General features: G+C 44.5%; 6 protein-coding genes and 2 long non-coding RNA genes across 15 annotated transcripts; 5 read left to right on the forward strand and 3 right to left on the reverse strand.

Moving 5' to 3' along the window:
- The first annotated feature begins 10,302 nt into the window (after positions 1-10,302).
- On the forward strand, positions 10,303-16,273 carry APOE (apolipoprotein E). 3 transcript variants are annotated; one of them, XM_087940151.1, is made up of 4 exons: positions 10,303-10,359; positions 10,760-10,817; positions 14,242-14,392; positions 15,121-16,273. In XM_087940151.1, the coding sequence occupies exons 2-4, from the start codon at positions 10,775-10,777 to the stop codon at positions 15,746-15,748; spliced, it is 822 nt and encodes a 273-aa protein (XP_087796277.1). In that variant the 5' UTR covers positions 10,303-10,359; positions 10,760-10,774; the 3' UTR covers positions 15,749-16,273. The 3 variants fall into 3 exon arrangements, with proteins under 3 accessions (XP_087796277.1, XP_087796279.1, XP_087796278.1); XM_087940153.1 differs by having other exon boundaries at positions 10,303-10,355; XM_087940152.1 differs by having other exon boundaries at positions 10,303-10,335.
- A 14,189-nt stretch (positions 16,274-30,462) lies between these two features.
- Positions 30,463-38,961, forward strand: APOC1 (apolipoprotein C1). 2 transcript variants are annotated; one of them, XM_026715480.2, is made up of 4 exons: positions 30,463-30,603; positions 32,892-32,963; positions 33,607-33,757; positions 38,443-38,961. In XM_026715480.2, exons 2-4 carry the CDS (start codon positions 32,906-32,908, stop codon positions 38,516-38,518), a joined length of 285 nt encoding a protein of 94 aa, XP_026571265.1. In that variant the 5' UTR covers positions 30,463-30,603; positions 32,892-32,905; the 3' UTR covers positions 38,519-38,961. The 2 variants fall into 2 exon arrangements, with proteins under 2 accessions (XP_026571265.1, XP_026571266.1); XM_026715481.2 differs by having other exon boundaries at positions 30,466-30,603; positions 32,895-32,963.
- A 3,364-nt stretch (positions 38,962-42,325) lies between these two features.
- On the forward strand, positions 42,326-47,491 carry LOC148124978 (uncharacterized). Of its 3 annotated transcripts, XR_015744703.1 has the most exons (6): positions 42,326-42,791; positions 42,931-43,018; positions 43,689-43,743; positions 44,574-44,642; positions 46,272-46,428; positions 47,237-47,491. It is a non-coding gene; the product is annotated as an uncharacterized LOC148124978 (long non-coding RNA). The 3 variants fall into 3 exon arrangements; XR_015744702.1 differs by lacking the exon at positions 42,326-42,791 and having other exon boundaries at positions 42,867-43,018; XR_015744704.1 differs by lacking the exon at positions 42,326-42,791 and having other exon boundaries at positions 42,873-43,164.
- Positions 47,492-50,288: 2,797 nt separating this feature from the next.
- On the reverse strand, positions 50,289-53,867 carry LOC113445965 (C-X-C chemokine receptor type 3-2-like). The gene is made up of 2 exons (XM_087940154.1): positions 53,728-53,867; positions 50,289-52,651 (listed from the first exon to the last, which is right to left on the reverse strand). The coding sequence occupies exons 1-2, from the start codon at positions 53,776-53,778 to the stop codon at positions 51,626-51,628; spliced, it is 1,077 nt and encodes a 358-aa protein (XP_087796280.1). The 5' UTR covers positions 53,779-53,867; the 3' UTR covers positions 50,289-51,625.
- A 1,150-nt stretch (positions 53,868-55,017) lies between these two features.
- Positions 55,018-69,002, reverse strand: CXCR3 (C-X-C motif chemokine receptor 3). Its single transcript, XM_026715493.2, has 2 exons — positions 67,345-69,002; positions 55,018-57,837 (listed from the first exon to the last, which is right to left on the reverse strand). The coding sequence occupies exons 1-2, from the start codon at positions 67,345-67,347 to the stop codon at positions 56,761-56,763; spliced, it is 1,080 nt and encodes a 359-aa protein (XP_026571278.1). The 5' UTR covers positions 67,348-69,002; the 3' UTR covers positions 55,018-56,760.
- Positions 69,003-72,394: 3,392 nt separating this feature from the next.
- BLOC1S3 (biogenesis of lysosomal organelles complex 1 subunit 3) lies at positions 72,395-75,894 on the forward strand. 3 transcript variants are annotated; one of them, XM_026715471.2, is made up of 2 exons: positions 72,395-72,760; positions 74,729-75,894. In XM_026715471.2, the coding sequence occupies exon 2, from the start codon at positions 74,739-74,741 to the stop codon at positions 75,315-75,317; it is 579 nt and encodes a 192-aa protein (XP_026571256.1). In that variant the 5' UTR covers positions 72,395-72,760; positions 74,729-74,738; the 3' UTR covers positions 75,318-75,894. The 3 variants fall into 3 exon arrangements, with proteins under 3 accessions (XP_026571256.1, XP_087795394.1, XP_026571257.1); XM_087939268.1 differs by having other exon boundaries at positions 72,606-72,760; positions 74,638-75,894; XM_026715472.2 differs by lacking the exon at positions 72,395-72,760 and adding an exon at positions 73,517-73,644.
- Positions 75,895-79,008: 3,114 nt separating this feature from the next.
- LOC113446013 (galectin-4-like) lies at positions 79,009-89,940 on the reverse strand. Its single transcript, XM_087940188.1, has 9 exons — positions 89,852-89,940; positions 86,593-86,681; positions 85,838-86,033; positions 84,597-84,716; positions 83,702-83,752; positions 82,607-82,636; positions 81,195-81,283; positions 80,157-80,322; positions 79,009-79,387 (listed from the first exon to the last, which is right to left on the reverse strand). The coding sequence occupies exons 1-9, from the start codon at positions 89,879-89,881 to the stop codon at positions 79,244-79,246; spliced, it is 915 nt and encodes a 304-aa protein (XP_087796314.1). The 5' UTR covers positions 89,882-89,940; the 3' UTR covers positions 79,009-79,243.
- LOC148124979 (uncharacterized) lies at positions 79,240-82,106 on the forward strand. The gene is made up of 2 exons (XR_015744708.1): positions 79,240-79,372; positions 81,376-82,106. It is a non-coding gene; the product is annotated as an uncharacterized LOC148124979 (long non-coding RNA).
- Positions 89,941-109,139: the final 19,199 nt, after the last annotated feature.

Here is a 109,139-nt window from a genome sequence, read left to right on the forward strand (position 1 = left end):
AGAAAGAAAGAAAGAAAGAAAGAAAGAAGAAAGGAGAAAGAAAGAAAGAAAGAAAGAAAGAAAGAAAGAAAGAAAGAAAGAAAGAAAGAAAGAAAGAAAGAAAGAAAGGAGAAAGGGAGAAAGAAAAAGAAAGAAAGAAAGAAGAGTTAGAGAAAATGAATGAAAAAGAAAGAGAGAGAGAAATAGAGACAAATGAAAGAAAGGGGAAGAAAAAGAGAAAAAGAGACAAAAGGAAGGGTGGGAGGGAGGGAGGGAGGGAGGAAGGAAGGAAGGAAGGAAGGAAGGAAGGAAGGAAGGAAGGAAGGAAGGAAGGAAGGAGAAAGGGAAAGCAAGCAAGCAAGAAGAGATAGAAAATGAATGAAATAGACAGACAAAAAGAAAGAAAAGGAGTGAAATAGAGACAAAAGAAAGAAAGAAAGTAAAATAGAAATAGGAAAAAAGAAAGAGAGAGAGAAAGAAAGAAAGAAAGAAAGAAAAAGAAAGAAAGAAAGAAAGAAAGAAAGAAAGAAAGAAAGAAAGAAAGAAAGAAAGAAAGAAAGAAAGAAAGAAAGAAAGAAAGGTTTCATCTCACACACTTCCGTAGGCCACAAGCCCTCTGGAAGCTTTGAGTGTATTTCCTCCCCTCAGGGACCCACCAAAAATCAGTGACCAAATTCTCAGCACCATACCCAGTCTCCTAGAATCCTAGAGTTGGAAGGGACCTTGGTGGTCCTCTAGTCCAACCCCCCCTCCCCCCAATTCAAAGCAGGAGTTCTTATACCATCCTGGACAACGGGCTGTCCGAGGCTTTCTTGAAAACCTCCAGCAATGGATGGAGCCTTCACAACTCCGGGAGACAACCAGGATGCAACCTCTGAAAGCGTTTCAAATCCTTCTCCAAAGGATTTTTTGCTCATTTGCAACATCCCTTATTAAGGGTCTCCCCTCGGCAGGGAGTGATGGATGTGGGACTCCTCCAAGACACCCCCGCCCCCCCAGAAGGAGCCGAGAAGGGGAGGCCGTCCTGACGAGACCGCACATCATAAAAACTAAACCCATCGCCGTGAATGGTTTCTTGGTTTGACTTCTGTCCCCCAGTTTCTGTTTTGGGTGAGTGGGTGGGGAGGGCAGGATCCTTTTGAATCACTGTATATATAATGCGGAGCAAGTCACCGCCTCCTTCTGATTTCTTATAAGTGAAAAGCCAAACACAATCTTGCCTTGTTCTCCTTCCAGTAACTCTCCCCACCCACCAAATCTGGGAGTTTTCCGACACCCCACAGGAGAAAAGTCCTTTCTGTTCAGCAGAAAAAAAAAAGGGATTTTTTTTTAAAAAAAAATTATTTATTTATTTTTGCATTTCTGATTGCTTTTGACTTGTTTTCCAAGGGAACACAGCTCCGTTGCCAAAGCCGTTCAGCTTCGGGAAAAGGAACGAAGCATCAAAACACGATTCCTTTTTAGAGGAAATTTTTTGGGGAGGGAGAAGAAAGGATTAAAGGTTTGAGATTCAGGCAGGACCAAAAGGGTTTGCCTAAAGAGGAGAAGCAATTTTTCATCTTTTGAGGAGCCGAGAGCAATTGTGGAAGAAATGGATGGAAGAAGATGAGTTAGGAAGAGAAAACCACGCATAAGAGGTCTCAGTTCTGCATTTATGCATCGCGCTTCCCTGAAATGGCAGCTCTCAAATCTCCTAATCAGGGTTTAGGGCAAGCTTGGCCACTTTAAGATATGTGGACTTCAACTCCCAGAATTCCCTAGCCAGTCATCTTAAAGCATGCTGGCTGGGGAATTCTGGGAGTTGAAGTTCATGCGTCTAAAAGTGTGCTGGCTAGGGAATTCTGGGAGTTGAAATCCATGCATCTCAAAGCATGCTGGCTGGGGAATTCTGGGAATTGAAGTCCATGCGTCTAAAAGCATGCTGGCTGGGGAATTCTGGGAGTTGAAGTTCATGTGTCTAAAAGCGTGCTGGTTGGGGAATTCTGGGAGTTGAAATCCAGGCATCTCAAAGCATGCTGGCTGGGGAATTCTGGGAGTTGAAGTCCATACATCTCAAAGCATGCTGGCTGGGGAATTCTGGGAGTTGAAGTCCATGCGTCTAAAAGCATGCGGGTTGGGGAATTCTGGGAGTTGAAATCCATACATCTCAAAGCATGCTGGCTAGGGAATTCTGGGAGTTGAAGTCCATACATCTCAAAGCATGCTGGCTGGGGAATTCTGGGAGTTGAAGTCCATACATCTTTAAACATGCTGGCTGGGAGTTCAAATCCAGACACGTTAAAGTGGCCAAGGTTGAGAAACCCTGCTGTTGAGGAAGACAGAGGTAATAGTGGCAAAGAAATGGGGAATTCTGGGAGTTGAAGTTTACACACCTTAGACTTGCCAAGAGTGGGTGCTCCAACACTGGAGGTTTTAAAGAAGAGACTGGACAGCCACCTGTCTGAAATGGCATAGGGCTTCCTGCTTGACCAGGGGGCTGGACTAGAAGACCTCCAAGGTCCCTTCCAGCTCTGTCATCCTGAGTAACAAACACGGGGCTAACAGTTCATTGAGGATTCTGTTTCCACTCTCCCTTCCTCACCACCAGCCAAGTTCTCGCTGAACTGAATCCAAAGCAATTTGCACACCTCAGGTGTCACCGGCTGTCGCTGGCAACCTCACCGGAATTACCACAGTGCCACTGCCAAGCTTGGCTCAAGCAAGCAGGCCGGGTAGGGGAACTCTGCGAGTTGAAGTCAGCCCATTTTAAATCATGCTGGTTGATGTTTCAAGCCCAGTCCTGGGAAAAGGATGCAGCTACTTTAATGAGTCAGGGTCAGAGAGGCTGAATGGGGGCTTTTGGACCATTCAGAGTTTCTCGCGAAGGCTGAATGCAAAATTCTGCACAGTTGGGTTCATTACTTGGAAGATTGACATATATTTTGTCAGGGATGCCACTCCGATTGCATGGTTATAGTCACACACACACACACACACACACACACACACACACACACACACACACTTGGACAAGATAAATCTTGACCTGAGGATCTACCCAGTACAAATCCAACAACCACCCCATGAGGTAGGCCAGGCAGAACCTTGACACATGCTTTACACCAGTGGTTGCCAACCAGTGCTCTGTGAGAAAATTTTGGTGGCCTGCAGAGCAATGTCACCCCCAAAGCAATTAATCCAGGCTGTGCGGGAGCACAAGGCTTGCGTCGCTTGCATTGCGAACACCACGAGGTAGTGAGGTGGAGGAGGGAAGGGTAGAGGGGGGAACTTGCCCCACACACCCCACACACCTGGCCTGGCCACTGGGCTACTTCTTTCCGTTTCTTTCTTCTTCTGCTTTTGGCTGCACACAAAGAAAGCAGCAAAAGTCTTTCTTTCTCTCTCCCAAACTCCAGCAGAAATGAGTCTTTGGGACCCTGCAAGGCCTTCTGCTCCAAGAGGCTGCACCGGCACAAGTCTCACAAAGACTCATTTCTGGCAGAGTTTGGGGAGAGAAAGAAAGACTTCTGCTGCTTTCCTTGCATGAAGCCAAAAGTCTCTCTTTCTCTCTCTCCCTGAGAACAGAGCTGGAGATGATATCCTGGGATCCCAAATAAAGAACGATCGATCAGTAGGAAAACGCGGTGGGGAATTTTCCTACAGATTTTGGGGGGGATTTTCCCAGGGTCTTTGGTCCGCGGTATTTAAAATGATGAGTTTGGCGGTCCCTGAGGTCCAAAAGGTTGGCGACCCCTGCCTTACATGACTGATTTCAGATTCGAACTCAGGTCTTGTCAGGGTTGGTCCCATCCCTTCCCTCCTGCCCCACCTCATTAATAATGACCCTGTCCTTCTGTGCAGGTTTCAAAACTGTCACTAGAACAACTTTTGAAGAATGCTTCTTTCTTTCTCACACACACCCGTGTTCCTGGGACACATATTTTGAACCCCGGACCTAAAAATTGCTGAACGAGAGTTCAGAAAAGGACGAGATAGCAGCCCTTTCTGGATTTGCCTAGGGTGGCATTTTCCAGTTGTACCACTGAAATCCGTGGACTCTGCAGCCTTTTTTTCTGAGATAGCAAGAAAACTGACACGTTAAAGCCGGGCAGCTGATAATGGTTTATGACATGTTGGCATCCATGCCTCAAAAGTAGTTCTTTGCCGGAGTTTTCTATTCCTCGGCCAACTTTCTTGAAAACCAGTGAGAACGTTCACTCCGAAGTAGAAACCTCCCTATATCGATGGGATCGATGAAGAAAAGGAATGCATAAATAAACCTTTGAGCTGCATTTTTATCCTATCTTCAGCCCCCAAATCTTAGCTCATAATAAAGATTTTGGTTTGATTTGGTCATCTTGGTCAAGGAACCTTAGCCTTCCGTGAGGTGAGAATTCTGTGGAGTTCTGAATGTTTGGAATGAAGCCAGTCAACTCTCCCAATGCACAAACCAGGGATTTTACTCAGAAATAAATGTTTATTATTTGATGTACTTACAGCCACAATTAATTTCCATTGTTAAGCAGTTGATAAGCGAGTTTTGCCCCAGTTTATGACTTGTCTTGCCACAGCTGTTAAGTGAATCACTTTGGTTGTTAGGTAAACAACACAGTTGCTTAAATAAAAAATTAATCTGGCTGCCCCATTGAGTTTCCTTGTCAGGAGGTTGCAAAAGGGGATCACATAAGAGTGTGTGGTGTGTGTGTGTGCGTGTGTGTGCACACACATGGCTGTCAAAACTCCAAAAACAGGTCAAGTAGCTCTGGGGAGGTCAGTTATAAATTAGAACACTTGCTAAGCAACTGGCCATTAAGTGAGAACCACTTATATTTGGTTTCCCAGTCACATGACCACCTAGTCACATGACCACCTAGCCACGGCCAGCCAGTCACATGACCACCAAGCCATGCCTACAAATTAGGCCAGGCCCACAGAACTGGTTGTTAAGAGATTTGAATCCCACCCCTGATTGCAACCGTCGTAAATATGAGTCAATTGCCAAGCGTTTGAGTTTTGTGTCAGGGAGAGTTAGCTTGCTGTCAGGATTCCAGCAATTGCCCTAATGAAATCATGATTCTCGAGCCAAACTTCACTTGTTGCCTCTAATAAATCCTTTGAAGTTTTTTGAAGTTTGTCTCGAGAACCATGATTTCATTAGGGCGATTGCTGGAATCCTGACATTTTGATCACGTGACTATGGAGTTGCTGCAATGGTCATAAATATGGGGAAAAAACCCATGTCACTTTTTGCTGCATTGTTGTAACTTCTGCAGTGATTCACTTAGGAAGAGAAGAGAAGAGAAGAGAAGAGAAGAGAAGAGAAGAGAAGAGAAGAGAAGAGAAGAGAAGAGAAGAGAAGAGAAGAGAAGAGAAGAGAATAACTTTATTGGCCAAGTGTGATTGGACACACAAGGAATTTGTCTTGGTGTAAATACTCTCATTTAACAACAACTATGGCAAGACAGGTCATAAAATGGGACAAACTTCACTTAACAGCTGTCCTGCTTTGCAAGTTTTGGGAAAATTGGACTCAGTTGTGCTCATAAGTTGAGGGCGACAATGTCATCTTTTTCAGGACGCCTTTCCAATATCTTGGAACTACAATTCCCAGGGTGCCCTCGGCCATGCTGCCTGGGAATTCTGGGGAGTCCGAGAAAAAGCCTAACCTAAAGGGCAAAATTGCATCACATATTTTTTTTAAAAGGCTGAAACGTTATCACTGCGTTTGGAGGGAGAAGAAGAAAGTTTATTTGCTTGGTTTCTCCTTTCCAAGAAATTTGCTTTTTTTTATTTTTTTTCCAACTCAGCTTGGAAAAGGAGAGAGTTTATTAGCCAGGCTTGTTGTGCTGAACTTTGTAAAACATCAACCTACAAAGCAATTATTAAATGCAAAACACAGAAAGCTTTTGTCCTAACAAAGAACTAACTTTGTAGCTACAGGCAGTTCTGGCTGGAAGCTGACCGGTTTGCTTATCTTCTCTGAAAAAATAAACCTTCCAGTTATTTTTCCAGATGTCGCTATCAACTCTGATCAAATCATCCTGAACTTTGGTTGAAGTGTTAAGCCAGGTTACTTTAGGGCAAAAAATTGAAAGGAGAAGCGAACTGTTTTCAGAAACATCAAGAGGCTGGAAACAATTCTATCTTTAAAGGGAGAACATTTCTAAATGCCCTCTTGTGATCCTGCCTCAATGGCCACAAATGGATGAATGAAACTTATTTTAATGAGCTGAACAGTTTGGGCATTGCCAACCTTTCAAAGGCCAGCTGTGAACCTTTGCCTTTAACATCTTTTATTTGTATTTATTTTATTGAAATGATTTGTACGGCCTCTCATTCAAAAACAGAATTCTGGGTAGCAGAACAGCAACATAATTTTCGTTCTCGCTCACTTATACACAACCGCCTATAAAAAAATTTTCTGGCCTAAAGAAAAATATTAATTTATTATGTTTGATAGTCTCGGGTGCTCAGGAAAACGAGGGATGGAGAGAGAGAAAAAAAAAATTGGTTGTACAATAACCAGTTATTAAATTCACAATCAGCTGTTATAATCCTGTTTTAGTTTAGTTTACTTTATTGTCACTGCACCTCTACAATGAAATCAAACACCATCTTCAGTGCACATCATGACCATGACCATGAAAATGAACACAAACACACATCCTTCACACCCCACACATTGAACCGAACCCCCCCGACACCACACCAACACTGCACTATAGAGCAAAATTCAACAGAGCTACTGCCCTGGGATAGAAGCTGTTTTTCTGCCTATTTGTCCTTGTTTTTATTATTCTGTACCGGTCTGCCAGATGGTAATAGTTCAAAAAAAGGGTTCCCAGGATGAGATGGATCTTTGAGAATGTTTTAAACTTTCTTAAGGCAGCAGGAACTATAAAGCTCTTCCAAAGAGGGGAGAGGGCAACCCAGGATCCTCTGGGCAATGACATTAACCCTCCGGAGGGCCGTCCTATCTGCCCCTGTGCAATTGGCAAACCAGACAGAAGTGCACTAAGTTAAGATACTCTCTATGGTGCAGCGGTAGAAGGTCACCAGCAGTTTTTCATTCAGTTGTTTCCTGAGAAGCCTCAGGTAGTATAATCTCTGCTGGGCCCTTTTGACCAGGGCTGCAATGTGGACACCCCAAGTCAGGTCCTCTTTTAGGGTAACACCCCGAAACTTAAAACTTATTCTGTTATTTTTGCGTGTGAGTGGGTATTTGTGCAACGGTCAAGCGTAGCTGGACCTAAAACAATGGCTGCCTCAGCTAAATCAGTGCCCCCTGTCCCTCTCTTACATGATCAACCCAATTAAGGAATTTTGTGGAAGGAAGCGAAGGAGAACATCAGTTGCTTTTGGGGAGAAACTGTGTGGCAATTGTGTTATTTTTTTTTATTTTCTTTTTTTGTGAAAAGCGAAGTAGTGTGTTGACTTGGCAGCTTGCCTGAAAGGGATCTTAAAAAGTCCCTGCTCCAGGCAGTGAGTCAGAGTCATGAACATGGAATGGCAGTGATACTCATCAGCTCAAACCGACAGTCTGCTTTTGATGACCTCTTGTTCAACAATAACATTTGACCAACTAAAAATCTAATCTTGGGCAATTGGGCCAGATTGAATCATGCCGTTCCCCACCCTCACCCCCAATATCACCCTCCTCTCTCTCTCTCTTTTTCAGATTTAAACTTCAAGAACACACACAAATACACAATCACATTGGGGCTCTGTACCACTGTTTTCCAAACTTTAAGATTGGGGGACTTCAACTCCCAGAATTCCCCAGCCGGCAAGTCTACACATCGAAAAGATTTCTGGCTAGGAAATTCTGGGAGTTGAAGTCCATCCATCTTAAAGAATGTTGGCTGTGGGATTCTGGGAGTTGAAATTCGCATTCTCGGTTTAGTGACTGTTCAAAATTACAGAAGAACTTAAAAAATGAGATATCACTGATCATTGCAGTGTTGGAAGAAATGTCCCTCTGGGTTCAGTTCCAAGTGGGGGAAAACACACTGGAAACATGGAGGCTTTCTTTGGAAAGATGGTTTAATGGTGGACAGGACGACATGGCTTGGAGATCCCGGGTGAAAAGGACTATCACATGCTTCAAGATGTTGGGTGAAGGAAAAGAAGAAGAAGAAAAAAAGGAGCAAGATGCTGAGAGTGCCTGGGTTTTATGCCCTCTGTTGGGATTTGAATTTGAGCTTGTATTCTGATTGGTTGTCAGACTCCCATGGGGCCGTGCGGGGGCAACTCTGTAGGCTGTCCTGAGTTCCAGGCTTGGTTGAGCCTTGCTGGATGGTGATGTAATGAAAGGGTTTTGGGCAATTCCTATTATAGCTCTACCTGGGGTAGGTCTTTGTTATGTAAAACAGACTGCCCTAGGCCAGAGTAATGGTCCATTAGCAAAGGGTGGGGGGTGGGGCTGAGTTTCCGCCTCTCTGAGTTTCTACTCTTTTAAAGGGAAAAATTCTGCCTTTTTAGTATATCCTAAAATATTTCATTTTTCTAGAGGGGGTGGGTTTAACTTCCAACAGCAGCTTCCAACAAACGAAGTCAGTTAGGAAAGCTTCATTCATTTAACAATTGGATGATTTACTTAACTTTTAAGATGGGTGGACTTCAACTCCTAGAATTCCCCAGCTGGCAAATCCACACATCTGAAAGGTTTCTGTCTGGGGAATTCTGGGCGTTGAAATTCACATTCTCTGTTTAGCGACTGTTCAAAATCACAGTGAGTTATCACTGATCATTGCGGCTTCCAACGAACAAATTCAATGGGGAAAGCTTGATTTGTTTAACAATTGGATGATTCACTTAACAATTGTGGCAAAAAGGTTGTAAAATCAGGTGTGGGTCCCCTAACAACCGCCTGGTATAATAGCACAGGAAGTTCTGAACCTACCTGTGCTTGTAAGTCCAGCTTACTATCTGCATTCCATTTTATTTTTATTTTATTTTTTTATTGATTTGTCTCCCACCTTTATTATTTTTACAAATAACTCAAGGCGACGAACATACTATATTCCTTCCTCTAGTCCTGCTATTTTCCCCACAATAACAACAAACTTGTGAGGTAGGTTGGGTTGAGAAAGAGAGAGAGAGGGACTGGCCCAAAGTCACCCCTATCTCTTTCAGACCTAAAGCAGGACTAGAACTCACAGTCTCCCGGTGATTGGCCCCAAGTCACCCAACCTACTTTTGTGTATAAAGAGGGACTAGAACTCACAGTCTCCTGGTGATTGGCCCCAAGTCACCCAACCTACTTTTGTATATAAAGAGGGACTAGAACTCACAGTCTCCTGGTGATTGGCCCCAAGTCACCCAACCTACTTTTGTGTATAAAGAGGGACTAGAACTCACAGTCTCCTGGTGATTGGCCCCCAAGTCACCCAGTGGACTTTCATGCTTAAGGTGGACTAGAACTCACAGTCTCCTGGTGATTGGCCCCCAAGTCACCCAGTGGACTTTCATGCTTAAGGTGGACTAGAACTCACAGTCTCCTGGTATTTGGCCCCAAGTCCCCCAACCTTCTTTTGTGCATTAGGTAGCACTAGAATTCATTGTTTCCTGGTGATTGGCCCCAAGTCACCCAGCTGGATTTCATTGCTAAGGTGGGACTAGAACTCACAGTCTCCCAGTTTCTAAGCCTGGTGCCTTCACCCCCAGAACCAAGCTGGCTCTCAGTTTTGTTGGCTTGTTTTTAATCAGGTGTCGGGCAACGTACCAATTGAACAACTACATTAAGAAATACACACAAATAAATAAAATATCAATCAAGCACACCCAATATCACAGATGGAATAAGGAGAAAATAATGCCCAGGTATTTGTGTCTCCTGACATCTCAGAAACTGTCTTCTTTCCCAGGCGTGCGAAGGATCTGCCTCCTTTCCCAGGTTTGCACACCTGGAAAAAGGAGGCAGTTTCTTTGCACGCCTGGGAAAGGGGGTATTTCTTTGCACACCTTTCCCAGTTGTGCAAAAAAACCCTCCCTCCTTTCTCGGGTATGCAAAAAAAAAAAAAAAAACCCCTCCTCTCCTTTCCCAGGTGTGCAAAGAGCTTTATGTGCAAAGAAACTGCCTCCATTTGGAGGCGTGCAAAGCGCCGCTATTTCTTTCTCTCTCTTTATTCACCCCTTTCTGGAGATGTCAGGGTTAAGCCGACATGTGCAAGTGGTGATGGAGATTAAACTTTGTCCCCAATGCCATCATGGCAAACTTTATTATTATTTTTTTTGCTCTTCCAGCTGCTGACTCTGCCAGGGCCGCCCCTTTCCTCCATTCCCCACCCACCCCTCAGGCTGAGCTGGGTATTTAAAAGTCTGCCGAGGAGGAGAAGGGCTCGTAGGAGAAACTTCCCAGAGTCGGCAGGAAGGAAGGTGAAAGACTTGGCCATTCGGTGGGTTCTTGTTTTGGTTCTGCATCTACTTCCTTTCTCCTGGGATAGTGGCTGGTTGCAATCTGGGTTAGAAACTTGGGGAGGGGTTATGGTTAAACATCCCCCCCCCCCGCCATACCCCAGGGCAGATGCCAGGGACTGCAATGCAGAAACCTTGAAGGAAGCAAATAATAGTCAGGATCTAAAGGGGTTTCTTGGGTGTTGAGTTAGCAACAGGATTCCAGCCATGCAAAATTTCCCCTTTTTGGAGGAAATTTATTCTTGGAATAAAATGGAATAATGGAACAGAATAAAAAGAGGGTCCACATTTTCTGGGATGTGTGTGAAAAAGAAATCTCCTCTCTTTCTCCTAAATTCACCCCCGAATCTTATGTGCGTCTCTCTCTTTTTCCTCACCTCCAAAGGATCCACCGATCACCATGAAACTCTTTGCTCTACTCTTCGCCGTGGGGCTGCTGAGCGGTGAGTAACTAAGTTGGGGTGTGCAATTTTACGAAATGGGGGTGGGGGAAAGATAGAAAAACAAGTAAGCCCTCTCTGCTTATCAATCCTGTTTTGATTCTCTTGAAAGTTGTTGGCATGTATTCAAGGACTCTCCTTCCCAGAGATGGAGCTTCCATAGACAGCAGCAGCGTAGCTCTGAGTTCTCAGGCAACACTGAATAAGAGAATAACCGAGTTGGAAAGGACCTTGGAGGTCTTCTAGTCCAACCCCTGGCTCAAGCAGGAGACCCAACACCATTTTGCACAAATGGCTGTCCGGTCTCTTCTTGAAAAGCTCCAGGAATGGACGCTCACAACTTCTGGAATTAATTCTTAATTGTTCTCACCTTCAGAAAATTTCTCCTTGGTTCTAGGCTGATTCCTCTCTTTGATTAGCTTCCAGGCCTCTGTGATTAAACAAGAGGTAAAAATTAGGGGTCTCTGGGCAGGTATGCCTTGTTTAATGGAAGGGAGGACTAGAGATGACATGATAGCAGCCTTCCAATATCTCAGGGGCCGCCCCAAAGAAGAGGGAGTCAAGCTATTCTCCAAAGCAACAGAAGGCAGGACAAGGAACAATGGATAGAAACTGAAGAAGGAGAGATTCAACCTAGAAATAAAGAGAAATTTTCTGACAGGGAGACCCATCAACCCAAGTTGCCTTCAGAAGTTGTGGGAGCTTCATCCTTGGAAGCTTTCTTTTCTTTTCTTTTTTTAAAATAAATTTAATTGAATAAACATTAAGAACAAATTGAACCCAGTGCGACTTTCTGGGCCAACATTTTGGCCATACAAACTATAGTATAGAGATACACATATAGTGCTAGCTGCATATCATTTCTATTTACATTTATATACAATTGTATACATATTTACTTTTATCCCTGAAAGCTTTCAAGAAGAGGCTGGATTGTTCTCTGACAGAAATGGTGTTAGGGTCTCCTGCTTGGGCAAGGGGGTTGAACTAGATGACCTACAAGGTCCCTTCCAACTCTGCTATTCTATCTTCTAACATATGCTTTGATCCAGAGGGACTTGACTTCCCACAATATGCTAGATGAGGCTCAGATGGGGCAGAGTCGTTTGTGGGAAGCCAATGAACGAGTGTATTGCCTATTACATTTTAAAAAAATGAAAGATGGCGTTTAGTTAGTCCTCAGCTTATGACCGTTCATTCAAGTTACAACAACACTGAGGGGAAAAAATGACTGAACAAGAGTCCTCATGGTTAGAACCATCGCAGCTTCTTTGCAGTCACATGTTCAAAATTTGGACACTTGGAAACTGGCATGTACTTATGACTGTTGTGGCCTCCTGTGGGTCATGTGATCACCACTTGTGACCTTCTCTGTCAATTGGCGGGGTGGGACACAGGATTTGAGTCATGCTTGAACCCAGCTGTGCCTAAACTTGGCTAAGAACCAACTATTTCATCAGAGTCGAGTAAATGCCACAGGCCTGAATTAGTCTCCATTCCAGTCTGTCTCCTGTTTCCCATCTAGCCTCTGGGACTCCCTGCCACAACAAAGCTCTCCGATAAGTGAGGGCATCCTGCACATGGGCAGGAGGGCTTTGTAATTAACCAAAGGGGAAAACAAATAAAATAAACCCAGGACGCAGTTTCTTGTTGGGGCTTGCCCTGCTTGTGTAGTAGAAACCTGGGCTGCTCCGTCCATTTCAACTTTTAGCCTACCTTGCAGGATTATTGTGAAGATAAAGGAGAGGGGGAGGGATAAAAAAAAATTAAGAAAAGGTTTGACAAGGCCAACATGATTAGGCGGGTGGGGTGGGGTGGGGGGGTGGCATGGATTTAGGAGAAAGAGGAGGAAGGAGTTTCAATAAAGGAGAATATTTGTAGCTCAGGGTTGAAATGAGGGGCCCTTGGTGGTCAGACAAGGAGTAATGGATGGAAATTGACCAAGGAGAGATTCAACCTGGAAATAAGGAGAAACTTTCTGACAGTGAGAACAATCAACCCATGGAACAGAAGTTGCCCTCAGAAGTTGTGGGAGCTTCATCCCTGGAGGCTTTCAAGAAGAGATTGGACTGCCATCTGTCAGAAATGGTGGAGGGCAAGGGTCTTCAAACTTGGCAAGTTTAAGACTTGTGGACTTCAACTCCCAGAATTCCTGAGCTAACGTGACTGGAGGAGGAATTCTGGGAGTTCAAACCCACAAGTCTTAAAGCTGACAAGTTTGAAGACCTCTGGTTTAGACGTTTCATCAACTAACTAGGTAACATCATCAATGCTAGAAGTGGGTGTGGTTATTCTCTTTTTTTTTATTCTAGAATCTAGTGCAGGGGTCCCCAAACTTGGCAACTTTAAGACTTGTGGACTTCAACTCCCAGAATTCTTGAGCTAACATGAGTGGAGGAGGAATTCTGGGAGTTGCAGTCCACAAGTCTTAAAGCTGTTGAGTTTGAAGACCCCCTGGTATAGGGCCTCCTGCTTGGGCAGGGTGGGGGTGGGGGGGTTGGACTAGGTGACCTACAAGATCCCTTCCAACTCTGTTAATCTGTCATCTGTAAATTCTCTGAGCTGGATTGTTTATTCATGCAGATGTTTCATGACCCAGCAAGGGGAACATCATCAGGGTTAGTCCTAGCCCTGATGATGTTACTTAGTTGGGTCACGAAACGTCTGCAAGAAAACAACAACCAAGCTCAGAGACCACCTTGGACCCCCCTCAAATTATCCTTTGCTATGGATACATTGAGCCTTTCCTTCCCTGAGTGGATTCCTTCCAGATGTGCTGGAGTTCAGGTCCCATAAGGCCCACCTCATGTGGCCACGGTAGCTATGGGATTATGGGACCTGGTGCAACGCATCTAGCAGGGCACCAGATCAGGGAAGGTTGTGCATTTATTGCAAAGTTGACACTCATACTTGGAGTTACCGACACCTCAACGGTGGCAAGAATATTATAGGCACAATATTGGAAAAATGAAATTATACCTCCAGAAACAGAAATAATAAGAAAAATTATGGCACGTGCAGAAGAATCTGATAGGTTAACTTTAGAAATAAAAGACAAAGGAGAGTCTAAATATTATATAAAGCATGGAATAAATTTTATAAATGGTTACATAGTAGAAGGCGTGTTATACAATGTTACGTTTATGATTAGATTAATTAGTACTTAATATATTAATAAGTTGATTATAAATGATGAAGTAAAATGTATATATGTGTAACAAGGGTAATTTGGATGTATGGTGTTGTAGTCGCATAATTAAAATTCAAAATAAATTAAAGAGAAAGAGACAAACTACTTCGGAGGGACCAAACATGCTTTCTGGTTGTCAGGGTCCTGGGTTCGAAACGACCCAATCGAGACATCTGGGTTGAGTTTTATTCCCTTTCCCCCACCCCCCCTTTAAAAAATTTTTTTATTTGCGTGCAGCCTCCTGGGCCAATCCCTTCTTTCAAGACGAACCCAAATCCAAATGGGAGGAAACGATGGACGTCTTTTGGGGTTACGTCACCAAGGCTGCCAGCGTGGCGGATGACATCACTGCCCAGATCAGGGGCTCGCAGCTCAACAAGGAACTGGAGTGAGTGGTTTTTTTTTGTTTTTATCCCGCCTTTATTGTTTTTTGTAAGTAACGCAAGGCAGGAAACAAAACTAAGCATCCTTCCTTTACCTGTTTTCTCCACAACAACAACCCTGAGGGGCGGGCTGGGCACAGGAGGAAGGGGACTGGCCCAAAGCCACCCAGCTGGTTTTCATGGCTAAGGCGGGATTAGAACTCTCTGTCTCCTGGTGATTGGCTCAAAACTATCCAGTTGGCTTTCGTGCCTAAGGCGGGACTAGAACTCCCTATCTCCTGGTGATTGGCCCAAAGTCCCCCGGCAGCCTTTTGTGCCTAAGGCGGGACTAGAACTCACCGTCTCCCAGTGGTTGTCCCAAAGGCACCAGGCCAAGTTTCTTGCTTAGGTGAGACTGAAACTCAACATCTCCTGGGGATTGGCCCAGAGTCACCCAGCCGGCTTTCCTGCCTAAGGCGGGACTAGAACTCCCAGTCTCCTGGTGATTGGTTCAAAGTCACCCAGCTGGCTTACGTGCCTAAGGTGGGACTAGAACTCACAATCTCCTATTGATTGGCTCAAAGTCCCCCAGCAGGCTTTTGTGCCTCAGGCAGAACTAGAACTCCCAGTCTCCTAATTTCTAGCCTGATCCTAAACCAAAATGGCTCTCCCAGGACCTAGACCAACAGCTTAACTATGTAAATCTGATGCACCCGAGGAATTGACCACTGGCCCGACTTCTCTGTCTCCCCAGTGGCCTTATCACTGACACCATCGGTGAGGTGGAAATCTACACGGAGGACCTGCGTTCCAAGTTTGGCCCCTATACCCAGGAACTGCAGGAGCGCCTAGTGACCGAAGTGTCCGCCCTGACTGGGAAGCTGAGAAACGACATGGAAGAGACCAAGGCCAAGTTGCTCCAGTATTCCCGGGACACCCAACTCGTCATCGACCACAACGTGGACAACGTGAAGTCCCAGTTCAACCTGCTGTTGCGCAAGATGAAGAAGCGCCTCACCAAGGACGCCGAGGAGCTGCGTCAGAAGCTGAGGGCCTACACCGAAGAGATGAGGACCAACGCGGAGGAAAAGGTCAGCTCCGTCCGTCAGAACCTGGAGCCCTACTTCTCCAACGTCCGCGAAAAGGGGCAGCAGCGGATCCAGGCCCTGCAACAGGCCATTGGCGAGCAAGGCCGAATGGTCCAAGAGCAGCTCAACAGCCGCGTCCAGGAGCTCAAGAAACAGTTCCAGGAGAGGCTCCAGGAGGTGAAAAATGCCTTTGACCAAGCCGTTGACAAACTCCGCCAGTTGGTCAACCCCATTTTGGAGGACATAGGCGTCCAAGCAGAGACCGGGGTGGAAGAGATCAACCAGGAAGCGTGAGATGGCCCTCGATCACCTTCAGCGATGCTCCTGCTTCGTCTCCTTGGAAACCGAGGGGAACCTCAAAGCTTTGAGGGCCTCTGGGTTGAGATGGGTCTTTCTTGACAGGCCAGCCATGTATTAACCTAACCTTCCCAACTGGTTGAGAGCCCTCCAGATGTGTGGCGTGATGTCCTCCAGTGTTGGGCTAGCAGGCTGACACATCTGGAGAGAGCACCATGGGGGGAGTGGGAGTGGGGAAAGACTGCACTAACCACATGCTGCTTTGCACAAAAATCCCATCATCCCCTTGAACGAGAGGCCGCCATTTGGCCTTTCTTAACTTTCTCTCCCCTTTCCGGTCTCGTATTAACTCAAGTTCTGTGTTGCACTTGTGAATTCATCCTAGAAAGACCCTGGGACGATTCCTGATCCCCATTTTCCCCTTCCCACTGTAACATCCTGCCTTCCAGATGTACTTCACCACTATTCTTCAGCTTAGCTGGTGTTTTGATCTGTAACAATAAAATATACTTTGGATATGAACCTCTCCTGGTGTGTTTTTTTTTTTCAGTTTGGGATGGTATGGATCTCACCCTAGAAAACACTTTTGCAAAGGGGAAATATATATTTAGTGCTAGGGTTTGTTTGTTTTTTTTAAGCCTCCTGGTGGAAGTTAAAACTCACCCCTCTCCTAGGAAAATGAAATATTTTAGGATATACTAAAAAGGCAGAATATTTCCCCTAAAAAGAAAAGTAGAAAATCAGAGGCAGAAACTCAGCCCCCCACACCTTTGCTAATGGACAATTACTCTGGCCTGGGTCAGTCTATTCTACATAACAAAGATCTACTCCAGGTAGAGCCATAATAGGAATTGTCCAAAGCCCTTTCATTACATCATCGTCCAGCAAGGCTCAACCAAGCCTGGGACTCAGGACAGCCTACAGAGTTGCCCCTGCGTGGCCTCATGGGAGTCTGACAACCAATCAGAATACAAGATCAAATTCAAATCCCAACAGAGGGCATAAAACCCAGGCACTCTCAGCATCTCTTTCCCTTTTCACCCAGGATCTCCAAGCCATGTGATCCTGTCCACAATTAAACCATCTTTCCAAATAGCCTCCATGTTTCCAGTGTCTCTTTCCCCACTTTTCTCACTTGGAACTGAACCCAGATGGACATTTCTTCCAACACTCCCATCTTTGCAACCTGTAGCAAAAGCCTTGGCAGGGTTAGGGTTAGGGTCAGACATGATACAACGGAAGAAATACAGACCCACAAAGTGAAATTGAAAGAAAGGGGGAGGCGGGAAGGAAAGAAAAAAGTGAAGAGAGAGATAGAAAAAGAAAAATCTAACAGAAAAACTCCCAAAGAGACCAGGAAAGGAAAGGTATACAAAGAAGCGATTCCTCATCTTTAGAGCACTTGCAAGCAAACCAATCCTTACCCTTCCCTCTTTAAAATTTTTAAAATATCTTTCCTTTCTTCCCACGTTCAACCCTCTTTGATCAGCAAATCCATAAATCACCAGATCAAAATAATCCAATATTGTAATGTTTTGCCCTGCCAGCAGACCCCCTGAAGAAGTATTTTAGATGTTAAAAAACCTTTGGCGGTTAAACATTTTTTTTTATCTACATTGTCTTACTAAAGAATGATGCTAGGTAGCCCTCAACTTCCAAAATTCGTTTAGTGACCATTCAAAGTTACAATGGCGACCATTGTACGACCATTTTTCACACTTATGACCATTGTCGCATCTCTATGGTTACCTGAGCAATATTTGGATGCTTGATAAATGGTTCATAATGGGGCAAAACTCATTTTTCACTTAGCAACATAAATTTTGTGTTCAGTTGTGGTTGTAAGACTACCTGTACAGTGATTTGACTTTTTAAAAGTTTGGCTTTTATTTTTTTAAAAAGAGAGATCTTAGAAATATATTTTGACTGACACTTGTGTATATCACACACATCTGGATCAGTGTTAAAAACAACCCACCTACAAAAAGCAGTTAATTTTACTCATTTAGTTGACTCCCTCTTTTTGATTTAGTTCAGAATGATGAGTCCCAGATAATACGGACTACGTGACAACCATCCGAAATGTGATTTTATTTTCTATTTTAGTGCGTTTGGCGAAACCAACCTTTCAAAAGCTCAGCACAAATTTCCCAAGATTTAACTTTTCGGTCGAATTTCTCTAGGAAACCTGTTTTAAACTGATGTAAAATTGCAAAATAAGTGTATTTTAAAGGAGGAGCCGGCAAGCCAGATTGTTAAAAACAGGTTATTCGGTGACAAAAAAAAAGGTTTTGTTTAGAATTTTTTTACTATTTTAATTTACATATTCCACTGGAAAAAGAGAAGAAAGATCCATTGGGTGATGCGCATGCCAAAAAAGATGCAAATGATAATGCCTTGGTAAGATCACACCTGGCACACTGCATCTAGTTTTGGACGCCACGATGTAAAAAGAAGATATTGGGACTCTAGAAAGGGTGCAGAGAAGAGCAGCCAAGAGGACTAGGGGACTGGAGGCTAAAACATGGTTGCTGGAATTGGGTATGTCTAGTTTCATTAAAAGAAAGACTACAGGGGACATGAAAGCGGTGTTCCAATATCTCAGGGGCTGCCCCAAAGAAGAGGGGCGCCAAGCTATTCTCCAAAACTGCTGAAGGCAGGACAAGAAGCAACGGATGGAAACTAACCAAGGAGAGAAACAACCTAGACCTAAGAAGAAATTTTTTCAGTGGAACAATTTGCCTCCAGAAGTTTTAAATGCTCCAACCCTGGAAGTTTTTAAAGAAGAGGTTGGACAACCATTTGTCTGAAATGGGATAGGGTTTCCTGCCTTAGCAGTGGGCTGGACTGGAAGACTTTCAAAGACCCTTCCGACTCTGTTATTCTATAATTCTATAGCTGCAATTGTGCAATGGAAGACCTGTTTCTGTTTAGCAGACTTGCACACATGACACACCTAAAAAAAATGGAATAGGGCTTTAATTGGGCAGGTGTGGCCTTCATCTTGATTTGTTCAACCCTGCCTGTGAGAGTAGGTGCAATAGGTACAGCATCTGGCCTGTTTTATTAGCAGTTAAATTAATGTCTTGAATAGACAACTAAATTCAGATTCAAATCAGTCCTGAAGTGGCTGGGATAAGCCCTGTGGTATAAACTATGGTTTGTGGCTTAAAGCCATCGATTAAGCCAGCCCATTATGGTTGCTTCAACTAACCCTGGCTTAATGCTACGTGCGTTTCCAACTGAACAGGAAGAGAGAAGGACTTTCTTGCAAACAGAGAGACAGGGAGGGCAAGGAAATTTTTAAAAAAATCTCCTTGCCAGAATTTGTCAGATGAATGGACTTCAATTCCCAGAATTCCTCAGCCAGTTGAAATCCACAAATGCTGGTTAGGGAATTCTGGGAATTAGGGATCACAGATGCTGGCTAGAGAATTTGGGAAGGTGAAGTCTACAAATGTTGACTAAGGAATTCTGGGAATTGAAATCCATAGATATTGGCTAAGGAATTCTAGGAGTTGAAGTCCACAGGTGCTGGCTAAGGAATTCTGGGACATGAAGTCCACAAGTGCCAGCTAAGGAATTCTGGGACTTGAAGTCCACAAAAGCTGGCTGGGGAATACTGAGAGTTGAAAACCACTGAAGCTGGCTGAAGCTGGGAGCTAGGAGTTGTAGTTCACACATGTTAAGGTTAAGAAACACCACTCTGATCAGAAGGGAGGAAAAGGAGGGAGGAAAGAGTAAATTTTCCGCATCCTGTCTGCCAGTTCAAATGAGTGCCCTTTTCCCACTTTCCTCCACGGATGAACAAAGGTTGTGTGGCTCCTTGTGCAAGTCCAGGCAAAACCTCCACCTTTCCTTTCCCACAAGACGTCTCGCTTGCCACCCACAACCGTCTTCTCACTTTCGGCAACCGCAATGCTGAGCTGCCTTGAAATGTTCTCCACACCCGGGAGAGACCTCAAAGTGTTTGATACAAGCATCGAAAAGATACTTGAATGGGAATATGAAAATATTTGTGTTGTAGGAGATTTTTATGCAATTGCAGATGCAAGATTAGATTACAGAAAGTAGCATGACTGGAAAGAAAGCAAGGAAGATACTCCCAAGGCAGAGGTGGTATTCAGCAGGTTCTGACTAGTTCTGGAGAATTGGTAGCGGAAATTTTGAGTAGTTCATAGAAACCGGTAGCAGAATTTTTGTGTGGCTCTAAATCCCACCTCTGACTGGCCCCACCAACCCCATCCATTCTCTGCCTCCCATGGAGTCCCAGCTGATTGGCTGGGTCTCCTTTGGTTGCCCTGCACAGGAGAACGGAGCTGGAAAGCAGGTTAGTGAGGTGGGGAGGGAATGGGGATTTTGCAGTATCCTTCCCCTGCCACGCCCACCAAGCCACACCCACAGAACCGGTAGTAAAAACATTTGAATCCCACCACTGTCCCAACGGCATTTTTTTTTTTCAAATGGCAGAAGAAATCTCTACACAGGATGTATGAAGAGAAATGAATCCGGGGGAAAATCAATACACATTCTATTCAAATAGGCACAAGTCATGGTCTAGAATTGACATGATTTGGAGTTCACTTGAATTAAGAACTAAGGTGCAAGAGATAGAGATAGAAACTAATTTCTAGTTCAGCACAGTCCATTATTTTTTGCATTAGAACTTCATCTGGTGGTATTTTATCGCTCTTCCAATTTTGTGCTAAATTCACTCTGGAAGTAAAAGGCCAAGATGATTGAGGATATTATGCGATATGGGAGAGGTGGTACGAATGGGTGAAGAATAAAGATTAAAATGATGTATAGTCACAAAATGAGAAACATGTATATACAATGACACAAACACTGTTGATGGAAATGAGACCTTTGTATTTTTGGTTTTTAAAGAATAAAAAATTTTTTTAAAAAAGAAACTAATTTATGGGCTGACCATATAACCCAATAAAAGTTAAAATGGAAAGGGGAAAAGAAAAGGTGGAGATGGATACTGAACCCACCTATGTTGAAAGAAAAAGAGTTTATGCAAACAACAGTAAAAGAAATTGATTTTCTTCTTTAAGGAAAACGAAAAAAGAAGATACTTCACTACAAAACCTATGGGATACAACTAAAGCATTTCTTAGAGGTCTAGCGATAAGAATAGAGACATAAAGGAAGCCATAAAGGGTGGCTTACAAACCATCATTGTAGGTTCTTGAAAGATGCTAAGCTGACCAAGCAAACTAACAGACCATGATGGCTTAGTGTGTCTCCTGAAGTAGATCGAGGGCTAAAAAAGGTGATTCCTATTGGCTTAGTCCATCAGACCTGCTCTAAAAATGTTACTCTTTATGTCTTCGCATATTCCGTGGCTCCAATCATGGTTTATCTGGTGAATTGAGGTAGTGGTACGGATCCGGAAGGAATGCGGGACCGAATCCTACAAAAGCAAAAATTGCTTTTAAAAAAAATAGATAAATAAGCCATTGCAGAAACAGCTGGATCAACATCTCCTGAATTTACAAAACAACTCTGTCTTTGTTTTGGATTTGATTCCAGTGCACATGGTTTCTTTGTGGAAGGGGCTGCAAAACTTTTTGGGAGTTGGCCCACAGGATGGAAACAAGATCAGACAAGAAACAGAATAAACATGCCGGGTGAATTAATGTAGTATGCAATTCCAGGAAAGGAAGACAACAGCCACATTTGCAATGCTAATTTAGCCACCTTTGTAACTCCTCCATAATAAACTCAAATCTTAGTAATCTTCAGAACTGACCATGGATTGACCCTGAATTTTTATGATGCGCTTTGCCAGTTAAAAACTGGGAATCAGGGAGAAGACTTAAAAAAGTCATATTTTGGACAAAATAGCGTAGGAAATCCATTGTAAGGTAGGCCTCTATTTACAACTGTGTGTTTTACTAACCATTCGAAGTTACAAAAAGTAAGAAGAAAGTAGGCAAGAAAAACCAAAAATGCACATATAGACTGGGTGAAACCAGGCTCAATAGCAGGAACTGGGAGAGGGATCTTGGAGTCTTAGTGGAAAACCAGCTAAATAGGAGCCAGCCGTGTGCAGCAGCAGCCAAAAAAACCAATGCAATCCTAAGTTGCATTAACAGAGGGATACAATCAAGATCAACGGAGGTACTAATACCACTCTATAAAGCCTCAGTAAGACCACACCTAGAGTACTGCATCCAGTTTTGGTCACCACACTATTAAAAAAGATGTTGAGACTCTAGAAAGAGGGCAGAGAAAAGCAACCAGGATGATGAGGGGACTGGAGGCTCAAACATATGATGAACAGTTGCAGGAACTGGGCCTGGCTAGTCTAGGGAAGAGAAGGACCAGGGGAGACAGGAGAGCAGCCTTCCAATATTTGAGGGGCTGCTCCAGAGAGGAGGAAGGGGGTCAAGCTATTTTCCAAAGCACCCAAAGGCCAGACAAGGAATAATGGATGGAAACTGAACAAGGAGAGATTTAACCTGGAAATAAGGAGGAATTTTCTGACAGGGAGAACAATCAACCAAAGGAACAGAAGTTGCCCTCAGAAGTTGTGGGAGCTTCATCACTGGAGACTTTCAAGAAGAGATTGGATTGCTATCTGTCAGAAATGGGGTAGGGTCTCCTTCTTGGACAGGGGGTTGGACTAGATTACCTACAAGGTCTCTTCCAACTCTGATTATCTATTATCTGTAACTTAGGACTGTTTTTCACACCTATGACCGTTGTAGCCTTCCCACGATCACAAGATCAAAATTTGGACGCTTGCTAACTATCTCATATTTATGACGGTTGCAACATCCCGTGGGTATTGTAATCCTCTTTTGCTGCCTTCTAACAAACCAGATCAATGGGGAAGCCAGATTCATTTAACAATCATGTTACTTAACTTAAGAACCGCAGAGTTTCATTTAACATCTGTGGCAAGAAAGGTCATTACAATGGGGCAAAGCTCGCTTAACAATTGTCTTGCATAGTCATGGAAATGGGCTCCATTGTGGTCCTGACTCCAGAACTACCTACATGCCCCGCCCACAAAAGCTGGCATTACAAAAAAAATCCCACATTAGACTAAATTGCTAGCTGAAATGCTTAAATCTGGAGGAAAGGAACGTGAAAATGAATATTAGCTTTACACCAATGGCCTTCAAACTTGGCAGGTTTGAGACTTGTGGACTTCAACTCCCAGAATTCCTGAGCTAACATGACTGGAGGAGGAATTCTGGGAGATTAAATCCACAAGTCTTAAAGCTGTCAAGTTTGGAGACCTTTGCTTTTAAACAATCGAGCAGAACATGAGAAATTGGCAGAAACAAGAGGCTGACAGCAACATGAGTGTTATTAAAGCAAGCCAGAATTGAAAATTAGTATGTTGCTTGTTACCATCCCACCGATGTCCACTTTCATTGATCACGTAAATCAGCGTTTTTCAATCTTGGCCACTTTAAAACTTGTGGACATCAACTCCCAGAATTCTCAGCCAGCTACAGTGGGAGTTGAAATCTACAAGTCTTAAAGTGGCCAAGTTTGGGGACCCCTGATCTCGCAGGTTCTTAACAGAATTGGGATTTCTGTAAGATTTAGGACAGAGGTCTCCAAACTTGGCCACTTTAAGACTTGTGGACTTCAACTCCTAGAATTCTCCAGCCAGCTGGTTGGGGGATTCTGGGAGTTGAAGTCCAGAAGTCTTAAAATGGCCCAAGTTGGACACCCCTCTTCTAAACCAAGGAGCAGGGTTCCGGTGGAACTGAGTGCAGCCCCCTGCGAGGGTGTGAAAACTCTCACCAGGCAAAGCAACACACCCTTGTGAGAAGGGCTCCTTCAGAGACTAACTTAACGTTTTATGTGTCCGCTGAGCTGCAGTTGTTTTCTAAGGCTAGTTCCTTGCTGGAAAGGGACTGAGGCAGCTTTTTCTGAGGAATTTTGTTTTGCCAGATTCTTTTTTGTTTCTGTTTTTTTTTATGATCGGTGATTCAGCTTTTACTGCACAGGGAGCAGGGGAGGGAGGGGGGAGGGGAAGGGGACAAAAGTTTTCACAACATAAACAGATAGAAAAGTGGAGCCAGACTGGGCTGGGTGAGGTGGATGGGTAGTGTAGACAGAGAAGAGAAAAATATTTGGAGACAATTAGAAAGAAATCTAATAATCTATTTAATGACATGTAGTTTACCTATATGTTGTTTTATTCTTTCTTTCTTTCTTTCTTTCTTTCTTTCTTTCTTTCTTTCTTTCTTTCTTTCTTTCTTTCTTTCTTTCTGTCTGTCTTTCTTTCTTTCTATCTGCTTTCTTCTCTTCTATAGCTATCCATCTGTCTGTCTATCTATCTATCTCATCTATCTATCTATCTATCTATCTATCTATCTATCTATCTATCTATCAATCATCTATCTATTTATCTATCTATCCACATATCTATCCATTTATCTTTCATCTAATCTATCTATCTATCCATCCATCCATCCATCCACTGATCCATCCATCATATGTGTGTGTGTGTGTGTGTGTGTGTGTGTGTGTGTGTAAAGATTCTCCAAACTTTGCAACTTTAAGAGTTGTAGACTTCAACTCCCAGAATTCCCCAGCCAGCATGGGGAATTGCCTGGCTGACCAACTCTGAGAGTTGAAGCCCACAAGTCTTAAAGTTACCAAGTCTGAACACACACACACACACACACACACACACACACACACACACACCACGATTTATCTATTAAGAAAATTTATATGGCTTCTCAACTCACTCACAGGAAGCTTACAAAAATAAACCCCCAATACAGAAACTTAAAAAAAAACCACCCAACTCCACTCCCTGGTGACAACCATTAAATGAGTCATTTGATGGTCTCCACCCCACTCTGGGGTCCCCAGGCCCATTGGCAGAACCACGTCTCCAGGGCCTTTGGAAAGTGTCAAGGTGGGAGCTGATCTGATTTCCGTAGGGATGGCGTTCCACAGGCAGGGAGCTACCACGGAGAAGGCCCTTCTTGTCAGTCCCACTAAATGGGGGTCCTTAGGAGAAGGGACTTGCCTCCCCACTCTGGTGGGTTGGGTAGATATGACTGGGTGACGAAGATAGTCCTTCAAGGAACTTGGTTCTGGCTAGGTAGGCTTTGAAGCAGTGGTGGGATTCTACCGGTTCAGCCCGGTTTGGACGAACTGGTAGTGAAAAATGCTACCGTTCGGCCTAACCGGTAGTAAAAAAAAAAAAACAGCTACCGGTTCCGCCAAACTGGTTATACAAGTTATTTTTTTCTTCCTCCCAACGATCAGCTGTTCCGATGATCAGGTGTGCTGGGATCCCCCTCGCTGTCTTACTGCTTCGCCCAGGAGGCTTCCCTGAGGCCCAGGAGGCAAAAAAACCCAGAGTGTGAGGGTGTGCTGCACACACAAAAAGCGCCATGCCCACCCAGTCACAGGGCCACTCCCACCAAGCCACGCCCACAGAACCGGTAGTAAAAATATTTGCATCCCTGCTTTGAAGATGACAACCAGGACTTTGAATTGGACCCAGAAGCGAGTTGGGAGCCAGTGCAGCTCCCTCACGAGAGGTGACACTTTTTGCAAATCTTGGCTGGCGCAAAACCGGATGCCACATCGCATTCTGCAGCCATTGAAGTCTGTGGAAGTTTTCCAAGGGCAGCTCCATGTAGAGCACATGGCAATAGTCAAGATGGCAGGTGACTAGGGCGCGGGTGATTGCGAGCAGAGATTATTACCAAGTAATGCAAATGTTTCTGATTCCTGGACTTACCAATTAAGCAATATTTATTTGGACAACCCAAACAGATCAGATGGAGTAGATTGCATGATGGAGACAATTCTTCCTCCCTCCCTCTCTCTCACATTCTTCCTGGCTAAACTTCTAGCGGAAGGTCACGAAACATGAAACATGTAGTTTAGTTTACCAAAGGGTTTTAGTGCTTTATAACTTGTGTTTAAGCCTAAAATCTTAAACCCACTATCTCCCACATTCCTTTTACTGTGGAAAATTTCTTCCTTTGTTTTCTTTTAAGGAGAGAAAGAAAGTAATTTTCCATAGAGGGAGAGAGGAGAGAAAAGCAGAGGAGAGGAGACAAGAGGAAGAAGGAAGAAAAAGAAGGAAGGAAGGAAGGAAGGAAGGAAGGAAGGAAGAGAGAGAGAGAAAGAAGGAGGGAGGGAGGAAGGAAGAAGAAGGAGAAAGAAAGAAAGAGGAGAGGAAGAAAGAAGGAAGAAGAAAGAAAGAAAGAAAGAAAGAAAGAAAGAAAGAAAGGAAAGAGAAGAGAAAGAGAGAGAAAGAATGAGGGAGGGAGGTTGGGAGGAAAGAAGGAAGGAAGGAGAGAAAGAAAGAAAAGAAAGAAAAAAGGAAGGAAGGAGAGAGAGAGAGAGAAAGAGAGAGAGAAAATGAGGGAGGGAGGAAAAGAAAGGAAAGAAGGAAGGAGAGAGAAAAAGAAAGAGAAAGAAAGAGAGAAAGAGAGAAAGAAAGAAAGAGGGGGAAGAGAAAGAAAGAAAGAAAAAGAGAGAGTGAAAAGAAAGAAAAGAAAGAAAGAAAAAGGAAGGAAGGAGAGAGAGAGAAAGAGAGAGAAAAATGAGGGAGGGAGGAAAAGAAAGGAAAGAAGGAAGAGAGGAGAGAGAAAAGAGAAGAAAGAAAGAAAGAAAGAAAGAAAGAAAGAAAGAAAGAAAGAAAGAAAGAAAGAAAGAAAGAAAGAAAGAAAGAAAGAAAGAAAGACAGACCCCAACGCAGAGAGTCCTGGGAGGGAAGGCAGGACAAAAGATTTCTCAACCCAGCCTTGTTGATCTGCACAGGCGGCAGCCCTCGGGAGAAAAGGAATCCTGCAGGATCCCCCCAGGGAGGAGGGGAAGGTTACCCGCGTTCAACCTCCTCCTCCGCCAGTGGGAAGGGAGGCCCGGGGCTCAGCCTAAACCCTTCCCTTCCCTTCCCTTCCCATGCATGAACGCCAACAAGCTCCCTGAAGTCCTCCTTCCCCCAATGAGGGTGGGGGGTGGGTGGGAGGGCAGCCAGGGCACAACCCGAGGAGAGAAAAGGCGCATTGTGGGGGTCGGACGATTTGTTCCGTGGAGCTTCGTGCACAGGAAGCTCAAGGAGCTGCCATTCAGTGCGCTCTCTGTGTGTGTGTGTGTGTGTGTGTGTGTGTGTGTGTGTGTGTGTGTGTGTGTGTGTTGCGCAATGCCCGGTGGAAACGGGGCCACCGGCGATTCCCACATAGGGCCACCAGCGTCCGGAGTTTCCCAGGAACGGCCCAACTCATTTTCCCCCTGGGCAGCCAAGCCGAGAAGGCTCCCAATTCTAATTCTGCCCCACCCACCCCCGGCCTGGAACGGACACAGCGAGGTCCTTCACGCCAAGCAAGTACGGACGGCCCTCAACTTACGACTGTTCGTTTAGCGACTGTTCGAAGTTAACGACGGCACTGGAAAAAAGGGACTCGGGGCCGTTTTTCACACTTATGACTGTTCCAGCATCCCCATGGTCACACGATCAAAAGTTGGACGCAACTGGCTCCTATTTATAGCAGTTGCAGTGTCCTGAGATCCTGTGATCCCTTCCTGTTTTTCATTCCCTCCCTCACTCCCTTCCTTCCTTCTCTCCCTTTCTTCCTTTTTACCTTCTTCCTTCCTTCCTTCCTTCCTTCCTTCCTTCCTTCCTTCCTTCCTTCCTTCCTTTCCTTTCCTTTCCTTTCCTTTCCTTTCCTTCCCTTCCTTCTCTCCCTACCTTTCTTCCTTTTCACCTTCTTCCTTCCTTCCTTCTTTTCTCCTTTCTGCCTTCCCTTTTCTTTTCCTTCCTTCCTTTTCTCTTTTCCCTTCCTTCCCCCTCCTTCCTTCCATCCCTCCCTTCTTTTCACCTTCCTTCCTTCCCTTTTCTTTCCCTTCCTTCCTTTTCTCTTTTCCCTTCTCCCTCCCTTCCTTCCTTCCCTCCCTTCCCTCTCTCTCTTTTCACCTTCTTCCTTCCTTCCTTCCCCCCTTCTTTTCCCTTTTCTTTCCCTTCCTTCCTTTTCTCTTTTTCCTTCCTCCCTTCCTTTTCACCTTCTTCCTTCCTTCTCCCTTTCTCCTCCTCCTCCTCCTGTGACTTTCTGACAAGCCAAGTCAATGGGAAACCCAAATTCGCTTAACAACCGTGTGACTAATTTCACAACCGCAGGGATCCACTTAAGAACCCTGGCAAGAAAAGTTGTACAATGGAGCTCCCTCTGCTTGATGGAAAGGCCGTCCATACTTCTTGGATGGAGCTCTAAGTCTGCTGGAACTACAGCGCCCATCACCCACTCCGGACAGCAGGCCTAGGAGTGATGAGAGACACACCCTTCTTGGAATAAGAAGAGTCCAACTCCTTTTCTGTAGCTTCTTGGCTTTTGGGATCCTCCTCCTGCAGACCATCTAAAGCCAAGGCCTCCCAACGTGGCACCTTTAAGACTTGTGGACTTCAACTCCCAGAACTCCCCAGCCAGCCATAATAAGGCATTGTTTTTACTTGTGTGAATGAGTAGAGTTCCCGTGGGTTGTCATCATGATACCACCCAAACACGGGAGGAAAGAGAGAAGCTGAAGGAGGAGCGAGAAGCCATCTTAGGCAGGAAACTTTCTAAACAGGCTGAGTTCGCATGACACCTGGAACCGAAACGTGTCTGTGCAAGTGCTGAAACACTGGGAAAGATGACCTGTCTTTAGCAACACTCATCAAACCTGTCGGGATGCTTAAAGTACATTTTGTCATCTGGTTTCTCCTCATTAAGTCGAGGTCTGACTTCCCGCAACCAGAATTTCTTTCCTCGGAAAATCATGTGGGTGGTGAGATCCTGTTCCTCCTTCTCTCCTCCTTTTCTCCTTTTCTTTCTCCTTCTCCTCTCCCCTTCTTTTCCTTTTCTCTTTTCTTCTCCTTCCTTCTTTTTCTCTTTTCTTTTCTCTTCCTGTCTTCCTTCTTTTCTTTTCCTTCCTTTTCTCTTTTCCCTCTCTTCCCCCTCCCTCCCTTCCTTCTTTTCCTTTTCTCTTTTCTTTTCCTTCCTTCCTTCTTTTTCTCTTTTCTTTTCTCTTCCTTCCTTCTTCTTTTCTTTTCCTTCCTTCATTTTCTCTTTTGCCTCCCTTCCCCCTTCTTTCCTTTCTTTGTTTCATTTTCTTATCTTTTCCTTCCTTCCTTCCTTCTTTTTCTCTTTTCCCTTCCATCCTTCCTTTCCTTTTCCTTCCTTTTTTTCTCTTTTCCCTCCCTTCCCGCTCCCTCCCTCCCTTCTTACCTTCCTTTCCTTTCCTCTTTTCTTTCCTTCCTTCCTTTTCTCTTCTTTTCTCCTCCTTCCTTCCTTCCTTCTTCTTTTCTTTTCCTCCCTTCTTTTTCTCTTTTCCTTTCCTTCCCTTCCTTCCTTCTTTCCCTCCTTCCTTTCCTTTCTCTTTTCTTTCCTTCCTTCCTTCCTTCCTTCCTTCCTTCCTTCCTTCCTTCCTTCCTTCCTTCCTTCCTTTTCTCTTTTCTTTCCTTCCTTCTTCTTTTCTTTTCCTTCCATCTTCTTTTCTTTTCCTGCCTTCTTCTTTTCTCTTTTTCCTTCCTTCCTTCCATGTTTCTCAACCTTGGCCACTTTAAGATAGGGGTGGACATCGACTCCAAGAATTCCCCAGCCAATTCTGGGAGTAGAAGTCCATCCATCTTAAAGAGGCCAAGATTTGAAAAACATGCCTTTATGAAATGTACCCAATGGGGGGAAAAATGTTCTACTCTATCGAACAGAGAAAGTTCTCAATGCTCGCTAAGGCCTCTTTTCAAAAAAAAGAAAAGCTGGTAATACAAAGTTTTGAAACCAGGGCTTTTTGGAGGTCGAAATACCTCCTGAAGCCCTTCCAAGATACTCATGCATGCAGTACCTCTCGGCTTTTACTCAGGGGCTAACAATAGCTTCCCGTTTTTCTTTCTCTCAGTTCCCACTTCCCTGTTCTTGGCATAGTTAAGCGGGCTCTGGGATTCGTTGCTAATGAATCAGACCGCCTGTCTTTCCCAGTGTTCTCCGAAAACACTTGATAATGAACTAAACGGCATTAAATGAAAAGGAAAAACCCAAGGCTAACAACAGCCCCTCTGCGTGTTTGTGTATGCTTGCATCTGGGGCAAGCAAAACCACCTGCTTGTTTTCATATATCAAAAATTTTAAAAAAAATATCTGCTTGCTTTTCTCGACATCTAAAAAAAAAACACAACTGGCAACTTAGCTGGTATATTCGTCGGCATCTTCGGGGACGTCACGATGTTTTATATTATATTTCTGATAATTCATATTTTTTTTAAATAATTCATTCCGTTTGGAAGTTTAGGGCCTGCCTTCCCCTGGATCGGTCCCTCCGAATGTTAAAGATAAGACGTCTGCTTCTTACGACTCACAGTCTACTTTTTATTTCTAAAAAAAGCAAAACTTTCCCTATCCCATCGCTTAAAGATCTTTGAAAGGTGGTTGACTCTCACCGACAGAGAAAGTAGAAACTTTCCGATTTTCCCTCAATTGCTCAAGCTGCAGATAATTGAAGAAGTATTATTTCTCCATTCCTGTTTTTAATTCCTTCTTCCTTTCCTTCCCTCCCCCTACCCCCCTCCTTTTTTTTCTTTTTTTTTTTACTGCCTTAGATAATCTTCCAGGCAGAAAAAAAACTGGATTTTCCACCCATAAGGGAGGAAAACAAAACAAAAACCCATAATCCACTTCTGGCTGATGTTTCATTTCCTGCAGAAAATGAAGTAATCTGACTGCAGGGAGGAGATTAAAAAAGATTGGGTCAGGTTTTAATCCTTTGCCGAGGGGGACGATGACGGAGGCTGGAGGCAGGTTTATAGGGAGCCGCAACTGGATGGAGCTGCAAATTCCACTCAGGAATATTGTCTCCACTGACAGCTACAAGTAAGTAAATGGCAACGGAAGAGGGTTGGGAAGACTTTAAGACCAACTTTGGTTAGCATGGAGAGGGAAGAATGTTCCCATCAAATCATTCCGCTTGAAGAAAAAGAAACCCACTATGATTTCTTTATCATTTTAAAATAACTAGATGTTTTTTGGTCTAATTAATACCAAACAAAACATCAGCATGGGGGATTTATGGAGAATATGTTACGGGGGTGATTGGGATTAAGGATGAAGGCTTTCTTTTTTTATATATATTAGCAGCGTTGGAGGCTTAGAAATGTAAAAAGAGATTTTTCCATTTTTGCTATGTTTCGTCTCGGGGACATTCTTGGGTTTGACACCTGTAACTTCTTCTGTTATTGATTTTTTTTTTAAATTAATGAAGTAGGACAACAACAACCCCCACCCACCCAAGTGTAATGAATTTGAATGAAATGAAAATTTAATTTTTAAGTGAAATATAATATTTAACTCTTCTGTAGATGTGGAACTGTTTTGCCAGTATAAAAAGATACGGAGGCATGATTAAAATGATTTTTCTTTCAAGAGATTAAATTATATCCACAAAAATATTAATAGAGAATTGGTTCGATCCTTTAATGTATTTCTTAATCAAGACCATATGGAGCATCTGTGGCTCCACTGTCCTGTTTTGACGAGACAAAACCATTTCCGAAATCAATAAACAACACATTTTATTTTATTTAGGCTGTGTATTTATCATGTTTAGAAAGTACCCATCCTTTTTGTACAGCAACTCTGAGAGGTGTATGAATAACTGTAAAAATATAAAAACCATAAATAATTATTATATTAAAACAGTTTAAAAATGAAAGTAAGATAATCAAAATTAAACATTTCTGAAGAGGGGATCAATCTATTTTCTAAAGCAACTGAATGGATGGAAACTAATCAAGGAAGAGGCAACCTAGAAGTAAGGAGAAATTTCCTAATAATGAGAACAGTGGAACAACTTGCCACCAGAAGTTGTAGGTGCTCCATCACTGGAGGTTTTTAAGAAGAGATTGGGCAGCCATTTGTCTGAACTGGTAGAGCGTCTCCTGCCTGAGCAGGGGGTTAGACTAGAAGACCTCTAAGGTCCCTTCTAACTCTGTGATTCTGCATCCTGAGGATGGAGTTTTCCCCCCACGCATGTTTAGGGTGCTTCCCTCTGCTGAAGCATAAGGCAAGGATTGTTAAAACACCAGTGTGGAAAAGTTAGAAAGAAAGAAAGTCTAGGGAGGTCAAAAAAGTCAAATCACAACCAGGCAGCCGAGGTTTTTCATCCTTATATTTTGGACACTCCCTGAGGCCTGGATGGTGGTTTTGTCTGTTGAATGAGGAACACGTGAAGATCTAATAATAATAATAATACCATTTTTATATATTATACAAGGTTGTTATATAATTGCTATTAGTAATTGGTATAGTATTTCTATTGGCCAATCAATTATTAGCCAAGTACTAATTGCTATTAGTCCATTACCAATAGGGTGTTTACACACCCATCTTTTGCAATTTTTCTGCTTTTTCCACTGCAACATTTCTCTTCCTTGCACACTGGCCTTCGGTTCATCCTGGAGAGCACCCCTCAAGGGAGCGATTCCAAGCTGGACACCCCCCTCTTCTTTGGGTTTTGGGGGAGGGCTACAAATCTTGTGATTCTGCAGCTCCAGGAGACGGTTATGGGGCACTGGAGTAAAGTGCTTTACTAAGGAACATTATTTGCCATACGTAGCATGCATACCAGGTGTGCGGCTTTCAGATCTGTGGACGTCCATTTCGGCTGCAAATTTTGGAAATCTAAAATGAAATTGCAGACATGGGTTGATCTGTGTAATCAGAGGAATATCTGAATCTGGGGTTTTATTCTGCCTGGCTATCATGCTATTGCGATTGTGATTGCGATTGCTATTCTACTCTACTCTCTATTCTGTTCTGTTCTAGTCTAGTTTAGCCTATACACTCTACTTCTATTCTGTTCTGTTCTCTTCTCTTCTCTTCTCTTCTCTTCTCTTCTCTTCTCTTCTCTTCTCTTCTCTTCTCTTCTATTCTACTCTACTCTACTCTACTCTACTCTACACTACACTACATTATACTATACTACTCTACTCTACTTTCTATTCTATTCTATTCTATTCTATTCTATTCTATTCTATTCTATTCTATTCTATTCTATTCTACATCATCATCATCATTATTATTATCTATTCCATCCTTATTTTCTTTTGCTTTATTATTTTATTGTATTTTATTTTTATTAAGCATTTTATTTTTTGCTCCAGCAGGAGGTGCAACCATGAAGCTAGTGTTGGCTGTTGCGGTCCTCCTGATAACTTTGTCTGCAGTGGTGGCAGGTAAGACCTGGGGAAGGAGAGGAAGCTTTCACTGGCGGGAGAAAACAGGCCCCTTCCCCTTCAATGTGATGGATTGCTAGAAGGAACTCTTGGAGGGAGGGAGGGAGGGAGGGAGGGAGGGAGAAGCAAGCAGGTAGATAGAGATAGACAGACAGATAATATAGATAGAGAGATAGACAGACAGATAATAGAGAGAGAGAAAGACAGGTAGATAGAGATAGATAATAAACAGATAGAGACAGACAGATAGGTAGATAGACAGACAGATAAGAGAGAGAGAGAGGCAAATGTTGCACAAATAAATAGCATACATGATGCAAAAATGTGTACACTCCAACCCCAAATATCCATTGCTCATTCTGAGTTCTGAGTTTATTGAACCTTGTGTCAATTTCTCAACACATAGCTGGATTCACACAACATGCCGGACTAAGCTAAACAGAATTGGGTGGTTTGCAGTTCAGTATTTTGTGAGAGATCAAGTATGGTCCCGATATGATTTGTGAACCAGATTATTACATTAAGCACGGCTTATTTGTTTGGATGTAAATAATGCTTGTTATATGAACTCAACATGAAGTGTGGGTTTAGCGTTGTGTATCAGCAAGTAACAAAGTTGCTGTTTCAATTTATTTATCCCAAGACTCCAATGAAGACGGTGGGAAAGAGCCCACCTTGGCCGAGAAATTTGAGAAGTTTCAAAAGGAGGTCCAGACTTTTGTTGATAACCTTGGTGAGAAGACCAAAGTTGCGCTCCGTGAATTCCACAACAGCGAATTCAGCAACAAAACCAGGTGACACATTCTTCCAACTATAACTATTAGGAGGGGAATAAGGTGTGGTGAGGGGCCTGGGTTCAGCCATCTTGGCTGAGAATTGAAAGAGAAGAAGAAGAAGGAAGAAAAGAAGAGAAGGAAAGAGGAGAAGGAGAGGGAAAGAGGAGGAGAAGGAGAAGGGGAAGAAGAAGGAGAAAGAGAAGGAAAAAGGAGAAGGAGAGGGAAAGAGAAGGAAAGAGGAGAAGGAGGAGGGAAAGAGGAGGAGAAGGGGAAGGGGAAGGGGAAGGGGAAGGGAAGGGGAAGGGGAAGAAGAAGAAGAAGAAGAAGAAGAAGAAGAAGAAGAAGAAGAAGAAGAAGAAGAAGAAGAAGAAGAAGAAGAAGAAGAAGAAGAAGAAGAAGAAGAAGAAGAAGAAGAAGAAGAAGAAGAAGAAGAAGAAGAAGAAGAAGAAGAAGAAGAAGAAGAAAAATTCTCCAGAAAAACCCAACATCTGAAGTACATCAACCAAAGGAAGCCCATCTTAATATTTAGCGTCAAACTTCCCCTTCTTAAATCTGGAGACAGTTCCCCGGAGTATGTTTCTTCCATTCTGCTTCCACGTCCTGGTTTTTTTCATAATTCAGTTTTGGAAGTTTTTCTGCAGCTCTTCCTCACTTCTGCCAATTTTGAAACCATGGAAGCAGGAACATCTGCAGCCGCCCAGTTCTTATCCTCTATTGATTAATTCTTGATCCGTTCCTGCCTCGGCCAACCATAAACACCTCACTCTCATCCCATAATAGGAGTAAAATTAATAATTAAATGCTCCCTTCCCATCCATGTTGCTAAAGAAGCCACAATGACATCCCAAGCGCTTACAACATCCTTGTGCAAACAGCAGGAATTAGGCGACGCGAACCGATCCAGCCATGATGTAAAGGAGCGACAGTAAATGATTTCCACCCGTTAGCATAAAGGGGGCCATGATGCACGTTGACATCCCCTGATTCTCTCACCCCACCCAATTTGCAAGAACCCACGACTTAAATGTCAGTGTATTTGCCTGAGCTGAGCATTTGTTGAAAAAATAATAATAATCCAAGCAATTCATACGGTGGGAAATTCCCTGCCTGCAAAGCCATCATTCCTTCGTTGCATGTGACATTCTCTCCCTGTTTATCTCAACGATGAAACTCATTCCAGGATTAAAGATTTTCCTGGGGTTTTGCTTCACGGACTGTCCTCCCGGCCTGATTTTTCATCCTTTTGTGGCTTCTTAAATCATCGCCCTTTTTTTACGAACGGAAAATGTCCTAGCCAAGGTCAGCTTTCCATCAGTAAACAGCTGGCATCTGAGCAGAGCTAAAAGGGTGCAAAATATTTTTGTGGGGGGAGGGAAATTGCCTCTGGTTCTCCTTGTGGATTGGGTTCCATGAATTCTCGATCCACAGGGAGACCCATTTTTAAGAAGCTGGGATCCCAGATGCAAAGCTTCAGTTGTAGTTCAGCTTTCCGGAACGGACTTGTTTCCTCCATCAACCAGAAAATGAAGACCTATCGAGCCTGGAAGCCGAAAAGGGAATATCAGCCGTCTAGATTAGCCAAAAAAAAAGAGGCAAAATTCTATTTACTCAAAGGGAACAAACATTTGCAGGCAGAGGAGCCTGACAGATGCAGCACCCACCACTAGATGAAGATATAGAGCAGCCCAAGAGGGCTCCATTGAGAACATCCTAGGGGGAAGAAGGACCCCGAAGTGGGGCGCTGAGTTTGTTTAGGTGGTCCTTTGTGCTCTCTGAACTCAGTTGTTTTCTTGCAAAGGTTTCAGCACCCAAACTAGGGAACATCATCAGTGCTGGGTGAAATGGTATAGGGCAGTGGTGGCTAACCTTTTGGGGTTCCTGTGCTAAAAATTGTGTGCGCGCTGGCGCTCCAATGCCAGCATCCAGAAGGCAATGCGCATCCTCCCACCCCGTGCACATGCGCACGCAATCCCCCCCGGCCCCCACCCCCTTACCTGGACTGTGCCTCACGGCTGATTTTCAGCTGGTTTGAGGCCTTTTTCAGCTTCCTGGAGGTTTGACAAAAGCCTCTGCAGGCTGAATAGGCCCATTTCATCACTTCCGGTATTACAGGAAGTGACAAAACGGGCCTATTCGACCTGCAGAGGCTTTTTTCAAGCCTCTGGGAAGCCGAAAAAGGCCTCAAACCAGCCGAAAATCAGCTGTGAGGCGCGTGCATGTGCAGTGAGGTAAGTTTGTCTGCAGCTCGTGTGCCGGCACAAATGGCTCTGCGTGCCACCTGCGGCACGCGTGCCATAGGTTCGCCATCACGGGTATAGGGTCGCCTGCTTGAGCAGGGGTTTGGACAGGGGTGGGCTTCAATTAATTTAACAACCAGTTCTCTGCCCGGTTGCTGGGTGGGCGTGGCCATGGTGGGCGTGGCCTAGTCAGCCTCCTGCACCACTCCGGGAGCAGAAATGGGCTGCAGGGAGGGGGGTTTTCGCTCTCATCGAGTTCCGGAGACTCTCTGGGTTTCCAGCCTTCCGGAACTTCTAGGAGGCCCATTTTTCCCCCTCCCCGAGCCTCCCCCACTTACCTGCAATCCAAAATGGGCTGCGTGGGAAGGGCAGGGTGGGTGGAGCCAGCCAGGGGAGAGATTTGCCGGTGTGCTGAACCGACCATAAAATTAACAACCGGTTCGTCCAAACCGTTGCGAACCGGTAGCAGCCCACGCCCCCCTGGAGTTAAACTAGAAAGACCTCAAAGATTCCTTCCAGCTCTATTCTGATTAACTGAGTTAGTCTCCTCTGCTGCCTCTTTGCTCTCTGGAATCCAGCCCCTCCCTGCTGGGAATCCAGACAGCATTCCACCGCACAGAGACAGTCCTGCCTTAGGCAGGGGGGTTGGACTGAAAGACCTTCAAGGTCCCTTCCAACCCTATGATTTTATGACAGCCTCTCAGGTGTTTTCTAAATCCCTGCCAAGGAGTGCCAGTCAGATTTTGGCAAGCAGCTGGATCATCTGGAATTCTTGCTGGAGGCTCAGCGAAACAGCCAAACCGGTTCCTGAATTAGCACATCTGTGATTTGAAAAAATTATCCTAGGATTAGCGTCTTAAGCAATATGGACTCTCTATGATCGAGTATGAAGCGGGGAAGCCTGAAGTCCAAGGTGAAACCTATTTTGGGAAGCAGCGGACCCATGTGGCAGAACAGGAGGATGGAAAGAAACATGTTTGACAATATACAGGCAATCCTCGACTTACAACAGTTCATCTAGTGACCGCTCAGTTACAAGGGCCCTGAGGAAAGCAACGTATATTTTCACACTTATGGCCATTGCAGCATCTCCAGGGGTTGTGTGATCAATGCTTGGCAACTGGCATGTATTTATGACGGTTGCAATGTCCTTGGTGGGGTGTCATGTGATCCCCTTTTGTAACCTTCTGACAAGCAAAATCAACAGGAAAGCTGGATTCCCTTAACAACTGTTACCTTCCCATTGAAGTGGTACCTATTTATCTACTCGCATTGGCATGCTTTTGAACTGCTAGGTAGGCAGTTGCTGAGGCAAGGAACGGGAGCTCACCCCGTCGTGTGGAGCTCGGGTTTCAAACCCAGGCTGTCAGCCTTCCATCAGGCAAGCTCGGCATCTTTAACCATTGAGTCTTGCCCAGGGGTGTCAAACTCAAGACCCGGAGGCCAGATCCGGCCCACGGGGTGCTTAGATCTGGCTCATGGACCCACCCTGGAAACAGTGAAGGACTGGCCCACAGTGCCTCTGCTAGTGAAAACAAAGCTTGGGAGGGCCACATGCAGCCCACTTGGGCTCCGTTTTCAACCGCGACGGCCTCCTGCAGCCCTCTGCCAGCGAAAATGTAGCCCAGGCGGGCTGCATGTAGCCTCCCTGAGCTCTGGCAGAGGGCCGAAGGAAGCCGTCGCAGCCAAAAATGGAGCCTTGATGAGTGATGTTGAGCTGGCCACGCCCACCTTGACCACGCCCCCAGCCACACACACAGACGCCCCTCCCCCGCCGAGCAGTGGTGGTATTCTACCGGTTCAGCCTGGTTCAGCCGAGCTGGTAGCGCCGATGAGTAGTGGAGACCAAACCATTGCTCTCCAACACTCTGCTGTTGGGCCCACACACCTGGCCAGGCTCCCATATTCACCTGTATGTCCTGCTTTTGAAGCCCAGCTTCTATGCACCACGCAGCTGATTGCTACACAGCAGCTGCTGAAGCGACAGGGAGAGTGCAAGATTGCAGGCGGCGAGTCGGGAGGCCTCTGTGCCTGCTCAAAGTGCACGTTTGATGCATGCACATGTGCGAAGTGTGTGTGTGTGTGTGTGTGTGTGCAAGCAAAGCGTGCCCACCAAGCCACACCCACCAAACCAGTGGTAAAAATGTTTGAAACGCACCCCTGGCCTCGTGGTCAAACACAACCCTGATGCGGCCCTCCATGAAATCGAGGTTGACACCCCAATCTGGCCAGTTTGAAAGTTACAATTTTCTCCCTGTCTCCTTTATCACAGAAACAACCAGGAAAGTCCCTTTCTCCTCTCTTCCCTCACCCACTGTGCGGCTGAGGGCTAGGCTGCCTCTTATCTAACTGTTCCCTTGGCAGCCTCTCTTAATGTAGTCTCCCAAGGTCTTTCCCGCATTGCAAGAGTTTGGGAGCTTTGGGGGGTGGCAAAAACCAACTCATCATTTCTCTTGTCCTTGGCAGGAACTGGCTTTCCGAGAGTTTCCAGAAGTTGAAGAAAAAAATTGAATCCATAACCTCCCAAGATGGATCTGACTGAATGTCCCTGGGTTCCACCAGTGCTAGAGAAGATGGTCATGTAATCCCAACCGTAGCAGTGGGAAAAAAATAAATAAATCTCGAGAGAGGTTGACCAGAAACTCCAACCTTTCATTTTCTACTTTTTCAACCCATCATTAGACATAAATACAGAGAAGAAAAAAAAAATTAAGTACGAGTTGTTTCCAATCATTTCTTTCTAAAATGTCGCCAACGAATATCAGGGTGGTACAATTAGGATTAAAAAATAAAAAACAACCCTTTACATTTTCAAATTTTCTTTTTTTGTCCTGCCCTGACCATTTTTTTTTCCTTTTTGTAAGATCGGGGCCCAGATTTGATTTTGAGTGCATTCACAAATATGTTTCACATTTCCTTCTTGCCCTACAAAAACCACTTTAAAAAAATGGATGAAGTGACTTTCCAAATAAATGTTTATAGGTAGTACTTGTCAACTAAAAAATACTTCTTTGATCGTTTTAGTTGCCAGCAGAAAGGGAGTGGGGGAAAGCAGTGCATTCCTTAAATGCCTCAGATAATGGCCTTGGCAGCTCAAAGCTGTTGGCGCCCAAGATTATGACTGGAGAGCATGGTTGATGACTCTTGGCTATGGATGTGTCCCATTGGACAATATACATCCAGGCAGGGGGTGGGGGGGGAAGACCAGGGTCAAGGGGGAAAGGAATGATGTGTCTTAGAGTTGGCTGTACCTAGGTAACGCTGACATGGTCACGCCTAATAAATCAATTTTTTTAACTCTGAGAGATACCGCTAGAGACATGATCTTAATTGTCGGAGCCCTGACAATACTTCACTTCCGACTCCAATTGAGCTCAACATTTCTGTTGCTAAGCAAGACAACTGTTAAGTGAAGTTTGCCCTGTTTTATAAGCTTTCTTGTTAAGTGAGTTGCTGCAGTTGTTAAGTAAAGCAGTTGTAAAGTGATTCTCCTGCTTGGGTGGGGGTGGGTGGATGGGTTGGACTAGATGACCTGCAAGGTCCCTTCCCACTCTGCTAACCTGTTAATCTAATCTGGTTTTCCTATTGCCTTTCCTTGTCAGAAACCTAACCCTGGAATAATACAACCGTCATAAATATGAGCAAGTGCCTGAATTTTGATCACATAACTGTGGGGTTGCTGCAATGGTTATAAGTGTGAAAAATGGTCATAAGTCACTTTTTTTCAGTGGCTCATATTTATGATAGTTGCAGCGTCCAGGGGTCATGTGATTCCCCTTTGAACCATGTTACTGATTTAAGAATTGCAGTGATTCACTTAACAACTGGGGCAAGAGAGGTCATAAAATGGGGTAACGTGCTCATTTAACAACTCTCTTGCTTAGCAGTGGAAATGTTGCACTCAATGGTGGTTGTACGTCGAAAAGTATCTGTACGCCCGTCCCCTGCCTCCAGAAAGCTGGCATTACAAAAATCCCATGTTAGACTAAATTGCTATCTGAAATGCTTAAATCTGGAGGAAAGGAATGTCGAACCACTTAAATGTGAATATCAGCTTTAAACAAATAACAGATGATCAGAGTTGGAAGGGACTTTGTAGGTCATCTAGTCCAACCCCCTGTCCAAGCATGAAAACCTACACCATTTCTGACCGATGGCAGTCCAGTCTCTTCTTGAAAGCCTCCAGGGATGAAGCTCTCACAACTTCTGTTCCATGGGTTGATTGTTCTCACTGTCAGAAAGTTTCTCCTTATTTCCAGGTTAAATCTCTCCTTGTTCAGTTTCCATCCATTATTCCTTGTCTGGCCTTCAGGATGCTTTAGAAAACAGCTTGACCCCCTACTCTCTGTGGCAGCCTCTCAAATATTGGAAGACTGCTATCATGTCTCCCCAGTTCTTCTCTTCACCAGACTAGCCAGGCCCAGTTCCTCATATGCCTTAGTCTCCAGTCCCCGAATTATCTTGGTTGCTCTTCTCTGCACTTTTTCTAGAGTCTCAACATCTTTTTTAATAGTGTGGTGAACAAAACTGGATGCAATACTCTAGGTGTGGTCTTACTAAGGCTTTATAGAGTGGTATTTTTACCTCCCTTGATCTTGATCGCATCCCTCTGTTAATGCAATTTAGGATCGCATTGCCTTTTGTACACTGCTGGCTCATATTTAGCTGGCTCATCGAGCAGAATGTGAGAAATTGGCAGAGACAAGAGGCTCGGAGCAAACATGAGTGTTACTAAAGCGAGCCAGAATCGAACATTAGTATGTTGCTTGTTATTGTCCAAATTTTGGTTGTAAGTCGAGGAGTACCTGAAATCTGGAACGAAAATATTTTGCCCTGCGCTTAAAATCTCAACCTTTCCAGGGGGATCTCGTATCCTACGCCTGACTCCAAGCATACTTTCTTTCCAGAATGGAAAAACATCTCTGGATTTCTGTAACCATTCAAACAAGGATTTTTGCTCCAGCTGGTCTTAGAAGACAATTTTTGAAGGCCTCCTTCAGATACAGTTGGTTGATCAGTGACCGGGAGCAAATATTGCTTAAAATCTAAACAAATTGTCCTTGTCTCTCTCACTTCTGTCTACTCATCACGTTGGATCCTTGAGTAAATATTCCTTTGGACCCGTAGTTGTTCCAAAGCTCTGCTGTGAAAAGTTTTCATAGACTTTTTTTATAGGTCCTTCAGAATGCAGAAGAGATCAGAAAAACATGGAAATGGAAAAGAAATGATCCCTTTTAATACTTTTGCTAGTAGAGATACTCCTTTGTCACAACTAGGACCAGAATTCCATCAGTCATTGGGGTCATAAGTTGAGGATATTACAATACTGAATATTACAATAATTATGATCGTTATTATTATTCTTTGCTATTACAAAGAGGACCGTTTCTTCCTGACTTCCATGTTTGCTGGATCTCTCCTGGATGCAGAAGGAACTCGTCTTTGAAAAGTCTCCAACAGCCTCAACTTTATGACCACAGCGTACAGCCTCAACATCTGGCCACAAATTGGTAGTTCTCCACTTACGACCACAATTGGGAGCAGAATCCCTGTCTTCAATCAATGGGGTCATAAGCTGAGGCTTCACATCACCGGGCCCAACTTTTTCAACTATCTTTTTGTAGCGCTGGTTAAGCAAATCTCATGGTCGTAAGTCCAAATCCACTCTCTTGAATGGGGTGTGAGGTTTTTTTTGCCATTAAACAACCAGTCGTAAATTGAGGACTACCTGTACTGTATGCAACAGTGCTCCCAGGAGGGGAGGATGTCCAAATTTTAACAATTTTAAAATTAATTAATTGAGTCTTATTATTTTAACTGCCCTTGTATTGGGTATTATTTTGAAATATGCTTCCCAGAGTCCATATAATAATTATAATATGCATGGGGCAGCCAAAACAAATGGGTAAATAACAAGAAATAAAACGTGTGATTTGACAGGACATATCCCATACAGATGACATGGAAGGTAGAACATTCTAGATCCTAATGGTTCAGGCTGGACTTGGACAATAGGATTGACACTTTTGAACTTGGCTGTTGGAGAAGACCACTGAGAAGACCATGGACCATCATGAAAACAAACTGATGGATCATCAAACAAGTCTACCCAGATTTCCTACTTGAGTCACAAACAACCAGGGTCAATTTTTTCTATTTTAGACACGTTATGAGAAGGCCAAGTTCTCTGGAGAAGACTCTGATGCTGGGAGAGATGGAAGGAAAGAGAAGAAGAGAATGGCCCCCAAGCAAGGTAGATGGACTCAGAAACAATGAGAGGACCTTTGGGCAGAACTAAAAGGCCAGGAGATCTAGATAGTCACAGAATAACGCAGTTGGGAGGGTTCTTGGAGGTTTTCTAATCCAACCACCTGCTCACACGGGAAACCTTACACCATTTCAGACAAATGGCTGTACAACCTTTTCTTCCAAACCTGTGGAAGATGGAGCACCCACAAGTTGTTCCATTGATTAATTGTCCTAACTGTTAGGGAGCTTCTCCCTAACATTTCTCCTTTGTTGAAGGTTGGTTTTCTCTTCGATTAGTTTCCATCCATTGCTTCTGGTCCTGCCTCATCACTGGAGAATGCTCGCCTAGAAGGTAGAACGTAGAATATCTACCTAGATCTTCTTGGATAAAGCTGTCTATCAAGAGAAGATCTATCCAGGTGGTCCCTAAGGGCCAACCACTTGATGGCGGGCAGTAAATCCAATCAAAGTGGCTCTTTCACTCCTGATTGGTGGCAGCTCCACAAATACCAGATATCAGAATTGATATCCTTCCAGATTCCTTCATCATGCTTCAAAGATCATTGGTAAGTTTTGTTTCCCCATGCCCTTACGGTCTGATTCTGTTTACTTAGACTTTGAACAGGAAAAGGAGAGGTATGTAGTTTGGGAGAAGGTGGGCAATCATTTTGCTTGTTGTTGGTGGTTTTTTTTTTTTCATTTTAGCAAGACTTCAGCCCCCTATAAATCTCCTGTTTTTCATACAAGCGCCAGCTGGATCCAACTCTTCCCCGCTGTAGCTGGATAAGAAAACGTGAGTGTGATGGAACCTCTAAGCAGTTACCCCACGTCTGGGCAAGAGAGCCAGTGAAATTGGAATAGTTGGGTGTGGAAAGAAGAAGAAGAAGAATGTTATTTGGGGATTCTTAAGTCCTAATTTTGGTGGAACAGACAAACCAGGTGTGGTAGTAGAGGCAGCCCCAGGATTCAGCCAGCCTTTTTACGCCAACAGCCTAGGATCAAAGTTGGATGTTAGGAACAAGTCTCGCGTCTCAAACCACCTTAGCACTTTTAACAAATTAACAGAGCTGAAAGGACCTTGTAGGTCATCTAGTCCAATTTTGTAGAGACCTTGCTGGTTCTAAACGGGGGTGGATTTTTTTCTCCCCCCCTCTAAAGATCAGAAAGCTCATTGCCTCATTCTTGTTGTTGTTTTTGTAATTTTTGCCTGTCGGAAAACACCTTTACAAGGGCCAAAGTGAGAGAACCAGCTTTTCATCCGATAGAAGAAAATAATTTTTGCTTAATATTTGAATCGCGGAGTCCTTGGTCCTCTCTGAGCATTGTTGTTTAACCATCCTGTCTTTGCAAGCAATCAGGATTGGGGGCCAGGGGGTGCCTTAAGCATTTGGAGAGCCCAGAATGATGTATGTATAACTCGTTGAGTTCCAGGCCACCAGAGTGTCTCATCTATTTTATTTTAGGTCTTCAGAAACCTTCCAAGGAACAGAGAAGAAACTGCCCATCTGCCACCAACAGGTACAGCTGAGTCATTTCTAGAAAATAGCAGTTGGAATTTTTCACATCGTGCACCTATGCCGTAAACAGACTCCTTCCAGATGGGAAAGGAGATACAAACAGGGAATCCTCCACTTATGACCATAATTGGGACCAAAATTTCTGTTGCTAAGCAAAGCGATTGCTAAATTAGTTAATCCGATTTTACAGTCTTTGTTGCCATGGAATTAATAAAGGAGAGTAATTGTAGTTTGGGATTGACACAAGGGGGTTCTTGGTGCTGTGTGAGCTTGCTTGGTTTTTTTTGCAGATGTTTCATTACCTAGCTAGGTAATATCATCAATTCTAGAAAGGAGTGGGGTTTGTGGAAAGGAGCAGGGAGGAGGAGGAGGAAGAGAAAGAAGAAGAGGAGGAGGAGGAGGAAGAAGAAGAAAAGGAGGAGGAGGAGGAGGAAGAGGAGGAGGAGGAGGAGGAGGAGGAGGAGGAAGAAGAAGAAGAAGAAGAAAAGGAGGAAGAGGAGGAGGATTGTAGGGTCTTCGGTGCTCTTTGAGTTTGGTGGTTTTCTTGCAGACGTTTCATAACCAAACTAGATAACATCATCAGTGCTGGTCCTTTCTGTCTTTGCAAACCACTTTGGGGGTCTCTGCTTGAAAGTTTAAGTATGTGATTGGATCTCAGTCACTGGATTTCAATGGGTGTCTGGTGCCCACTGAGATCGGTGGATTTTTTGATAGGCGTCGTTGATAAACCACCCATCAAACCAGGATCAGCCATGTCAAAGAAGGCATTTGACCTCAGAGCTTTCCCAATGTTTGTTTACCTTGGCCTATTTTTCTCGTCCCAAACCTTAGGATAAGCGGTTGCAGAAATGAGCCTGAAATTGTTGGTTGTTTCAACCCTGCTGCTCCTACTCTGTTCAGGTTAGTTTTCATCCAAACGCTTTTTCTTTCATCTTACGTATTTTTATTTCATTTCACTTCGCCGCACAGTCAGCAGGGGTGGGATTCTACAGATTCGGACCAGTTTGGGAGAACCGGGTGTTAAAGTTACAGCTAGTTCGCCAAACCGGTATTTCACCCAACTGGCTGGCCCTGCCCCTCCCGCCCCTCCCCTCCCTGGAGTATCTATGAGGTCCATTTTCGATGGAGGGAAGTGTAGGCAGGATCCGTATGGAGGCTCTGGGAGGGAAAAATGGCCTTCCTTGGAACAACCGGAAGTGGCAAAACAGGCCTATCTCCAGCTTCCGGTAGGCCTCGGGAGCCTGGAGGAGGCTGTTTTCACCCTCCCAGTGGCCAAGGGGAGGGGCCTGGACCCTTGGGAGGGTGAAAACAGCCTCTTCCAGGCTCCGGAGGCCCATCAGAAGCCGGTCATAGGAAGTTCTAGTAGGCCCCACTCACCACGGCCCCGCCCACTGAACAACTGGGCAGCGGACTGGTTGCTGGAATTTTTGAATCCCACCCCTGACCGTCAGCCAGATGTTCGGGCTGGATTTGGCATTTTTGCCCGCTGATGGAGTCCTTCCCCGCGAGAGCCAGAGATTGTTGTTGGATGGTGTTACAAACCTCATCGCAGGATGGAAGCCGTTGCAAGCCAGGCTGCCTTTTGCAATTGACTGACGGGGAAATTTGTCAATGCCAGTGGTGTTCCAAGGCTGATCCATTTGTTTTGGGGTTGCAAGGCCCCTCTTACTATTTATTTCATGATTTGATTTGATTTTTTTTCTTTACAGGTAGTCCTTGACTTACTATGGCTCATTTAGTGACCGTTCTAAGTTACAACGACACTGAAAAATGTGACTTAGGACCATTTTTCACAGTTACGACTTTTGCAGCAGCCCCATGATCACGTGATCAAAATTCAGACGCTTGGCAACTGACTTATATTTATGACGGTTGTAGCGTCTGGGAGGGGGTCACTTTTGCGACCTTCTGACAAGCAAACTCAATGGGGAGGCCAGATTCACTTAACAACCGGGTTACTAACTTATCAATTGCAGTGATTCACTTAACTGTGGCAAGACAGCCATCTGTCAGAAATGGTGTAGGGTCTCCTATTTGGGCAGAGGGGAGCTTACTAGATGACCTACAAGGTCCTTTCCAACTCTTAATCTGTAAGTAAATAAGAAAAAATTGTAAAATGGGGCTAAATTCCCTTAACTAATGTCTCACAGAACATAAATTGTGGGCTCAATTGAGGTCGTGAGTCGAGGACTACCTGCATTTTAAATATTTTATTTTATTATTTCACTTCATTAGTTCATTTCATCATTTCATTTCATTTTATTATTTTATTTTTATATTGTGTTGTGTTGTGTTATTTTATTTTATTATTTATTTTGTTTTATTATTTTATTTATTATTTTATGTTATGTTATCGTTTTATATCATATATGATTTTATTATTTATTATTTTACTTTACTATTTGATCCCAAAGGTGGGAATCGCCACCAGGGCCTGGGTAGAAGAAACCCAAGCCAACGTCTCGTCAACCAAACTCAAAGTGATTCACTGTTCGCCCACATTCAGTTCTCTCTGGCTTTTTTCCCCAGAGGTTCTCAGCTACACCGTACAGAAGAGAGAGGCTGAGGAAAAAACCGTGCTGACCCAAATTCAGGATGCGGCAAAGGGGTACTTGGATTACGTCACCGATGTGACTAACTCCTGGGTAGACAAAGTCAAATCCTTGGAAGTCAGCCAGCGAGTTTGGTAAGGAAATGACAGGGGTAGGTTTTTTAATTCCCCCAAGGAAATATTACATTCCTTTCTGATCAGTGGTAGATTATGTTTATTATTGATATTATTTATTTTAATTTTTTTATCCTTCTTTTATTACATTATAGGTAACTTGAGGTAGCGAGCGTACCTAATACTCTTTCCTATTATTAGTTTTCCCACAACATCCCTGTGAGGTAGATTGGGCTGAGAGGGAATGACTAGCCCAAAGTCACCCAGCTGGGTTTCATGGCTAAGGCAGGATTAGAATTCACCCTCTCCAAGTGATTGGCCCAGTCACCCAGATGGCTTTTATGACTAAGGTGGGACTAGAACTCACCATCTCCTGGTGATTGGCCCAAAGTCACCTAGCCGGCTTTCATGCCCAAGGTGGGACTAGAACTCCCTGTCTCCTGGTGATTGGCCCAGAGTCACCAAGCTGGCTTTCCCCAAGACTGGATCAAAGCCAATTTTATCTTCTCCTAAATGACTTACGTCTGGTTTTCACACAACCGTTGCAACCTCTCCATTTGGCCACTGGTGTGTATTTATGACGGTTGCAGCCTCTGAGGGTTGCGTGATCCTCTTTTGCGACCTGGTTTCCAACAAAGCGAAGTTAGTCAATTTCCTTAACAAACCGTGGCCCCCAAAGGGGGCATCCACTCAACTAACTGCTGTCTTGCTTAGCCACAGAAAATTCGGGTTCTGTTTTGGTTGTATGAGTCGAGGATTATATGCCGTGAAAAGAAATCTCTGGGGCTGACGATTTGAAAGGTGCCTTCTCTTCTTTCTTCCTTTCCAGGAACAGCTATAACAACTTCATGTCAACTGTGGAAACCTATAAAAACATTATCACTGATCAAGTGGTATATTTCTGGCATGACTAAGGAGCCTGCTAGGCAGCCCTCCCTGTGCCGTGTCCCCCAAATCTTTGCGTGTGTGAGAGAGAGAGAGACAGAGAATATTCCCAGAGATTCCAGGTCTGGCTTTCCGTATTTTTTCGTGGGAGAGCGATGCCCTTCTGCTTAGCATGTGAATAAAGTTTGTTTCTACTGAGGCCTCCAGACAGCTCTCTGATTCCAGCTTGGGGATGGATTTGTTTGTGGAAGTACAAGGGATATATATATATGGATCTTGGTTGTTTGGTTTTCCTCCGTAATATATATATATATATATATATATATATATATATACACATATATATATATATATATATATATATATATATATATATATATATATATATATATATATATAACAAGTATATATAATATTTGTTTTCTGAGGTTCTCGTATTTGAGTGGATCTTGTTGTCAGCTCAAGATTGGAAGAGCTGATGAGTCTCATATCCGCTCAGCCTTGCTTCAGAGTGAATGAGAAGCAAGAGCTGAAGACAGAAGCCTGAAGAGGATGAATGAGACTTCATCGAACGTGCCAGATACAATCTACGGAGAAACCAAACAACCAAAGATCCAGATATATAATAATCTATACAGATAAAAGTGAAAATGACTCAAGCATCATCACAAAATCTCCAGAAACAAAAAGCCTACAAACTTGAAATTTGGCACGTATGTTCCTCTTGGCTTCTAGGTGCTCACAAAGAAAGGATTTTTCAAAATGACCATCAGAGCATTAGTATTACATCAATGGTGGGGTTCAAATTTTTTTACTGCTGGTTATGTGGGTGTGGCTTGGTGGGCATGGCAGGGGAAGGATACTGCAAAATCTCCATTCCCTCCCCACTCCTGGGTGAAGGTTACTGCCAAGTCCCATTCCTTCCCCACCCCACTAACCTGCTTTCCAGCTCCGTTCTCCTGTGCAGGGCAACCAAAGAAGACCCAGCCAATCAGCTGGGACTTGGGAGGCGGAGCATAGATGGGGGCAGGGCCAGTCAGAGGTGATATTTGCTGGATCTCTGAAACTACTCGAAATTTCCGCTACCGGTTATCCAGAACTGGTCAGAACCATCTGAATACCACCTCTGTATTATGTATATTATTATTATTATTATTATTATTATTATTATTATTATTATTATTATTATTATTATTATTATTATTATTATTACACTCTGATGCTAAGGAGTTCTACTCTCCCTCCCCACTGAACAGAAATCTGTTCCAAATGCAAAACACAAGCAGAGGAGAGGATTTTTAGTTCCAGTTTTAATTTCACAGCAGCAAGCAGCTTTAGCACAGAACATTTCAGCTAAGCCACACCCAGGCTCCTTGCTGTCTCCCTCTTGCTCACAGCAAATACTCTTTCAGTTTCCAAAGCACCCTGGACTCTCTCACACACTGACAAGATGCTAGCCAGATGAATACTGATGGATGCTGGTAGGCATCCCAAAACTAAGCCTGACCACATAGTTTTGTATCGAAGCACGGGTATCAAGCTACTTTATTTATATTTTATATATATACCCAATTCTTACCTAATTCCAGCAACTGGTCTTTATATGTTTTAGCCTCCAATCCCCTAATCATCTTTGTTGCCCTTTTCTACACACATTCACACATATGTATGTATGTATGTACGTACTGTATATTTACAGATTAACAGAGTTGTTGGAAGGGACCTTGAAGGTCATCTAGTCCAATATATATAATTGGATATCTCTAGTTTAATGAAAGGAAGGATGAGGGGCTGCCCCCCAAAAAAGGGGGTCAAACTATTCTCAAAAGCATCTGAAGGCAGGACAACAAACAATGGACTGAAACTAAACAAGGAGAGAAGCAACCTGGAACTAAGGAGAAACTTCCTAACAGTGAGGACAATGAACCGGTGGAACGACTTGCCACCAGAAGTTATGGATGCTCCATCACTGGAGATTTTTAAGAAGAGATTGGACAGCCACTTGTCTGAAATGGCAGAGGGTTTCCTGCTTGAGCAAAGGGGTTGGACTAGAAGACCTCCCAAGGTCCCTTCCAACTCTGTTATTCTGACGACCTACAATCCTTTTTATGAGACGACAGAGGGTTTGGCTTCTTTAGTGAGGTCCGAGTTTCCCTCTTTTGGAAGCTCAGAAAAGGAGACCATTCAGTGACCCCTTGAACCTTGCAAACTGATGTAACAGAAGGAGGCGTGGGGGAGAAATGTTTTTCTGAGCTGGAAATGCCAGGTGGAGTAATTCCCCTCAGCATGAAGTGAGGGACAAAATGGGGGATGTTTTGAAACCACCTTCTGTGATGTTACACGTCAGATCCTTCTAGTTTTGGGGAACGAGCATTGGGATTTATTTTGATTTTCTCTCTCTCTCTCTCTCTCTCTCTCTCATACTTCTGTGTTCCCCTTCCTTACTTCTTGATAGCATGCAAAAAGAAGGTAAATGAAAGCGGTTAGAACAGGGTTTCTCAACATTGGCTACTTTAAGACGGTGGACTTCAACTCCCAGAATTCCCCCAGCCAGCTTAGCTGGCTGGGGAAATTCTGGGAATTGAAGTCCACTCCTCTTAAAATTATTGAGGTGGAGAAACTCTGTTTTATTTGATCAAATCAAGCGGTAGTTTCGCTGCTGCTATTCATTCGATGCTTTTTCTTCAAGCCTTACCAGCATCTTTCAGAATCAATTAATCCTTGAGACGATAGTCCTTTTTACGGTCAATATTCTTCCTCATCAAGGAAGACTTACATTCTTCTATGCTAGAATATCTGCCATGATCTTTTTCCAGATCTGTAAAGAATTAGGTTTGAATAATATTGTTTTTTTTTCCCTAAGCGAATCCCCAGCTACTGAATTCATTTAACATTGATATTAAGCTCAGCTTAACATCACCAACCACCGAGCAATGAAATGATAACCAAGATTTCACTTCAGAATTTATTTACTCATTTATTTATATCCTATTTATATATGTATACCCAACGCAGTTTCCTCTTCCCATTTTCCCCACAACAATAACCCTGTGAGGTGGGTTGGGGTGAGAGACAGGGACTGGCTCAAAGCCACCCAACTGGCATTCATGCTTAAGGTGGGACTAGAACTCACCATCTCCTGGTGATTGACTCAAAACTACCCAACTGGCTTTCATATCCAAGGCGGGACGAGAACTCACTGTCTCCTGGTGACTGGCTGAAAGTCACCCACCTAGCTTTCATAGATATCTAGGGCGAGACTAGAACTCACCATCTCCTGATGACTAGCTTAAAGTCACCCAGTTGGAGTTCAATCAGAACTTGGACTCATAATCACCTGCTTTCTAGCCTGGTTTCTTAAACCAAACTGTCTAATTTGATTCAGAGAGTTGTAGGACAAAGGGGAGGAAAAACATGCAAAATTCACCTTTAAAGGCCAGCCTTGGCCAAAACAAAAACAAAACAACAACCCAGAACTCTGCAACTACACCGAGATGTAATTCTTGTAAATCTGAAGCAACAGAGGTTTTGTAATTATTATTTCCAAAGCTGTTGCACATCTAGAACCCTTCCACTCTGAGGGGAAGGTCCTTCTTTCAACAATCCGGTTTTTTTTTAATACAGGTAGTCCTTGACTCACGAGCCCAAACTGGGCCCCAAATTCCTGTTGCTAAGCGAGACTGTTGCAAAGTGAATTTTGTTCCCATTTCACGACCTCCTTTGCCACGTTTGCGAAGTGAATCATTGCGGTTGTTAAGTTAGTAACAGGTAATTGTTCAGCGAATCTGGATTTGGCTTCTCAGAAGGTCGCAAAAGATAATCACATGATGCGGGATACTGTCATAAATACGAATCAGTGGCCAAGGGTTTAAATTTGGATCACGGGACCACAGGGATGCTGCAATGGTCATAACTGTGAAAAGTAGTCGTAAGCAGGGGTAGGCTGCTGAGAGGTTTCACAGGGCTTGTTTCTGGCTTCTAGAGAGCCTCTGGATCCCGGGAAGGACATTTTCGCCCTCCCAGAGGCTCGAGGAAAGCCTCCGGAGCCCAGGGACGGTGAAAATGCCCCCCTCCCATGTGGTGCAGGAGGCCGACTAGGCCACGCCCACCATGGCCACACCCACCGTGGCCACGCCCACCCAGCAACCGAGCAGAGAACCCATTGCTAAAACTTTTGAAGCCCATCCCTGATCGTAAGTGCTGTTGTAACTTTACAACGGTCGCAGAATGAACCAGTGTAAGTCAAGGACTACCTGTATGTGGTGGGCAATGGTAAGGAGAAGACTTCACGTATCTTTCCCGGTTTCGCGGGGCAGGGCGGACCCTGTGCCCCTCACATCAGGACGGAATAATCCATGCCACGAACGGTGCTGAAGTCCTCCCCTTGGCTAAATTCCTCACTTTCCAAACGTTGCCTGGTTCGGCGTCCCCTACAGAAGATTCTAGAAAATTCCCTTCGGAACCCCACCCCTCCCAAAGCGTAGACCAAGGGGTTGAGGCAGCAGTGGGTGAGGGCTAAACACTTGGAGATCACCAGCCCCAAATCCAAGACCTTCTCCCATCCACAGTGCCTCTTCAAATGACCCAGACGCTGAAAGATGTCCACCAGTATCAAGCAATGAAACGGGGCCCAACAGATAATGAAAGTTATCCAGATGACCACCAGGAGATGAAGAGGCAAATGTATATGCAGAAGACCATTCCGGTGTAGCTTGGTGAGAATGCAAACATAGCAGTAGATCATTGTTAGGACGGGCCCCCAAAAACCCAGAACGAAGAAGGACAGCTGTAGCCCCAGTTTCCAGGAGTTGGCATCCTGGACCTCCAAGTCCAGCTGACAGACGAGAGTCATGGCTTCCGAGACATAGGTGACCGCCTGGAAATGGAAATCTACTGCGGAGAACGCGATGCCGATACCCCAGAAAAAGGCCGACGTTAGGTAGACGTGAGGAAGCTTCGAGAAGAAGGTTGGAGCTGCGCCCTTGACCACCACGAAGTAGCGTTCGATGCTGAGGTAGGTCAGGAGAAGGATGCTGGTGCAGACGTTCATGGTGGAGAGACCGCCGGTCAGCTTGCAGAGGAATTCTCCAAAGGTCCAGCCATGGACGAACTGGGCAGCTTGTAAAGGGAAGGTTAAAACCAGGAGAAGATCGGCCACAGCCAACTGGAAGAGATAGTGGTCAGCAAAGTGCCAGGACCGGTAGCTTCGGCCCAAGATAGCCAGCACAGAGCTGTTGCCCACCAAGCCAAACACAAACACCAAGGAGAAGACCAGGGGGCCGAAATAGTGAGCGAAGGCCCTCACGTCGGTGGGAAGGCACGGCTCTGCGTTGGGGTTGAACGGGGGCACTGTGCCAAGCTGGGTGGGAGGGAAGGAGAAAGAGGAGTGGGCTGGGAGAAATGCTCAGAACATCCCAGATATATACAACAGCCTTACTTACACGCGGGCTGCTCACTAGTGCCTCCTTAGGAATGGTGTGTTGTGGCTGGTGCTGTTTTTTTCTGCTGGCTGGATTTTCTTTTTTCTTTCTTTCTTTCATTTTCTCTCTCTCTCTCTCTCTTCCTTCCATCCTTCTTTTCTCCCTCCCTCCTTCCGTCCCTCTCTTTCCTTCCTTCCTCCCCTTCCTTCCTTCGTTCCTCTTCTTTTTCTTTCTTTCCTTCCTTCTTTTCTTTCTTTCTTACTCTTTCTCTCCTTTTTCTTTATTTTCCTTCCTCCCTTCTTTTTCTTGCTTTCTTCTTTCTTTCTTCTTTTCTTCCTTCCTTCCTTTCTTTCTCCTCCTCCTCCTCCTCCTCCTCCTCCTCCTCCTCCTCCTCCTCTCCTCCTCCTTCTCTCCCTGGAAATGCAACCTTTCTGAGCCCTTCCTTCCCAGTCTCAAGCGATGTACTGTGTAAACCCCATGGAATCCAAAGCACACACACACACACACACACACTTTAAGGATTGTGCCCTGCTTGTTATCTGCAGGAAGCAAAATGGGTGAGCATTGCTTGTGCAGTCAAACAGGTAGGTCATTTGCACACACAAAGAGGATTGGGCCAAGATATTTTGCTGACCAAAGCAGTGGATAAGACGGCTTCCTCACTGCTTTGTACCCACAGCACTCTTGGTCCGGCAGGTTGGGATACACCTGTCTTGCACTTGAAGCAACATAGTAGTTGGTTCAAGAGTGCAGGAGAACCTGTTGGAGATGGTGGATCGTACAACCAACCCTCCAGGCCCTGCAAAACTTCCCACACCCAAAGGTCCAATGGGCCAATCCAGATGGGTTGATCTTGCAAGTCTACTTTTCAAAAGGTGGAAGACAAGTCTCCGCTATTCCACTGGCTACTCAACGACTAGGCTAGCTGGGGAATTCTGGGAGTTGAAGTCCACCCAGCTTAAAGTGACCAAGGTTGAGAAACGCTAGACCAGAGGCAGATAGAAAACTAACCTACCTCATAGTAGTATTCCTCATCCTCATAATTGGTGGATTGATTTAATTCCATGGTTGCATCCAAATGTTATCCTTGATTATCCTTCTTTGAGGCTGTTCCCCAGGGTGGACTCAAGAATGTGAGGAAGTCACCAGATCTTCTGGTGGAGAAAGGAAACTCTCACGTTATGAAAGGTTTCCTGATGAGGAAGTTACAGAAGGCTGGTTGCTTGTTTTCTTCTCAGCCGCTTTGGTCAAGGAGCAGTTGGTGAACTGTGGCCCCCAAACCCATTTCAGAAATTCTCAATGTTCCCCAAGATCGGAAGTGGGCAATTATGGCCCCTTTACCAGCTGTGGACTTCAACTCTCATAATTCACAGCCCCTTTATGTCCTGTGAACTTCAATTCCCAGAATTCGCAGCTCTTTTATGATCTGTGGACTTCAACTCCCAGAATTCTTGGCCCGCTGATGACCTGTGAATTTCAACTCCCAGAGTTCACAGCCGCTTTACAACTTATGGACTTCAACTCCCAAAATTCTTGGCCCACTGATGATCTGTGAACTTCAACTCCCAGAATTCACAGCTCCTTTATGACATATGGACTTCAACTCCCAGAATTCCTGAGCCGGAAATCCACAAATCACAAAAGGAGGCACAGTTGCCCAGCCCTGATCATGCTGTGATATCTATTCCATGGCAAATATTGGCTGCACATCAGTGGTGCAATTTGGGGGGTTTTCCCCTCTCCTTGTGCTAAAAGGGCTGTTTGCAGAAGGGTCAAAAAAAAGCAAAAATGGCTGCGGTGATAGTGTGATCCAACCTCCCACCCAACAAACACAATGTTTTAGGTGCATTGTGTTCGACTTTTGGAGATGCCCTGAATGGCAACAATATGCAAGTGGTTTGTTGTTGTTTTCTGAGATAGTCTTTTCTACTTTTTAGCTAGATTACTTTGCTTAATTTCTCTGAGATTCATCAAGGACTGCTAAGATGTTGCCTTTTGCTGCAATTAAGGTAAAATCCTCTTGGGAGGAGGAGGAGGAGGAGGAAGGCAAAAGGGAAGGAGAAGGGAAGGAGAGAAGGACAAAGTGGAGAAGGAGGAGGGAGTAGGAGAAAGAGAAGGAGAAAAGGGAAGGGGTAGAAAGAGGAGGAGGAGGAGGAGGAGGAGGAGGGGAGGAGGAGGAGGAGGAGGAGGAGGAGGAGGAGACTAGCAAAAGTAATATAATAAAATAAAGAATGCAAAGATTCCAGATACTGAAAAACAATGAAAACACCAGACCAGAACATTTAGTTAAAAACACTCTCACTGCTGCATTTATATATTTTTAATATTAGAATATTGAATACATTCAAAAAAGCCAAGCTCCTTTTTCTCTCCAATGGTGGACCTCCAGAAGAACCAACCGAAAACGAAGAGATGACTTTTTCCTCTCGTTTGTCCTTATCTATCCGACTCAAAAGACTTTCTCAGCACGATTCTCGTTTGATCAGATTTACACAGACCACATAATCTTCGGCTACACACATTTCAGAAGTGCAGAGTCGAGGTTTACGATCAGGCAACAAGGACACAAGCCAATGCAAAATAACAGCAGATACAATGAAGACTTCAAGAACTCAAGAGGTTTTTGGCACGAGCCCTGAAATCTTTTGGTTTTCGACCTTCAAAGTTTTCGGCCCCGATCTTCCACATCAGAAAGCTCTTCTAGAGCAGAGGAAGAAACTGAAAACATGAACAAGTAACCTCAAAACCATATTTGGCAACCCGTTTCTTGACTCTGAGGTGGAAGCGATTTGGTTCAAAAATGATTACCAGGTCTCACCTACCCTGTTTCCCCAAAAATACGGCCTACCCTGAAAGTAAGTCCTAGCTTGATTTTTACACATGCTCCCAATATAAGCCCTACCCTCAAAATAAGCCCTAATTAAAATTCCATCCACTCCAGAGTGCACAGGTAAAAATTAAGCTAGGGTGGAGATGGAGGGGTAGAGCTGCCCTACTACTTATCTTTGGACAGTTGTAGCCAGGCCTCACACATCCTATCACCTGCCTTGCCAGCCCATTTCTTCTGCAGCCGGCAAGGCTGGCAAAGCTTTCCTGAAGGCCTCTGCAGCTGATAAGAAGGCTCCGGATCGATCCACAGTTCTGTTGTTGGCTGCAGAGGCCTTCAGGAAAGCTTTGCCAGCCGCAGAAGAAGCAGCTCCTGAAGGCCTCTGACAGCAAAAAGCAGACCAGGGACGATGCGCACAAGTGAGATTAGTCAGTGGATGACATCGCCCAAAAATAGGACCTGGTGGTTTTTTGTTTTTTTTTGTGGCAAAAAAATATAAGACAGGGTCTTATTTTGGGGAAAACATGATATCTGAAGAACATTTTGTTCAGAACTGTGAAAGTTTGAATGAAACCTGATCCATAGAGGGAATTTTGACGCTCGATCTTAATGCTATATACACAGATAGTCCTCAACTTAACAGAATAACAGAGAGTTGGAAGGGACCTTGGAGGTCTTCTAGTCCAACCCTCTGCTCAAGAAGGAAACATGATACAATTTCAAACAAATGGCTGTCCAGCCTCTTCTTTAAAAGCTCCAGCGTATGGCCACTGTTGAGATCAGAATTTCCATTGTGCAAGGTGATACTTATGTGAATCGTGCCTGATTTTTCCATCTTTTTTGCTCTGGTTGTTAAGCGAATCATTAAGTGGATCGTGTTGTTGTTAAGCAAATCCAGCTTCCCCCACATTGGATTTGCATGTTGGAAACCAACTGGGAAGGTCACAAACGGTGATCATATGACATGCCAGTTGCCAAGAGCCCGAATTTTAATCACACGACTGTCGGGATGGTGCAACAGTCTTTAACTACGAGGACCAGTCATAAGTCCCCTTTTTTTTTTTCCAGCGCTGTTGTAACTTCGAATGGGTCCCCCCCAAAAAATACTTGTTAAGTCGAGGACTAGCGTGTACCAATGGAGTGCCAGTTTCCCTCTGCTGGCAGAGGAGCCAAGAGGAGAATTCTGGGATAGCAATGGCGCTCTTATGGCCACAGAATATTCTAGAAGATGGTGTTGGAGCAGTCTGTGCTTTCGGACCAACTGGAATCTCTCGATTGACCAGACGCCCTGAAATGCATGTTCCAGAAGTTCTGATTGATGCAACCAAATCGCCTCAGCACCATCAGGAGCTTGTTCCTAAACTTGAGCCCGACGAAGGCATAGAGCAACGGGTTGAGGCAACAATGAAAGAAACCCAAACTGGTGGTGACGACGTCGGCGATGTCCAGATTATCCTCCCACTGGCAATCCTTCTCCAGGAGCTGCAGCTGGAGCAATGTGCTGATGAACTGCACCAGGTGGTAGGGCGACCAGCACAGGAAGAAGGCTACCACCACGGCCAAGATCACCTTGAGGGCCCTGTGTCTTCGGAAGCCCTTGGAGTGCAGGAGGGTGAGGATGATGTGGAAGTAGCAGTAGATCATGGCCACCAGAGGGAGCAAGAAAGCCACCACTTGGTTGATGATGATGAGGGCGATTTTCCACATCTTGGTACTGTGATAAGGGAAGGCGAGACCACAGGAAGTGCCATTGAGGCGACTGTCAAACTCAGCCGTCAGGTACACGAAGTCGGGCACTGTCATCAGGAAACAGACAAACCAAACCAACAAGGTGGTGTAGATGATGAAACGCTTCTTCCTGTTGTACATCCGGATGACGTAGACGATGGAGAGGTACCGCTCGAAACTGATGCATATGAGGAAGAGGGCGCTGGCGTAGAAGTTGATCTTGAGCATGCTGCCGACGACCTTGCAGAGAAAGTCCTTGAAGACCCAACCATGAATGGCCTGGATAGCCCAGAAGGGGAGCGTGACTACCAGGAGAATGTCCGCGATGGCCAGGTTGAAGACGAAGACGTCGGTCCCGAGTAAGGGGGCTCGGTCCAGGAGCAAGACGGCGATGACCATCAGGTTGCCTCCGAGACCCATGAGAAAAATTAGGGAGTAGAACGGAGGCAGAAACTGCTTGGAAAACTCCTGGTAGGGGATCAGATCGCATGGCTGGGACAAGCAACAGTCGAAGGGATAGCTCTCATTGTAGTAGTCCTCTCCACTGGAGAACATGTTGTGATCTTCAGCCTGAAAGAAGGATGAAACATGGCAGAGGATCATTTTATTTCATTGTTTAATGTTACGGTATATTTTAACTACTTTTGGTTGCTATCTGGGGCTCAGAACACCTGTGACTGGGATACATGCAGTCTGTGACTTACAGCGACGATGGAGCCTAAAATTTGGAAGGATTCAAAAGATGATTACAGGGGGCGTGGTGGCTCAGCGGCTAAGACGCTGAGCTTGTCGATCAGAAAGGTCAGCAGCTCGGCGGTTCGAATCCCTAGCGCCGTGTAATAGAGTGAGCTCCCATTACTTGTCCCAGCTTCTGCCCACCTAGCAGTTCGAAAGCATGTAAAAAATGCAAGTAGGAAAATAGGGACCACCTTTGGTGGGAAGGTAACAGCGTTCCATGCGCCTTCGGAGGTGTTTAGTCATGCCAGTCACATGACCACAGAGACGTCTTCGGACAGTGCTGGCTCTTCGGCTTTATAACGGAGATGAGTACCACCCCCTAGAGCCAGAAACGACTAGCACATATGTGCAAAGGGAACCTTTACCTTTAAAAGGTGACAGGGTTGAATTTCAACTAGAGTAGTGAATCTCAAACTTGGCCTGTTTAAAATGTGAAGACTTCAAGTCCCAGAATTCCCCCAGCCAGCATCGGTGGACTTCAGCTCCTTTCATATTATAGAGTTATACTATTAGTATAAATATGTCCATTAATGGTTTGATGTAATTTGAACCTTTTTCAAACATAGCCCCTTTAAGATATGTGCTCAACTCCTACAATTCCTCAGTTAGCAAACATGGACTTCAACTCCCACAATTCCCTAGCAAGCATTTGTGGAGTTTAACTCCATTAGTATAATGGATTTATGATCTTAGTATAACTACATCCATTAATATAATAGATTAGTATAAATATTCTTAATTTGTTAGCATAAGAATCTTAATCTACCCCTGTGTTTCTCAAATTTGGGCCCTTAAGATGTGTGGACTCCCAGAATTCCCCAGCCAAAAGACTAAGATGTGTGGACTTCAATTCCCAGAATTCCCCAGCCAGCATGGCTGGCTGGGGAATTCTGGGACTTGTAGTCCAAACATCTTAAATGTTGCCAAGTTTGAGAAACGCCATCACTGAAGACTACCACCTCATGGTGCAAACCAGGATTGTGTGCTTTGAACACCAGTTTGGGGAGAAAGTGCCCACATCTCTTCCCCTTTGCTGCCCTCTCCACACAACCAAACCGCAGACAAAAACTTTGTTAGGGTGTCCATGCGACAAATACTTCGTTGATGTGCAAATTTATTCCCCCAATATGGCATGCTGTCAAGAGAAATTTCCAACTGAGGTTTGGAGAGCATCGGTGATGAAACTCTCAAATCTTTGAAGAAAGCCACAATGCTTTTGCTAGAAAAAAAGCCGCAAAAAGCAACTCGAAAGGCACCTGCCAGCCATGCATGGAGAGAGAAACACAATTCCCCTGAGCCTCGTCTCAATTGCGCAGATAGTTTCTATTCCTGAAAGGAGCATTTGACTTTTAATTTCTCAATTTCTTAGCAGAAGATACTTGGGGTTTTTTTTTTTTTTGCTGAAGGACAGGAGCTTTAGCATCAGGGTACATCGTGACGTGAGGTAATTTGATTCCCCTCACATTTAGAAAAGGAGAAATTTAAGGTTTGTTGGCCTTTCCAATTTTTGCAAGGAAATTGCAGGGTGACACGCAAACTGTATGCATCTTCAAGTAACCGTGTAGACAAAAATCTTTGCTTTGTGAAACAGATTTTAGGTTGGAAGCAGTACTCCTCAACCTGAGCAACTTTAAGATGTGTGGACTTTCTTTCTTTCTTTCTTTCTTTCTTTCTTTCTTTCTTTCTTTCTTTCTTTCTTTCTTTCTTTCTTTGGTTTGTCAATTACGTACAAGATAATAGGTATAAGTAAAAACATAGTTACAACTACATGGATACATGTAAGAAAAATTAAAAAAATAAAAGAAACAATAGGACAAGGATGGTAGGCACGTTGGTACGCTTATGCACGCCCAGAATTCTCCAGCCAACGTGAACGGGCTGGTGTGAAGACTCTTCTCTGAGACCACACTTCACTTCTAGGAATTATATGGATACTAGCTGGATACCCGTGCTTTGCGACAAAACTTTGTGATCGGGCTACACAGGGGAAATTTGGTTCACCATCCGGTGGCTCAGTGGTGGTCAGTGATTGAAACACATAAGGGAATATCGCTCTTGCTGCCTTGAGCCTGGAAGCAGTTCCATCGGCGGAAGGCATAGACATTTTGGTGAGGTACCAACATTTACTACTGTTAGGAGCCCCAGGCCGCTCCTGAGTGAAGGAGTGGAATGTCTGCTGGTTTGAACTGAGGTAACGGAATGTGAGGCAACTGGCAGTTGGAAGAGATTTCTTTTCAGAACAAAACAATTTTTACGAATGAAACAACTAATTTGATAAAACTAACCCCAACTTCATATATTTCTAGACTAAGAATGGGTGGGTTTCCTAACACAGAATAATCTCTCTTCATCACATAATCGATCTGTCAATATATGCTGCTATTCAGAAGGTAAATAGATTCACGAGTTTCTGGCTGGGAAAATGTAGAAGTTTGATTTCCAAAATTTCCAACAGCCAGATTTATTTTAGAGATTGAATTAATTAGGTCTTCTCCAGGAATGCTCACTCATGGGAAAATTACTGGCTCTACATGCATAGCATCTGAGGTGCAAACCCCATTGGGATTAGGAATAAATTAATTTAGTTTTGAGCCTCTAACTGGCAGTTGGAACAGAGTTCTTTTCAGGGGGGGAGGGGAAGTAGAACTCCTTAGCATCAGAGCGTGTTAATAATAATAATATAGGAAATACTAATGCTCTGATGGTCATTTCAGAAAATCCTTTCTTAGCAAGCACCTAGAAGCCAAGAGGAACATATGTGCCTAATTTCAAGTTTGTAGGCTTTACGGTTCTGGAGATATTGTGATGATGCATGAGTGGTACTTGGCTTTTATAAATATAGATAGGAGTTTTTTGGATAGCCTCTTATCCAAGTAAAGCCACACAGCTGCTTAGCTTTCTCTACGCGAATGTCCAAGGTTTTGCTGGATGTTCTCCAGTGCTCTGGTGATGAAAGAGCTGGCGTATTGCATCTGGTTTGTGTGGGATCATGCAAATATCTCACATGAAGCTGTCTCTCACATGTCTGAAGTTCTTTTTTGCATGTGTCTATATATAGACAAGGAGGGGACTTTTGGTCATATGGTGATGGCTGCCATCTTGACTTTTCGATTCAATACAGCTGGAAGAATTAAAATGAAATATTTTCTGGAATTCACATGTATCCATGGCTCCTCAGTGGCCTGCTACACCCCTGTTCTTATTCTGCCCCTGTGTGGACATCTCTGGGAGGAAGAGGAGGAGGAAAAGGAGAAGGAGGAGAAAAGAGAAGAGAAAGGAGGGAGGACAGTAGAGGAGGAGGAGGAGGAGGAAAGGGAAGGAGAAGGGGAAGGAGGGAGGTAGAGGAAAAAAAAGGAGGAGGAGGAGGAGGAGAAAAAAGGAGAAGAGGAAGGAGGGAGGGCAGTAGAGGAGGAGGAGGAAGAGGAGGAGGAGACGACAGTGGTCACCATTTCGAAGTTCATTTCTAAACATCACTACTACTTCTGGAAAAGGTTGACAGGTTTGTTTTTTAGTTTTTAAGTTATCACTTTACACCAAACCTGTGAAACAGGGGTTTTTTTGTGTTATGAAGACTGGAGATGAGACTGGAGATTGGAAGACGCTTTTCTGAGAAGTTGAAGATGGTGCTAGAGATTTCTTGCGCTATCAGGTCGTTGTCTAGCTACGAGGGAAAATTCCTGGATTCCCAGACATTTACATGTTATGCACAGAATTTCTGCCTTTCTCGTTCGGCTACGATGCTCTTCTCTTACATTCCACACTGGTGCTCATTTTATTTGGACAATTTGAAATGCATTTTTGAGCGTCATCCATGTCTGGAAATCATAAATGCATCTGTTGGCAAAACCCTCGCAATAACTAAAACTCCAGAAGAGTACCTATGTGAATCCACACTCCCTTTTAAGGAGATAAAGATATTTTGTTTATCTTGCTCTTTTTATTTAATCTTCCTTTTTTAAAAAAAGATATCTTCCCCTCCCCCGTCCCTCCACTTTTCTTCCAATGGAATTCCCTTTTGAAATAGTCTTTTAATATTATTTTTATTACAGTGAGGTATCAGGAGAGCCATGGGTTAAGGCAGTTTGAATGCCATTGGATTTTACAAACAGAACAAAACAATTTTTACGAACGAAACAACTAATTTGATAAAACTAACCCCAACTTCATATATTTCTAGACTAAGAATGGGTGGGTTTCCTAACACAGAATAATCTCTCTTCATCACATAATCGATCTGTCAATATATGCTGCTATTCAGAAGGTAAATAGATTCACGAGTTTCTGGCTGGGAAAATGAAGAGGTTTGATTTCCAAAATCCAATCCAACAGCCAGATTTATTTTAGAGATTGAATTAATTAGGTCTTCTCCAGGAATGCTCACTCATGGGAAAATTACTGGCTCTACATGCATAGCATCTGAGGTGCAAAACCCCATTGGGATTAGGGATAAATTAATTTAGTTTTGAGTCTCTAACTCTATTTTCAAGGCAAGATTGAACTGAAATCTAGCATTCTGTAGGCATAATTCTCTATATTTTTAATTGCACACCATAGTTCTCTATATTTTTAATTTCACACAGTTGCTCTATGCGTGGGGTGCCAGGTTTTTAAGTCTGATAATAAAATATTTTGTATTAAAATTTACCAGAATTTTAAACATGGAAGACAGCTACCTGCAAAATACCTCTGTTTATTTGAAAATATACGAACATGCATTCTGTTAGGGAAGAGTGTGGCCACTCGGTAAAACTGCCTTCCTTTCCAAGAACAGTGCCTTTAGAGAAATATGCACCAAAATTGCTTGCAAATTTTAGTGTACTGTTTTTTTGTTTTCAAATAGCTTTAACTACAATTAATCTAGAACTTGCTGGTATGAATCAGAAAATGCTGACAGCTCCAATCCTTCCCACATCACACTCTCTACTTCCCCCTACAGGTAAAATAAAGGATGCAAAATATATGCAAGAAGTCCTTTACTTACATTTAGTTCATTTAGTGACTGTTTGAAATGATAAAGGCACTGAAAAAAGCGACTTATGACCATTTTTCACACTTACGACAATTGCAGCGCATGATCCAAATTCAGGCAGTTGCCAATTGACTTGTATTTATGACGGTTGCAGTGTCTCAGGGTTATTGTGATCAACCTTCGGACAAGCAAAGTCAATGGGGAAGCCAGATTCACTTTTACAACTATGTTGTAACAATTGCTGTGATTCACTTAACAACAGTGGCAAGAAAGTTTATAAACTGAGACAAAATTTCACTTAACATCTATCTCGCTTAGCGACATAAACCTTGGGCTCAATTGTGATCGTAAGTCAAGGACTACCTGTATGTATTTTAAACTAAGGACATTTTGGACACAGCTGTGTTCATCCACAGCATCCAAAAATCAAAAGCAGTCAGGTAGAAATCTTAACTGTTCGGTTAAAAAAAAAAGGATAAAAGCATCAACTTTTACAAACTGCAGCTCAATGCATAGCGTGGTTAGAAACAACAACAAAAAATATGTTTATTTATATTACTTTAGTGTGGTTAGAAACAACAAAATGTTTATTACACTGTTACGCTGCCAAAAAACCACCAAAATTTAACCAAAGTCAGATAGTATCTTTCTTGCTGACTAGAGAGTAGAGTAGAAATAAAACAATAATAGAATGGAATGGAATGGAATGGAATGGAATGGAATGGAATGGAATAGAATAGAATAGAATAGAATAAGAATGAAACAATGATAGAGTAGAGTAGAATAGAGTAGAGTAGAGTAGAGTAGAGTAGGGTAGGGTAGAGTAGAGTAGAGTAGAATAGAATCTACTATAGAATGGAGTGGAGTGGAGTGGAGTGGAGAGGAAAGGAGCGGAGCGGAGCAGAGCAGAGCAGAGCAGAACAGAGCAGAACAGAACAGAACAGAACAGAACAGAACAGAACAGAATAGAATAGAATAGAATAGAATAGAATAGAATAGAAATAAAACAAGAATAGAATGGAATAGAACAGAATAAGAATGAAACAAGAATAGAATAGAATAGAATAGAATAGAATAGAATAGAATAGAATAGAATAGAATAGAATAAGAATGAAACAATAATAGAGTAGAATAGAGTAGAGTAGAGTAGAGTAGAGTAGAGTAGAGTAGGGTAGGGTAGGGTAGGGTAGAGTAGAGTAGAATAGAATCTACTATAGAATGGAGTGGAGTGGAGTGGAGAGGAAAGGAGCGGAGCAGAGCAGAGTAGAGTAGAGTACAATAGAATAGAATAGAATAGAATAGAATAGAATAGAATAGAATAGAATAGAATAGAATAGAAATAAAACAAGAATAGAATGGAATAGAACAGAATAAGAATGAAACAAGAATAGAATAGAATAGAATAGAATAGAATAGAATAGAATAGAATAGAATAGAATAGAATAGAATAGAATAGAGAATGGAATGGAGTAGAGTAGAGGAGTAGAGTATATAGAATAGGAATTAAGCAAGAATACAATAGAGTAATTTTATTGTCACTTCAATGTACACTAATTGGCATACATTAAAATGAAATTTCATTGCACGCAGCTCTCAAAGACTAACACATTTACATCAACTTCTGTGAGAGGAGCTGGTTTTATTAGTGCTAACAAGCAACTCCTCAAAGTTGTTTGTGTTTTAGTAAAATGTATTTGTCAACAGAAAAAGTCTGCCGTGTTGCAACCTTCCTGGGGAATTGCAGAGGGCCCATCATTTTCAAAGCAGCTCTAATCTCCAAGCAAAACCAAGTCACCTTAACATTTCAAGAAAGAAGATAGGTCAGAGAGAGGGATCTTGTTATCTGGACTTTTCTACGGGAAGAAGGCTTTATGGATATAAAGATAAACTCTGCCATTTCTCCCTGAAACCCAATCATAGATAATTATGGCTTCAAAAAAACCCAAAATCCCAAATCTGCCTGCTTATATATACTCAGATTTTTTTTTAAAAAAAGGAAGAATTTTTATGCCTGCGAATTATTATCTTGGCAGCTTTTGATGGATCCGATTTTGATTCTCTTTTGAAAAAAAGAAAAAGAGAGACAAAGATAAAAATTCCAGAGGAGCAATGGAAGAAGATTAGATTTAATCTCTTTGTGCGGGATTTCTCAATCTCAGCAGTTTTAAGATGTGTAAATGACTTCAACTCCCAGAATTCCCCAGCCGGCTTGTTTGGGCAACCCTGTTGCAATCTAAAACATGGGATTAGCCAGCAGTCTGATAATATTTTGTTCTACTATCCTCTTTCCTTATCTATGGGTGCGTTGGGATGATGCAATTTTGCACTCTCTCTGCCCCATAAATCTTGCAAGTATTCACATTGCTTGTTTTTTTCCCAACTTTGGCTGCTTTTAAGATATGCGGACTTCAACGCCCAGAATTCCCCAGCCAGCCTGCCATTTTATCCCTCACCCCACCCCAGAGTCACTCAAAAGAAAAAAGAAAAAAAAAAGAATGGGCAGCCTACAGATTTAATAAATAAAGTACAAATATCTGGGGCTGAGCTCCATTTTGCTTAGTGTGTTCAAAGTGAGCCTTGATGATCATTTAGAGAATACAATCCTGATCAAGATTGCTCTTCTCAATCTAAAATTCTCTATGATCGTAAATGCTATAGCTGTTGGGTTTGGTTTTTTTTCAATCATTAAAACAGTTTTAGCTATTTATTCGTTCTTTTAGCTTTGGTTGTATGTTGCCCAGAGTCACTGGTTTTGTGAAATGGGTGCCTGTAGTATATACATTGGACAAATAAATAAATAAATGCAGCATTCCCTTCTGCATTTTCTCGCAGGAAGTCTCTGATTTTGGCAAAATGTATATCCTGAGTTCTTCTGGTTTTTATCCCCCCTCCCGGGAGCGGGCATTGGAATTTCATTTTAATGTCCCCATTGTGTATGCAAGCACTCCCTTTTTTAGGGCCCTGTAATTCCTTAATTCAGGCTAGAGCTGGGGTGACTGGATTATGGAGCTGAGCGTTTACTGGCCAGATGTCCTTCCTGACACCTATGTGGAGTTTGCAGCAGATATTTTCTCTTTGCGCCCTAGGAGAGAGACAAACGTGTGCTGCTACCTAGGATGGAAGTCTTGGCCTTCCGAGCGACAGGCAAGTGCCTTCACCACTGTGTGGTGAAAAATGACAATAAAGTTTACCTCATCTTATCTTATTACTGGGAGCGATGACAATAGAGTTTCTGGCTTGTTATGCTTCAAAGGGTGGGAAAGTTAAACAAAAAAAGGAAGAAAATGCTAAGTAAGCTTATTGAACAGGCTAAAAGCTTTACCCCAGAGATCTTCAAAGAAAAGGAAAAAAATATAGTATCAGTCTCCAACATAATTCCTACGCTGCAGAATTCTTATTATACATATTTCATTACTCGAATATTTTCTTTTGCATTATCCCTTCCATTAGTATTGTATTCTGTGCTTAGGATGCTCCCGAATAACAGAGTCGGAAGGTACCTTTGGAGGTCTTCTAGTCTAACCCCCTGCTCAGGCAGGATAACCTATAGGCACATACCATTTCAGACAAGCGACTTCCAATCTTTTCTTGAAGACCTCCAGTGATGGAGCAGCCACAATATCTGGTGGCAAGTCGTTCCAATAATTAATTATTCTCACTGTCAGGAAATGTTTCCTTAGTTTTAAGTTTAAGCAACTTAGTTTTAAGTTGCTTCTCACCTTGATCCGGTTTCCATCCGTTGCTCCTTTCATAAATACATAACAATAATAGTCCAATTGTGACCTGCCACTACAATTTGGAGATAATGAGTCTTAAAAATCTAAGACTAATCTACACTGGATTTATCTCTAAAGGTACAGGAAACATTTCACACAAATCTGTGACTACTTTTCTCAATATGCTTTCATTGGTTGATTAAGCAAATTTATACACTCATAAAGTAAAACTAAATGTATAGTTGGTTATAAATGAACAGATTATAGTTTGTTTAAATTACAACTAAATTTAGTTCGTCCTTCTTCCTTAGAACTAGTTACACCTACTTTTATTGGATGATACAACAACTCAAAAGAAAATAATTTTAGGCAAAGTATTTGTCATTCCCTTAACAGAACAGAATTCTTTAGAATATTTAAAATATTTAGAATATTCAGGCAATTGTTATATATTTTTTTGCAACTGAAGGGATTCAGATTTTTTTTCAATCAACTGTAGATCCCTAAGCCCCATTCCCCGTCGCAGCTCACAATACTGGATCTCCCTCGAATCCCCCAACATCTATATACAGTCATTTCTTTTACAAGCACATTTTAAAATTGCTTCTCACAACCCAAAATTTTCCAAATATTGACCACAGTATCTTAACTCACCATGAATGAAGAAGATGCTCTGAAACCAGTCAAAAGAGAGAAGAAGATCTGAACAGGAAGTCAAACAGGTGGACTGATTTTATCTCAGCAGAAGAAATTTCCGACTGGCAGGTTTGGGGTAGCACGACATGGTTTGAATATTAAAGATTTTAAGACACATCACTCAGGCCAATGGTATTAGTGGCCCCACAAAATTGGGGGTGAGGCCCAATTCCTCTACGATGACCCTGATGAACCTCAGCCTTGTAAATTCCTGCATTTGTCAGGAGTTCCAAATAGGAAGCAGAAGAAAACTCTCAAAGCAGGTGGAACATACTTTTACTCATGGTACATCCTTCCTGAAACCCACTTCTGGCCCGCGTTATGTTATTTTCCAATATCTATCTGAGATGACTCCTCCATTGAAGATACAAGGACAATAATGTCCTGGTTTTTCCCACCCACCCCCTTCCTCCGTGCCAAATTTCTTGGGTCTGACCACCAGATTCGAGCAGAAACACCATTTAAAGTGGCCAACACCAGGAAGGAAATTAGTTATGTCTTCTTCTTCTCTAATTCTTCATTCATCCACAAGGTTCTCCTTTGGAGTGGCCCCTCAGCCTTTTTCACCACCAACTTTGGGGAAACTCCAGCCAAAGGCCACTTTGTTCCTGGCTAGAGATTCAGGCGAGTCATCCTTGTGTCAAATAGTCAAACAGTCCCCAGCCAGCTTTGGACTGTCCAACTCTCCAAGAAGACGTAGAATAAGGAGACGGGAAAGAACCACTCGCCCACATGACCTGTCCTTCAGCAGCTGTGAGAACCTAAGAATTTTCTTTCAAGAAACCCCACCATTTACCATCAACAGGCCTCAGGCAGAATCCATGAGGTAAAAACAAGAGAGAAACTTCAAATTCTCACTTTGCATAGTTGGTTTTCAGAATGTCATAGTGGAACTGCTCCTATCACTTAAGGCCGGGGTGTGAAACTATGGCACCTTTGTGACTTGTTGACTACAGTTCAGCTATGCTGGCTCAGGAATTCTGGAAGGAGGAGGAGGAGGAGGAGGAGGAGGAGGAGGAGGAGGAGGAGGAGGAGGAGGAGGAGGAGGAGGAGGAGGAGAAGGAGAAGGAGAAGGAGAAGAAGAAGAAGAAGAAGAAGAAGAAGAAGAAGAAGAAGAAGAAGAAGAAGAAGAAGAAGAAGAAGAAGAAGAAGAAGAAGAAGAAGAAGAAGAAGAAGAAGAAGAAGAAGAAGAAGAAGTAGTTTATTGTCATTGTACAAGTACAACGAAACTGTGGATGCACCCCAGCAACTGTTCACAATACAATAAAACCAGGGCACTTAAAAATGAAGATAAGAAAAGTAGAGTACCCACATCTCCATTTGCAATTAGAGAGTACAATAGCTACGAATATACACAAAATATACATCCAACACTGACTATGATGCTTTGCCGAGGATAATACACAAGAGATGGATTGTACTGTAATATGTTATTATACATCTGAATGAGGTATTGAGATTTCACATCTTTGGTCACGGGTTGTAATGTTACCATAGTTGCATATCCCTGCCTTAAGACGAATGTTCATGCAACATGAGGGGGTTATGAGCTTTTTTTAAAAAAAATGGTGTGTCAGATGTCACCTACATTCAGCCACAACCACAACATTGGAGTAGTGTAGTTTATATGGGGCTGCCTTTGAAGACCAATAAGATACGAGTGTGAGTCCAAAGTGCAGAAGAACAGATTGACAGAGTTGGAAGGGACTTTGTAGGTCATCTAGTCCAACCCCCCGCCCTGCCCAAGCAGGAGACCCTACACCATTTTTGACACATGGCAGTCCAGTCTGTTCTTGAAAGCCTCCAGGGATGAAGCTCCCACAACTTCTGTTCCATGGGTTGATTGTTCTCACTGTCAGAAAGTTTCTCCTTATTTCCAGGTTAAATCTCTCCTTGTTCAGTTTCCCTCCATTATTCCTTTTCTGGCCTTCAGGTGCCTTGGAAAATAGCTTGACTCTGACTGTGGCAGCCCCTCAAATATTGGAAGGCTGCTCTCCTGTCTCCCCTGGTCCTTCTTTTCACTAGACTAGCCAGGCCCAGTTCCTGCAACCGTTCTTCATATGTTTGAGCCTCCAGTTCCCTAATCATCCTGGTTGCTCTTCTCTGACCTCTTTCTAGAGTTTCAACATCTTTTTTATATCATGGTGACCAATTGGATGCAAGGCATTATAAAATGGCCCACATGTTGGCGAATAGATGACACCACAGCAATATGACACCAGTGTGTTGGCCCTCTTGTTTTAGTTGTCAATAAATCTCTGGGTACATTACAATTTACCTTCATCTTCTCTGAATAGAGTAAATTTGGAGATAGAACAGAACAGAATTAGAAATAATAGAAATAGAAATAGAAATAGGAATAGAACAGAACAGAACAGAACAGAACAGAATAGAATAGAAGGGACCTTGGAGGTCTTCTAGTCCAACCCCTTATTCAACCAGGAGGCTCTCTACCATTTCAGACAAATGGTTGTCTAATCCCTTGTTAAAACCTCCAGTGATGGAGCATTCATATGGCCTCTGTGCTGCAGTGGTTAGAGTGCAGTATTGCAAGCTATTTCTGCAGCCAGCTGCCTACAATTTGGCAGTTCAAATCCCACCAGGCTCAAGGTTGACACAGCCTTCCATCCTTTCGAGGTGGGTAAAACGAGGACCAAATTGTTGGGGGCAAGAGGCTGACTCTGTAAACCGCTTAGAGAGGGCTGGAAAGCACTATAAAGCAGCATATAAGTCTAAGTGCTAGTGCTATTCAAAACTTCTGTAGGCAAGTCGTTTCACTGATTCGTTGTCTTAATTATCAGGAAATTTCTTCTTATATCTAAGTTGCTTCTCTCCTTGATTTTAGTTTCTATCCATTGCTTCTTGTCCTGCCTTCAGGTGCTTTGGAGTATAGATTGACCCCCTCCTCTTCTTTGTGGCAGCCCCCACAAAATATTGGAAAACTGCTATCATGTCACCCCCTTATTTTCATTAACTATACATACCCAATTCCAGCAACCGTTCTTTATATGTTTTAACCTCCGGTCCCTTTATCATGCAAGATTGGGCTGAAAATTGACCTTTGGGACTGTAAACTGAAAATGAAACAAGCACTCCCTCGCAGGAAGGACAAAAGCCAGGAATTGCCTTAATTTGCAAACTACTGAAAAAAGGAACCAAGTTGTTGAGTCAAAAAATAGTCACAAGAAACTGCCTGAGATGATAGACAGAAGGGGCCACCCTTGGCAACTTTTAAAGTATGTGGACTTCAACACCCAGAATTCTACAGCATGCATGAATTTCAATGCCCAGAACTCCCCAGCCAGCATTCTTGGACTTCAACTCCCAGGATTCCCTAGACAGCATCCTTGGACTTCAGCTCCCAGGATTCCACAGCCAGGATTCTTGGACTTCAACTCCCAGGATTCCACAGCCAGCATTCTTGGACTTCAACTCCCAGGATTCCATAGCCAGCATTCTTGGACTTCAACTCCCAGGATTCCCTAGCCAGCATTCTTGGACTTCAACTCCCAGGATTCCACAGCCAGCATTCTTGGACTTCAACTCCCAGGATTCCACAGCCAGCATTCTTGGACTTCAACACCCAGAACTCTCTAGCCAGCATTCTTGGACTTCAATACCTAGGATTCCCTAGACAGCATTCTTGGAGTTCAACTCCCAGGATTCCCTAGACAGCATGTGTGGACTTCAACACCCAGGATTCCCCTGCATGGCTGACTGGGGAATCCTGGGAGTTGAAGTCCACCCAGTTACATATCGTTGAGATGGAGAAATGCAGATATATACTGTGGGTGCACCGACTGTTTTGCTCTGTTTTCGGTGCCTTAGCACCTGTTGACACCCTGCTAAGGCAGCTCGATTTCCGCCTGACCACTTCAGAGCAAATGCAGGAAGTGCAGCGTAGCACATGGCGGTTTCGTTTTCACACCTTTTTTTTCCTACACCGCTTAAGGATAGCAGGTTTTTCATTCTTCCTTCTTCTCTTGCGGTTCCTGATTCGGCACCGCACTCTTCACTAGCTGTGTAAACAGGGGGAAGCTGTGTGGTTAAAAGAGCCGGCAGGACGTGGCTTTGTACAAGAAGTGCTCTCATCAACACTTCTTCTTCTCCTTTCTAAAACCAGCATGAAAGATCTGGTCGCTGGGTATTGAAGAGATTTTTGCAATGGCCATCTTCATCCTTAAAGCAACCTTTAGCAGCCTTAAGGTGGGTGGACTTCAATTCCCAGAATTCCCCAGCCAGATGTTTTAAGCTGGGCGGACATCAGCTTTTAAGGTGAGGCCTGCTGTGGATGCCACAGCCAGAATGCATGGACTTCAATGCCCAGAACTCCCAAGACAGCGTTCTTGGACTTCAACACCCAGAACTCTCCAGGCAGTGAAGTGCTGGAAGAAATTTTCTCCAAATTTTGAGGATTTCTCCTTGTTGTTTTTTGTTTGTTTGTTTGTTTTAAACTGGGGTCATTCATCCTCCAAGTGAAGGAAAGAAACTGTTCTGCCAATTGGTATCCACAGCAGGCCACTCTTCAACAGATTTCAACTGCTGTTACTGTAATTTTTAAGGTGGGTGGACTTCAAATCCCAGAATTCCGGGAGAGGCTCAGTCCACCTATCTTTAAGGACAACAGCTGGGAAGTCTGGGAGTTGAAGTCCACCTGTCTTAAAACACTGAGGAATTCTGGGAATTGAAGTCCACTTGTCTTAAAAACACAGGGGAATTCTGGGAATTGAAGTCCACCTGTTTTAAAACACAGACTGGGGAATTCTAGGACTTGAAATCCACCTGTCTGAAAACACGGAGAAATTTTGGGAGTTGACGTCCACCTATCTTAAAAACACTGGGGAATTCTGGGAGTTGAAGTCCACCCATCTTAACACACCCTAGCAGGGGCATTCTGGGAAAAAAGCCTTCCCAGCTTCTTTCTCCCTGCAAACTCTTAGCTATTATGCATGCATGTATGTATGTATTTGCATTTGAAGTTTTGCATTGCAAACCCTGGAGCGCCTGCGCACTCGGAAAGGCTCAGCAGCCATGGGTTGTGAGGGGGGCGGGGAGGGATGAGCCTGTCCTCGGGCGTGGGGTGGGGGGGGAAACGAAGACAAGACCCCAAACTTTCACGGGCGCAGAGAAGCTCCCCCAGCCAGGCGCACCCTTCGACGCATGCGCGCCTCTTTCCGTCTTCCTCCCCACCGGCTTTCTCTCCGAGCCAAGCCCGTTCCTTCTGCAGACGCATGCGCAGCAGAGATCTCTTCCCCCCCCCAGCGGGCGTAGATGAGTGAGTGGGTGAATGAGCGAGCGAGCGAGTCACGTGCTACGGTCACGTGATCCGCCAGGTGACCCTCCAAGAGGAAGTCGTCGTTTCCTGGTTGGAAAGGTGAGTTCTCTGGATTGTTCGGCGGGTGAATAGTAACAGTAGCAATAATAAGAGGAACAAATAGCAGCTGGAGGCCTTTGCAACAATCCCAGCCGGGGGATTGTGTCCAACTTTTTAAGACCACCCCCTCCTGGACTTCCACTTCCAGAATTCCCCCCAGCCAACTCTTTCCAATCCCCAGGGGATTCTGGGAGTTGAAGTCCAGGGGCCTTAAAAAGTTGCCAAGGCGGGGACACCCCTGGCCTTAGACTCTTTTTTCTTTTTGGCACGCAGGAAATAGAACGGACAGAGCCGGAAGGGACCTTGGAGGTCTTCTAGTCCACCCCCCCCTCCCCCCGCTTAGCCAGGGAAACCCTAGGCAGATGGTTATCCAATCCAATCCAGGCTCCCCTTTCCACGCCCTGCAGGGGAGGACAGGGAGAGAGGTGGAGGGGGCGGGTGTGCAAGTGGGGCAGGCAGCTGCTTTCCCCCCCCGAGGTTTGCAGAGGATGGCAGAGCCCAGAATTCCCAGCCGCTGTTAGGAAGCTGGGTTCCCCTCCCATTTGCTGGCAAACAATCCACTGAGGCCCAATGGAAAATGGTCTCTGAGATTCAGGGTTGAAATGAGGGGTCCTTGGTTGTTTTCTTGTAGACGTCTCATGACCCAACTACAGAGGAACATCAGTGCTTGAAGGGAGTGGGGTTTATGGGGAGGAGGAAAAATGTGGGGTCCCTTGGTGCTCTGTGAGCTTGGTGGTTTCCTTGCAGAAGTTTCTTGACCCAACTAAGAAACATTATCAGTGCTTGAAGGGAGTGGGGTTGCTGAGTGGAGGAGGAGGAGGAGGAAAAGAGGAGGACTGTGATGACCCAAAGGGGTGTGGCACAAAAGCAACAAAGTCACAAAAGTAGGTCAAGTCCCTTTAATTCCTCCAACTTGGCCTCCAATGTCCAGTTATCATCCGCTGGAGAAAAAACTCCCAAGAACAGTTTTTAAAGGGAAGAAATTTAGTCCGAACCAAAAGTACATATAAATTATAAATAAAAACCAACACAAATCACGCTGCAGCAATTAACGAGACAGGGCAGGATTGCAGAACTCAAAAGATAATGAAACACATACGGTTGGGAGGACGCCAGAACCCAGATAAGACTTGGCAAACAAAGTTAATGCATGCTTTGCTTCCAGCAAGGTGCTGTGCGCAAACACCCTATTTAAATCCTGTTTTCCCAGCTGCAGCTAATGAAGGGAATCAAGGCCCTTTTCTCCCCCATAACCCACATTGCTCCCTTCTCCGCTCCTCCCTGCATGCCCTAGGATGAAGAGGCGGTGGGCCTGGGTCTTCCTCTGAATGCCCAGCCGGCCTCTGCCCTTCCCCAGTTTCCTCCACACTCCCACTCCCTGTCAGCTGTTCAACCTCCCCCTCGGAATCAGACTCCAACAGTGGCATGACAAGGACTGTGCGGTCCCTTGGTGCTCTTTAAGCGCAGGGGTTTGTTTTTGCAGATTTCATGATCCAACCAGGTAATGTCACGTCACGTTAAGCCACGTCCCAACAAAACTGTCTACGGGTAGTCCTCAATATATAACCGCAACTGAGCCTAACATTTCATATATATATATGTGTGTGTGTGTTTTCTTAAGTTTTCGCAGGTACTTACATGTATGGTATTCAGCTTTGTTCGGGTATTTTCCCACATCATTATAGTTGTGCTTTTAAAGTTGTAGCAATGTTTCGGCAGAATCTCATCTGCCATCATCAGGCTGTGAAAGTCTGACTCACAGACGAACCCAATACAGAAGCCTGATGATGGCAGATGAGATACTGCCGAAACGTTGCTACAACTTTAAAAGCACAACTATAATGACTTTAGGGAGGTGTCCTTTAATTCCCTTGCAGGTGTGCTCTACCAGTGGCTCGTATTCCGTAATCGAAAGATTCCTCCTTGAGCCCTGCCATTCTCAAGCGTGCTTCCTTTCCCCTTTTCAAGGGATCCAGAAATGATCTCTCCAAGCTACAAAACCGTCATCCAGGGCGAAGCCTCCGAGACTGACTCAGAGGAAGAAATCAATTGTTCGGCATCCTCTCAGGCTGCCTTTGAAAAGCCTGCTGGACTTCAGGTCGCTGGGGAAGCCTCTGAAACAGACGAGGAAGACGAAGCCAGAATTCCCTCTGGACCGAAAGCCGAGGCGAAATGGATCACGCCAGATTTGCCTCCCCTGGTCGTTTACAGGGATGAAGAGTCGGAGTCTCCCACCGCTGTCGAAGAGAAGCCCGCCCTTCACATCAAACACCGGGGCCGATACAGCACCCTACTACAGCAAAAGCTGGTGGAGAGTAACGCCCGCTTATACTACGACATCCACAACACCATCAAACAGGTTTACCAAACTGCCATCAAGGAGATTGGAGCCATTACGGGGCAGCTGAGCAATTCCCAAAATGGCATCATCAACGCTTCGCACAACATACGGCTGGTTTTGGACGACCTACGGACCGTGGCAGACAAAATAGACATTATTAACAGCTGCAGTTTGTTACCGGATATCCCGATAGAGGTGCCTTCAGCACACACCTAAGAGACGGACGGACTGTTTCCTGCACACAGTTGTTCAAGGGGGTGAGGTTGGATGGGACCCCTGCTTGTAGAGCTCAGCCGAAAACTGAAATAGACTGAAACATTTGTCCAGCGAAAAGAAATCTTTGCTGCCGGTTTGATATACTTAAATCGCAGTAGGTCCTCTACAATCTGGCTCCAGCCCTTGTAAGTTAAGGCTGAACTGAACAAAATAAAACTGCTTTCACTGTTTTGGAGAGAAAGGGACAATGCCACTTCAAGAGATATATGTTCTGCTGGCTGATGCTTCCCGTCATATCTTAAAAATGTAGACTTGATTGCACAGGGTTGGAAGCACTTCATGAGCATGTAAATGCAGCATCACTTGGGACTCGTGAAAATGTGTTCCAAAGATGCTAAATTGCCTTCATTGATACATGTAGCTTATTCATTTGGAAGGAATGTATGATCTGAGCAGGACTAAGAAAAATGAAATAATTACTGATTTAATTCATTGGTGGGGGTGTGAATCAAAGGAGCTGTGGTATCCTGTGATGACCCAGGGTGGGATACAAAATAAACACAGTCACAAAAAAACAGGTGAGGCCCCTTTTATTCCTTCACTTTGCTTCCAAGCTCCAAATATCCTTGACTGGAGACAAAAAACACCCCCACAAGCAGTTACAAGAAGGAGGAAATGCCTATAAATTATAAAGAGTAAAAAAACAACACATACCAGGCAAGATAAGGGTTGGAAGGGAAACATCCACAGATATCAGAACACACACTGGGAAGGACGCCAAACTCGGGAACAATAAACTAGAGATATTTCCACGCTTTGTTTCCAGCACTCGCCCATACGCATGTCCGTCCTCTTATCCAGTTGTCACAGCTGCAGCCCCTTAAGAGGATCAAGGCCCTCCCCTCCCCAGTAGACCATGTCTCTCCCTTATCCTCTCCTCCCTGCATGCCCTAGGATGGAGAGGGGATGGGCCTGGGTCTTCCTCTGACTGCCCAGCCGGCCTCTGCCCTTCCTTAGCCTCCTCCACAACATCTGGTTCCACTCCCTGTCAGCTGTTCCTCCTCCCCCTCAGAGTCGGTCTCTACCTGGGGCATGACATATGGAAAGCTGTGTAAAACACAACAAGCTCAATGTTTGTGGAGAGGTGATGTAGCAGTTCGTACTGTTTGAGTCATCAAGTTGGCATCGATTCTTGGTGAGCTCCTAGATGGACCTTCTCCCATTCTGCATAGGCGATCTGTCCCTTCAGACCTTCACACAGTGGCTCTGTTGCTGCTGTCACTCTTTAAATTTGGGAGTGCAGATGTTCTTCTATAGGGTTATTGCAAGGAGCGCAGTAGAATGAATTTTGAAAAGCTGCATTGCTGATTCATTAAAACAGAATTCACAGCTTTTGGTTTGCCCTCTTGTGATGGGTGTCAACTACAAGCATTGATTGATTTTTAATACATTGATTTTTTTTCAAGATATAGAATACAAAAAAAAAATGAAAATAGTGTGAAATGGAGGAGGGAAAAAACGAGAAAGAAGTGAAGGGTGGGAGAAAAATATTGATTTACAACTCTTTTTAGGGCAATAAAATAATAGTATTACAGCCTCAACGACTTACTTTTACATACTAATATGGACTATCTATTTCTATATAACAACAAATTTATCCAATCGACAAAATCCAAAGTCAGTGTTTCATTTTTTTTCCCCTATCTCAAACCCCAAATCCAGAAGAGATTTCCAACTTGGACAGGAGAGTTGATTATAGGCCGTTAAGTTCACGCTGAGTGATTACATGAACGGATTTTCTGCAGGGTGATCTAACTAAGAATTCATCAATTCTTTCAATAGCATCCCTCAATTTTAGCCATAGCACTTAGAATTATATACCACTTCACGGTGCTTTACAGCCCTTCCTAAGCAGTTTATAAAGTCAGCACCTTGCCCCCAACAATCTGGCTCCTCATTTTACCAACTTCAGAAAGATGGAAATCTAAGTCAACCTTGAGCCAGTCAGGATCGAACTGCTGGCAGTGAGCAGAATTAGCCTGAAATACTGCATTCTAACCACCAGGTCACCAGTCCTCATATTTTGTAATGGAAGTAGAATATATAAATCCAGTAGCAGTAGCACTTAGATTTATATACCGCTTCACAGTGCTTCACAGCCCTCTAAGCGTTTACAGAGTCAGCCTCTTGCCTCCAACAATCTGGGTCCTCATTTGACCGACCTCGGAAGGACGGAAGGCTGAGTCTACCTTGAACCGGTCAGGATCGAACTGCTGGCAGTTGGCAGAGTTAGCCTGCCATGCTGTATTCTAACCACTGTGTTGCCTGGCCTCTATGGTCATCCTTTGCCCTTCCATCGTTCCCAGCCTTCCCGTCTTCTCCAGAGAGCTGGATAACAACAGCTTGTTCATTGCTTACCCTTCTTTTGCGTCATGGGTATTTTCGTTATGCCTGTTTGAAAAATAAAAAAAAACTTCGACCGAAACAAGAGAATAATCACAGAAGGAATCCAGAATCTGTTGTCCTGTTCGAACCTTGGAATTTATTTTCACGGAGTTGCTTAAAAAAAAACAACCCTCCTCTTTGCATAATTGAACAAGATGCAATCAAATGACAAAAGTGAGAACTAAGGAAGTAAAGATAGAAATTACTATTTCTTTTGTAAGATTGTTTTAGTAAGTGTCTAGGGCAGATTCTCAGGTCATTGTTATCCCAAAAGTGCCTTGTCAAGAGGCAACTGGACTTCCTGGTGGTCGTTGTTTTTTTCTTTGAAGATGTTTCACTTCTCCAAGAAGCTTCTTCAGAGCTGACCTTCTATTTCCCACCATCCAGTCAGAAGGTGAAGAAGCTTCTTGGAGAAGTGAAACATCTTCAAAGAAAACAACAACTAGAAAGTCCAGTTGCCTCTTGAAAAAAGCACCTTTGGAGCAACCCACATCTCTGAGGATTGCAAATTGCAGGTTTCTTGTGAAGAATCTGTAATTGATGCGTCGATTTTTATTTTGCAGGTGAAAGCGTGTGTGATAGAAATCTGGGTGGGGCGATTGTTTAGAGCAGAGGTCTCCAAACTTGGCAACTTTAAGACTTGTGGACTTCAACTCCCAGAATTCCTCCTTCATCCCTTCCTCCCTTCCTTCCTTTTCTCCTTCCTTCTTTCTTTTCACCTTCTTTCCTTCTTTTTCTTCCTTCCTTTTCCCCTCCCTCCCTCCCTCTCTTCCTTTCTTCTTCCTTCCTTCCTTTTCGCCTTCCTTCCTTCCTTCCTTCCTCCTCCCTCCCTCCCTCCCTCCCTCCCTCCCTCCTCCCTTCTCCCTTTCTCCTCCTCCTCCTCCTCCTCCTGTGACTTTCTGACAGACCAAGTCAATGGGGAACCCAAATTCACTTAATAAGCATGCGACTAACTTCACAACTGCAGGGATTCATTTAAAGAACCGTGGCAAGAAAGGTTGTAAGACGGAGCTCCCGCTGCTTAATGGAAGGGCTGGCCCTGCAGAGCTGAAGAGCCGGCTCTGGGCTCTCCTCCATAGCTAGGCTCAGAACCAACGCTCACGTTTTAGGGTGCTATGCACCGTATTTCTTGGGTGGAGCTCTAAGTCTGCTCGAACTACAGCACCCATCACCCACTCCGGACAGCAGGCCTAGGAGTGATGAGAGACATACTCCAATGACCTTGGAATGGAGAAGAGTCCAACTCTTTAGGTTCTTGAGTTTTGGGGTCCTCCTGCAGACCACCTAAAGTAGAGCTCTCCCAACTTGACGATTTTAAGACTTTAGCTGGAGAATTCTGGGAGTTGAAGTCCACAAGTCTTAAAAGTTGCCACATTTGGGGGCCCCGGTCTAGAGGGGGACATGGGAGTTGCAACCCACGAGTTCTTGTCCTCTTGTCAATCAAAGCAGAAACAGGATGCGTTCCATTCACACGGAGGCCATCAGTACTGCACGCAGGAAAGGATGACGTCTCCATCTATTTCCAGTTGGTCCACTTGAGAGGGAGGGATCCGATGGACATATTCAAATTTCAGCTGACCATTCACCAACACCTGGTAGCAGTTTTCCAGGTAGGTGATCTCCAGCTAATGGTCAAAGGAAGCAGGAGACATTTTTATCTCGATTATTTTAAACGATCCTTGGTTTGCAAGAAAAGTAGGGGAGGATGGGAATCAGCCAGGAATATCATCGGAAAACTTCAGTGGTTCAAGTCCCAACCCCTTTTTTTAAAAAAACATGCATTATGGGTAAAAAGGGGAGGGGCTTCAACTATCATATCGACTTCTTTGAAAATTTGTGCATGTTTTTTGCCGAAAAACAGCATTCAACTTTTGGATTTAGGCAAAACTGACACCTAGCGAGCAGTGGGTTCATTTAATGACCATTCCCTTCGCTTAATGACTACTGCAAAAAAGGTAGACAAATCAAGTCCACTCAGGTGGGTGAGCTGCTTTATGACCAGCACCACTTATGACCATAAGGGGCAGGCAGGCTCCATGATGGTCATATGTTGAGGACTAACTCTACACCAAAGCCAAAGACACAGAGGGTCAACGTGTGTTAATAACCCTCCTCTTATTTTGCCCACAACAACAACTCTGTGAGATGGGTTGGAGAGAAAAGAATTTGGCCAAAGTCACCCAATTGGCTTTCATGCCTAAGGCTGGACTAGAACTCCCCGTCTCCTGGTGATTGGTCCAAAGTCATCCAGTCAGCTTTCATGCCTAAGGCTGGACTAGAACTCCCGGTCTCCCATTTTCTCGCCTGCTACTTAAAAGTAACCCTGATACGGGTTTTCTGGCCAACACTGAAATGCCACGAAGCAAATTCTTATCCCAAGGACACTCCCCTTACCTGGAAGGCCTGCCCAGGACAGAAGGGCAGGAAGGCAACATTTCTCTCTTCGCTTCCCCAAGCGCCGTTGATAAAGGAATTCCGGACTAGCGCTCCCTCTTTGAACCGGGGGTTGACGTGCAGGGCGATGTTGCCCAGCAGGAGGTTTTTCAGGTTCACATGAAATCTGTATCCGAGGAAAGTATGTGGGTTACTTCAAGGGACACCCTAACTGCCCTCGGAAGAAATCCAGGAATTGGAACCACGAGCCCCTTTGCTAAAAACACCTCAAGTGAATGTGGATGCCTTCATGTTGGCAATGGGGGCAGTGGTGGCTTTCCAAATTGTTTCCTACTGGTAGTTCTATGTGTGGTTCTATGCATGTGTGCTTCACACGCTTGATGCACGCTATGCGTGTGTGGAGAGCTCAAAGACCAACTTTTGTCAACACTGGAAAGCTGAGCTGCTTTTTAGCTCAGCTGAGGCGCGGCAATCCACTCTGCTGTGCGAATCACCTGAGCTAAAAACAAGCAAACAAAAGAATATAGGAGAGGTAACGGCCGTGGGCAGGACCAACCAGAGGTGGTAATTTGCTGGTTCTCCGAACTAATCCAAATTTCCACTATCGGTATACCAGAATCGGTCCAAACCGGCTGAATACCACCTCTGCCCCCAACAGACCAGATAGGAAACATAGCCAGCTGGACTAATTCTGCCTTGTTGTAAAGCCACATTGACAAAACCTTGCAAATCTGAAAGGACAGTTCTCCCCCCGCCTCTCTTTTACACCCTGAGAAACTAGGGAGGGTCTCATCGTAGTTTCCTGATCCATCTGTTATGCAGCTGAGGGCTAAGCTGCCTCTTATCTGATGGTTCCCTTCACAGGAGATCTTGCAATGGTTATAAATGTGACAGTTGGTCATAAGTCACTTTTTTCAGTGCCGTTGTAACTTTGAACGGTCACTAAGCAAACTGTTGTAAGTCAAGGGGTACCTGGAGTTTTTTTTTTTTTGGGGGGGGGGTGTTTTTCCCCAGACCTTTTCCCTTAGGTTGACATACCTGTCCGCTGAATAAGGGATGCTCCCCATAATTTTGATCTTGCAGAAAGGAAAGAAACGCCCCGAAAGAATGGCATTAAACGGGGTGGCCTAAAAAAGAGATCAGGATGAAAAAGGAATAAGAGAAGAACTAAGAAATGGTCACTTTGGAGTCCTAAAACTTTCCCTGTTTTGATTTCCAGGTTCTCAGCAAGGCCACAATAAAGGAAAAACAGACACACACGCGTGGAGTTGGAGGTTATCATCCTGACCTCAGTTGAGTCCTGGACTTGATTATCCATTTTTCCTTTGTTTCCATCTCCGCGACACTGAATTCCACCTGATCTGGGGTGGGCTCACCTTGCAGCCCTGGTCAAAAGGGCCCAGCAGAGATTCTACTACCTGAGACTTCTCAGAAAACAACCACTGAATGGAAAACTGCTGGTGATCTTCCACTGCTGCACATAGAGAGTATCTTAACTCACTGCACCTGTGTATGGTTTGCCAATTGCACAAGGGCAGATAGGACAGCACTCCAGAGGGTGAATGTCATTGCCCAGAAGATCATTGGTTGCCCTCTCCCCTCTTTGGAAGAGCTTTATAGCTGTCGCTGCCTTAAGAAAGTTCAAAACATTCTCAAAGATCCATCTCATCCTGGGAATCCTTTTTTTTGAACTATTACCATCAGGCAGTCAGTACAGGATCATAAACACAAGGACAAATAGGCTGAAAAACAGCTTCTATCCCAGGGCAGTAACTTTATTGAATTCTACTGTATAGTGCAATATTAATGCAATATCAGGGGTTTACAATTCACTGTGTGGAGTGTGAAGGATGCGTGTTTATGTTTATCTTCATGGTCGTGATGCGCACTGAAGATGGTGTTTCATTTCTTTGTACAAAGTGCAATGACAATAAAGTAAAGTAAACTGAATCTGCCCTTCTACTTCTTTTTGGTTCTTGCACTTAATTCTTACACCATCTTTCTTCAGGCAAGGGCCAATGAAATCCAACCGTTGATCATCGTCTCTTGACCAACTATCCCATCTCCAAGAGAAATTAGATTACAGGCGGCTCTCGAAGGAAGGTTCAAAAACGTTCCCTACCAGGCGTCTCCAACCTTGGCAACTTTAAAACTTGTGGACTTCAAATGCCCAGAATTCCTCAGGCTAAGGAATTCTGGGAGTTGAAGTCCACAAGTCTTAAAGTTGCCAAGGTTGGAGACCCCTGCTCCAAACCATCAAAGTCCTCCTATCTTCAGACTAGACACTGCAGTAGATGGGGGAACTTTGATTGCAAGGAACGTCTTGGAATGTTCCTTCAAGAATCATCTGACATCTGCAAGGGGCTTGCAAAGGGTCATCATTGCAGAGGAAAATCAAGACCAACCGATTTTGTGAGGACGTCCAAAAAGGAAGACAAAAAGTCACCTACCGGATTGCACACCGTCATTCCACCAAAGTTCTGAGGAAAAGAAGAAAGGACATGTTTGTTACAGACATCTAGACAATCTAGATCAGACCTCCTAAGGAATTAGGGCTAAAAGACCCAGAATTCTCAGCAAGGATGTCCAGCAAGCATGCCCTAGTTCTCATCAAATGAGGAAATTCTCTCCTTGTCTAGAACCGTTCATTCATAGTTGAGGCTGGTCGATCAAGGAACCACTCATGGTAGTCCAATTGCTTAAGCAAAGGTGTAAAATACTCAGTACACAGCTAATGTCGGTAACTGAGACCATGAACTCTGTCACTAAGCGAAGCAGTCTTAAAGTGCAGTGTCACGTGACCGTGCCAGCTTACAATGGCAGCTGTGGCAGTTCTGTTTGCTGTCATTAGGTGGATCCCATGCTATCGTTAAGCACAAATGACCCATGAATGCCTTTTTGTTTTCCTGCCAGCTTCCCCAGTAACTTGGCTTGCCGGAAGCCAGCAGTGAAAGTCACAAATGGGGATCATGTGATCGTGGGACAGTGGTCAGATTCAAAAAAATTTTACTACCAGTTCTGTGGGCATGGCCTGGTGGGCGTGGCTTGGTGGGCATGGCAGGGGAAGGCTACTGCAAAATCCCCATTCCCTCCCCAGCCGACTAACTTGCTTTCCAGCTCCGTTCTCCTGTGCAGGGCAACCGATCAGCAGGGACTCGATGGGAGGCAGAGAATAGATGGGGTTGGTGGGGCCAGTCAGAGACGGTATTTGCCGGTTCTCCGAACTATTCAACATTTCCACCACCAGTTCTGTAGAACCGGTCTGAACCACCTGAATACCACCTCTGCCTGGGACACTGGGGCCTTCATAAAGGTGAGTTGGTGGCCAAGCACCCCAATCATGATTGTGTAAACACAGAGGTTCTGCAATGGTGAATCTCTACCCATGGTGAATCTCCTCATCCGGCGCCGTTGTAACTTTGAATGGCTGCCAAACATGTGGATGTTAAACGAGGATTGCCTGTATTGATAATCAAGGCTGAAAAATTTACATTCTCTTTTTTGCAAATGGAACATAGGTAAATAAATGTTTGAATTATACTTACAGTCACAGGTGGGATGGGATTGTAAGGTGGAGGAGCATAAGGAGGTGGAACCTGAAACACATACATGGATGGATGGATGGATGAATAGATAGATAGATAGATAGATAGATAGATAGATAGATAGATAGATAGATAGATAGATAGATGAGAGAGGGAGAGATGCATGGATAGAGATAGGTAGATAGATGATAGATGAGAGAGAGAGAGAGAGATGGATGGATAGATAGAGATAGATATATAGATAGATAGATATAGATAGATATAAATATATATATAAAGATACTCAGACACACACATACCCAGAAGAACTAAGAATAAAAAGGCATAAAGTTCATAACATCCTTCCAGGCAGAAGGAGTAGAAACAAGCATGGAATAAACCCTAATTCACAATAGGACAACCTGAGTTAGCAGCGTTTTTCCTACTAAGGAAGGACTTTCATGGATAAGCAAAGAATTTTGGGAGGCAGCCCTCGCTTTCCAAAGAGAAGATTTATTGAACTTGACAACTCCCAGGATTCACCCAGGATAACAGAGACGTCTGTACTGATAGAAGATAATATTTACAGCTCAGATTTGAATGGTAGAGTCCTTGGTGCTCTCTGAACTTTGTGATTTTCTTGAGGACATTTCAATACCCAACTAGGTAACATCATCAGTGTTAGAAGGGAGTGGGGTTTGGCAGGAGAGGAGGAGGAGGAAGAGGAGGAGGAGAATAATGGTGGATTACTTGGTGCTTTCTGAGTTTGGTAGTTCTCTTGCAGACATCTTATTACCATACTAGGTAACATCATCAGTGCACCAGTGCAGAAACTTCTGTTTCCTGCAACTGAAGTCACGAAATCCATGCTGGCAAATTTAACCTGGAGGTTAGAGAGGCTGATAGCAATACTCACGAATCCTCCTGTGAAATTGATGCAGCTCAAGGAGACGTCCCCTTTGATCTGCAGAGTCTGGACCAGATTCATGGGAAGGCGGTGTCGGTAGTCTATGAACTGGCTGCCATTGATAGAAACCTAAAGAAGGAAAAAGAACAGAATGAGAAGTGAAATCGTGTGTGTAGAAAGAAACAAACATGGAATGTCTTGACTGATGTTTCTCAGCCTTGGAACTTTAGGATATGTGGACTTCAATCCCCAGAATTCACCCAGCCAGCAAATTGACTGGGGAATTCTGGGAGCTGAAGTCTCCACATTAGTGCAGAATTCTGGGAACTGAAGCCCACATATCGTAAAACATGCCGGCTGGTGAATTCTGGGAATTGAAGTCCTTATATCTTAAAGTTGCTGAGGTTATTAGCAAACAATGGACTAGATAAATCCACAGGTCTTTGTTGTGTGACCATTGCAACTACTTCTCATGGACATATTTTGAGAAGAGAAAAGAAGAACAGATGTAACTTCAGGTAAGGCATAATAAAAAATATTTCTATTTGGAAGCATCTATTCTAAAATGCAATTGGTAGCAATTCCGCAATATATTCACTAGGGGGCAGCAAACATGAACCAGTGCAGCAGCACCACCAGGGGGCGGCTGGAGGAAGCAATAAAGGAAGCAATTTGGAGCTCAATTTTAGAACGAATTCAGTGAAGAGTGGATCAAATTCAATTTCTCCTTACCTTTTCCTGATTTAAGGACCATTCCTCCAGGCGCCCTGATGCACTGACTGCACTATAACTCCTATTGGCTGTCCCAGGGCAGCCAGATAACAGATAATCCCAGTTGGAAGGGACCTTGTAGGTCATCTAGTCCAACCCCCTCTGCCCAAGCGGGAGACCCTACACCATTTCTGACAGATGGCAGTCCAGTCTCTTCTTGAAAGTCTCAAGTGATGAAGCTTCCACAACTTCTAATGGCAACTTCTGTTCCGTTGGTTGATTGTTCTCCCTGTCAGAAAATTGCTCCTTGTTTCGCGGTTGAAATCTCTCCTTGTTCAATTTCCATCCATTGTTCCTTGTCTGGCCTTCGGGTGCTGGAGAAAATAGCTTGACCCCTTCCTCTCTGGGGCAGCCACCCCACACCCCCAAATATTGGAAGACTGCTATCCTGTCTCCCCTGGTCCTTCTCTTCACTAGACTAGCCACCTATAACTATAACCCTATCCATACTGGCACTAGCCTTCTGCTCCTGTTTTTACCTGGTAACCACAGCTCCTGATGTTGATGATCACTTGAAAAGAGACGCCTCGCTGGAAGAGCATTGTGGACGTCCGTTCCTCGGGTCCCCAGCAGCCTTTTTCTTGCGTGTTGCAGACAATGATGTTGCCTTCATCAAACCGTGGGTTGAAGTGGAAGGCGATATCCCCATTTGCACACACCAGGTTCACAGAGAATCTGGAACACCAAAGGCCCCCCGTGGCTGAATGTACATTCTTCAAGTGCCATCTTTTGACCTCTAAAATGATCTACAGCAAGGCTGGGCGTCCAATCTTGACAACTTTAAGACTTCCGGACTTCAACTCCCAGAATTCCCCAGCCAGCTACGCTTCTGGGAGTTGAAGTCCACAGGTCTTAAAGTTGCCAAGGTTGGACATCCCTGCGTTAGCTGATTCTGCAGGAAGCAGAGGTTGGACCTGATAAGCTTGAAGAGCAACAGAATTCTCAGATTTTATCCATAAGCAAGCAAATGCTGGATTAAAATGGACTTTGAGCTGCTCCAGCAAGGTTGTGCGTGCGATGTTAATGCTTTCTCCCGTTCAATAGTCACAAAAAACACAAAAGCCACTTGGCCCTTTGACTTTAGTCGTCCTTTCTTCCAAGCAGGGATAATCAAGCCATAAAAAAAAATGGAACACCCTTCAGGGCAGCTGGGTGGGGAGGGGGATAGGAGGTGAAATTGAAACGAATGGAAGGAAGGAACGGATGAGTCAACCCCAATCAAAAGTCAACAAACCTTTTGGCAGAGACTATGACGCAGCCTTGGATTAAAATGTTTTTTCCTTCGCAGAGACCTCCAAAAATTGGGCTGCAAAAGGGGACACACTGTGGAATAAAGAGGGGGAAAAATAATTACCGCCTACGTCAGAATTCAAATATACATCTTGTCATGCCCCTGTCGGAGTCTGAATCCGAGGAGGAAGACGAACAGCTGACAGGGAGCGGGAGTGTGGCTCCATTGGCTGTGGAGGAAACTGGGGAAGGGCAAAGCCCGGCTGGGCAGAGCAGGAGAGAGGTAGAACAAGGGAGAGGGGGCTCAGAGGAAAACCCAGGCCCACCCCCTCTTCATCCTAGGGCACGCAGGGAGGAACGGAGAAGAGAGCAACGTGGGTTGCATGGCTTACGGGGGAGGAAAGGGCCCTGATTCCCTTCATTAGCCACACCTGGGAAGAGAATTTAAAAGAGATGCATGCTGAGTGCAGCGTCTGCTGGGAACAAACGTGACTTTAATCCTGTGTTGTCATGGCTTATCTGTGTTCCTGGCATTTTCCCAACCGTGTGAGTTTTGCCATTCCTTCAAATCTGAAATTCTTGCTCCTGCCCTGCCAAACTAATTACTTCAGTTTGGCTTGTATGGACTTTAAATTACAGTTTGTGTTGACTCTGTTTTGGACTTGATTCTCTGCAGCCAAAGTCTGTTCCTGGGAGGGTTTTTCTCCAGACCAGAAGGTAACCAGGACATTGGTTGTCCAAAAATTTGAATCCCACCCCTGGAATTAACCCCCTCGGAGGCAGGGCAGGGAGTTTCTAGTGGCTAGCTTATCTGATTTTCTCAATGGATCTCCCTTGGCAAGCACTTTATTTAGCTTGCCACACTTTTACCAGGTGTTAAATGCTCTTGGCTGAATGCCCAGAAAGGAAAAAAAGCCGGGGGAAGTCCATTTACTATTCTAGTGCGGCTGCTTGTTTCTCTGAGGTTATTGGGGGTTCGTTGAGCCAGGCAGAGTCTTAGTTGGGGGAATGGCCTGAACCCCTGCGAGCCCCCAGCAGCCCACCCTGGCGAGACCCTCCAGATCTTCGATCTTTGCCGTACAAATTCCCAGTCTCTTCTGGGAAAACATCTTCAGGATTTACGCTCAGAAGGCCAGTGCAATGAAAACTTTAAAAATAGCAGAAATTGGAGTCCGCGCGCTCAACTAAATCATAGTACAGGCAGCCCTCGACTTACAACAGTTCGTTTAGTAACCCTTTGAAGCTACAACGGCACTGACAAAAGCGACCTTGCACCGTTTTTCACACGTACGACCGTTGCAGCTTCCCCATTGTTGATGAAATTTCAGACGCTTGGCAACAGACTCATATTTATGGCGGTTGCAGTGCTCTGGAGGTCACACGATCCCCTTTTGCGACCTTCTGAGAATCAAAGTCAACGGGGAAGCCAGATTCGCTTAACAACGGTGGCAGAAAAAGTCAAGATTCACCCAAGAACCTTCTCGCTTAGCCACAGAAATTTGGGACTCAACCGTGGTCATCAGTCAAGGACTACCTGTGGTTTGCTGGCTTATGCAAACTTTGGTGGAAGGGGCGACTTCATCCGGAAACTAGATTCAGCCTTAAGCCTTAACACTGGCTGGGCAATTCTGGGAGTTGAAGTCCACCCCTCTTAAAGGGGCCAAGGTTGAGAAATAATGCTGGCTGGGGAATTCTGGGAGTTGAAGTCCACCCCTCTTAAAGGGCCAAGGTTGAGAAATAATGCTGGCTGGGGAATTCTGGGAGTTGAAGTCCACCCCTCTTAAAAGGGCCAAGGTTGAGAAACAATGCTGGCTGGGGAATTCTGGGAGTTGAAGTCCACCCCTCTTAAAGGGGCCAAGGTTGAGAAACACTGTGGACGCCTTAGAGAAACTAACCGCTTTAGGCTGAAATGTGTTTTTGTGGGTCAGAATTGACTTCAGACACCCACTTTCTCCTATGTGATTAGTTTCAAGGAAGCAGGAAACAGCAAAGGGCTTAAATTAAACCACTAACCACTTTGCTTGGCTAAGTAAAGCTACTTTAATCCCCTAGAATGAGCCTTCATGTTTCGGATTCAAAAGTTAGGATCCTCCTCACGATACTTGGAAATAAAATGAGGCTCACACAGACGTTTATTTCAAGATGTCTTTTCTGACTGCCCTTGTCTGACCAACAGGCATGATATTTCCAAGCATTTGTCCAGCCAAGAACAGGCTAGGTCCAACTCTGCTTAGCTTGAGGCAAAAGAAGGTCAACTAATTTCTATCACTAGAGTCTAGTTTGCCTTAACAGGAGAGACCCCAATAGGAAAAAAAATCCATCCTTCCTTCCTTCCTTCCTTCCTTCCTTCCTTCCTTCCTTCCTTCCTTCCTTCCTTCCTTCCTTTCTCTTCCTTCTCTCATCTCTTTGTTTTTTCTTTTTTTGTACCTCCCTTCCTTCCTTCCTTTCCTTCCACACCCTTCCTCCATTCTTTCTTTCTTTCTCTTTTTCTCTTTCTTTCCTTTCTTTCTTTCTTTCTCTTTTTCTTTTTTTGTCCCTCCCACCCTTTTCTTCCTTTCTTCTTTCCTTCCCCTCTCTCCTTCCCTTCTTTCTTTTTTCTCTGTCTTTCTCTTTCTTTCTCTTTCTCTCTTTCTTTTTGTCCCCCCTTTCTTCTTTCCTTCCCCTCCTTCCCTCCCTCCTTTCTTTCTTTCTTTCTTTCTTTCTTTCTTTCTTTCTTTCTTTCTTTCTTTCTTTCTTTCTTTCTTTCTTTCTTTCTTTCTTTCTTTCTTCTTTGTCCCTCCCTCCCTTCCTTTCTTCTTTCCTTCCACTTCCTTCCTTCCTTTTCTTCCCTTTGTTTCTCTCTTCTTTCCTTCTCCCCTTTCTCTCCTTTTTTCTTTCTTTCCATCTTTCTCTTCTCTTCCTTTTCCTCCTTCCATCCCTCATTCTTTCTTTCCTTCCTTCCTTCCCCTGACTTTCAGACTGAAGGCCGACCAAGAACTCAAGACAACGAAACTTCTCCCATCCGTGACCTCCATGAAAAGCTCCAACCTTCGCAATTTGTTTCTTCATTTGCTACCATATGGATCTTTGTTGTGAGATGCTACAATGAGCTTTAAATCTGTCTCCCTCTTAGGAAACCGATTCCCACTTCCTACACATTGACCAGCTTGTCTCAATATCTCCAACTCTCTGCATTGGACATCATCATATATTGGGGGCCAGGGTAAATCTTCCCCCTCCCCCCAAAATCCCCCCCTCCTAGTGAAAATTCTCTCCATACTCACCGGATTTAAGATGGGCTGTTGCAAAGCCATTTTGGGGTTTGCCAAAGTTGGTGGATTAAAGATGGCTTGCTTCTTATATGCCCTCTGGGTAAAAGTCGAACTTTCTATAAGGTGCCAGAAAATTAAGGTTAATTTCCTTCTAAGGAGGCGTGGTTAGAAACCTGTTGTACTTTGCCCTGTAAGTTAGCAAACAAATTTTTATAAAAGGGTGTTTTTAAATCTTGAGATTTCAAAGGTTAGCATTTTCCCTACCATTCCAATACACTTATTCATTTATTTAGCGTTTGGCGAAGATATGAACTTACAGTGGTTCAAATACAGGTAGTCCTTGACTCAAGATCACAACCGGGCCCAGCATTTCCGTTGCGAAGCGAGACATTTGTTAAGTGAGTTTTGTCCTGTTTTATGACCTTCCTTGCCTTTCTTGTTGTTAAGTCAATCCTGCAGTTGTTAAATTAGCAACACGATTGTGAAGTGAATTTGGCTTCCCCATTGACTTGGGCTTGTCTGAAGGTTGCAAAAGAGTCACATTCCCCAAAAGAAGTCAATCAACATTTGCCTGGTGTCATCAATCTCCCCCTCCAGGTCTTAGCAGGGTCAGCTCCCGTTCCCACGGGAAGGAGAACCATCCAGCCTAAACAACTTTCTCTATCTCCACTCCTCCCACCTTAGGAATCAAATGACCCCAGGACATCGTAACCGTCATAAATATGAGTCAGTTGCCGAGCATCTGAATTTTGATCACATGACCATGGGGATGCTGCAATGGTCATAAGCGTGAAAAATGGCCGTAAGTCACTGTTTTCCGTGCTGTTGTAATGTCGCTAAACAAACTTATTGTAAGTCGAGTGTCAGGTTTCCAAGTGATGAAATCCATTTAAAAAGGAAAGAGCAAAGTCCATCTTCCAAAACGATTTCTTTTATTTAGGAAAGCATCAAATTGGCAAAGTCTGTTGTAATTCTAGATCTGACACAATCCAGAATTATACCACATAATATTGGAAGTTAGAAACACCCTCCACCTTTTTTATTCTTTATAATTTATAGGCATTTTTTAGTTTAAACGGCATTTCCTCCTTCTTGTAACTGCTTGTGGGGGAGTTTTTTGTCTCCAGTCAAGATTATTTGGAGCTTGGAAGCAACGTGAAGGAATAAAAGGGGCTTTGCCTGTTTTTTGTGACTGTGTTTATTTTGTATCCCAGCCTGGGTCATCACATCGTGCTTGAGCAAGGGGTTGGACTAGAAGACCTCCAAGATCTCTTCCAATTTTGTTATTCTGTTATTATTCTGCTATTCTGATCATGGCAACTGGGATGTAGAGTCAAGCCTAAGCTATTTAAATGCGGCCAAAGCTGGTCAAGCCCAGCAAGATCTGGCATTTCATTTGTGTGACTTTTATCTTCAAAGAAGCCCCAAACGGATGTGCCTGGTTTGTTTCCTTCATTTTAATGACTATCTGATTTAGAAAGGATGAAGCTATGCTAATTGGGCATTGTTCTCCATTGAATTGCCTTAATTGTTTCATCTTACTTAAGACTGAGCCAAAGGAGCCGATTATACATACTTAAAATTTTATACTTGATTTGATCTTTGTTTTGTCTGTGTGTGTTTTTTAGTAATTGCTACTTAAGGGCAATTAGGTGCAGCAAGTTTAAACCCAAGGAGTTTAATATTGAAGCAACGTCTTCACTTCAGGCTCTTCTATATGCGTTCGGACTACCGAACTCATCATTCCCAGACAAAGCAATTAATAATTGTACTAAGTTCCTCATCTTTGCTTCTGAATTCACGACCCCCCCTTCCAATACTTTGTAAGTACGCAAAACCCATTTTGGAAAAAAAAGATGGTTCACAAATTCCTTTGCATCATCAGGGGTGTGTGATGACCCAGGGTGGGATACAAAATAAACACAGTCACAAAAACCAGGTGAAGCCCCTTTTATTCCTTCACTTTGCTTCCAAGCTCCAAATATCCTTGACTGGAGACGAAAAAGTCCCCCACAAGCAGTTACAAGAAGGAGGAAATGCCATTTAAACTAAAAAATGCCTATAAATTATAAAGAGTAAAAAAACAATACAAACCAGGCAAGATAAGGGCTTGAAGACGTCCACAGATATCAGAAAAAACACTGGGAAGGATGCCAAATTCAGAGAGGAACCATAAACTAGAGATATTTCCATGCTTTGTTTCCAGCACTCACCCGTACGCATGTCCATCCTCTTATGCAGATCTCACACCTGCCACCCATGAAGGGGATCAAGGCCCTCTCCTCCTGAGTAGACACGTCTCTCCGCTAGGATGGAGAGGGGATGGGCCTGGGTCCTCCTCTGACTGTCCAGCCAGCCTCTGCCCTTCCCCAGCCTCCTCCACAACCTCCAGAGCCACACTTACACTCCCTGGCAGCTGTTCCTCCTCTCCCTCAGAGTCAGTCTCCATCAGGGGCATGACAGGGTGGCTGATCCCAGTTCAGGTAAACCAGTTCTCCCCGGTTCAGGGGAACTGGTACTGAACTGGTAGCTAATTTTATGACCGGTTCGGTGAACTGGCAAATCCCACTCCTGGCTGGTCCCGCCACCCCACCCTGTCCCTCCTGGGGGTTCCCACACGGCCAGTTTTGGATCCCAGGTAAGTACACGGCCTTGTTGGGGGGGGGCAAAAAATGGATCCCAGGTAAGTACAAGGCCTTGTTGCGGGGGGCAAAAAATGGGCTTCCAGAGGGCCTCCAGAGCCCAGGAGTCTCAAGAAAAACCTCTGGAGTCTGGGGAGGGCAAAAACACACCTCCACCATGGTGCAGGAGGCCAACTAGGCCACGCCCACCATGGCCACACCCACACAGCAACCAGGCAGAGAACTGGTTGCTAAAATTTTTGAAGCCCACCCCTGCGCACCATCCAGGACCCATCGCCTTATTTTTCTCCAGAAGAAATATACTGTAAATAAAAATCTAAGACTCAGGAGAAACCAGACACCCATGGTCTTCCCACATGAAGGGCTGCAAAGGGTCTTAGCCATCCTGGCACACGCAAGAATAAAACATGGCCACTTTTTTTACGATTCATTATGCTTGGAACGCTCTTCCAGAACACCTAAGACCGTGATGGCGAACCTAGGGCGCCATTTGTGTGGGCACGCGAGCCCCAGCCAAACTTACCTGCACTGTGCATGCGCTCGCCTCCCCGCTGATTTTTTGGCCCATTTGAGGCCCTTTTCACCCTCCCGGAGCCTCGAGGGAAGGCGCTGCAGCATCAGGAAGCTGGAAAATGGGCTTTCTGGAAATACCGGAAGTGCCAAAATGGGCCCGTTTTCGGCCTCCCACAGCTCCATAAGCTTTCCTTGAGCCTCTGGTAGGTGAAAACAGCCTCTCCTGGGCTCCAGAGGACATCTTGGGAAGCCGAAAAACAGGCTCTCTGGAAATACCGGAAGTGCTGAAATGGGCCTGTTTTTCGGCCTCCCAAGGCTGCAGAGGCTTCCTTCAAGCCTCCGGGAGGGTGAAAATGGCCTCAAACGGGCCAAAATTCAGCTGGGAGGCACAGGCATGCACAGTGCAGGTAAGGGGAAAGGGATGTTGCGCAGCCATGCGCGGGGGGGATGGGGTGCATTGCATTATGGGTGCTGGCACGCGCATGCTTTTGGCACACCACAACAAAAAGGTTTGCCATTACTGTCTTAAGAGATGCTTTCAAAATGCTTTTTAAAAAAAACCTTATGTTTCCAATACAGATAGTCCTCAATTCATGGCCATCATCGGGTGCAGAATTTCCATTGCTAAATGAGCCATGCCTGATTTTACGATCTTTTTTTTTTGGCATGGTTGTTAAGCCCCCAAGGTGCTTTTTTTTTTTTTTTCCAAAGGACTTTCTTTTTCCTTGAAGGCATGTCGCCTCTTATCCAAGAAGCGTCTTCAGTTCTGACTTTCATTTAATCAGAACTGAAGAAGCTTCTTGGAGGAGAAGCGAAACCTCTTCAAGGAGAAACAAAGGAAGTCCGGTTGCCTTTGGAAAACCATGACCTGGATCACCGAGAATCTCCATAGACATGATTGTTAAGTGAAGCATTGCGCTCGTTAAGCGAATCCAGCTTCCCCATTAATTATACTTGCCAGAAATTGTCTGGAAAGGTCACAAATAGGGATCACGTGACCCTATGAGCAGTGGTGGATTCAAAAAAAATTACTACTGGTTCTGTGGGCATGTCTTGGTGGGCGTGGTTTGGCCTGGTGGGCGTGGCAGGGGAAGAATACTGCAAAATCTCCATTCCCTCCCCACTCCTGGGTGAAGGTTACTGCCAAGTCCCATTCCTTCCCCACCCCACTAACCTGCTTTCCAGCTCTGTTCTCCTGTGCAGGGCAACCAAAGAAGACCCAGCCAATCAGCTGGGACTCAGGAGGCGGAGCATAGATGGGGGAGAGGCCAGTTAGAGGTGGGATTGGCCAGTTCTCTGAACTACTCAAAATTTCCGCTACTGGTTCTCTAAACTACTCAACATTTCTGCTACCGGTTCTCCTGAACCGCTCAGAACCTGCTGAATACCACCTCTTCCCAGGAAACTGCAACCATCGTAAATACAGGCCGGTTGCCAAAATGTTAGTTTTGATCGCACCAACCACGGGGCTGCTGTGACAGATATAAGTGTGAGGACCAGTTGTAAGTCCGTGTTTTTTTTCAGTGTTGGTGTGACTCAAACGGTCGATAAATGAATGTGTAAGTTGAGGTGGTTCCTCTCCAAGCACTGCTGAATTTTCTGCAGGATCTGCTGTCCGTCATGCCCCGTTTTGTAATTGCCCAAAATCATCAGCAAGCAAAATTTTGTCTTCTTCTTGCATCATCCTGTCACCAAATTGCTGCAAACACAGGGCAGGATATTGGGTGGTTTGGCAAAAAGCGTGTATTAAAATCACGGGCCTTTCCGATCATAGTAAACCTTCGTGCAACGTGGACCGAGTTGGCGTGACTCAATTTTTTTTCTGCCTTCCTCGGTGAAGTTGCATCCGGGCCACACAAACACAGCACAGGAAACTGTGGTGCTTTTCCAACAACCCAAGTGCACCTGTGGTTTGAAGAAGGAAAAAAAGCAGAAAGGCGAAGGTAACCAAGAGATTAGAAGCACCATAATTGTACTTAATAGCGTTCAAAAAATTAAAACATCCGCAAGAATCTAATGACTCTTAAATGTTTCCCCACTTTCTTCATCTACAATACTTCTGCTCAATTATAGTTTTTATGTTTTAGAAGACTTCTATGGCACAAGGGAGCTTTGGGGTGTCCAGCACTCTTGGGGTGCAAGCTAAGAGTTCCTTTGATTTAATCGGCCCTAAATAGGGCAGTAATATTGCTATATTTCCTTTGGTGCATCTTTAAACCACATGGGTGGACACCTAATTACTCCAATTTAGACTTCCTATTACACCACTATTCAGGGATGGGATTCAAATTTTTTAACAACCAATTCTGTAGGCATGGCTTAGTTGGTGGGCATGGCTTGGTGGTCATGTGACTGGCTGGCCGTGGCCAACTCAACATCACTCACATTGAGGCACGCTTCTCCTCGCCTGGCCTCTCGTGACTGTGGGGATGCTGCAACAGTCGTGAGTGTGAAAAATGGTCATAAGTCACTTTTTACAGTGCCATTGTAACTTTGAATGGTCACTCCACGCAAGCAAAGTACCAGCAAAGGAGGGGGAAAAACTCCAGAGAAATTCCTGAGACAGGAAGTCTAGTCCTGCCAAGAATGTAATAAGGGTTAACAGAGAGGCAGTTTCTGTAAGCAACACCAGAATGTTTCCTTCCTGCCTTCCTTACAGGATTAGGCCTGTAATTTCTTCTACCAACCGGTTCTCCAAACTGCTTAGAATGTTAACAACCGATTCTAGCGAATAGGTGCAAACCAGTTGAATCCCACCCCTGCCACTATTATACACTCTTCAACAAAAGCCCTAGAACAGTGGTGGCTAACCTTTTTGGGCTCCCATGCCAAAAATTGCATGCACGCTTACGCTTGCGCGCTCACATGCCAGCACCCAGAAGACAATGTGCACAGGGCCCCCCACATCCCCTGTGTATGCACGTGCAATTCCCCCCACTCTATGCATCTCTGTGCATGTGAGACCCCCTGTGTGTCTCTGCTCATGTGAATGCATCTCCCCCACACTCCCCGCACCCCGCACCAGAAACTCACTGTACTTGCACACATGTACAGCATTTGGAAAAATACATCAGCTGGGCCACCCGGACAGCTGACAAGCACTGCACTCCTCTTCTTTCCTGCTTTTTCAACCTCAGCTGTGCTGCGCAAAGCAGCTGAGGTTGAAAAAACAGGAAATAAAGGACAGTCAAGAGCCCGGGTAGGCAGGTGGGCCAAACAAACGACCAAAAGGTCGTTGCACTGAACCAGTTCGGTGTTTGCTGCTTTTCGCAGCTGCCAGTTCTATAGAACCGGGTCGAACCGGTAGCATCCCACCCCTGGGGTCCTGTCAGTGTGTGAGAGAGTTGAGGGCTGTTTGCAAACTGAAACAGTATTTGCTGCATGAGCAAGATGGAGACAGCAAGGAGCCTGGGTGTGGCTTAGCTCAACTCTTCTGTCTTCTAACCCAACCCCTTGGTCAAGCAGGAGATATCCTATCCCATTTCAGACAAATGGTTGTCCAATCTCTTGTTTAAAGCCTGCAGTGTTGAAGCACCCACCATTTCTGGAGGCAAGTTGTTCCACTGGTTAATTGTTCTCCCTGTCAAGAAATTTCTCCATAATTTTAGATTGGTTCTCTCCTTGACTGGTTTCCATCCCTTGCTTCTTGTTCTGCCTTCTCTTTGGAGAATAGGAATTGACCCTCTCTTCTTTGTGACAGCCCCTTAGCAGCAGCCCCTCAAAATTCAATTGTTAAGAAGGATCCTGGGTTGGTCTTCTGTTCCAACAGAGTTTTTTTGTCAGCGTTCCAACAAAACTCCATTCTAACCAATAACTCCCGAGACAAACATCTTCTCAAAGGTTCCTTTTATTTGGATAGTAACTGACACAACTGGGGAATCCCTAATTTGAATGTTCCAGGCTTCCTTACAATAAATAAAAACTACAAAATCTGCACCCATCACCACATCACATGGCCCAATCACCATCCATCCCCAGTTAAGACTTCCTCTCACTTATGTGCAATGCAACCTGACCTTGAATCAGAAAAAAGAATTTTATTATGTCTAACTAGTTATATTCCGATATTTCCCCCCTCCCACTTTCCCGGGCTCAATTGTGGCAGTGTGGGAGCATCTGATCGCAACATGGCTTCCAAAGCTGACATTCTTCTTTTAAAGGAAGCCTTAAAGAATGTCAATTTTGGTTGCCGTTTGCCATGATTGTAGACATTGTCCAGAGTTACACAACCACAGAGTGGTTGGAACTCTGCTAAGCAATGGCTGTAAAAGGGTAAGGTAGATGTTCTTGACAGAGATTTCCCTGTAGAGACGTCTCCACAGTGGTTCATGTGACAAGTCAGAAGAGACAGGGTTTGCACAACACAAGGGATGGTGGAAGATAATATCCACATCCTAATGACTTGCTTTGTGGAATCAGCTCCAGGATTCCAGATCCCATTAACTGGGGTTCACCCAAGACCTTATGGCAAAAGCAAGCAGATAGATTGTTTCGTACCATGTGTAGATTATCCCAGCATTTCTGCTGTTGTTCTCGTTAATCATGAAGCAATCTGGAATTAAGGAGAAACTCCCTAACAGGGAGGACAATTAACCCGTGGAATGGCTTGCCACCAGAAGTTGTGGGTTCTCTATCACTGGAGGCTTTAAGAAGAGATTGGACAGTCACTTGTCTGAACTGGTAGAGGATCTCCTGCTTGATCAGGGAGCTGGACTAGAAGACCTCGAAGGTCCCTTCCAGCTCTATTCTGATTGATTTGTTTTCCATATCCAAGTTCTCTGATTCAGTCCCAGTGTCTGCCCAGTCAATCTGAAAAGTTAAAAATAAAAACCCAAACTCGAAAGGAACGGATTCAGCTCCAGTTTCAGAATCGGTAAAATCAAACATAGGTATGCATGTGGTCCTTGAATTATGGCCTCAACTGAGCCCAACATTCCTGTTGCTAAGTGAGACAGATGTTAACAATGAATTTTGCCTCATTTGACGACCTTTCTTGCCCCTGCTGTTAAGTGGATCACTGCCACTGTTAAGTTACTAATACGGTTCTTAAGTGAATCTGGCTTCCCCATTGATTTTGGCTGATCGGAAGGTGACTAAGGTGATCGCATGACTTCAGGACACTGCAGCCAGCCTATGTACATGCCAGTTGCCAAGCGTCTGAATTTTGATCTCACGATCGCCGAGATGCTGCAAAGATGGTATGGAAAACTGTGACCACTGGCTTTTTTCAGTCCTGCTATAACTTTAAACGGACACTAAACAAAGCGTTGTAAGTCGAGGGCCATCTGTAGTATATAAATACCATGAAATAAGTGCCCGTGACTTAACTCACGTGGAGAAGAAGGAAAGGTGTGTTTAATTTCCTTTCTCTTAGCCTCCACCGCTGTCCTTGGTCAGGCTTGATTTTCCGCTTCACGGCTAATAATTATTTTGATTGGCGAAGGTCCCACGTTTTATGATGCTTCCAGGCTTAGTCACGGCATTCCTCTGTCGTTCCCAAAAATCAAAGAAAGGAAGGGAGGGGGTTTGCAGAGAAGCCATGGGAGGGATCAAAAGAACGAGATAATTGAGGACTTCCACAGATGAGCCTTGAAGTCCACAGGTGAGGGAGGCGCAGGCTGAGCTTTGCTGATGTGCAGGGAGGTTGCATTGACCCGGCTCACATGTCCACCAAGGGAGAAGAGCATGATCCAGTGGAAGCAAACAGAAAGGTAGGCACCCTGGCAGCCTTTGAGCAGTGGTGGAGCAGTCGGTGGTGAAATATTACCGGTTCGGTCCGGTTCCCCCGATCCGGTAGCCAAAAATGCTACTGGTTCAGCCAAATGGGTAGTACGCCTTTCTCTTCTTTATCCTCTCAGTTGATTGGGGTGGCAGACCTTCAGCTGATGTTTGAAAAGCTGCGCACGCATGTTAGGTGTGCACATGCAAAGTGTGCTGTCACCAAACCAGTAGGGAAACTGGTAGAATCCCACCACTGGCCACAGCGGTTAGAAGAGGGCCACCAGCATTGCGTTTCAGCCTTCCCGGAGACCTACGGATGACTTGGCAGGAGGAGGCGAGGGTGCCCTTCACCCATCTCTTTTGTGGGTCTTCCACAATGCCAGACCCTTCCTCAGCTCCCCACATGCCCAGCCCCCTTGGGGATCCCATGTGAAATTGAAACAAGATGGTTGGGGGAAGCTTCCTTGTTTTCAGCTGCAGGTATTTCGCCTGTCGCCATCACACAGGTGAACATTTCTGATTTCCCCAGGGGAGGGAACCTGGTTTGGCAAAAAAAAATGGGATTGCTAACTTCGTGGAAAGAGGAAGCCCAAGTTATCCCTGGAATTTTGCTTCTTTCTGGCCCCAGCAGTATTTTTTTCGTGGCACTGAGAGGATCCCTTTCATTGCTTTTTCTATTTATGGACTAAGCTATAGGAATTAGCCTTCCAAAAGGAAGTTGGCAAGTCTACAGGGAACAGGATTCTCCACCAGCATGTAGGTAAGATGGATGGACTTCAACTCCCAGAATTCCCTAGTCAGCTGGCTTTGAGCTTTAAGATGGGTGGGCTTCGACTCCCAGAATTCCCCAGCTACCATGCTACTGAATTTAAGATGGGTGGATTTTAACTCCCAGAATTTCTCAGTCAGCATTTAATGAACTTAAGACAGGTAGACTTCAACTCCCAGAATTCCAAGGTTGACTCAGCCTTCCATCCTTCCGAGGTCAGTAAAATGAGGACCCAGATTGTTGGGGAGGGGCAAGAGGCTGACTCTATAAAAGGCTTGGAGAGGACTGAAAAAGCACTGTAGAGCGGTGTATAAGTCTAAGGGCTATTGCTATTTGGGGGACAATACCATCCCCAAGTGCAAGTAGCAAAGCAGAAGGGCCCGGCCCCCCCGTGAAAAACGGGTGAATAACTGGGTGCCCCCCAGAACTTGTGGGCTGCTAAAGGGAGAGATCCAGGTAGCCCTCAACCTTCAATCTTCATTTAACAACCATTTGAAGTTACAATGGCACTGAATAAAAGGTCCTTCGGTCATTTCTTGCACCCACGACCATCGTTGTAGCATGCCCCTGTCACCGCCCGAGCACACCATGGATAGCCATGAAAATCAACTGATGATTTACTAATCAAGCAGCGATCTCATTCCAGGCACAAATGTCCAGGTTGTAATTATCATAATTTTGGACACCTTGCCGGAAGACCTACTAGCTGTCTTAAGAAGTCCTGAGAAAGAGAAGAGGAGGAAGGAGAAGAAGAGGGCCACCAGAAGTGAGGGGGAGAGTCTTGAGTACAACTGGGACAGGTACAACCTTAGCTCACCTAAAGCAGGGCTCTCCAACCTTGGAAACTTTGAGACTGGTGGACTTCAACTCCCAGAACTCCTCAGAATTCTGGGAGTTGAAGTCCACAAGTCTTAAAGCTGCCAAGGTTGGAGACCCCTGACCTAAACGACCAGGTTGCATACAGATGATCCGTGACAAAATCCAACTAGAAGTTTACTAAGTGTTGATTACACTGATTTGATGAGTCAAAACTCTTAACTAGTTCTATGACATCACTTTAACCCTTTCTTTGAAAGGAAAGAAGAGATCAGCCTGGCAAACAAACATTGGGTAGTAGTCCTCTCTATAGTCCTTGACTTATAGCAGTTCACTTAATGACCATTCATAGTTACAACGGCACTGGAAAAAGCAACTTATGATGGTGTTTCGTACTTACGACCGTTGCGTCATCCTCATGGACACGGAATCAAAAGTCAGACACTTCAGAACTGACTCATATTTAGGATGTTTTTGATGTGGTTTTGATTTTGCGACCTTCTGAAAAGCAAACCAGATTTACTTAACAACCACATTACTAATTGAACCAATGCGATGACTCATTTAACAACGGGGGCAAGAAAGATCGTAAAATGGAGCAAAATTCACCTAACCAATGTTTCACTTAGCAATAAGAAATGTTGGGCTCAACTGGGCTTGTAAGCCGAGGACTCCCTGTATTGTGTTTCCCCTGTAGCCAGCGGTGGTGGGATTCAAAAACCTCAACAACCGGTTCCCTGCCCAGTTGCTGGGTGGGCATGGCCATGGTGGGTGTGGCCTACTGGAACTTCTGGGAAGGCAGTTTTCCACCTTTCCCACAGTCCGGAGGCTTCCCTCAGGCTTCTAGGAGGGCGAAAATGCCTCCCCCGGGGTCCAGAGGCCCTCCAGAAGCCTGAGTCTGTTTCCAGACTTCTGGAAGGCCCATTTTTCATCCTCCCAGAGCTTCCGCATGAACCTTGTACTTACCTGCATCCAAAACTGGCCATCTGGAGACTCCTGGGAGGGGAGGGGTGGGTGGAGTCAGCCGGTCAGTTCAACTTCCGGTTCTGCGAACCAGATGTAAATTTAACAACCGGTTCGCCTGGACCAGTGTGAACCGGCTGAATTCCATCCCTGCCAGTAGCTACCTATGATCGTGAAATTTGGACCTTAAATAAGCAAGACAGGAAGAAATTCAACCCCTTTGAACTGGTGTGCTGGAGAAGTCTCCTGCGTATTACTTGGAGAGTAAAGATAACCTACAAGGAAGTATTGGAGCGAGCAACACCTGACATATCACGGGAAGGCCACAATCGCAAAACTGCATTTCCCTTATTATGGCTGTGTCCTCCATGGAGGGACAGGGAGAAAGCAACGATATTCGGAAGAGTTAGCAGTCAAAGGCCTTTCAAGAACGTGATGGATGGGCACCATCACAGCTGACGCCAACCAGAGAGTAGAAAGACTCAAAGAAATAGTGCAAAATCGGAAGGTGTGACTTGATCTGGCTCCTAGAACCACCAAGAGATCATCAAGACCAGTAGGTGGCAGAAGCCTACCTTAGAAGTAGGGCCGATTGCAAATCCTCCTTCTCCTTGGATGAAGGCCTCAGGTTGAAGCCAGCTGAAACTCCCAAGTCTTCCTTGAACGCGGGCCCATTTTCTCAGGAAAACAACGTAACCGTCTTTACCAGAATCCAATGCTGATTCATAAAAGAATTCCCGTGGCTTTCAATGGGATCTAAATTTGGAGCGTGTGACACGTTTGACGAGGGGAAAGCCATGTTTCGGGCCCAGCCTGTGACATTCCCAAAAAGAAGGTGACATCAGAGTAGGAAGAGAAAGGAGGGGGAAGAGTTCATTTGATGTCGTGTTAAATAGCTAAATAAAGGCCATTAAATGCCATCGGGCACTTTTAATGTTGGCTGGGTGAAAAGTGGCAATTCCCGGAGAGGGTTTGGAAGTTGATTCGTGGAATTCTGGTGTCTTTAAGGCAGGGGTCTCCGACCTTGGCAATTTTAAGCCTAGAGGACTTCAATTCCCAGAATTCCCCAGCTGGCAAAGTTTTAAACCCTAGAGGACTTCAATTCCCAGAATTCCCCAGCTGGCAAAGTTTTAAACCCTAGAGGACTTCAATTCCCAGAATTCCCCAGCCGGCAAAGTTTTAAGCCTAGAGGACCTCAATTCCCAGAATTCCCCAGCCAGCAAAGGTTTAAACCCTAGAGGACTTCAATTCCCAGAATTCCCCATCCGGCAAAGTTTTAAACCCTAGAGGACTTCAATTCCCAGAATTCCCCAGCCGGCAAAGGTTTAAACCCTAGAGGACTTCAATTCCCAGAATTCCCCAGCCAGCATAGCATAGTGCAACATAGCTGGCTGGGGAATTCTGGGAGTTGAAGTCCATCCATCTTCAAGCTGCCAAGATTGAGAAACATTACTTTAGGATCTTGGTGTCAAAGGGCAAAGGCTGAATTTTAAAAGTGCGGGTTAAGACTGATATAGGTAGTCCTTGAGTTACAACAGTTTGTTTAGCGACCAAAGTTACAATGGCACTTGAAAAAGGTGACTGACAACTGTTTTTCACACTTGCGACCACTGCACAATCCCCATGATCATGTGATTAAAATTCAGACCGTTAGCAACTGACTCATATTTATGAATGTTGTACTGTCCTGGGGTTAAGTGAGCGACTTTTTAGCGACTTTCTGACAAGCAAAATCAACGGGGCAAGCCAGATTCACTGCCTTCAGAATTTGTGGGAGCTTCATCCCTGGAGGCTTTCAAGAAGAGACTAGACTGCCGTCTGTCAGAAACGGTGTAGGGTCTCCTGCTTGGGCGAGGTGGGGGGTGGGGTTAGACTAGATGACCTCCAAGGTCCCTTTCAACTCTGTTAACCTGTAACCTGTAAGCAACCGTGTTCCTAATTTAACAATCGCAGTGATTCTTCGCTTAACTGTGGCCCAAAAAAGGTTGTAAAATGGAGCAAAATTGATTTAGCAACCTGTCTCGCTTAGCAACAGAAAATTGGAGCTCGGTTATGGTCGTCAGCCGAGGACTAGCCATAGTGCAAGATTGGAAGATCCGGAGAGAGCCGATCCCATAGAATCACCCAAAAGTCAGACGGGACTGAATGGATCACGTCATTATCGCTGTCAATCCTTGAATGATTGATGAAGGCGTGCTCACCTACACAGGTGTTTCTAACCTTTTTTCGATCTTTTTGGGGACAACCTGGAAACTGAATTTAAGGAAAGGGACCTGAACATTCAAGGAAAGAAATGTGTTTGTTTGTTTTATTTAAAAAAAAGGACACCCACATTCAAAATAAACCCCAGGGTTTGACTAGTCTAGCCTGTGTGCTTCTTTGCCGGCAAAGGTGGAGGTGTGAATGGCAAAAGCTACTCCTTGATCCCTTTCGCAATCTGGGCCCAAAAAAACAGGTCGAGGGAGATTTAAGGAGCTGCTGCAATCCGCAGCCTGGAAGGGCCAAGCTTCTCTGGAGGTGGAACACCTCACAACGTACTGCAGACAAAGAAGAGACGAATCTTGAGGACCGGTGCCTTGCCGAGACATGTAAAATCCCGCCAGCTCAACCAAGCTGACGCTTTGGGTACCAAACAGGATAAGAGACAAGAGGAGATCTTTAGAACGAGGGATTCGGCTGTCTTCTCCCAACAACACATGTGATCTGGGGTGAGTCTCTTTCATAGGTGAAGGAGAAGAGGAAGAGAATGGGACGGACCTCAGAGAGGACAAGGGGCTTGTGCTGGCTGAATGGTGGGGGGGGGGGGGAGAAATTGCTAAAAGGACAGGGTCTCTCCCCCCACCCCCAATCATCCACCCAGAAGGATATTGAAGTGGGGTTGGACACTTGGGGTGACTAAGCTTGTATTTTAGTATTCGTTTCTGTATTTTAGTATCGGCTGGCTGTCAGGACTCCAACAAATCCACCCTCATTCAAATCATAAGTCTCTAGTTGCGTCTCTCAGAGAAAAGAAAGTTTATTTATTAGAAGCGGCCATGTTGGCGTCAGCTGGATGCATCCGATACTAAAATACTCATTCATTTTCCCCTTGACCCTGGTCTTCCCCCACCCCCTGGATGTATATTCTCCAATGGGATACATCCATAGCCAAGAGTCATCAATCATGCTCTCCAATAATATTCTTGTGCGCTGACAGCTTTGGGTTGCCAGGGTGATTATCTAGGCACTTAAGGAATGACTTGTTTTCCCCCCACTTCCTTTTTCTGGCAGCTAAAAAGACCAAAGGAGTATTCTTTTAGTTGACATTTCCAATGTTCTTAATTACAGACATTACAAATTGACAGAGTTGGAAGGGACCTTGTAGGTCATCTAGTCCAATTTCTTCCTCCTCACCTGTTTAAAAAAAGGAGGTATTAAGACACCACAGGAGGACCCAAGGGCTTTCTCCAACCTGTGGGTGTGCCAGATTTCAATTCCCATCATTCCCACCCAAAGGGGGCATTTGACCATCCTGGCGCAAGCAGTCTTTAGATCGTTTAGAACCAGGGTAGGCAACCCATGGCTCTGGAGCCGCATGTGGCTCTTTCATCCCTCTGCTGCAGCTCCCTGTCACCGGTTGGCACCACAGTTTTGAGAGGAGCTTCCAGTTAGGGATGGTGGGGGGAAGCACAGGGCGCCAGGAAGAGACTCTATGGCAAAGGGCGAGTTTCCCAGTCGGCTCCACAATTGATAGGGCTTTCGGTTAGGACAGGTAGAGGAAAATGGATGCCGTGCTAGGAGGAGACTCTATGGTGATAGGAACCGGACTTCCGGTCAGCAGAGGGAAAAGGATGACTCGCTAGGAGGAGACTCTATGGTGATAGGAACCGGACTTCCGGTCAGCAGAGGGAAAAGGATGACTCGCTAGGAAGAGACTCTATGGTGATAGGAACTGGACTTCCAGTCGGCAGAGGGAAAAGGATGCTGCACTAGGAAGGGACTCTATGGTGGAGGAACTGGACGTCCGGTCCCCTCCAGAATTGAACGGGGGGCTTCCGGTTAGGACCTTTGTGGCTCCCGTTGTTGTTGTTTTTTTCCTGTCCAAATGGCTCTTTGAGTGTTTAAGGCTGCCGGCCTCTAGTTTAAAAATTGTGAATGCTCCAACACTGGAAGTATTTAAGAAGAGACTGGATAACCCTTTGTCTGAAATGCTATAGGGTTTCCTGCCTAGGCAGGGGGTTGGACTAGAAGACCTCCAAGGTCCCTTCCCACTCTATTTATTCTATAATTTCTCAGATCTTCTCTTGTATCCCTCTCGGATGTTGATTGATGAGACAGAGGGGAAAAAATGCTGTATAATTTTTTTTGCTAACAAATAGTCCTCATCAGGTTGATTCCGTGACTTGCCCAAGGCTTACAACCATTTGTTTAAAGACCATTTAAAGTTACAATTGCACTGAAGGAAGTGTGAACTTTGATGACCGTTATTCACACTGAGCACCATTGCAACATCCTCATGATCGCAATTCAGAGGCGCGGCAAATGACTCGTATTTACGACGGTTGCAGTGATCCCCTTTTCCGACCTTCTGACAAGCAAACTCAATGAGGAAGCCGGATTGACTTAACGACCGAGTCACTAACGTAATAACGGCAGGGATTCCCATAACAACGGTGGTGGAGGAAGGTCGTAAAATGGGACATAACAACTGTCCTGCTTTGCAACAGATAATGGTGGTCGTAAGTCAAGTCTATCTGTATTAGTGGGTGCGAAATGTAAAGTAGAATCTCTCTACAGAAGGAATATTTGTGGGCTGTTTGCTTTGTTCGTGGAAAGCCAGGCTTAATCGTACGTAAAAACCTGAGCTGAAAATTCATTGATGATTTAGCCATTATCTAAGAATGGGACTCTCAGGAAAATGAACACGAACTTTCAAACTTTTGAAAAGAAACTATCCACAAATTTCCCACCCCTGCAAAACAGCTGAGCTTGTATGGACATGAACGATCAGCTTAAGAAATACAAATAATAAAAGGAAAGAAATGGGTGTCATTCCTTTGCTATTATTATCTTATGTAAGGAATTTTGAAATATTGGAAAGGAAAAGCTGATACAAGGTTGATTCATAGAGTTTACTAGAAGGTGAAATTCCTAGATTTTGCTTTGGAGGCTTATATGTGATCAATAAAGGAGAATATTTGCAGCTCAGGGTTGAATTGAGGAGTCCTTGGTGTCTCTGAGCTTGGTTGTTTTCTTGCAAAGGTTCCATTACCCAAACTAGGGGACATTAACCCTAAGTAACAAACTAGGGTTGTACGTATAGATGTATATTTTTTCTTGTGAGAGAGGAAAAACATCGTGGATGGTGCAAAGCTATGTAGTTGTGGTTTATTCCTTAAACGATGAGTAAGAGATCTGAAGGCTTAGTCAACAGGATTGGGAGCATCAAAGAAGGAAGCCAACATGAAATTATCGAGATGTATAGCAAGCAGCTACAAAGCAGCATTGTTCTGGCTGAAAGAGAAAAACAAAAGAGATGCAAGGCAGAGAATCAAAAAATAGCCAAGGCCTTGAGCCAACTCCCTGCTTGGAAATATTTACATATTTGGAGCTATTTATAATGAGCTTCCTTACTTCTTTTAGATTTAGAACAGGTGAAGAGATAGAACAGAGGTGGCTGTGAAAAGCCAAATTCTCATCTCATCTTCCTAAACTTGGTTTGCAAAAAAAAATAATAATCAAATTCATCAGGTCTCATTTCCCCAGGCTAAAAGAGGAAGGATGGAGAAGCTTCACCTGTTGAGTGTGTGCCTTGTCTGCATCTATCAGGGATGTCCTTGGGGTTGATTTAAAATAAATAAATAAATCCAGATGCAGCAGCCATGACGGTGGTGAGATCAAACCTTTGCCCGTGGTTGGCAACATCTGGCAAAGGTTGAAATGCCTTGTGTGATGACCCGGGGCGTGGCACAAAGGCAACACAGTCAGATATTCAGTAGGGGTCCCTTTATTAGCTCCAACTTTGCCCCCAATGTCCTGGTTACCTTCTGGGCTGGAGAAAAACTCTCCCAGGGACAGCCTTTGGCTGCAGAGAATCATGGTCAAAACATGGTCAACACAAACTGTAACTATAAGTCCAATCAAGGCAAGATGAGATAATTAATCCAGTAGGGCAGGAGAAGGAATTCTAGATGTGAAGGAATGGTAGTTATTCAACACGGTTGGGAGGGTGCCAGGAAGGCAGATAACCAAAGCAAACACAAGATAAACTCACCTTTTTTCCCAGCAGATGCATCTCTTTTAAACTCTCTTCCCAGGTGTGGATAATGAAAGGAATCAGGGCCCTTTCCTCCCCCGTAAGCCATGCAACCCATGTTGCTCTCTTCTCTGTTCCTCCCTGCATGGCCTAGGATGAAGAGGGGGTGGGCCTGGGTCTTCCTCTGAACTCCCTCTCCCTTGTTCTACCTCTCCCCTGCTCTGCCCAGCCTGACTTTGCCCTTCTCCAGTTTCCTCCACAGCCAACGAAGCCACACTCCTGCTCCCTGACAGCTGTTCGGCTTCCTACGACAGGGGCATGACATCTTGTGGGTTTCATCTGAATAACAGAGATCATTAACTTTCACACATACCCATATTGCTATGCTTTTACAGGTAGTCCTCGACTTACAAGAGTTCATTTAGTGACCGTTCATAGTTACAACAGCACTGAAACAATTGACTTAATTTTGACCTTTTTTCAACACTTACAGCCATTGCAGCGTTCCCCATGGTCACGATGCTTGGCAATTGGTTTGTACTTATGACGGTTGCGGTGTCCTGGGGGCAGTTATATGATTTGGTTTTGTTACCTCCTGACAGGGAGTGGGATTCACTTAACCACGGTGTGACTAAGTGAACAACTGCAGGGATTCACTTAAGGACCGGGGGCGAGTAAGGTTGTAAAATGCAGCAAAACTCACTTGACGGGTGTCTCACTTAGCAACCTAAATTTTGGGCTCATTTAGAATAGAATAGAATTCTTTATTGGTCAAGTGTGGTTGGGACACACAAGGAATGTGTCTTCGGTGCATAAGCTCTCAGTGTACATAAAGAAAAAATAAGATACATTCATCAAGAATCATAGCGTACAACATTTAGTGATAGTCATAGGATACTAATAAGCAATCAAATCATACTAGGAAACAAATAAAACAATATAAATTGTAAAGATACAAGCAACACAGTTATAGTCGTAAGTGGGAAGAGATAGGTACTAGGAAGAAGAAGAAGAAGAAGAGTAGCAATACCGTCTTACTAAGTAGTTGGACAGTGTTGTGGGAATTACTTGTTTAGCAGAGTGATGGCGTTCGGGAAAAAACTGTCCTTGTGTCTAATTGTTCTGCTGTGCAGTGCTCTATAGTGTCGTTTTGAGGGTAGAAGTTGAGACAGTTTCTGTCCAGGATGTGAGGGGTCTGTAGATATTTGTGGTCGTAACTCAAGGACTACCTGTATTTATGGTTGATTTGTAAATCCAGCTAGGATTTTCAGGCTGGGTTTACAGGAAGAGGTAATACAGGAAATGCCTTCTTAATCAATACCTGGAAATTTTGATCGTGGTTAGAGATCACACAGTGAGCCTTCTCCACCGCCACCTCTGCATGCTTAGTCATTGAGCTTGGTTTGAGGTCATCCCTTGAAGATCTTGTTTACCTGACACTTCAGACTGGCAATTATATCTTCACCCACTGACATCACAAGGTGCTGCAGAGGCCTGCTTATAGCCCTCAATTACAACAGACAGAGGCCTGCCTTCCTCTGAGTAGCACATGAGCATATGTAGAGAGCTTCTAGATCAGATGTGATGCTGTTTCAACCAAACCCCAAAGATAGCCATCAACGTAGCATTTCTCAATTTAAT

The sequence above is a fragment of the Pseudonaja textilis genome, chromosome 10 (genome assembly GCF_049901715.1).
Source record: "Pseudonaja textilis isolate UNSWEBS1 chromosome 10, rPseTex1.2, whole genome shotgun sequence".
NCBI lineage: Eukaryota > Metazoa > Chordata > Lepidosauria > Squamata > Elapidae > Pseudonaja > Pseudonaja textilis.

Excerpts from the sequence above, each read along its gene's own strand:
- APOE (XM_087940151.1), top strand. The coding sequence starts at position 10,775 with ATGAAACTCTTTGCTCTACTCTTCGCCGTGGGGCTGCTGAGCG. Across the intron at positions 10,818-14,241 it reads CGCCGTGGGGCTGCTGAGCG|CCTCCTGGGCCAATCCCTTC; the intron begins GTGAGTAACTAA and ends ATTTGCGTGCAG. Across the intron at positions 14,393-15,120 it reads CAGCTCAACAAGGAACTGGA|TGGCCTTATCACTGACACCA; the intron begins GTGAGTGGTTTT and ends CTGTCTCCCCAG.
- APOC1 (XM_026715480.2), top strand. The coding sequence starts at position 32,906 with ATGAAGCTAGTGTTGGCTGTTGCGGTCCTCCTGATAACTTTGTCTGCA. Across the intron at positions 32,964-33,606 it reads TTTGTCTGCAGTGGTGGCAG|ACTCCAATGAAGACGGTGGG; the intron begins GTAAGACCTGGG and ends ATTTATCCCAAG. Across the intron at positions 33,758-38,442 it reads GAATTCAGCAACAAAACCAG|GAACTGGCTTTCCGAGAGTT; the intron begins GTGACACATTCT and ends TGTCCTTGGCAG.
- LOC113445965 (XM_087940154.1), bottom strand. The coding sequence starts at position 53,778 with ATGGAATTAAATCAATCCACCAATTATGAGGATGAGGAATACTACTAT. Across the intron at positions 52,652-53,727 it reads ATGAGGAATACTACTATGAG|CTTGGCACAGTGCCCCCGTT; the intron begins GTAGGTTAGTTT and ends CCTCCCACCCAG.
- BLOC1S3 (XM_026715471.2), top strand. The coding sequence starts at position 74,739 with ATGATCTCTCCAAGCTACAAAACCGTCATCCAGGGCGAAGCCTCCGAG.
- LOC113446013 (XM_087940188.1), bottom strand. The coding sequence starts at position 89,881 with ATGGCTTTGCAACAGCCCATCTTAAATCCG. Across the intron at positions 80,323-81,194 it reads ATCCCTTATTCAGCGGACAG|ATTTCATGTGAACCTGAAAA; the intron begins GTATGTCAACCT and ends CCTCGGATACAG. Across the intron at positions 79,388-80,156 it reads GTCCTGGGCAGGCCTTCCAG|CTGGAGATCACCTACCTGGA; the intron begins GTAAGGGGAGTG and ends TTTGACCATTAG.